Genomic DNA, 139,862 nt, shown 5'->3' on the forward strand with positions numbered 1-139,862 from the left:
AGTTTGAGGTGCTTCAACTCGATAGGAGGACAATCGTTTCATCTTTGGAGACATTACGCCAATCCGTGAGCACTAGCCGGGGCGTATTTCGTCTTGCGGAGAGAGGGATACCTCGACTCGACTTGAAGAATACTATAGTTTGCATCTCTTTACTTTCGTTGTAATTTATTTGTTACATTTACCTTCCAGCTTTGTGTTCTTTGTAATAGCAAGGGTTGCCAGTGTAAAGGCCACTATATTTCCAACAGTTTATTCTATCATACAGATGAAAATTTGACTCCAATAATTGACCGTAGGGATCCAACTACAGAAAGAATTACTATGGGATGAATTGTGAATTGTACGTGTACAAATTTTAACTGTGGTAATACACAAATGTTTGGATTAAAAAAATTAAAATGACTTGTGGTACAACCCAACGTCCCACAACACATGTCGCGTTCGAAGCTTGACCGCCATCCAGGCGAGGTCTCCACCGCCACAACAGCCCCGGCCTGGGCGCGCACTCCAGTTGCTGCAACGCTCGAGGCCGGACCTCACCACAAGATTTGTGGCCCGACACCAATCCGATATCGATGGCTTAATAATGGCTTCCATCATCGGTTTATTATTTAAATAGCAGTAAATAAACACTATTACTAAGAAATGAAAGAGACTAATTTTTTGGTATAAGACAGTAGGGTTATTATTATAGCTCCACTTTTCATTTAAATGGAAAAAAAAGAGTGAGGCTTCTGGCCTGCTATGCATTAAATTCCCTACAGAATGGAGTATAATAGTAGTATTACTAGATATTAAGTTAATTAATTTAAAATATGGAGTATTTGTAGAAATATAGTGTTGCTATTCTGGTCACGTTTTCTGTTTTATTATTGCCTCTCCAATCAAGGAAATTCGGACTGATCTTAGAGTTTTATGTGATATGGTCAAAGATTTAACCATTGACACTGAAACATGCAAGACACTGCAATTCTGAGGCAATTTTTAAATATTTTTTGACATTACTTTAGTAGTATTAGTTACAATTCTATAATCTGTCTAAGTTTATTATCTGAATTTTCATTAGTTATATAAAAAAATACACTGTCTAAAACTCTTGACTGATTGTATATACGTGAAAAAATGAAGGTTGGCATAATTGCGTGGGAAATGTGAATATTGATTCAATAAATTCAGGTGTCGTAAGAAATCTATAAATTGTAGTTCATGAATTTGCAAGTTGCATGTTTGCAATATCTAGGAAATTAAATATTACTCCTATTAAGGAAAACCTCTTGACTTTGAGATATTTACATTTAAGACACTTTTCTTCACTTTTTTAGACTAAAATACCCCTCATGAAGGGAGATTTATTAGTACTTTTCACCATTCCACATTCAAGTTGAAAAAGGTTATTGTGGGGTTTTTCAATCAAATCTAGTTGTTTGATGATTATTTATAACTCTTTCCGTTTTAAATTTAATGGAGTAATTTTTTAGTTAATGTAATACGCATAGGCATGTGAAAAAGGCCGAGTTAATTTTTTAGTTAATGTAATTGTTTTCTATGAATTACCGTTTAATTTATTGCACCATGCCATTTTATTTCATTTCCCCTTTTTCTTATTCTTTTCGAAGGTGCTGAAGATCCGTTTTTTTTCTTATGTTTTAGAATAAGCGTGGGTTTTATTTGTAGTTAAGTTATGGTTTTAGCATTGTATACCTGCGTGTGCGCACGAATATTTCTTTGTTAAATTTTTTAAAAAATCACTTATCATTTATTTTAATTTCAAAAATACTGTAATTTGAATAAATATATAAATTGAATATTAATAAAAATTGTTTAAAAAGTAAATTGTGGTGTAATGAATAATATAGTTATGCTTGGATTTGTGATTCGTCTATAACTAGATTTGTAGCTTTAGCTTGTCGATACTAGGAAAATATATATATATTGACACAATTTCTACATGACATAATATCTTTCATTTTTCATGAGTATATTTAATTTATAATTTTAATTAATATACTCTAATACAATTTTAGATAGCTACAAATCAAATTTATGATAATCAAACCAAATTGAATATTCTCATCTACAAAAAGTCCATATTTATCCGACATTCGCATATTTATACATTTTAGTACACTATCGAAATATTATATACATGTACACATACTTGCATTATATGTTGTTGGTATTGATGGTGATTATGTGAAAATCGCTTAAAGGTATAATTTGTTTTTTAAATTAAAAACTCATTATATTAAACAGCTGTAAAAATATATAAACATAAAATACTATTATAACTTTCATAATTAGTCAAAAGTTTAAACTTATTGAATTACGAATTAATCTTTTAATCCTCTGTACGGTTGCGAGAATCGCGTGCACGATTTTACAGCAGTTCAGCAAATGAGTAATGATTTTACCATTTTATCCTTCTAGTAAATTTACAGAAATGGAAGATTCGTTTTTTTTAATTGCAGTTTGAATCTACAGTTTGATACAATTAACTGTCTAAAATAATCGATATCCATAAAATAACTGAAAAATAATATACATCGTCCTAGATTTGAATGCAAACGTTATGAATTAAAAATTATAAATTAAAATTGCTAAAAGCATTATTTAGTACTATGTGTTTGGTATTCTTTTCAAGAGTGGCAAATTCTCTTTTAGAATTCCATGTGAATTGATATTCTTAAAGTGGGAATCATCATTTTTGTATTTGTAAAGATGAGGTAACGTGTTTGGTTTAACTTGTTAAAGTTATTCAAATTATCATATAGTACTTCATTAGTTTATAGTAAAAGTTGTTTTTCTTTTTTGGTGTGTTGGTTAAATTAATTTATATATTATGATAAATTTCCTTCTCTAATGGCGTGTGTGTACATTCATTTTTTTACTATAATAATCGGAACATTTTAATCTCGATATCCTATTCTTACTTTACGAATTTCTTGTTAAAACATATGTCGTTCAATATCATAACTAATTATTCGTCTCATTGACTGGCAAGACTAATTTTTGTTAAAGTGGGAATCACCATTTTTTGTACTCCATTCGTAAGGATGAGGTAACTTGTTTGGTTTCACTTGTTAAAGTTATTCAAATTATCATATAACAATAATTCCTTCGTCTACGAAAAATTTGTTTTTCTGTTTTGGTCCGTAGGGTAAATTAATTTATAGTATATATATTTATGATATATTTCCTTTTCTAATAACGTGTGAGTGTATATTCCATTTTCACTACAATAATCGGAACATTCTAATCTCAATATCTCATTCACTCTTTACTAATTTTCCATTAAAACTTATGTCGTTCACTATCATAAAAATCGTGTCGTTGACTATCAAGACTAATTTTCGTTAAACTTAATACTTATAGTTCAATTTTGCTATTGGGATAAAAGTTCAATAAAATATACTACTGACTCAAATTACTTTAATGGCTTCATATTGCTAACAAGTTTTGTACTCCTACTACGTATTTGATTCCACCGTAACTTATTGTTATGAAATATTAAAATAAGCCATTTTTTTTGTATGTATAATAAATCATTTATAAACACAATAATATAATTTCAACAAGTAAAATAAATCTTACTACCATGTTCATATATCAACTAATACTCCTTTAAACTTATTAATAATGTGATACTGTAGTTGTGATTATAAATTAAGAATCAAGATAATTTATACACTTTCTTAGATATGAGAGACAACTTTTTAGATGAACAAGTCATTTTTTATTTTGATAAAAATCAACCTTTTAGTGTCTAAAACTTGTAGTACTACTATTTTTATTTCTTGAGTTACTAGTAGTGTTTATAATTATAATTTAGGATACTATCTAATCAATTTATTTACACTTTTTTTTACTATCCACACGTATTCATTTTTCCTTACTACTATTTAATATCATCAACATTTATCCGATAATAATATCTTGTAAGTAAAACACTTTTTATGATCCACACATATTCATTTTTCCTTACTACATAATATCGGCAACATCTCTCCGATAATAATATCTAACTTTATTTACGCCCATAATTTCAACTCTTGTTTTTATTTCATAAATATATTTATATACAAATAATTAAGAAATGAAATTATTTTACTTAAAAAAATAAAAATAATTAAAATAAAAGTATAGTACTAATCATTCACTAATAGGACGGTTTCAATATCATATTTCTATACATGATGTTAACAAAACGCATCTCATAACACATAGTACACTGCGTCTGAACGGTTGTTGGAAGTACTCCTCGCCACATATGCTAGTTTACGCCTAAACTCGCGAGTTAACCCTGATAAACCGCTAAATCTAATGGATCGTGGCTTATTCGGTTGGACTTGACGTGCCATTTACACCTACGTTACGTATTAATCAATGACTAACCTGACATTGCCATAATTTGTTGCATTTTTCCGATAAATTTCGAACATCACATTGATTGGTATAAACGAGACGAATTTGAAGGGAAAAAAATATTGAAATAACAGAAAAATTAATTTAGGAAAATTGGGAGAAAATTTTAAATTGAAGGGTATGAAATGGGAAAAAAAAGGGAACATATATGCGAAAATAAGTACAGAATTAAAACTTCACAGTTAAGGAATATTGCGCCTCTTTTAATTCCAGAGAGAAAAAGATAGGAGACAGAAAGGCGCACGTCTATATTTAAACCCTCCATCGATTTCTCTCCATCTCTCCTTCTCTCCCACTCACATTTATTTCCTCCGAAATTTGTGAGTACTGTCATTTGTAGAGTGAGAAATTGCTGAAATTATGTCCGGAAGAGGAGGCCGATCAGGAGGCGGAGGCGGAGGGGGAGGCCGGGGACGCGGCCGCGTTGGAGGCGGAAGAGGACCACCAGACGCCGGTCGAGATCAGCAGGCGGCGCGCGGCCGCGGCGGAGCCGGTGGCTACAATGCGCCGCCGCAATCAGTCGGTGCAGCGCCTTCGCAACCGTCGCGGCCGGAGCCTGCAGCGTCGCTGTCTCACGAAATGGAGCAAAAGCTCACGCTGAAGGCATCTTCGTCACAGGCGCCTCAGACGCAGGGACCTCCGGCAGCGGCGGCGAATCCTCCGCCGGTCCTGCCTGAATTGCCTCCGGCTTCGTCGAAGGCGGTCAGGTACCCGCCGAGGCCTGGATTTGGAAGCTACGGCCGGAAAGTGGTGGTGAAGGCGAACCACTTTCTGACGGAGATCGGGAACAGAGATCTGCGTCATTACGATGTGAGTTTGAACCTTTTGATTGCAGAATTCTATTGGTTTTTCTCGTGTACGTTTATTGAGTTTATATGTCGTCGTTGAGTTGTTTCGTGTTAACAAAGTTTCAACAGACATTCTTCTGATGTTCATTATTTTTTTACTGAGTTAGGTTTTTCTGTGTATTTTTTTGCTTTCACTCTTTAATAAATGCAAAGTCTCAGATGTGTTTTCACCTTTTGATTGCAGTATTCTAATTATTTTTTCTGGTGTATATTTATTGAGTTTATATGTCCTCGTTGAGTTGTTTCTTATTAACAACGTTTCAACAGACATTCTTATAATGTTCATTGTGTTTTTTGCTGAGTTAAGTTTTTCTGTGTATTTTTTTGCTATGACTTTTTAACAAATGCGTAGTCTCACATGTGCTAGGCCATAATTTTCATGTATATGTATATTTGCACTACAAGCACGTACAGGTTTACTGTTTTACCAGTTCAATCCGAATTTTCTGAATAGATGTGAGTGCTTGGGTGTACATAGCTTCTTGATTAGTATGTGTGTTTTTCAATGAATTTCACAGGTTTCAATATCACCTGAAGTGACATCTAAGAAGGTGTGTAGAGAGATTTTGAACCAGCTTGTTACAAACTATAAGGACTCACATCTAGGGAAGAAGATGCTCGCGTATGATGGAAGAAAAAGTTGCTACGCTGCTGGCGAGTTGCCTTTTGAATCAAAAGATTTTGTGGTCGAGCTCAGCAGTGGTGATAGTCAATCGAGGTAAAGTTTAGCTGTCCATAATATCCTGCCTATTGGTGCTGTCAGTCCTTCTATCTTCGAGTTTATTCCAAATATTACATAATCTGCGTTTGTTATGTATATATGCAGATTGAGTGGCAATAGTGTTAGATTTTTTAGTTTGGTGGAATGACTCTTTTATATATTTAATTCATACTGTTATAAAATTACAGTTAAATTTGGGTTGATACCGTGTTATGTTTTGATTCAATGCATGCTGCCTCTTACTTGGAATGTTTCATGCATGCATGCAGGAGAGAGCGCAAGTTCAAAGTGTCGATCAAATTCGCTGCCAAATTAGACCTGCATTACCTACAGCAATTCATACGGGGCAGACAACTGGATCTGCCTCAGGAAACCCTGCAATTATATGATGTGGTTTTGAGGGAGAATCCTTCTAACAGGTGCCATTTTTTGGCTCAAAATAGTGACACACTCTCATATATGTGTTTAGTTTTCTGTGTAAATCAATATTCATGATCTATCCTCTTATTTCAGTTGTGCTGTGGTTGGGAGGTCATTTTTCTCGCCAATGCTGGGTGTTGTAGGAGAGCTAGGAAATGGTCTAATGTATTGGAAAGGCTTCTATCAAAGCCTTCGCCCTACACAGATGGGCCTTTCTCTTAACATTGGTATGCAGTTCATTCTTATAGGACTTTTGCACTTGATTTTGTGGTATGTCGTGAACTGATTTTAATTGGCTTTTTTATTCTTGCAGATATGTCTGCTAGGGCATTCTTTGAACCTATTTGTGTCTTGGAATATGTTCAAAAACATATAAACAAAGACCTGTCTAGGGGTTTATCCGACCAAGATCGCATAAAGGTACTTATTACCTTCTGATTTCAGCATCAAATTCATTAGTTTAGATAATGTGCACTTTTTTTCAATCATCATGTGGATAATACCATCAATCTCTAGGTCAAAAAAGCTTTAAAGGGTGTACGGGTGGAGACCCAACATCTTGGTCAAATCAGACGCCATAAGATTTCAGGCATCACAACCATGTCCACCCAGCAGTTGATGTAAGCTTTATCTGAACTTTTTTCTAGTGTATTCTTACTTGGCTTTTATGGAGCCACAACTTAAAAGTGCTTTATTGTAGGTTGCATTTTGTGTCTAAATAATTCTGATGTTTGCTTAAGAATTTGTGCTGATAAGATGCTCAATCTACTAAACTTGTTTGACCCACCTTCAATTATTATACTAAATCAGCACCTATCTGGGGCTGACCTATAATCCTATCAGCTTATTGTTTTCATTGTTGTTCTATTGGAAAATTAAATTCACTTTTATCTAACATTGTTTATAGGTTTTCCATGGATGGAATGGAAGCTCAGATATCTGTTGCACAATACTTCATTCAGCGGTACAATCTTTATCTACAATATCCATCTTTGCCAGCGATTCAGGCAGGCAGTGACACTAAACCCATTTATCTTCCAATGGAGGTATTTATTTATTTATTTATTATCGAGTTCTCGTTAACTTTCTTAAGTTATGTTCTCTGTTAAGTACTGCTATTTTTTTTCTTTTAACAGCTTTGTAAGATTGTTGAGGGTCAGAGATACTCTAGAAAATTGAATGAAAGACAAGTTACTGCACTGTTGAAGGCTACATGCCAACGCCCGAAGGATAGAGAGAGTTCAATCCTCCAGGCATGAATTCAAAATTGATGTTTGCTATATCTATTATCATTTGGTTTCTCCATGTTTCTATAAGCTTGTGAACGAGCAATACTTACAATACTTATCTGCAGATGGTTCGTAAAAATGATTACAACAACGATAAGCTTGTCAATGAACAATTTGGCATTAATGTTAGGTCTGAGATGGTATCAATAGATGCACGGGTGTTGCCTCCGCCTATGGTATGATACTAATAGACATTTGTTATCATTTGTCAAATATCAGGACTTTTAATATTTCATTTTATTAAACCTGACAGCTGAAATACCACGAGACTGGTAAAAATAGTCTGGTTACTCCAAGTGTGGGGCAGTGGAACATGATTGACAAGGTAATTTTCTTTTACGTTTATGTTATTGAGAACAATGTTTAATAGTCATTTAACTAAAGCTTTGATATTTCTAGAAAATGGTTAATGGAGGAAGGGTTGAGTTCTGGGCTTGCATCAACTTCTCTAGGATGCATAGTAATCATGCTGGCCAATTTTGTGATGATTTGATTGAAATGTGTTGCAGTAAAGGGATGGTATGGTCTTCTTCCTGATTTATTCTATAGTCAATCTAGTTATTAAGTGGCAATTAAACCAGCCCATCATTGTTTCAGGAATTTAATCGAAGACCTCTAGTTCCTGTTCGCAATGCACATGTCCCAATCGAGAAGGCCTTGATTGATCTCGAGACAGAGTTTTCCAAGACTGGAAAGCAACTCCAGTTGCTCATTGTCATTTTACCTGAAATGACTGGATCATATGGTTAATCTACCTTGACTTGATACTGAAGCAGCATACGAAATGTTACTGTGCTGTGTGATTTAACAATACAATTTCCTTTTTTCTTGGCAGGGACGATAAAACGAGTTTGTGAAACGGAGTTAGGTATTGTCTCACAGTGCTGTCTACCAAAGAATGTATCGAAACCCGGGAAACAATATATGCAATACTTGGAGAATGTCTCCCTTAAAATAAATGCTAAGGTTTGTCTTAAAATTTATCTACAGATGTTGCATCAATTTACAAAAGTCCATCTCCTGTCTTAATTCACTGTTTGTTTTGTCTTCTTGGTGCTGTCATTTTGGTAGGCTGGAGGTCGAAACAGTGTGTTGGAGATGGCCGTGAAAGGAAAGTTTCCTTATCTAAGTGATCGACCCACTATTATATTCGGAGCAGATGTTACTCATCCTCAACCAGGAGAGGATTCGAGTCCCTCTATAGCTGCGGTATGGTAACCTCTTACTCTGCCAATCTCATTGCTCTATTAAAACAGGTCATCATTCATACAACCACTTGGCTCATCATTTCATTGTATGCAGGTTGTTGCTTCAACTGACTGGCCCGAAGTAACGAAGTATAGAGCACTCGTTTCTACACAGGCTCACAGGGAAGAAATCATTCAGGATCTGTACAACAAGAGAGAGGATCCTAAAAGGGGAGTTATCCATGGTGGAATGATTAGGTTAGTTTCCCACTCTTTGACTTTTTTCTTATTTATTTCCTTCCCTACTAATGTATTCCCATTTTCCAGAGAGCATTTGGTGGCTTTCTACAAATCCACTAAGCTTAAACCTCACAGGCTCATATTCTACAGGTCTGGTTGATGTTTGCCTTTACTATCTGGTGTTATTTTCATTTATAGTAAACTTATGTTACTGATTATCGAAATGGTAGGGATGGGGTGAGTGAAGGACAATTCAGTCAGGTCCTTCTTCATGAAATGGAGGCTATAAGGAAGGTATGCCTTTTTGTGCATTCTTAGATATTCCATCTAAATCATTGTTCTTTTTATATTGTTTATTTTTGCATGATGATTAAATGATGATTTTCAGGCCTGCAACTCTATTGAGGAAAATTATATGCCAAGGGTCACTTTTATCGTCGTGCAAAAGAGGCATCACACACGTCTTTTTGCTGCTAATCACAATGATAGGAATAACACTGATAGGAGCGGCAACATTCTTCCTGGTATCAATTATGCTGTCAGATATATCCTTACAGGATTAATCACCTTTCATATTCCTCTATCTAACAATGCTTGCTTTCTCTCATTATTAGGCACCGTTGTCGATACAAAGATATGCCACCCAACCGAGTTCGATTTCTATCTGTGCAGCCATGCTGGCATCCAGGTTTAAAACTCTTCTGGTGCTGACTTTTAATCCATTTATATGTGTAGCCTTCATTTTTGTTAATTTATTTAATCTGTTGCTTGCTTCCGAGCAGGGTACAAGCCGCCCCACCCACTATCATGTACTCTATGATGAGAACGCGTTCACAGCCGATGGTCTGCAAATGCTGACAAACAGCTTGTGCTATACGTGAGTGTTCTCTTTAAATCACATTGCATACATTTATGCTGCATTGCTCTAACGACTCTTCTCATTTTCAGGTATGCGAGATGTACTCGCTCGGTGTCCCTAGGTCAGTACTCATTGTTTTTTTTCTGATCAAGTTCCAACTCTGTCTTCTGTAATCTTTCTTAAATTAACATCTACCTTGTGTTTGCAGTTCCTCCTGCATACTATGCGCATCTTGCAGCTTTCCGTGCTCGTTACTATATTGAAGGCACTGACTTCTCTGACAGTGGATCGGCTTCTGATGCTGGTCGGGGTGCTACACGGGAGAGGAACAGAGAGGTTGGACCTCTGCCCAAGATCAAAGACAATGTGAAGGATGTGATGTTTTACATCTGATCCTTCTGCATTTTTTGATGGTAATATATTATCTGATGCTGCCTTAAAAACAATTCAGTTTTTGCCTAAACTATAAACGATTGGCCTTTTGATGGATATAATCTCTGTTTTAAGAGGTTGTTTTTTGAGTGCCTCTGCATTTCTTGCTCTGCAGTTTCTTTAAACTATTTTGGAATGTACAAAGAAGAATCGAGGTTACTTTTTTATATGAAAGTTGTTAATATTCAGGCAAAATGGTTTAGTTGCCTCTTCTGAGTTTGCAGTTTGTTACTGTGTTCTTTAAATTTGTGAATTTAAGCAGTAGATGACTGAGATTCAGTCGAATTTATGTCTTTTGAGTTTGCATTTTTTCATGCGTTCTTTAAATTTGTGAATTTAAACAGTAGCATGACTCCGATTCAGTCGAATTGATGAATCGGTATGTGCCAAAATTATATCAACAAAAAAATTTAAATAGAATTATTATATTAGTGATATGTATAATGTATCCCATCATATTTGAGTTTATCACAAAGAGTGACAATAAAATTTGTTCAAAGACAATAAAGTATCCACGGTTTTGAGTCTGTCAGTGAGCTTTGTTTTGAGTAAAATTGTACTTGCTGTGATGAAATTTATATATAGTAGAAGTATTATTTTATATTCAGAATCTTTTTCAAGCTTTGATTTCTTGTTTTAAGAGAGGTTGGTTTTTGAGTGCCTCTGCATTTCCTGCTATATAGAGTAAGGCATTTTGGAATGAAAAAGGCACAATCGGGTTACGTTTTTATATGAAAGGAGTAATATTCTACGGGGTTAGTTGCTTTTTCGACTGAGCTATTTGCAATATATCTATTCACAAACTATTTTTGCACGGACTTCGCACTTTTTGCACGAAAGAAAAAATCTTGTTGCATGCACGAAGGGATAATTTGATTCTCTATAAAATAAAATAAAACTAGTCTTGTTCAACTGGTTGGACCTAATTGTGATTTTATTGCAAATCTACTTTACTTTGGTATATTTTTGTTAAATTTCTGGAGGGGAAGAATGACGTGCAAAATGCCAAAAACCTAAATCATGATATTAAACATACTCTCCAGTTCCTTGATGAGATCACAAAGTGCAGATTGTAACAAAACATTTTTGTTGCCATCGATCGATCTCTAGATTCTCGAAACAAACTCAGAGAGGTATTCACAGTTAATAGAGACGATCGGGCTCTGCCAGAATGTGGTGCAGAACTCAGGAGGCCTGAAGACTTGCTTTTTGCTTCTTTGAACATTGGATAACAGATAGGAGATGCAGCAGAAGCAGTAGTAGCTTCTACAGCAAGAACATGTCTCATCACTCAAACACTAGTTTTGACTTGTTGTTTAAGTGCACAATTGCACGTGCGCCGCACTTTTGGCACGAGGGGAAATAAATCTGCTACGCACTACCAAAATTAATTAAATCATGCTAAATTGATAATGAATACAATTTGTTGCTATTTGAACCTAATGATTTTTATATTTTTAGGAAATTAGAGGATATCAATAAATAGGTAGAGGTAGAGGTCGGGGACGTAGAATATGATTGGCAAGGTAATTTTCTTTTGCCTTATCGGTCATATTCCACTGTCCCACACTTGGAGTTACAAGACTCTTTCTTCCATTGTATTCCAATTGTCAAGTTCTATGAAATGGATTATTAATTGTCTTGATATTAGTATTTATTAGCATCATACCATAGGGAGAGGCAACACCTAACATGAATACCAAATTGGCCGTTCACAAGCTTATCATTGTTGTAATAAAATTAAATTATAAAGACATGGAGAAATTAGAAACCAAATGATAATAAACATGCATCATATTTATAAAGACATGCATGATTGAATTCTCTCTATCCTTGGGGCGTTGGCATGTCGCCTTCAACTGTGAAGTAGTAACTTGTCTTCCTTTAAATTCTAGAGAATCTCTGGCCATCGACAATCTCACAAAGCTGTTAATTAAGAGAGAGAGAGAGAAATAGGCTCAATATCAATATTTAAAAAATTTCTCTCTTACTTAATAGTACAATTATGATATCATTCATAACTTCTTATAATAATAATAACGGAAATTTTTGATAGATTTTCCATGTATTTAATATTAAAAAACTTAATAAATAATGTCCATAACAAAATTTCTTCGCTACTCTTGGCATTTATTCTTGGTGCAAAATCTTGCAACTTTTAATTTTAAATCTCTCAGAGTAGTAAAATAATAAAGTAAAACTTCGGATGTTATTAATAATGGTATAATCATAGAAGTGAGAGAAAATCAAGTACTTACATTATTGACTAAACCTAAAAATTACGTGGCATTGAAATTTCCCTAAAAAGACTTAAGACCAAATAACTAATGCAGAGAGTGATTACGACTAAATGGGCCCAAATGGCTAATAGAAGAAAAGCCCAAATAATCGTCACGTGGCATTGGCATTGGCAATATTAGAATGACTCTGCAAAATGCCAAAGCCTAAATTGTCGAACTGATAATGAATATATATGATATTTGAATGGAATGAATTCTATATTTTTAGGAAATTAACAGAAATCAGTAAATGGGTAGGGAAGGGATTCACGAAGAGCGAACAAATTTGTAAAAGTGAATCAAAATTATTCATTTTAATTTGAATTTAATGATTCAACATGAGTTTGTGCAAAAAATATTATTTGAACTTAATGATTCAACGTGAGTTTTTAATTTTGATACACATATTTTGGACTGTGGGAAGGGGCACAATAAGTGGATTTGAAAAGAATTCAAGAATAAAAAAAACTCAAAATTTATTAGTATGTGTATGTGTATTTATATAGACAAAGAAAATCCTACACCTTGAAAAAAATAAAAAAAATAAAAATAAATACTCATGTACTTAGCCTCCAAGTCATATTTGAACGTGAAGAGAAAAAGATAGGAAACAAAAAGGCGTATTTATTGTTAAAAGAAATTATTTGTGGAAGAAGTGAAGACAAGTTCAGCTCCTCCGGCGAGACCTGGATTTGGAAAGTATGGGCGGAAAGTGATGGTGAAAGCAAATCACTTCCTCACTGAGATCAGACTCTGGAATATGTATCTGTGTTGATTGCATTATTTACTACTCCATTTGAGTTGTTTCTTACAATTATAGTATTGTTCAATGCATTATTATATGTATCTGGAATATGTATCTGTGAATGAGTTTTGTAGGTTTCAATATTCCCTCAAGTGGCATCTTATTCATTGCATTGTTCGATATTCATATTGCAGACATGTCTACTAGGGTATTCTTCGAACCTATCCGTGTCTCGGAATATGTTGAAAAGCATATCAACAAAGACTTGACTAGGGGTTTATCTCACCAAGATCGTATTAAGGTAGTACTACTTATTACCTTCAGATGATATGCATTTTTTTTTATCATATGAAGTTAATTTCCAATTGTTGAAACTCTATTATTTCAATTTTGCTTTATCTTATGTCATTGATCTTGTGTATATAATATAATGACACCATGCTATTTAGGTCAAAAAAGCTTTGAATGGTGTATATGTGGAGACCCAACATGAAGGTATAATAAGACGCCATAAGATTTCAGGCATCACCACCATGTCCATCCAACACTTAATGTAAGCTTACCTCATCTTTCTTCTACTGTATTTCTACCTCATCTTTCTGTTAGTGTATTTTTACTTGGCTTGTAAGGAGCGGTAACTTAAACGAGCGTTGCTGTAGGTTGCATTTTGTGTCTAAATAATTGAATTCACTTTTATATGACGAATACAGGTTTTCCTTGGATGGAACAAAAGCTCAAATATCTGTTGCAAAATATTTCATTAATAAGTACAATATTTTTCTACAATATCCATCTTTGCCAGCACTTCAGGCAGGCAGTGATACAAAACTCATTTATCTTCCAATGAAGGTAATTATTTATTATTGTATTGTTGTTAATTCTCTTCAGTTGGCTATTTTCTCTAAGTATTGTTTTGCTTTTTTTTCTCTTAACAGCTTTGTAAGATTGCTGAGGGGCAGAGATTCTCTAGAAAATTGAATATAAGTCAAGTTACTGCACTGTTAAAGGCGACATGCCAACGACCCAGGGTTAGAGAGATTTCAATCATGCAGGCATGAATTCACAATTATGATTTCTATGTTTATTGTCATTTGGTTTTCCATGTCTCTATAATTTAATTTTCTTGAACATTGTGGCTATGCATACGCTTTCGTTCTCTTTTGCTTACAATGCTTATATGCGGATGCTTCACAAAAATAATTACAACAACGATAAGCTTGTGAATGATCATGTTGGTATTGATGTTGGACCTCAGATGACATCCATAGAGGCACGGGTCTTGCCTCCGCCTGTGGTATGATGCTAATTAATATTTGTTGTCATTAAACCAGCCCATCATTGTTTCAGGAATTTAATCGAAGACCTCTAGTTCCTGTTCGCAATGCACATGTCCCAATCGAGAAGGCCTTGATTGATCTCGAGACCGAGTTTTCCAAGACTGGAAAGCAACTCCAGTTGCTCATTGTCATTTTACCTGAAATGACTGGATCATATGGTTAATCTACCTTGACTTGATTCTGAAGCAGCATACGAAATGTTACTGTGCTGTGTGATTTAACAATACAATTTCCTTTTTTCTTGGCAGGGACGATAAAACGAGTTTGTGAAACGGAGTTAGGTATTGTCTCACAGTGCTGTCTACCAAAGAATGTATCGAAACCCGGGAAACAATATATGCAATACTTGGAGAATGTCTCCCTTAAAATAAATGCTAAGGTTTGTCTTAAAATTTATCTACAGATGTTGCATCAATTTACAAAAGACCATCTCCTGTCTTAATTCACTGTTTGTTTTGTCTTCTTGGTGCTGTCATTTTGGTAGGCTGGAGGTCGAAACAGTGTGTTGGAGATGGCCGTGAAGGGAAAGTTTCCTTATCTAAGTGATCGACCCACTATTATATTCGGAGCAGATGTTACTCATCCTCAACCAGGAGAGGATTCGAGTCCCTCTATAGCTGCGGTATGGTAACCTCTTACTCTGCCAATCTCATTGCTCTATTAAAACAGGTCATCATTCATACAACCACTTGGCTCATCATTTCATTGTATGCAGGTTGTTGCTTCAACTGACTGGCCCGAAGTAACGAAGTATAGAGCACTCGTTTCTACACAGGCTCACAGGGAAGAAATCATTCAGGATCTGTACAGTACGGTTAGTTTAGTTTCCCACTCTTCGACTTTTTTCATAATTATTTACCTTCCCTACTAATGTTTTCCCATTTTGCAGAGAGCATTTAGCGGCTTTCTACGACTTCTATATGCTTAAACCTTACATGCTCATATTTTACAGGCTCAGTTGAATTTTTTGGGTTATTTTCGTTGTAGTAGTCTTATGTTACTGATTATCGAAATGGAAGGGATGGAGTGAGTGAAGGACAATTCAGTCAGGTCCTTCTTTATTAAATGGAGGCAATAAGGAAGGTATTCCTTTTGTGCTTTCTTAGATATTTCATCTAAATTGGTCTTCTTTTTTATTTATTTTTGCATGATGATTTTCAGGCCTGCAACTCTATTGAGGAAAATTACATGCCAAGGGTCACTTTTATCGTCGTGCAAAAGAGGCATCATACACGTCTTTTTGCTGCTAATCACAATATTCTTCCTGGTATCAATTATGCTGGTCGGGAGAGGAACAAGGAGGTTGCCCCTCTGCCTAAGATCAAAGACATTTCAGTATTGATGAAGGAATTGATATCTAAATAACATTTTTGGTTGTTTTACATCTGATCCTCTGCTTGTTTAATGGTAAATATATCTAAATAACATTTTTGCCTTTTGATGGATATAATCTCTCTTTTTGGTTGATAGTATCTTGTTTTGAATGCCTCTAATTGCTAATATAGAGTTTTAAAATATTTTGGAATGTAAATAGCACAATAGGGGTTACAATTTGTCATTTTGATATCAAAGAAGTAGTTAATATTCATGCGAAATGGTTGCATTGAATTGATGAATCGGTATGTGCAAAAATTGGAATTTTCCAAATTGAATGATCATTAGATTAGTGAATAAGTAGCAAGCTTTGGTCTGAGTAAAATTGTGGAGAACTTGTATTGGATGTGATGAAATTGAGATATATACATTTTTATATAGTAATCTTCATTAAGTTGACAACATGTAACACATGTGGTCACGTCATTGAATTAGACAATTTGTGTGTTCCGTAATGAGATAATTAGAAAAATGGAGTGTTAAATTTTATGAATTTCTTGATCGGTTTTTAAAAACCAAATTTATCGAATTAATAACTGGATAAGAAACACAAATTCGTGCCAACATTGACATTTTATGGAGTGAGGTTGAGCTCAATAAAAGATCCGAATGGGCTAAGAAATTAGTTAATATCAGCCCATCAATTAATATTGGCCCACAAATTATAGCATTTTTTTTAACATTGGGCTAAGAAATTAGTTAAAATCAGACAATCAATTAATTGGATAAAAGTACCAAATAGTAAAATATTGGGTATTTTTATAGTTCAAAGTTGGAGAAATTTTATTTACTTTTTATTTGTCCCATAAAATATTCCTTATTTTTATGGGACGGAGTAAGATATTTATTCTTTCATTTGCATCATTATTAAAAAAGATTTTGGGTATAATTCGGTCATCGAATCCGCGATTACACTAATTAAAAAGTTTGTAACTGCCACATTATTAAGAATTGTATTAATAATTTTTAGAAATTCTCAAAACCCAAAATAAATAGCCGCAATTGCAATTAGGGTTTTTATGCTTAGCGCAGACTTTATCGGCTTTCTATCGCAAGCTCAAGCTAAGGCAAGGCTGCTATCACCATGGTCGCCGGATATATTTCTCTCATATCGAACCGCACAACGACACTACACGCTCTTTACCTTATTATCTTCGATTGCTTAATTTTGTTTGATATGGTGCAGAAATAATAAGAGGATTTCAAAGGGCAAGGATGGAGGCAAGAAGAAAGAGTGAGTTACCACATTCATTTAATTTCAAATGCGTGAATTATTTATTTATTTCTTTGATTTCCCTACTAAAAAAATATTTCCTGTTGTTTCAGTGTTAGATTCATTCGCAAAGGAGTGATATGGTGATTATGATTGTTACCCTATTTTTTCATTTTAATGTTTGTCCTTGTAGTCATGATAATGTATGTGTATTCATTTTACTCATACCATTAAAAGTGTATTACTATTTTGCTAGCAATGGGATAATGAGTACTTGCCTAATTCTTAAGAGCACTATACCATGATTCAAAATGCTTAGATAGAACATGAAATTGGAGATGTGGAATTAGAATTGGAGTCTTCAATTCCAAATTCAATGTTTGGTTCTACAAAAATATTTGGATTTAGAATTGCATTTAACATGGAATTGGAGGTGTGGAATTAGAATTGGAGTCTTCAATTTCAAATCCAATGTTTGGTTCTACAAAAATATTTGGATTTGGAATTGCATTTAACATGGAATTGCAGGTGTGGAATTAGAATTAGAGTCTTCAATTCCAAATCCAATGTTTGGTTCTACAAAAATATTTGGATTTGGAATTGTAATGCAATTCCAAATCTTTCAATTCCAATATCAAAAGTAGAAAATTGGAATTCCAAATAGTTAGCATAAAATTACATATTTTCCTTATATATCCACAACACATACTTCACACACTACACACATTTCACACACACTACGCACATTTCACACACACAACCCACACTATACAAATTTCACACACTACACGCATTTCACACATTTCACACACTGCACACACTACACAAATTTCACACATTTTACACTACACACACTACATACAATTCACACATTTCACACACACTTCACACACTGCACACATTTCACAAATTTGACACACTACACACACTTCACATACTACACACTACACACATTTCACACACTACATATACTGCACACACTTCACACACCACACACGTTTCACACACACTACACATATTTCACACATTTCAAGCATCCGATTTTTGGAATTTTTATTTCAGTTTTTTTATTTTTTTCGATCCGAACTGAACCGTATTGAAAATTTTAAATTTACAAAAAGTTTAAACTGAACCAAATTTGAAATTTCAGTTTGTGAATAGTGAGTGTGCAATGTGTGTATTTTGTGTAAAATTTGTGTAGTGTGTGTATTTTGTGTGTAATGTGTAGTATGTATATTTTGTGTGTAATGTGTGTAATATGTGTATTTTGTGTATAATGTATGTAGTGTGTGTATAGCGTGTGTAGAGTGTGTATTGTGTGAAGTGAGTATTTTGTGTGTCTGAGTGTATAATATGTGTATTTTGTGTAAAGTGTGCATGAGTGTGTATTTTGTGTATAGTGTGTGTACATATTCTTCAAATTCAATTCCATATCAATTACTTTATTTTACCAAACATAGGATTTGGAATTGAATTAGAATTCAATTCCATAGAATTTGAATTCCAATTCAATTCCAATTCCGTGTACCAAATGGAGCCTAATAATAAATATTAAAGTATATTCAGTCATAATCAGTAGTTCTATTTTTGAATCTCATTGTTGATTAATAATATTATTTTTTCATTATCTCTTATTTATTTTATTGTAGTATAAATTTATAACTGCCACATTATTATGAATTGTATTACTTATACTCCATATGTCCACGAAAAATAGGACACTTTATGAATGACATGAGTTTAATGTAGAATTGGTAAAGTAAGAGAGAATAAAAAAAAATAAGAGAGAAGTAGTGTTAGTGGAATGTGGGGTCCATATTATTAGTAAGAGAAAATGGAAAAAGTAAGAGCGGAGTAGTGTTAGTGAAATGTGAGGTCCATATTATTAGTAAGAGAAAAGGGAAAAAAGTAAGAGACAAATAATGTTAGTGGAATGTGAGGTCCATATTATTTGAATGTGTCATATTTTTCGTGGACAACAAAAAATGACAAATGTGCCCTATTTTTCGTGGATGGAGGGAGTATTACTTTTTGGTAATCAAACATATTCAAAATATAATTGAGGAGACACTTTTTTGGTAATTTTAAAATATTACTCATTTCGTCTCCTAATATGTGTTCCACTTTGACCTGACACGAGTTTTGAAAAATATTTAAAAAAATGAGTTTGAAAAAGTTAGTGGTAGGTGGGTCCTACTTTTTTATTATTAGTTTTATTATATAATGTGAGAAGATATGAGTTAGTAGAATGTGAGGTTATTATCAAAAGTAGTAAAAGTGAAATGCGACAATTAATAAGGGACGAATCAAAATAGAAAATTGGACCACATAATGGGGGACGGAGGGAATAGTTTTTAACTATATTATTATTATTTATAATTTTTTTAAACATTATTTCTGCTTCTACTTTTTGTAGATATGATTGGTATTATTGTCGACCATGATAAGGTTATCACAAAATCTAATTCTCGATTCATCGAGATTAAAATTGTTGATGTACAATGAGTCTTGATTCATTGTTTTGTTTTTGATTTCCATTATTTATTTAATTTTTGTGTCATGTCACTTTATAATTTGTGATTTATAGATATTATATAATTTTATAAAGCCTATACAATTTTCTTTCCGATTTATAAACTATATATAATTTTATTTCTTATTATTTCATTTATTTAATTAGTACTCCGTGTTTTGTATTTGTGAGAAGAAAATTCCGTGTGTCTGAAACACTCGAGGTTGATACTAGTCTTTAAAACAGTCAAATTGATGATAATTTAGTAGTATATAATTAAATAGTTGTTGAAGTATTAGTACTATGTTTGTATCAGCTATTTTAAAGTGTTATAATCAGTTCTTTTTTTTGTAATTTTAAATTTACATTTAATTAATTGAAACATGTTTTTATTTATCTAATCAAATGCTATTACACAATTTTTATGTTTCAAGATTACGTAATGGCATTGGTTCTTACTCCCTCCGTCCCGCACTACTCGCACGTATTTCCTTTTTGGGCGTCCCAAGTTACTTGCACTCTTTCTATTTTTAGTAAAAATTTTCACTACAGCCGTCATTTTTTACTTTCCTATACACTCATTCCTTAATCTCCGTGCCGAAAAGGAAATGAGCGAGTAGCTCGGGACAGAGGGAGTATTTCCGTTGATTTTATTGTGAATGTGTTAGCACGTGCAAATTATATGGCACGGTTGTCGCACGTGCGGTGATACTAGTTTCATTAATATGGGAATTTTCTGCCTTATTTTGTGAAATGTTTTTGGCCCTCTTATTCATTTAAATTGGCTTGGATACATACTACATTGCCACAATATGCTACCTTCCATAAAATGTCAATGTTCTTTATATCATATAGTTTCTCCATGTTTCTATATTAGCTTGTGAATGAGCAATTTGGCATTCATGTTAGGCCTGAGATGGCATCTATAGATGCACGGGTGTTGCCTCCGTGCCTCTATAGCGTTTGAGTTTTGGGCTTGCATCAACTTCTCGAGGATGACTGTAGTACATATCTACGATGATTTGATCGACATGTGTTGCAGTAAAGGGATGGTATGGTCTTGTCCTTGTTTGTACCAAAGTGGTATCTAAACGGCCCATCATTGTTTCAGGAACATAGTCGAAGACCTTTAGTTCCTGTTCGTAATGCTCATGGCGCGGTAGAGAAGACCTTTATTGATCTTGAGACATTTCAGTTTATGCCTAAGATCAAAGACAATGTGAAGGCTGTGATGTTTTACATCTGATCCTTATATATATGTTGTCTGATGCTGCCTTAAAAATATTTCAGTTTTTGCCTAAACTAGAAACATTGGGCTTTTTGATGGATATAATCTCTGTTTGAAGAGGTTGCTTTTTGAGTGCCTTTGCATTTCTTGCTCTATAGTTTTTTTTAAAGCTATTTTGGAATGTAAAAAGAACAATAGGGGTTACTTTTATTATATGAAATTTGTTAATAGTCAGGCGAAATGGTTTAGTTGCCTAAACTAGAAAAAAACATTTGGCCTTTTAATGGATATAATCTCTGTTTGAAGAGGTTGGTTTTTGAGTACCTCTGCATTTCTTGCTCTATAGTTTTTAAAATATTTTGGAATGTAAAAAGAGCAGTTTGATATGGAAGTTGTTAATATCAATTTAGTTAGTTAACCTTTTCGACTTCACAGTTTGTCAATATATATTCACACACATTTGCACACATTTGCACAAACCGTGCATTTGCAAAACCTAAACTAAATCATGATAATTAATACTATAACGTGTTGCTATTTTTTGAAATTTTAATAATTTCGGTACTTTTTAGGAAATTAACATAAATCATGAATATATAGGGAATTCCCAAATGACATATTTGGATTGACTAAGACCATCCACAACGCGTCTCGCGCCGGGCTCGCGTCTCGTCTCGGAGAGACGAGACCCCCGCGAGACGCATTGCAGCGCCCATCTCGTCTCCAGCTCGCGACCGTCTCGTCGCGTAGCTCGTCTCGGAGAGACACGAGACGAGCTGTCTCGCCAGGCGCCAGGGACACGTGGCACGTCCCCATGCGTGCGTGACGCCCACTCGCTGGCCCGCGAGTGGGCGTCGTCACTGATGACGCAATAATTCATTTTTTTAAAAAAAAATCGATTTTTAATAAATTTTTTTTTTTTCAAACGGTAATATTACCGTTAAATATTTATTTTCATTTTTTAAATTTTTAATTTTTTTTCTCTATAAATAATTCTATTCCATACTCATTTCAAACACAAACACACATCTATTCCTCTCAAATCCTCTCTATCACTCCAATTTCCATCTTCAATCAACTCAAACAAATGGATCCTTTTGAGCAAATGCGCCAATTAATGGAACAATCACTCGAAGAAGATCGACGACGAGAGGCGGAGGAAGCCACACCACCCCCACGACGCTCCCGGAAGTAAACGTGCTCCAACAGTCCGACGAGAGGCGGAGGAAGCCGCATCCATCTATACAAGAACGGTTGGCTATTCGGGCAAGGACACGCGACTCTAGCGCCCACACCCAACTCCAAGAGGATCTAATTGAGCACATTTGGGAAAACTTTGGCGGAGAAGATTAAATTATGTCATTTTTATTTTTTTAGAATTTTAATTATGTCTTCGTTTTTTTTAATGTTAAGTTGTAATATTGTTTTAATTTTAATAAAGTGTGTTTGTTTAAATTGAATTGGGTTTTAAAAAAAATTATAAATTAAATTGAATGAATAGTAATTAAGAGACGGTATAGAGACGGTTAAGAGACGGAGCGTTGCAGGTTCCGTCTCTTAGTTAAGAGATGGAGGAAAAAAGGACAGTGGGGCCCTCAAATAGTGCTCAAATAGTAGTTAAGAGACGGTTTAAGAGACGGTATAGAGACAGCGTTGTGGATGGCCTAAGAGCGTCAAATGCATAATGACTTGATTCAACTTCTTCGAATAAATTTGGGACTATGAGGTGATATTAACGATCATGTTTCTTTTTAATTTAAAGTTTTTTTCTGCAAAAGAAATGCTCATGCTGAAGGTGCAACGAGCAAAAAAGTCGTTAACAAACAGACGAATAGAGCAACAAGAAACCCAAAAAAACTATGCAAATCCCCCATCTACCTGCCACTTAATAAAAAAACGTCAAACTAAGTAAAGAAGCACTACAAGACAGCAACAACCTGACCCCGAGCCATCCCTCAACATAAATCCATAGCACCACAAAAGTCTTCTCTTTTCGAAGTAATTATAAGTTGTTTCTTAATCAGTTCTTTTTGAAGTAATTCTAAGCCGTTTCTTAATAAGAATTGGCGTTATTTACTAATGCCATTGAACTTTTTTCTTATTAAGAATTAGCATTATTTACTAATGCCATGCATTTATTCGAAGATCAAGAATAATACTAATAATTGCGGTAACTAAAATAAATTACTACTACAAAAATAATAAAATTCCTTTTTTTGATGGGCTTATGGCATCGAGTGACGGGCACCCCAAATATGGGCCAGACCGAATTAAAATACTAAGAAAAAGAATATTAAATTAAATTTTAATTTTGGATTAAATTTTAATTTAATACTCCATACGTCCATAAAAAATAGTCTCATTGGTGTATGACACGGATTTTAATGAAAAGTTGATAAATTATGAGAGAGAGAAAAAGTAGATAAAGTAAGAGATATGAAGAGAAAAAGTTGGTATAAAAATTGAGAAGGAGATGAGAAAAAGTGGGTAAAGTATGAGAAAAAGTTTATATTTTTGAAGTGAGACTATGTTTTGTGAACACCTTAAAATAATAAAATGAGACTATAAGTATCATTTTTCTTCTTTGTAAAACAAAACCTTTTGGATTATGCACACTTTCTTCAATAATGTGAGAGCATGAGAGTTGAGATGGAAGGAAAGATAATTTGAATGGAAAAAGACATAGAGATCCAACCAAATACATGCCAAAAAAAAGAGAAATAAAATATTGTGGACAAAAGATTTAAAAAAATGATAATGTTCGTCCCTATATAAAAGATGGACACTCTCAATAACATTTAAATACTACCATTCCTAAATTAAATTTCTTACTCTCTTTTGTAATATGTAATCCCAATATATATTTTTCTCTCTTTTGTAAAATATCCGATTTAAAAATTTCTACTCCTATTATGCTAATAAAGAAAATTTACATAAATATCCGAGCCTTGAGTCATACAAGGAAATTAAAGATTTCTGTTAAAATCATCAAGAAAAAGGGGTGAAAATGGATCCTCAAATCTTCAAGTACAAGGGCAAAAGAAAGGAAATGGACAAAAAATATGTTTGTTCAAGGAATAAAGACAAGTTTCTTTTTTGTTTGGGCATCTTAAAGGAGCCAGTTGTAGATGATCATTTTTTGGGCAAAATTTTCAAATAAGAAAGGAAAGGGAGAAACATGTTATAACTCAAAGTAGCACAATACAAGATACAAGTTCCAATCCAACTTATGCTTAAATCATTGCAGCAAAAAAGGCGATTTTGTCGCTTTGGCGGCCCCCACATTCCGGCCCGACATCATGTGAGGGGGTTCAATCAGGGTACGCAGTAGCCCGTTAAGGGGAGACCTTAACTCACTGGCTGCCAGAAGTCCATCTCCCAAGGCCTCACACTTGTGCCTGAAAAATGGAAGCAACTACACGACAGCAGTGGGATTCGAACCAAGGCTAATTGCAGTAAGATCTGCCCCTCCGTTGCTAACTGCGCTACGCCCCCTGCGGGCCATGCTTAAATCATGTAAATAGGGAGAGTCAGTGAGTGAGGGAGAGAAGGAGGCCATAGAAAGCAAGTCAAGGGAGAAGATAGTTAGGATTCTTCTCAACCACACAAGAGTAAGAGCTTCCCCTCACCATAGATAACCATCAAATACTACCATTCATAGTTTCAAACTAACATGAACTCATCCATCCTAACTTAGTTGAGTTGTATTTAATTTTGAGATGTCCCAATTAAGTTGAGTCGTTTTCTTTTTGACAAAAAATAAAACATCTCGTCACTCTTACTTTATTCAATCACCTTCTTTACGCTTTCTTTATCTTTCCTACTTTATTCCTCTCTCATACTTTTCAACATAATTTCTTCATCTTCGTGCCCAAAAATTTTAACTTAACTTATTTGGGACGAAGGGAGTGTTAGATATTATAAATAAAAAAAGATTACATATAAACAATTAAACTATTTATAAGATCTTATATTTTGATTTAGAATTAATCCGATGATTTTAGAATTGTATGATATATTGCAATAGTATTTTTTTTGGATAATATAAACTAATATAAATAAATATGATTAAGGGGAGTGATCAATTGCTAACTAATTAGCAATCTCAAATTAAGACCAAATCTTAGTCATTAGATTAGTAAATCTAGTGGTTGAAATAATGTCACATGAATTATATTTTAAATTAAAAAATTATTAAATAAGCTTAAATGGTTTTAATGTCAATTCTTTCATCAAAATCATCTCAAAACTTTAAATTTACGTAACTCTCTCGATTTAAATTATTTTTTCACAAAAAATATATCAAATTAAAGATAATTTTAAAATGATTCCAAATTAAAGATTATCTTTCATCAAAAGGATCTCAATTTCGCAAAACCATCTCAAAACTTTAAATTTCCGTAACTCTCTCGATTTAAATTATTTTTTCGCAAAAAATATATCAAATTAAAGATAATTTTAAAAGGATTCCAACGAGATCTCAATTACATATGTTTCGACGATGTTCGGATGATGAAATTTGATAAATTATATTCTAACTTTCGTACATGTTGATAATCAGATTTTATCAACAAATGAAAAAAAAATCTCAATATATTGTATGCAAAATTTCAATATAATGTAGGTAAAATATCAATAAAATTTGTGTTGATATTTTCTTGTACTTGTGTTGATATTCTCATGTCATATTGTTGATATTTGTAATACACTATGTTGATATAAAAAAAACACCCATGAAAATTATCATATGATAACATAATGATGATATTACCCTTTTGTTGATATTTTGTCTACTATTTGTTGAATTTGTGAGTTTTAATCTCATCCACTCATTTCAAAATTCAAGGATGTAGATTTGGTCTTAGTTTTGAATTATGGTGTTATAAACATTAGAAGATGACCCATATGATTAAAAGTATCTTAAGATTAGAACATACTCCCTCCATCCGACATTAGGAGCCCCGGTCACTTTTGCGCACTCGTTTTATAAAAATGATAATAAATAGTTAAAGTGGAGAAATAGTAAAGTAAGATAGAATAATGTCGAGTAACATTTAATCCTAATTCTCATCCATCTCACTCTCACTTCAATTTGCATTCCCAATCATGTTTAACTACATCATTAGGCATGGAAAACTTGTTATAGCTTGAAAGTAATAATCAAAACATGCTCAATAACAGCCTAAAACCTCATAATCATAATTTTTTTCAAGAATTAACTCTCACACATATACTTACCAAGAATTGATTTTTGAATGCCTCTTCATTTCCTTCCATATAGAATTTAAATCATTTTGAAATGTAAAGATCACAATTGGGTTACCTTACATGTTTACAAATTTAATAATTTCTGATTTCTAGGAAGCGCATAACTAATATCCTTTCAAATTGAGCGATTATAATGATAATGTATCCCATTTGAAGATGTGTGATGTCACGCTTCTCTAAATTAAAAATAAATAAATATCTGTGCAATAAATCTACAAATTTTTAAGAGTGCAACAAGACAAGACCAATTCTATTCTAATAAAGATATAGTATCTTTTAACTTAAACTTAGAAGCCTGCAATTTTATCTAAGTATACAACATAGAAACTACCAAAGTGAAAAGAATTTACAAAAAACCTCGCACAAGAGATTCATCATGATTCATATCACAATAATGGGGTGACGCCAAAGAACGCTATATGCAGTAGTAGTGCTACAACGACGATCGGTATAAGCTTGGAAGGCGCATTATCTGCCGAGTTGCTATTGTCAACTTGCCCAGCATTGAAGAACTCTGTTTTACCTGTACTGGTGGTTGTCGAGACGTTCACAGATGACGAACCTGCAGAACACAGAGTTTGTATTAATGAGTGAGTCGAAGCAGTTTTTGAGATTGCTGGCATTGTGTTAAGTTGAGAACGGGAAGGAGAAGGATATCGAGCTGAGCAAGGAAAGCTTACAGTCATAGTTTGCCCATCCAATCCTTTGACCAGCTATATCATACACAACAATCTTATCTTTCAGAACAAGATCTGCAGGGAGAGGTGCCATATATCTCAATCAACACCGAATAAAGAAAGTCGAACATGGAGTCTGGAACAACACATAGATGACATATATCTTAAGCCTCATTCAGTACTAAAATTGACCATCCCAACACATTGGACAGAGATTTCATATATATATATATGTGGAATACAGAAATCAGATGAGCCCAGAAGATACGGGGTAAGCATTTTATTAGAGAATTTAACCAACACGAGCCTTATAATAGCTTTAAAACTTACTGTAACTGTTTGGTGTATAGCTGCATGATTATAAATATGCATAGATAGAATAGGGAAGCTGAAATATGCGTACCGCCTAAAATGGTAATTCCTTGACCCTGAATTTTCTGAATGCCGATGCACCACACTGCAGCACCACCCTATGCAAGCAAACCATTGCATATTTACCAAACATCAAGAGAAAGAAGGGAAAGACAGAGAGCTGTAATACGGAGTATAGTGAATAGCATATATTTAGATTCCAATCAAGGATATCCATAGCTGATTAAGAATAACTACTTTCTCCATAATGTAGTTGAGTACAACACATGTCAGCTTCAGTTTTAAATTCTAAGACCAGAGTCGCTAAATGCCTAACTCTATGACAAATCAAATCAGTATGTTTCCAGATGTAGTCAGGTGGAGGGCTAATGCTACAGTTTTTCTGAGAGATTCCAAATGCTACCAAATGTTGACTTACAATAGAATTCTGCTGCAAAAGATAGTCTTGAGGCCTGAGAATCATTGATGCACCACCCGCAAAGTTTAGAGTAACTTGTGGGAATATTTCTGAGACACTGGAGACGAAAAATAAAGAACAATTTAAGAGGAATGGCCAGAAAGATGTGCAAACGAGAATAATAAGTCTCAGATATAAAACCTCGAGGTAGTTAGATAACACTGATTTCCCTTTGCAAGCAAAGGGCGAACCGATCCTGAGACAGTTTCTGTGATCTGCAGGGCCAATAAATACTCTACATATCAGAGATCAAATACGATAAAATTCAGTATAAGTCATTGCTTTGCAGAACACTGTGTTCACTCTATTTGAAAACTACAATACAAGTTTTCTAAATTATAATTACAACACCACCATTGAATTATTCACAATCAGAACACTCCTATATTGGTTAGCAACAAAACAATGTTGTTTCATCAATATAACGACTCTGTTATAATGGAGGATGCAATACTAATCTTAAGAGATGGTTATGTGCAAGGCTTGAGAGTAATGCTTTAATTGCATATAATGGTAAAGATTCCATTGGTTGCACCATTTAACCAAAAATTGAATATGCACTCTTTTGAAACATACTGCAGTAACAAATGGATCGTAAGCCTCTTCCGCAAGGTATGCCAAAGTTGTGCCTGAATCAATTATTGTTCCACGGTTGCTTGAAGTCGCAAAAACAGATGAATCAATGCTGAGTGTCCGGCCATTTACAGCTATACTTTGTAAATTTACATTGTAATGTGGCCTGGAAAGATGGATGGAGCAAATATTTCAAATTGAGTGCTGGTGACATATCCAACAAGTTGAATTAGTGTAATTTCATAATATTCAGAATCTGAAGTATAGATAACACTTGCAACATGAAAAACAAAATCAAATGACAAGGCATAATCCTTAAACTACAGCAATTTAACTGTCAGAAAACATTCATGATATACAAAGTCAACATTCAGCACTCACAGTAGATAACTTTCCAAAACATATGAAGTAATTAATTCTGATTGAGGACACTAACAAATGCACATTAACTTAAGACATGAGTTCTAAGTCAAGAGTTGTTGAATTGTGGTTTTAGCTGTAGCAGACTGTTTATTTACCTATTAAGGCTAGTTTCAGATTTTCAAATCTTTAAGGAAAAGACCGAGCGTCAACACTCACAAATGTATCAAGTAGTTCCAATGACTACTAATACTTCAAGGCAGTTCAGCTTCAAGAGTCCTTTGTATCAAGGAGTACATTTCTGAGACTACGCTTTAGTAAAATCAAGCCGAAAATAAACAACGCTTTTACATGGGAGAACTTAAATTCACCTTAGATTAACAAAAATATGTGGAAGGCAAATAATTGAAGATTTTCTGGCAGGAAAATACATACTGTGATGGAACAAGTGGAGTGAAAACCATATTTGGCTCCACTATTTGACCAAGAACCAATATGCCACCACCACCACTCTCTCCTCTCAAACAATGAGAAAACGAATATGGGGTGATTCCCTGTGATGAAAGCTGTGAAATCACAGATAATCCCTGCTGTCCAAAACCAAATATACCATCAACTGCCCTATCTGGCTTGGTAAGGTCCCCAGTTTGTGATGTGCTACAACTGTGAAGGAATGTACCCAAGAAAATCAATTGATAAAAACAAGCACAAATGATAATTTAACTAGTACGAACAAGAACTAACCCGAAAACAACAGGTGCTGAATTATTTGAAGCCAATGAACTCCCAACTACAGAGTCGAAATACATCGAGTCATACACATAGTAGCCAGATGTCCCGCTGCCATCACCATACTGGAAGGTATACCCACACTGGTTCTGGCCCGAACAACCAGAATCAGAAGACTGAGCCCCCAGAGCACACCTCTGGTCAGAACATGAGATCGGTGAAGCCGTGGATGAGCTGGGAGGATCAAAAAACTCGAGCTCTATCTGTCGAGGAAAACAATGCATTTCAATAAACCATCAGTTTAAAATACTTCAAAAAATTAAATTTCGAAGCAATGGAATTTGCAGAAAATGTTTGACATACTTGCAGTCCACTGGATGAGGGACAGCCTTTACAGGGATTGCAACTAACCCATAGCACATCACTTCCAGTATCTATCTGTACATAGAATTCTTTTGCCGGAGTTCCCAATTTTACTCTTGTATAATATAGCCTGAGAAACAACCCAACAAGATAAAATCAAAGAACAGCCGAGCTTAAAAAATAGTATTAAATTCACACTAAAAATTGAAGAAATTTGTGCAGCATTCCGTCTGAAATTGAAGAATATATTCTCTACGAAAGTTAATTGCACAACACAACACATCACATTCAATCACGTTGGAATCAATTCAAATGCACTTTTGTAACAATGAAGCAAAGGTTTTTTGACTTCGACAGTTAATTCCACGAAAGGGACAAAGATTTCACAACAGAATCAGAATTAACCACCATTCTTCATCCAATCAGAATCAGGCATTCTGATATCCAGCTCATTTATCCGTTTATTTCCTTAAAGGGGAAATTCTTCGTAAAATGCCGCACATTCACCTTTCCAATCCAATCGCACAATCACAACAATCCAATAATAAATTAATTACAAAATTCAAAAACTCACCCAACAAGATAAGGATCATAGGTGCCTTCAACGGAGAAATCAACGACGCCGGAAGGCTGCTGCTGCAACAACCTACCGTGCCTGACTCGGTCGCGGTGCCTGAGTTGACTCACCCCAACTCCCTCGTGACTCGCCCTCTCCAAGCTCAGCACCATTCCCTTCCCCTCCCCATCCACCGACACCGCGAAAAGTAGCACCGCCGCCGCCGCGATTGCCTGAGCCACCAGAATTCTCGCCGGCGGCATTCTGCTATCCACACACCACCCCCTTTTCCCCTGCTTTTTCTCTCTCAATTTTTTTCACCTTTTCTTATGCTCTAAGCAACAATACGGAGATTATCGATATTTATACACGAATTTATATAAATATGTGAGACTATAATCAGTGATTATGCATTGTGTATAAATCTCTGTGTGCGCATGAATTTTGAGAGAAAAAGAATGAGAGAGAAAAGGAGAGAGAGAGAGGGAAGAACAGATAACTGCAGCTTTATAATTACGTAAGATGTGGATTGTTCGCTGCGGTTGATTGTACGTTGAATGGAAAAGGTTGTACGCTTACTTACTTTATGGGTATTTCTTTGTAATTTAGTAAAATCATAGTAAATCAATTGTTTAAGCAATCTACACCTGATTTTCCAAAATTGATATACAAAAATAAAATTTACATTTAAAAATTATGAATTTACAGTAAACCACTTTACTGAAAAGGTTGTAGGCTTACTTACTTTAATGAAACACTTTGCCGATGGCTAGTAGAGGAAAACATTTGTTAATTAAGTTGTGTTTCATAGTAATTAGTAATTGTAATTTTTTTAGTTAGGTTAGTTAACAAAAAAATTGTCAATAAATACTTAAGTTTCTTTTTGTTTTTTTAATCAATAGTCAGAATACATTTTCTTAATTTCATGATTTAAAAAAGCAAAATGATCTTGATAGATCGAGTTAAAATTACATTTAATCAATATTTAATCAACAAAAATTAATCTATTTTTTTATTTTGGGCCATTTTCTTAATTTGGTAGTTTTAGAAAATAGAGTGATTTTGATAGAGTTTAAATGATACTTAATATAAAGAAAACCAGGATAGTTATAAAATACAAATTCATATATTGTACAAACTACAAACTTTTTAACACGGTATCAATACAACGTCAGTATAATGTCAACACAATGTAAAATTTTAAGTTTTTGATGTCAACACAATTTCAATATAATATTAGCACAATATCAACACAATGTCAATTGTTGAAATTGTGTTGATATTTTCTATTGCTATTATTTTATAATATGTTGACATTTTTAACTGTCCAGATCATAGCTTGAAGTTTGTACTATATTTAGAGTTTGCATTTTATTACATCCAAAGAAAACCATTAGATTTTTAGCATTTACTCATATATAGGACTTATTATCGATTAACTACAATATGAACTGTATAAATACTAGTAAGATTCAGATAGACCGATGTAAAAATCGTCGTGATTTTATACCTACAAAATCGCCAACTTTGACGATTGTATTGACACAATTAATAAGTAATTTATTAAGATGATTGATACTCCTACAATGTCGACCCACCCTAAAATAAATAAATAAATTCATAAACAAAAATAAAGGCAATTGGTCCACCCCACCTATTATAAAACTGCATGCAACTGCAGCCACATTTGTCTCAAAATTCTCTACCACGACGCAACTATATTCTAGAATTGTTTCTAATTCTTATCCGATTAATTTGCCAAATAATACATTATGCACAATTATTCATCACGATTAATTTATCATTTTGGGTAACTCTATTTAGTTTAACTGCCCCTCTCAATTACTCTAACATAATTTCAGCTTAATGAGCCACGGCTGCCCTTATAATCAATAAATTATCATACTATTAATAATACAAAAAGAGTATTTACCATAATGACTATTATACCATTTATTAAGATCGCCTTATCATCACAATAATGGACGACAAAAATAAATACGACTGAACTATAATGAAACGGATTGAGTATTAATTATATCACATAAAAGCATACTAAAGCTTTGATTAAGATGAAATTATTTAAAAAAATTCACACAAGTAAGATATTTATAAAATTATTAAGATAGTGGCAATGATTGGTTGAAAAGAATGTGTTGTTTGATGAAGGATGCAGGTTACTACCCAAAACCATTAAATAGTGACAGTTTACTTAACAAGGAAAATTAAGTTATTTAATATTGATTAATTCTACATAATCAATGAAAAAGCTAATAATGGACCAACCAATATATATTATTTCTTAAACTATGTGGGGTCATCCCCTAATTCTGTATAAAGTTGGTTCATTCATCAGAAAAATAAAATTAAAATTAAATGTACGTGATCCACAACTTTCTTGAGATGCTAAAGCCAAGAAATTGCCCAAGAACCTTCTACAAAATATTATTTTATGGAGTAATATGTTTTGAGTCACACTTACCTTTATTTTAGTTTTATTTTTTTGCATGCTTTACCAAAAAACACGGTGCCTCAATAATTCAATTCTTTCACTTTGCCCCTAAGAAATGGACTCAAAAGCAAAGTGGGGTTCGCCTTTTTTTAGGTGGATTAGGGATCTAATTAATCTATACACTATAATAATGACGAAGTAAAACAACATGCACCAACTTTAATAATAGAAAAATAAGGAGTAATACTTTTGATGGATTCAATTAGTATTGATACAGTGAAACCAATATACCCAATTTAAAAAAAAAAACTTATTTTATGTACAAAAAAATAAATAAACATAAATTACTGGCACAACTGTGGAGTGTGAACCATTACTAAGCATGCAATATATATAATTTAATCAGTCTTCAGTATTTATATTATTTATCATTATATGGTCTTATATAAGTTTCACCGTCTAAATAGATTTGATATGTCACATGCAATGCAATTACGACGTTTTAATATAGTGTTCATTCATGTAATTAAAAATTTCCACGTAATTAATCGCATGTCTCAGAATAAATAAATCATCTTTCTCCTAATTAAATCTTTTTTTTAATGTTGAAAGTGTGAGTGTGAGTGTATATTAATTGTTCCAAGGGCTTTTAAGTGTACAAATTTATTAAAGCTTAATAATTTTATTAAATTCTCTTAATTTCGTGCAGTTGGTTGGATCAAATAAATAGATATCAACTTATGGGAACTGTAACTACTTATTGCGCTTTATGAAATTCTTAGTATTTATATTACTTTAAGATCGTCATTTATTGTTCTTAGGATTAATTAAATGTCGCTAAAGTCAATAACTCAGATGCCATGTTTGATTGGCGGGAAAGTAAAGCTGACAAGGAAAATGATTCCTGGGAATATGAATCCCGGGAATATGATTTCTAATAACTTTACTTTCCCGTGTTTGGAAAATATCAAGATTTCAAAGTTTATATTTGATTTAAACACTAAACTAAAATTATACTTATCATTTTTTATTTATAAAAAAGAATAATACATTTATTTAATAAATTATTAATTACAAATGATAATAATTATATTCTTTTATTTATTATTATGATGGATAGTTTAAATATGGATTATACATCATAATATATAATAATATAATAATAAATAAGATTATTATTATTATTATTATTATTATTATTATTATTATTATTATTATTATTATTATTATTATATTTACTAAATTTTAATTGAATAAATTTTATATTTTAAAATTTTACTACAATTTTATTGTTAATTACTAATTTATAAAGTAATAATTATTATATTATTATATAATTATAATTATATGTAATTATTTAATAAATTATTATTATTATGATAATAAAAACTAAATATAAATATTAATAATATAGTTATAATTATGATAATTTGAATTATAGTTATTTATTATCCTGAAATTAAGTATGGTTTATATTTTTAATTTATTTTTAAAATATTGTAATAAATAATAATAATAATGATGACGACAATGATGATGATGATGATGGTAATAATAATAATAATAATAATAATAATAATAATAATAATAATAATAATAATAATAATAATAATAATAATAATAAAACTATACTATATTGCATTAAATATGTAAGACTCCTAAAACTGGGAAAAAGAACAACTAAGAAAAGTTAGGATTCAAAATCCTGGAAAGTTGTACTAACTTTCCTTGTTTCAGGATTTTGATTACTTTCACAATTTGATTAAAAACGGAAACAAACACAGGAATTTAAAATTTAAGAAATCAGATTACTTTCCTAGACAGAATCCTGACAACCAAACATGGCCTGAGTTCACTGCAGCAAGATCTGGCCCTCCGTTGCCAACTGCGCTACGCCCCTGCGGGCTTAACTTTGAGTTCAATCTCTTTGAAACGTGAATAGATGAGAGAATTTTGGTCTTTCTTATGACCAAGATCTTTGCTACAATTAGATGTATTATTTCACAACTTTATGTGTGATACTTTCGAATGTCTATCCGGTTTTGAAACTCCGTCAAATTTATTGATATCGAGTAAATTTGAAGTGCTTCTGCCATAAAAAGGAATATATATTTAAATAAATACTACTACTTAAGTTCATAATTAAATATTACACTTTTATTTGACAATGATTTTAAATATGAAATAAAGTAGTGAAAAATGTTAATAAAACGTGTCCTAGTAGTATATGCGTGCAATGAGTTAGTTGAATGTATTATCCATTTATCGAAAATTGTAAAAGTGAAATGAAATATGTAGTGATGGATGAAAGAAAATGAAAATATGAGATAGTATTATAATGAATGAAGGAAGTAAATATAATCTCCTAATAGTCCATGTAGTTAACCTACCATTTCAAACTCGTATTGCTGTAAAAAAATTGAGAATGTTAAACGTCCACATTTAAATCAATATTCTAGTAGTATGATAATACCAAATGTTTCCTCAAATTTCCACCCAAATCTAAAAGGTTATTTTCCGTCAATTAATATTAATATTTTTTTTTATGATATTGATATATCGAGTTTGGTAGGAATAACTCGACAAAGAAAGTGGAGCACGTATTCTTGTCCGGTGCAGACGAATTATTTGTTTTTGTCAGTTTACTGGTTTCTATCTAACAATTTGTCCAATACCAAAAAGATTTCAGCCAGAAACCCAATTTCAAATCATCAAATAAATAAAACCCCAAATATTTATTTGAAAAATATAGTACTCCATAAAATTTCGATTTTATATAATTTTCCAAAAAAATATAATTATACTTATTTCGTGAAGCAATAACAATAAAGTGAGGAACCGAGTCAATGGGCGCTCTTTTTAGGCCAAATTAAAACAATTGGACTTATAAAATACCTTAAATAATTAACATTACAAGATTGTTTAAATGCACACGCCTGTCACAACAAAACCGCATCACGGCCATGTAGAAAACGCACTGTGAGTAATATATCGTGCAACGCAAGGAGGATAACCGAGGCAACGTTAACCAAGCATGTCGAACCGGTTAGACCGAACCGCACTGTGCACCCGGCCACCACAGTACAAATTAGGCTATAGAAAATCCCCGACTCGAACCGGCTCATGGTCAGAGCATCGCAACCGAGCCACGCAACGGCTAACCACAAGAATGTCAACACATGGTCCAACGATTCCAATCTCACCAATAATTGGAACGCGAAAACCACAAACGTTGAAGCTATGAATTTAAAAACCTTCATCTTCTTTGATGCCTCAACCGGTCCAATCTCCCGACCGCCCGGTCCGGTTTGGTCCGATCCGGTCGGACCGGAACCGGAAGAAAAATCGTCATGGACTAATGCTGATACGCCCGAAGTGAAAAACGCGACAACAAGCACGAAGGGGGTGAAAAACGCGTCGTTTTGTACGTGGAGTGAGAACGTGACGGACCGTACGATGAAGTCGATGAGGAGGCCGGTTTCGGTGGCCGTGACAAGGGAGATTATAATGGTGACGGCGAAGGCGTATGATAAGACGAGGGACAGAGGTATCGGTCGTAGGAAGATGGATGCGTAGAAAAGGAAGGAAAATCCGAGGACCGAGAGTCGGAGATGGTCGAAGAGGGATGCGTTGTTGGCGCCGTGGCGGTGGACTAAGGCGTAGGTGGATGAATGGCAAACGCGGACGGCTAGGATTCGCTTGAGGGAGAAGATGATGAGTTGTGAGATGGTGGAGCTTTGAAGCTCTAGAGATTGGAATCCAAGTTTGAGAGAAGTGATGGTGATGAGAGACCAGCATGAGAAGTAGAGTGAAGCAGAGATTTCCATGACTTTTTTTTTCTTTCAAGGATTCAAGAAATTTTATTTATGGAAGTTGGAATTATTGGTGGGGGAGCTGAATTTGGAGCTTAGGTGTTTTTTTTTTCTTGCAATATAGTAATGGATATTGATGAGACTATGAGATCTGGCCCACGTGGCGGTGTATTACTGGTACAATCAAACGTGGTTGACTTTTTAAGTTTTGAATGCAAGTTGTGATAGTTGACCGTTGACTTATTTTTCCCCTTCATATTCTTTAAGATTTATATAATTAAATTAAATTAAATATAATAAAATGACTCATGAATTAGAATATTGCAAATGAGCCTAGTAGTGATTTGTGGATTGGATTCAATCCCTTCGTCTCTGATTTATTGGTAATAGGGTCATAAATAAAACAAATATGAAAGTGCATAAAATCAAATGCATAGTGCATACGACCTTTGCAATCAGAATTCCATGTGGTCAAAACCATCTGGAAATAGATATCGAGTTAGACAGCTAGTAAAAGGATTAAAGGCAGCTACTCTTCCAAGACAACGATCTCGTTATGTCTTGTTTGCTCGATGAAGTGTCCTCAAATTTGAACATCGAATCAAAACATTTGTTTCTTACTTCTCTTCCTGCAATATGGATGTGCAACGTAAAAGCGACGGCACCTCCTCCTCTGTTGCTGCTCCAGTACCTGACCACCGTACTCTACCAGATTTGTCGAGTAAGAATGCATATCTGCAAATATCAGAGTTGAGGTGTAGGTAAGAAGCCACAAAAAATTGATCTGGGCTAACCACGAAGGTGGGGTAGAATAGAGTATGAAAGAAACTGATATACCCTGTAAGAAGATTTACTATTTTAAGCTCCTTCCTGAAGTAATAATGATCACCAAAGGAATAAACGATCTGCCTCTGCAGAGCATCTTGCTCTCTGCAGGCGCGGGTTTTCTCATGTACTTAAGAAGTAGTTTCCTTATGAGAGCTTACGTGACAATAACCATTGATCCGTTAAGGACACCAGCACAAGAGACGTGATCCTCAGAAACCTTTGACATGATTCACTTTGGGAATAGTAATAATGCTTCACATATAAGTTTCTGTATATTTGAGACAGATTATTTTAAAATTCACATTTTAAGTTTGCTCCTCAATTGTTTAAAAGGCGATAGTCTTCTATGTTCTAAGCTAAGTGGATAATCACATTGACTGCAGATCAACTATAGAGTTTCAGAGAGTGCGCATTAGAGAAGGGAAATGTTGCTCGGTCCACTGGTAGTTACAGGAATGAAAATAAATAAGCATGTTATAAATCATCACATTACCAAGGTTATAAATTGAAAAACAAAGATCAGGTGCAGTTCTTCATAAAAATGACAGATTCAATAGTCGGACATTATGTTGATCGTATGAGGTTTTATGATCCTATAACCAAGCCTATATGAAGTAGAGATAGAAAATCTACTGTAGCCTGTAATCAGTTCAAAAAACTGAAAGCAGTTGAGGAAATTGCAATAATCTCCATTTAGCAAATAAAGCACAACTAAGTTTAAGAGTTAAGGGCAAGATAAGAGCAAAAGATAAGTTTGACAGGTAAACCTGCTAGCATATGATTACTATTCAGAGAAAGATGCAATACCTCGTACAAACGAACATCACTGGAATGTGCAAATGCTTTCAAGCAGGGTGAAGTCCACGAGTCAACCATAGCCTGTCAAGGTAGCGAAAAAAGTTAAAAGCTAACAATTATGTCAACAAAAAGCGCCATAAGCCCAAGTTATCGCATAAATCAAGACCGTATCCATGCAAGTAACTGAGGCATCTGCTTGCCCCATGTCTACACCCAAAAGATGGTAACCTCATAAATGAAGATGATCTGATAATTAAGATTTGATATATACAAATCTCACCTGCGAGCTTTCCCGAAATGATAGACTTATTAAAGACGCCTTAGCAATGTCTGTTTCAGCAGTATCTGATGTCAACACATTCGTATCATTAGTTTTCGAGGTTAGGGGCAGCTTAGCCGTATTTGATGAGGACAAATTTGCTTCGTCTTCTTTGGAGGTCACGAGAAGTGTAAGCTTAGAACCATTCGTAAAGTAGACTTCGAGGGAAGGAAACTTGAGTGCTGACACTGCAGGAACTATAACCTTATTCGCTTTTGATACCTGCACCCAAGTCTCAAAATCTACAATCAAAACTCAACCTTATGCACTCAAAAATCATATAATCAAAATTCTAACTTAGCTTTAAAGTTGTATAACTTGCCTTCCCACGATGTTTCTCAAATTCATTCATGTCAGTAAGTATACTCCTACTCATCTCATCTTTACTGCCCTAATTCACACATGACCTTCTACATTAGCATCAGTCAAGCAAATTCCCATGCCTCAAATTGAAATTCAAGGTAAATGCATTAAATTGAGCAGAGCAACATCGACAATTACTCACATTCGATCTCGTGATTGCTTAACAGCCGCCTCATGCGCCAACTGCGATCAAATTACGCAATCAATTATACGAGAATGTCAATCGGAACAGATTCAAATGAGACCAATGACCATACAGGGATAAAATTCGAAAATTCCGTGGCGATTTGATTTGTATGATCGATCCAAATTAGTTCCGAAACCATTAAAATGCAATAAATTCGTCCCGGAATCGTAGGGAAGTCCATCGACAAGGGTTGCAGGGAGGGATAATGGAGGAATACTTACCCTCTCTAAAAAGCAAGCTTCCGCCATTAGCATTCCGTAATGCTGCTGAGAGAATTTTCCTCTATCTCAGCATGTTTTTCTTCGTTTAGTAAAACCCTTGCTGAATCTCTGTGTTTGCAGAATCTCATTCTAATTTGATCAAAACGATTTGGGCTTAAAATCTCAGATGCATTTTCATTTTCAAACTAAAGCCCAAGCCATTTAAAGCTTTCTTTTCTATTGGTAATCCAATTAAAGCCCACAATAAAAGTGAACGTTTAACAAAATTTATGTATATTCCCAAATAATAATAACAAAAATAAAAAATATCACATTAGATGTGTGTATATATTAAATACTCCATATTAACAAATGCAAATGATGCAGAACATATAGAGAAATAGACTGAACGGAGAATTAATCAAAGAAACCCTAGTTTCTGTGAAAAATGAGTATAACACTCTGTGTAAAAATAAATATTCAAAGTCTGTCTTTTAAGTTCAACAATGAAGTCTTTATATAGGCAAAGGAAATCCTAAACTTATGAAAAATAAAATTGAAAGGAAAATAAGCAAAAACGGAAAACCTAATTTTGTAGAAGGAAAAACAATCCCTCCTAATATTTTCCATCTACTAATTCTATTAACTAGGAAATAAATAAAATCAAAATAATAACTTGCTTAACCTCCAAGTCATATATTCTAGTATTAGATCAGTAACAATCATAATAATAACAATAGTAACTTATTATTATAAAATTAAATTTGTTGTGTATAAATCAAAAGATATGTAAGTATATATTTATAGTAATAATTTCTAAAAGTGTAATGAATTTAGATTAAATAAGCTCTTTAGGAGTTAGGGGTAAAATGGAAAAGATGTAATTGAGATGGACCTGAAATGTGATTAACGATTTTCCAGAGACCTGTGATAATATTTTTTCAAATTCAGGGATTTAAATCGTGCAAACCTCATTTTCTAGGGATCAATTTTGTAGTTCAGTCACAAATATATGCGATGTGAAATTAGACGGGTGTTATTCGTGTATGATTCTTTAAAATTGAATCAATTTCCCTCGAGTTTTCGATATTAGAAATAATGGGATGATTTAGGCAACTAGTACAATATTCACGTATATTTTCAATACGATTAATTGGTCAAATAAACTTTATACGATTAATTTGTCAAATAAACTTTTCTTCGTATTTATTACTACTACAAATGTGGTCAGGCTGAACTTGTAATGGGATGGATGAATTAGGCAGTGAAGAGAGATTTTTTTTTTGATAAAAATGATGATTAAATGAAGAAATACTGAATTCCCAAATTCTTGCATCGCAGCAGAAAAAAGTCTTCACAATCAATCCAAAGTAAACCCAATCTCAAAATTCAATCGCCAGTAACATTAATTTCCCCTCTATCTCTCTCTCTGCGCGCACACACACTGATTGCGCGATTACATGAAATCCGATCTGATCTGGCCGCAATGAGGTGGCGCGATTCGGTCCACGGCGGGGCGTGATTGAGATGCAGCCGGGCGACAATCCACCGACACTTACGTTTCCACTCAGTCCATTGCTGCTATTGAATGCCGGTGATTTCGGCGAGGGAGGGTTTGAATTGTCGCGGTATTTGTTCCTAGGATCTCTGCTCTTCTCACGAGAAGCAGGCGGCATGGACTTGTCGAAAGTCGGGGAGAAGATCTTCAGCTCAGTTCGCTCCGCGCGCTCGATTGGCCTCCTGCCTTCCCCCTCCGATCGTCCTGAGGTACTGCCAGTTTCGCTGCTGCCTCAGCTGGACTAATAATTGTGGTGCTGCTACATTGTATCGTCATAATATGTGTGTTGCATTATGAATGCGGTGGAGTTTGTGGTTACTCGATCTAAGAGATGTTTATAAACTTTGTAAAACTTATTTTTTTGTTGAGTTACTGGAGAGGAATTTAGTAAATCATGTTTCTTTCAGTGTCCGAGCTCATAGCTAACATTATGTCATGTTTGTGCATTTATATTTTGTTTAATGGTTACATTAAGTGCTTTTTGGTTGAAGTAGTATTAAAATTGTTCAAGACAGATGAGTTAGAGTTGCAGATTAAACAAGCGTATGAAATTCACTGTTTATCTGATATTTCTGCCCTTTATATCATAAGGCAATCAATTTGATTGTTTTTAGTTGGTTATAGCTGGGGCTATTTCTCTTTTTTTTAATATAATGTTGAAAATGTCCAATATCATCTGCCAATATGTTGACATGGCCTTTGATACCTTCAAAATGCAACACCATGATTTATAAGTAAGGGAAAAATGATACTGCAGTGTTATCACACTAAAGAAACTGAATTTGACATTTCAATAACTATATCCTTTTGTCTTTTACTAGTATTTATTCAGGTTGATCTGAAATTCTCCGAGTTGTTGCTGACTTTATAATGCAACTATTTTGCAACACAGGTTCCAGCACGAGCAGCAGCAGCTGCAGCTGTTGCCCGTGTTCTTGCTGGACTACCTCCACATCAAAGACACAACTTTTCAAGCTCTGATGAACTGAGTTTCATAGATGGGAGCAAACCTCAAGGTCAAGCTCTAGATGAGCTTGAGAAGGAATTTTACGAGGAGGTTGTTTGCTATTTCTTTAGTGGCATCAGTGATTTTTGTCTCAATATATAAGTAAACAAGATTGGAAGAAACAATTATGTCAAAAATTATCTCCTTAAGCAGTTTAGTTCTTCATATATGTGAATAATAGCAACTTCAATGAGTATTTAACTATTTACATGCAATGGAAGGCTTAGAACTACATTCTATGGTAGAATAATCTTGGCTTCGTCAATATGGTAGGAGGTGACTAAATTTAAAATCACAGTCAACCATCTAACCACTCAAAAATATGCAATGGCATACTATACATAGAGGAAAGTTATTGGAAGATGATTGTGGCGTCTTCCAAATTGTTATGTAACATCGGAAATGGCAGTGCATCTCTTAGCTTTTCTTACTAATATGTTCCTTTTGCTACTCAATACAGTGCTAACATTTATATTTTTAATGCTACTATTACGGTATGCTATTGTGCTGTATCTATTTGCATTTTATCTACAAACCAGAATTAGAAACTGCTAAGTGTATATATTATTTTTCAGGAGTTTGATCCTGTTGGACACCTTTTAGAACAAATCCCCTCGGAAGAAAAGGAACCAGCATATTTCGAGGAGCAGGTCTTATTCTTCATCTAACCTATTTCTTCTCCCCATTCATGCATGCTATGCTGTTACCTTTGATTTGTTTAATGTAACATCAACACCTGTTGTTGTGGTCCTGTTTAGTTTCTTGCTGATATTAATTTTTTCTCTGTAAATTTCCATTTTTTCTTTGTTTTCGCTGCATTTATCCAGACGTCGTCTTTTATTGTCTCATCTATATATGCTGCTTGTTGTGTTATGTTATACATGGATCCATTAAGTACTCTCCTCAAGCTTTTTTGCTCACATCCTTTAGCAAGTTTGCAGAGGACAGGGCTTGTTTCATAATTATGCTTCTATTTTAAACAAAAATATAAAATCTTATCGGTCCATTATTTACAGATCATTATGCATTGCATTCTTTTATAGGCTGCTCTTCGATTAGCGCAACTGGATAGAATTTCTGAGCACTTGTCGCGCCATGTAATGGAACATCATGAACAAATGGGTGAGTTTCCTAATTTCCCCTTCGAGCCCCCTTAAGTTTCCTGCAATGTAGGAAAGTTCTTATAAAGAAACTATAAGGCGCTTCACACCTTCTGGAATATTTGTTTAGTCTATGTGAAGTAGTCTACCTTGCTAGATTATTTTGAATTACTCTAATACTCTTTCAATCAAACTCCTCAAAAAGGTGTAACTTGATTCTCTTAGCTCTTTATAATCGTTGTCATACAAGGATCATTCTAGGATAGTTGATTAATGAAGGAACTTTAGCTATTGTATACTTATATCGATCTCTGTTAGGTAAGTACTGACTTATGAAACAAATGTCCATGAACTTCTTTATTGCAAGTGTTGTTTTTGTTCCACTTGGAGTTGGCTTAGCTATCACTTTCCAGTCCATTACCTTATCCTGCATGCTCATCTTATGCTGCATAAGCGTGTTGCCAATTTGGAGTGTGCCCTTCAAATCTCATCTCCTTGATTCTAGAAGAATTAGTGGCTAACTGATTTGGCTGCACAGCATTTTTTACTCTGGTTACAACATATGGTATTCTCTTATATGAAAATTCTAGAAATTTTGAATTCCTACATTCTGGCAAAATACTTTGTTTCAGTAAATGGGATGAATCTGGTCAGAGAGTTGGAGAAGGACTTGAAGATTGCAAATGTTATTTGCATGGTAAGCAGGTGACTTTTTTTACCATTTAACTGCTAGCCATTTGGCTTGATAGAGTAGTGCAACTCTTTGAACTTGCTGGTAGATCTGATTAGTATTGCCAAACTCAGACTTCTACACGGTTGTCTGAGCTAAACTGCTTAATTCTTTAAGATGCAGAACCAAGTGGAGGCCTATTCTATCCCAAAAGTTCCATATTTGAAACTTTGATTAAACAATCTGTTTCTAGAAAATTTATTGAATAAACATTGATCTGCAAATGATGGTTTTGTCATCATGCTTCCTCTTTTATTTATTGCAGAATGGGCGAAGACACCTTACCTCTTCAAGGAATGAGGTATCAAGGGATCTAATTGTTACAGAAAGTTCGAAGAAGAAGCAAGCGCTAGTGGTAATCTGCTCACCTGAAAGTTTTGGTTGACTATTCCAATCTGTTTTTCTTCTTTTGGTTCCCATGTTCTCTAATGGCATAAAACTTTTCATTAGACTGGACATCTATCTTTGAAAGAATGTCATGTTAATCACTTATAGTAGTATTTTTTTTACATCTGGATGAACCAAACAATGTTTAATTGATGTAAATGGTTATCTAGGATGCTGAACATGAGATGCTTATTTAACCAAAGTTGTTGATCAAAGTAGCGTCACAATTAATTTCTCATTCACCCTCTTATTTCGTTGACTTTAATAACATTGACTTTTAAATGACTCTAGTGACAAATTTGAAATTTATGTTATGATTTACTTCACTTCAGATATCTTTGGGCTAGAAAGGAATTAGGGGAAGAAAAGAGCAGATGATCCTCTTTATCACTTAATTGTTAACTAATCTTTTAATCCTCGGCAGCATATTCAACGTTGAGTGCAGTTAAGAAGTGCTATTTATTGCTAATTCTTTCTGTTGGGTAATTCTTATTGTATTTCTTTTGATTACGTGCTAAGGGCTGATTCTGTTTGTGATTCTAAATGAAAGTGAACTTAGTAACTGAGCCATACTGTTTTTATTATTTTATTAATCCCAGAGCTAGCTTTGACTGTTCTTAAGTTATATTACTTTACTAGTAATAATTATTGCAATTTGCAGGGCGTGCTTCCCATCTTGTCTGAGCTTCGTCATGCTGTGGACTTGCAAGTTGCTCTTGATACTTGCGTTGAGGAAGGGAGTTTCACTAAGGTGCTTTTTATTTCATAGTGATTATAGAAAAGGGATGTTTTCAGTTCTTTATTTATCTTTTCGACATCTTCTGCTGTTGGTTTTGCTTTATATGCATGAATTTAAATATTATCTCTAAATGCTTACCTTTACATTCTCAGGCTTTCCAAATACTGCCGGAGTATTTACAACTTTTAGATAGTTTATCAAACCTTTCGGCTGTGCAAGAGATGAGCCTTGATATTGAGGTGAACTGAACATGCATATACATAAAGAAACATGTTTTTTATTTACCCACCATTGGTGCTTGTGCTTCCTCTTTATCTGTACATATAGGTTTATCTTTGATTACTTCTATAGGTTCTAAGTGATAATTGGTATGCTTTACTTTTAATATATTAATCATTATTACTATTGTATTGTTATTTTTGTTATTAATATGTGTCCTTGAGCTTCATTTAATTGCATGATGATCAAGATAGCTAATATGGTGCAGGTTTGGTTGGGGAAGACTCTTCAGAAGTTAGATTCAATTCTATTAGAAGTGTGCCAGGACTTCAAAGAGGATGGCTATCTCACTGTTAGTTCCAGATTGCTTTACATAATATGAAGAACTAATCATAAAGTCCTACTTGCTCCCTCATGTTCGTAGATTACCAATTACTACTCCCTCCGTCCCACTTTAGGAGTCCCGGTTGGAATATTCCATAAATGGTATTAGGCCCCACATTCCACTAATCTTTTTCCACTCATGTTTTATTATAAAACTAATATAAAAAAGTAGGACCCGCATTTCACTATCTTTTTTCACCAACTTTCCTTTACATTTCTTAAAACCCGTGCCGAACTCAACCGGGACTCCTAAAGTGGGACGGAGGGAGTATTATAAATCTGTAGTAATACATATGAATAACTATTTATTTTAAAATATCTGATTTGATGTGAAATATATATATCATCTATATATTTTCCACGCATTTTTTCATTTCATTATGTTATTGACTCTGCTTCACTCTGTTCTACTCTTACCTTGTGCCTCATTATTATGCATAATTTTTTATCATCCAAGAGAATATGAGCACACTAAATATAACCATTATTGGCCTTATATTGATTGATGACGACAAATCATCTGTAAATCATTGGGATGATAAAAGAATAGTACAAAATTAAGATAATAAGTTTTGCACTGAAGAGCTCACTCCATGTCCTTACTTAACCTTTGGTAGAAAGGTGATGTTTGTTTTAAAACGTCAAGTGGTGGCTATTACCATGAAAGTGATACAATTCTGAAAATAATATTTGCTTAAATCTTTGCACATTTTATGATATAGCTAACAAATAAGTCTGGTATCCTGATCATCACAGGCACTGTCATTCTCATGTTCATGCTATGCACAAACGCTCATTTAGTTGATGCTTGGGGGTAAAATAAAGTTGTTTTGTTTTCTCAATTCTGCAGGTGATTGATGCATATGCTTTAATTGGTGATGTTTCTGGTCTAGCTGAAAAAATACAGAGCTTCTTCATGCAGGAGGTTCTCTCTGAAAGTCACTCAACCTTGAAGACCATTTTGCAAGAGGCAAGAAAAATATTTTCATGAGAATCTAATTGCTTATCATTTGAGTAAGGAGGTAACTGGAATGATGGAATGAAATGATCATTGGGATATTCATTCACATTCCATGATCAATATGTCTTGAATCAAGAATCGCCATTCCTTGCAAACCAATGTGTTGGCTTTGCCCTTTGGGCTAAAACAACTAATATATAAAAACTAGTTAAAATAATCATTTAATTTATAATTATTTTTGGAAAAAAATTAGATAACTCATCTATTTAAATCGATACTGCATCCGTCCATAAAAAATAGACTAGTTTTACCATTTTGGGTTGACCTCCAAAATTAGACCAATTCTAAAAATGGAAAGTTTTAAACACTACCAACACTGCTAATAATGTGGACCCCACAATCCACTAATACTACTTCTACTATCTTTTCCTTCTCTCTCTCTCTCATTTTACCAATTGCGCATTAAAACTCGTGCCATTTACAACTTTGTCAGTTTTTTGTGGACAAAGGTAGTACTATTATTTATTTTATTGAAGAAAAAAAATTACTAAAACAAATATATGCCTAACAAAATGTAGTATAATTCTGATGATAATTATTTAATATAATCATAACTATTTTTAAACATAGCTCATCCTTTGTAGTACTTAAATATATAGAGGAACTGGTTTCAATTCATGAAGTGTATAATTCAGAAGAGAAAAGATACTCCCTTCGTCCCACTTTAGGAGTCTCGGTCACTTTTGCACACTCGTTTTATAAAAATCAGAATAAATAGTTAAAGTGGAGAAATAGTAAAGTAAGAGAGAGAATAATGTTGACAAGACTCTTCTCAACATTATTCCCTCTCTTACTTTACCATTTCTCCACTTTAACTATTTATTATGATTTTTATAAAACGAGTGTGCAAAAGTGACCAGGACTCCTAAAGTGGGACGGAGGGAGTAGATAGTTTGCAAGTCCTGCTATGTATATTAAACTAAGTTAGCTTGTGCTTGAAGCACGTTGCATCAAATCTAAGCTTTGCTATAAACTAAGTTGATAGGGGCCTTCTTTTCAACACCCTCGAATGCATTAAATGAGTTGTATGCTTTCATTTAGTATTATAATTTCTTATATGGCTGACACTAAAATCTTGCATTGCAGGACTTTGAAAATCCAAATACCCAAATTACTAGGTGAGAGTTAATCTTATCCTGTACTTTGAAGTTGTTAGGATATTTTTTTGGTCTTGGGGTTTATTTTCCTCAGTTTTCTATGCTTAAATGAAATGTAATATAGTGCCTTTCTTGTTTGGTTTTATATTTCCCCAGGCTAACATACAGTGATTTGTGCACCCAAATACCCGAGTCCAAGTTTAGGCAGTGTTTACAAGCAATGCTAGCTGTTCTGTTTAAGCTGATGTGTTCGTACTATGTGATTACTAACTTCAAACTCGAAGACAAAGTGAGTTATCACTCTCCAACTATATGTATTTGATATTATTTGAATGCAACTGAAAGTGTTAATGAAACATTGTACTTTTTTGAAATGCATTATTCTTTCTGACAGGTGCCATCCTGCCATAACCCTAGTGGTAATCAACATGGTATTCTATCTGGGGTATCTGAGGATACTGCCAAAGAAGTTTCTTCTTCTCTGGCAGAAGAAGGCTCAGTTACTGCATCCGTTCAGAGAGGATCTCGTTCCTCCTCAGCAGAAGTGAGTTTGACGTCTGTAACACATGCTGAACGAACTCATGGTCCTGTACTCGAAGATCATCCAACTGATGAGGGAAGAGATGATGGAAGTGCAGCATCAAGTAGTGGGTCCCCATGGTTCTTGCTGCGAAAAGATGCCTTGACGTTTGTTTCACTCGCCTTACAAAGGGGATGTAAGAACCTTTGGCAGCTTACAACAAGCCGTATTTCAGTTTTACTTTCTTCTCCAGCAGTTTCTTCTACCAGCATCCATCAATTTTTGAGAAACTATGAAGATCTAAGTATATTCATTTTGGCTGGGGAAGCTTTTTGTGGAACTGAGGCTATTGAGTTTCGCCAGAAGGTTAAATCCATTTGTGAAGGTTATTTTGCTGCATTCCATCGTCAGAATATTTACGTAAGTCCAACTCTATGACTGAGAGCTATCATGCGCAGGAATACCATGCTTCTATGTTTCTTTGGATCTTTCATCTCGCCACATCATGTTGTGACTAACTAAATGTATTTGGTTAGAAGCATTTATGCAAAATCTATATTCATCGTCACTTCATCAGTGCAAACATGTGAAAGTTGCAAAGACACAGGATTGCTTTATAGAACAAAAACAGAAAGGTCAAAACTACACTACCTACTAAAAGAAAACTTTGGGCCCATGTATTGCATCTCATCATTACCCTAGCAATTTATACTTCGTTATTGCAGATGCTTGAAGTTGCCTTTCCAGTGGGAGCATAAATTATCTTCCTTCAGAAGCTACTGAGTGGAGTTGTAAATTAGTTGGAATATATCTTTTACTTTGTTTTAGCTTTGATCATCTGTACAGGATTCATGCTATTTTGATATGAATGTGGAATATATGCTTGAAGTTGCCTTTCATCATGTGTATTTTGAAATTGGAAGGAAATATAGGATGGAAAAATTTCTTGTATTGTGAGATTGAGATCATTCATCATTATTTGCTTTGCAGGCCTTAAAAATGGTGATGGAGAGGGAAAATTGGCAGATTTTGCCACCAGACACGATTCAAGTGGTTAGTTTTCCAGGACTGGTTGGTGATGGAGCAGCTCTCCTTGTTTCATCTGTCAGTTCTCCCCGTGCACAATTACTACATGACAGTAAATCAGTTGGACTAGCTAGTGGGTCGAAGAAGGGTGGATTTTCATATTGGCTTGAAAATGGTAAGCTGTTTTTGCCAAAAGTGATCGGCAGTTCTGAGGAGTATTCCGACTCCTTCCAGTCCAATGGTTTGGCCACACAAGGATCTGGAAATACTAATAAGATACCCAGGCAAACTAAATCGTCCTCTGAAGTAGACACGAACCATGTCGATGGGACTACTCCAGAAGAAGAAAATGAGGATCTTCATGCAGACTTTATTGATGAAGATAGTCAGCTTCCGAGTCGTATTTCCAAACGCGGTCATTCAAGGCATAACTCTTTAAGTGGGAACAATGAAGATTCGATGGCACAAACAGGATCCTCCCTTAGTGTCCTGAGGTGAGCTTTAAGTTCTTCAATTATTTGTCTATAAAATGCTATAATTTCCATATAAGTATTGAGCTCTATTGCTGTTTCTGAATCAGATCGATGGACAAATATGCACGGTTGATGCAGAAATTAGAGATTGTAAATGTTGACTTTTATAAGGTAGGCTCATCTGCTGATAGTTGCTTATGTCAGCAAATTGGTTTTAGCTGCTTATATATATTGATGTGCATTTGTCAATGTTTTGTAACCTGGTTCTTGTCTTATGCTTTTCTAGTAATTGTATTTCATTATGTTTCACAGGGAATTTGCCAATTGTTTGAGATATTTTTCTACTTTGTGTTTGAGACATTCTGTGAGCATAATGCTCCAGCTAGTGGAAAAGGCATTCCTCGTAAGTTTTTAATTTCCTCTTGATGTATCTAAGTAAATCATATTATGATTATCTTCCAAACAGGACAGAATTTCCGCATGTTTGCAATAGGTCCCATCTACTAAACAATTTCACTGTTATTTTCCTCAGACAAGGTAAAGACTGCAATAGCAAGAATTTCACAAGAGTGTGACCAGTGGATAAAACATCAACCAGTATCAACATCTTCGTCATCCCCAACATCTTCAAGTCCATTCACTCACATGGATGTTACCCCTATTAGTCCTCCCAGTCACGTGAATCATACGTCTGTCGGACTGAAGGTATTATGCCTATGGAGTGATCTCATGTTTCTGGTGTTTATTTTACTACTGTAGGAGGGTTTCAAGTCTCTTAGATTTCTTCTTAAATTGTTCTAGTGAAGAGACAGCTTTTACTATAATCTTATCATCTTATGCATCACTTATGCTCCATTCCAGCAATATCTTGACCCTTAACCATACTAAGAGGAGATGCTAACCAGTATATTGATATGTGGGTTTTATCCCCTGTTTATCCGCTCAACTGTAATCTCGTTCAAACATTACCTCCACATGCATGACATGGTTATGACCATATACTAATCTTGTGATCACTAAACTACTGTGATAAAAGATCCCGTTTGTCCTTACATAGAAACATGGTTTTACTGTAAAAGTACTATTAGTTGGTGTTCTATTTTTGACTAATATGTGAGTAATTACATTGACATAATGCTGCAGGAAAGATGTTCTGGGGCTGACACTATATCTCTTGTTGCTCAATTATTGCATAGATCCAAAACGCATTTGCAATCAATGCTTCCACGCAAATATGCAGCACTAGTGGAGGACTTCTATTTTCACATGGTATGTTTTGCATGATTATTTAGGGTAATATTCTGCTAGGTACTCAATGACATGTATTTATTTCACAATCCGATGGTTTGGTTTCTTCCTCCTTGCGTACCTTGTATCTTTCACTAGTTGTTTCTATGATCACTATCAAACTACCTTCTTCAGAAAACGATAATGTAATTTGTTTCTCTATAGGTTTTAGTATCTACCCAAACAATGTTGTTTGCAGTAAGTTAACTAATCCATCTTTTCCAGGTTAATGCTGTGCCTGATCTTACTCAGCTTATTCATAGGACAACAGCAAAATCGCTACTGCACATCAATGGGTGAGACAAGAAAAGGCGGTGCTTATACTTGTGATTATATAAATTATTTTAACAACATTGATTGTGAGATATCCTTAAGATGATCAATGAATTTTTTTTGCATCTTATAAAACATCAAACATCTCTGATCTCACATTCCTCATCTCAAGATCTTTGTCTTATGTTTCTTATTATCATTTTAGTTGAAAGAAAGTATTAGAAGATCCATTTAGCTTTTAGAATACCTATACAGCATTGTCTGCTCTAGAATAGTGATTATTTCCTTTCTGAATGAAAAATATAATGACGCTTTGGCAGTGCTGTTTCCAGTTGAATATCTCGTGTAGGATATGTTTCCTAGTATATTTTAGAGGTGTCTTATAGTAGTGGTATTTATTGGATGATGGTTTGAGCAGGTATGCTGATCGCATTGCCAATGCTAAATGGGAGGTGAAAGAGCTTGGAATGGAGCATAATGGGTAAGTTTTCTCAAAGCAAGTAATATCTTTAACGTTCCATGCTGTATCCATCAACATCAGTTACTTTGATGGAATAAGAAATTATGGTTTACAGCATTCATTTTTCACTGATAAAAATAGGCATGTGAAAAGAAAGGTAAATGTTATGTTATATGTTAAAATGAATCCCTCAACAAAGCAAATGCCAAACCTGAGGAGGGGTGAATTATGTGATTACGAGAAGTGCATGGTTGCAAAGATTCAAGAAAAATAAACAGAGCAATTATTTATTGGGGATAATATTAACAGATCTTCCAAAGTTCACCAGAAAGTCATGATATATTTGGAGATAATATTATGAACCATTCTAAATAAAATAAGTGGGACAGGATTAAGAACGGAATATGAATGACCTCGGCATCAGGCAGTTGCTTTCAAAGAGAGGTGATAAACTAATTACTGAAGCATTAGCTGGAAATGGGTGGCACATTTCTAATTGTTGTTCATGTAGCTATCTCTGCTAATGCAGTGCTATAATACATTGTAAAACTTTTGTGAAATTCAGTTAAATCTTCGAGAGTCTTTATCTCTCTATAGGTACTATATTGATTGTGGTGGGAGAAACAATAATTGATATATCTCATGTTATTAGGTATGTTGATTTATTACTGGGCGAATTTAAGCACTACAAAACGAGGATTGCTCATGGGGGTATCAGGCAAGAGGTAATGCGTGGATTTAAATGTTCACTACTGCTGCCTAAAATCGTCTCATATTTCTCGTATCTATGTGGATATGCAAACTCATCGATATAGCTTCTTTATATTACACCAACATCAATCTAGGTTCAAGATTTCCTCTTAGAATATGGACTTGAAAATGTTGCTGAAACTCTGATCGAGGGCCTATCTAGGGTGAAGAGGTGTACTGATGAAGGACGGGCACTCATGTCGCTCGATCTCCAGGTACCATTTTACTTCCCACTTGCATAACGATTTTTGGTTTGTTCTCCTTATTTGATCAGGACCTCTCCCTTTCCAGGTTCTAATAAATGGCCTAAAGCATTTTGTCACAATCGATGTGCAGCCAAAATTGCATATAGTGGAAACTTTCATCAAGGTAGACAAATTTATTTATACTCCAGATATAAATATATCTTTGTTGCGTTTCCAACAACTTAGCCATTGTCACATCATCCACAGGCGTACTACCTTCCAGAAACCGAATATGTCCACTGGTCGCGTGCTCATCCGGTATAAAATCATCGATTAAATCCCCGTTAACAGTATCGCTCTAACTGAATACCTCTGATGGATCCAAATGCGCTGCTGATTGTGCAGGAATATAGCAAGAGTCAAATAGTGGGGCTTATCAACCTCGTCGCGACAATGAAGGGCTGGAAAAGAAAAACCAGGTTAGAGATCTTAGAGAAGATAGAATGATGTTATGTTTTCGTTGATGTATTGCTTTTTTGAGCCTTGAAAATTTTGCAATCATTTTTCACCAGTTTTCGTATTTATACATATAAATTCTGCACTACACAATTTTTATAGGATCCAATTGAGGTTGTATATGTGTCTAATCTGTAATATATATTCTCCCCTGCCAAGGGTAAGTTTTTGTATATTTTGGATTAAGAGTTGTACGGCTCCCATCATTATATTTTATACCTGTGTATTTTAGTATTCCCTTATCCCAATAAACTTGCGTCGTTGCTTTTGGGCCCGAGATTTAAGGAGGTTGTGTTTAGTGATTTAAATGTGTTTGTAATTGTATAAATAAAGGGTATAATTAGTGGAGTAATTTATTTTCTAGGAAAATTTCAATAGTAAATTGCTTCCTCAAAACCTTCAAGATTACTCCATAACTAAGTTGCTTGCTCAAACTTTGCCAGAATCAAGCTGTTGCTCTATCACTAAACAACACAATTTCCAATCCTAAAACGTGAAGAAACTCAAAATCCAAAATCTCTTGGGATTCTTGAAGCCTATAAACTTGTTTTAGGAGAGGACCCCATGATTTCTACACAAATCTTGTCAGAACCAAGAAATATTCACATGTTGCAAGAATCAAGAACTGGATAATAAGTAATTCCATCAATAATTACGTACACAACACGACAGAATCAAAATGTAATAATCTTGATTTAATTACGACAAATAAGAGATCAGCCTTTTCATCTTCAGTTCTGTGGGAGTCTGCTCATATAATAAATAGTATATTAAAAAAATAGATGGGAATGAAGAATAATTGGAACAAATAATTGATTTAAATATAGTGAATGGAAAATCTTTGGCCAACAGTAATCTTCTATGAAATAGTGGGAAAATAAACAGCACAGAAACAAGAAGACAAGAACAAAATGAGATTTCTACATTTGTCTATCAAAGAGAAAAGTATAGTGAATTAACAGAAAAGTTCAAATATTTATTTGCAGAAAATGGAAATTCTTGAATCAAACATTTTTGACAAAATAAAATTAATCCTGTAAACTAATTTATATTCTTTAAATACTCAAATTTATATTTTTGCCGACTGATCTCATTGCCTTTTGAATTAGACCCGTTTATTATTGATATTTTTGCTTTCACATAGAGTACTACTACTATTTATGATTCACATAGAGTACTAGTACTATTTATGAGTATATGACAATAAGTCAATAATCACTTATAATGCCATTTTTTGTCATTTATACCACACACTATTAATTAATATTTTTTTCGTTCCATAGTAGTAGAGTCATTTTGTCATTTTGGTACGTTTTAATACTTTTTCCGTTCCATAGTAATAAAGTCATTTTACCATTTTGATACGTTTCCTGATAGTGGAGTCATTTATCTTTTTAATAAAAGTTAACATATTTCTTCCTATTTACTTTTCCCCTCTCTCCTTTCTCCTCTCTCATACTTAATTATCTTTTTATATAATACATCACACACATTTTTCATAATCTCTGTGCCGAAAAGAAATACCTCCACTACTATAGAACAGAGAGAGTATATTAACCAATTATATATTTTTTTTGTCATTTTATATTTGTTCAGCTGATTTTCAAACATAATTCCGCAATTACTCTTTTTTGTTAAATGGAGTACTACTTATTAATTTGTCAAACGAGTGTGTGGTAAAGGTGTGTTGGGTATCAGTGGCACTCCAGGATCGATTATAAAAACACACGAACGGGATTTTATAAACACGACAACGGTGTATGAAACACCAATACATAGTGTACACACCTCAAAAGACATCCGAGGACACACCTCGCACACTCTTGATTAATACGACAAGCACACTTAGCTATCCATCTACTTTGGTGCACTCACTCACCAACTCTTGTGTACATTAACAAAATGGCCTAGTGCCTTTATATAGATGACTAAGTCGGTTTTTGTAACCGACATCACTAATCTAGAGAACTCTAGCTAATCTATTCTATTTAATATAATAATACAAAATATCTAATCTATTCCAATGTCGGTGGAACTCTCTAGATGTTAAGTAATCCTTTCATTTGTTAATTTAATCAATCCACCTCTCTCGGCTCTTCGTGAAGTCGGTGGAGCCTCTATGCTCAATAAGGTGGACGTAAAAATATGTCAAAATAAATTCTCACAATTGCTAAAAAAAATCACAGAATACAAACAAAATATTTGCAATTACAAATGGGATTGGATTTATTTTTAAAAATTATTTTTTTCCTATCTCATCATTTTCTACCAATTCTTGAATGAGGCTTTCAATTATGTATTAAGAATCAATAGTAGGACCATTTATTTCGAAACGTTGGGAGATTGTGTTACGCTGCTTATCATGCTCAATGCTACACAAGGCTGATCAACAGGTACCTGAAATCAAACCAAAAAAAAATTAAATCATAGATACTTATAACTAAATTGATTTGGACCAAACACACATTTATTATAGGGTTTTTGGCTTTAAAAACCAAAAACTTTCACCAAATTCCGGTTTTTCCCACGAACTATGAGATTGGTTTTTAAAACCACGAACTTTCACATTGTATGCCATTTCCCAACCCGACCCGAATAACACATTTCCGGTGCAGAAGTTGTCCAACTTGGACAGCCGCAGAAATGACATGGATGCCGGAAAACGACATCGTTTTACCCTCAATCAAGAATTAAAACACTTAAATGATCAATATCGATCAAAATTAATCAAAATCTCCTAAACCCTAAACGAAGTCGTCAGATTTTGTTCATCTTCATTACGTCTTCGGTTCGAATTCAGTCAGATTTTGGTTTAGGGTTTAGGGTTTAGGAGATTTTGATTAATTTTGATCATTTAAGTGTTTTAATTCTTGATTGAGGGTAAAACGACGTCGTTTTTCGGCATCCATGTCATTTCTGCGGCTGTCCACGTTGGACAACTTCTGCACCGGAAATGTGTTATTCGGGTCGAGTTGGAAAATGACATACAATGTGAAAGTTTGTGGTTTTAAAAACCAATCTCATAGTTCGTGAGAAAAAAACGGAATTTGGTGAAAGTTTTTGGTTTTTAAAGCCAAAAACCCTTTATTATATGATCATAATTCAAAACAACTCAAGTGAATTTTTTGACAAGGACATGAGTTGACTGTCGGTGGATTTCATTATGTCATGGGCACTATTTGATTATCATACTATAATTTTCATATTTATTTACTATATTCAGTATATGTAGCAATAAATAGAGTGAGTTTACTTACAAAATGGCCAGCTCCAAGAATCCAATAGAAATGCAAATTTTGGTAGGATCTGGTGAAACCCTTTGTTATTCTCTCTTTCCCACAATACAATGGTGTTCTCTCCATGCTCAAGAAAGTTTTGATCCCACCCCACCTAAAATATATAATAAACATTATTATTATTATTGCATAAAAATATATACTTGAGGTAACATATTATTCTTACTTGAGCTTTTCAACCCATGCTTCAGTTCCCTTGGTGGAGCAAATGACATCAAGCTACAAAAACACAACTTTATAATAACACACAAAAATCTATTCCAAAAATGAAATCAAGATTCAAAACACTCACTTGACCACTATAAATAGTTAGATTGACTCCTTTAGCAAGAAGCTGATCCACCTACAAAAATACAAAACATTTAACAAAAAAATAAAAACATCATCAACACACTATTTTCTCTTCTTACCTCATCAATCCTAGGTTTCATGAAATCTCCTTCCAAAGCTGAAAAAACAGAATCTGATTGGCCTCCCCATCTATCAAAAACCATCATCACAATTGAGAAACTCAACTATGTCTTGAACAACAACAAAATGTTAAGAAAAAAATCAACTCACACAACACTTTTAGGTATCTTGAGCTTCTTCTTGATCACACCATTCATTAGTTTATCGATATCGCCATCCCCATCGGGTGTATCCTGCCTCAACGAATTCAGATACCTCGAGTATCGCCTGATCGAGATCTGCTGAGACAGCACAGAGGCTGACAAGGACACAGGGTCCATCCCAGAATCCAGCAAGAAATTATAGAAATCCTGAAAATCAGCATATTGTCCGAATCAATCTCAGTCGAACACTACCGATGTTTTTTAAGTCTGTGTTTTATTTTACCACTGAATTGCTGCTGAAACTGATAACACTTTCAAGATCACTCCATGATTCTGTTGCCTCAACAAACTTGCCTGTCTCAAGTTCTTGCTTAATTTGCTCAGCTAAACTGTTTTTTTTTCATATATTAGTCATCAAAAAGTGCAAGAAATGTCTTGCCAAAATCATGAAATGCTATACCTGTTTGATTTCTTCAAGCCATTATTGTCCAGCCTTGAAACATCTTTCAAAAGGGGGCCCCATGAAAACTGCATAATCATGTGAAATTCACACATGCCTTAGATGTCACATGTTGCAAGAATCAAGAATCAAACAAACAAGACACACCACAAAATCTTCTGGTGAAATCCAGGTATCCCCCAATGCAATTCCTATGAAACAAAATCAAAAAATTCTTCAACTCAAGAATATTAGTACAATTCAAGATTCAATTTTTATCCTTTTTTTTGGGGGGGGGGGATTTTCACACACATTTGCAGTTACCTCCAAGTTTGAGCTTCAATTTCCCAGCTTCAATTGCTTTGAGGGCAGTCAATCCAAGAGTGACAGCATATTTTCCACCATAAGATTCAGCCACAATGTAAAGAGGGCTTTTTTGGAGTGTCTGATTTCTATTGAAAATCTCAATTAAAAGTGTGGTTAGATCATCAGCTGCTTCATAATCAGTTTTCACCAACAAATCAAGATCCTCCACAAAACTGTATCCTGTCCCAACTGGATTATCCTACACAAAGAATCAAACCCCAAATCTCAAAATACATTTTCAAGAATCAAGATTGTGATATATGGATACTGAATAACATTCTCATTTCTCACCACAAATAGAAGATCAGCTTTCTTCAACCATGTTGAATTTCTTGGCTTCAAATATGAGTCCAAAGGCCCAATCTCCTCAAAATTCCCAATCCCAACCCCAGAAGCACCCTAATCAACAACCAATCACTATTTCAGTAAAAAGGAATTTCATTTTAAATTTACGACCATTCAAAAAAGACTCACAGGTCCACCCTGAAGCCAGAGAATGATTGGCCAAGGCTTGTTTGGATCTTCAGTTCTATGTGGACTTCTGTAATACCACCAAAACATATGGGCTTCTGCTCATTACAGAGAGAGAGAATCAGAAAATAAAGTGAAAATTGATAAACAGAGAAAATGGGAAAGAAAAAGATTGCATTTTGATTATTGTTCCATCATTTTTTCTTACTGGGCCTGACTTCAACATAGCCCCAAGATTCTGAGCCATCATCTGCTCTTACAGCTCTGACTGAAGATCCTTGAAGCAAGAAAAGGAGTGAAAGAAGAAGAGATAAAACAACATGGGACTTCCCCATTTGTAATAAAAAGAAGTGGGATTCTTGCAGAAATGTGGAGGTGAAACTGTGGGACTTATATTGTGAAACAAAGGACTGCCATTGGTGATGACCTCTCACTTCTTGTCTCTGACTCCAACTGACTTTTAATTTTACGAGTATTTTAATTCTCTTTCACTGAAAATGAAAAAAAGAAGAGAAATCCCAAATAAAAAGAATTCAGAAAGTTTGACTTTACAGAGGAAATATCACAACTTATCAGTCAATCAAGTAAGAGTTTTTTCTGAAGATCTGCTCAGTTTTTTTTGTAGTCATCAATAATTTCCAAAACTAATAAATGAGCAGTGATTAATTGTGGGGAAAATGGGACCTTTAATTGTACATATGTACTATTTTTTTTATTAAGTGTGTGTAGGTATAAATTTGATTAATTAATACTATTCTGAATAAAAAGGAAGGGTAAAATTATGGAAATTGGAAGAAGGAAGACATGTTAGTTGTTACTATATTCATGCTTTAATTTGTTTTATATTGCAATTTTTTTGTATTAAGTAACAGAATGCAGAATTTCATCGAGATATATGCATTGATGCACATGCAATCTGGCTGGCATAATTAATTATTGGTATATGTACGTATACATTGAGAGTATCATTATTGATATATCGTAAACAATTATATATCAATGTGGATATTCCACAAATTAGGGTAGATTTTTTTTGGAGATCACAAGGAATAATTACTATTTTAGACTTTTAGTATGTGACATTAATTTTAAAAGTAGCCAAAGCTATAACATTGTAGTCACACTTTGCTGCTAAAAAAGTGAAATTCTATTTACATAGACATCAGTTTAATCATTGTGCTTCTGAGCAAATTCCACAAAAGAAGCTCGAGGAAAATGATAAAGTAAAGATTAAAAAAAATACTACTAATTCCCAAACTTGGTCAAAATTAAATATGTTGAATTTCTGAATGTTAAATAACACTTTTTATTACTATAAATCTCGTAAATGCTGTAAATGTATATTACTACTAATTTAGTAATCTATTCTGAGTAGTAGCATTATTTTATATTTTCGATTTTTCCAATTATGTGGGGGCTTGAGCCTGGGTTTTTCCATTGATCCCTTGGACTTTTGGATGTAAACAAAATTCTAAATATCTTATTAGTGAGACAGAAAATCAAATTTTTATATTTTAAGAAATGCATATTCATAATATATTACTTTTATTGATATGTAAATAAGTAAATGTGGATTAGTTAGGCTTGCTCGAAGAAGATCTTGAGTGTGCAGATACACTTTTCATACAGTAGTGTATGGGTAGATTTCAATTAAAAGATTTTGGACTCAATTTGAATAGTATTCTTGTTTAGTAAACAAATAAAAATGCTTTGTGATCCCCACTTTTTAAAGTATTTAATTTTCAATTATGCCATAAATATCGTCGCCAACAACAGATAAATTGGAATTTGGACTGCAATTGGCTTTTTGTCAATTGTTTTTTATTCACTCTATTAACTTAATTAGGTTTCTTCTCTTTGATTTGGTTTGTCATTTCCCTTTGTTCGTAGCACTAATAATTACAACTATAGCACATAATTATGGTTTTGTCATATTTACTACTAACACGCATAATTATTTGATTTTGCTTTGTCATTTTGTTTTGTTCATACCCTAGACAAGTGATTCGATCTGGTTTCATTAATTATATTTTGTTTTTATTAATGATTTAACAACATATAGCTAGTACCTTATTTATTGATATAAATATTAATTTAAATTTTTATTTATTGATATATAAATACTATTAATAATAAAGCTATCATTTGCAGCTCAAGAACAGTTCTTGAAATACTTCTATGAATTAATGTTTATAATAACTGTAATTATTTCTGAATGATTGTTTTCACGTGTATCACTTAATTAATCCAGTAAGTACAAGAATAAAGTAAAAGTAAAAGAATGGCAACAATTATTTTAAAATAACTTTCACATTAAAGTTTGTAGGTACAAGATCGTAGTTATTTCTGGTTACTGAGTGATACTTTTTCCAAATGAAGATGATTATTACTCTCTATAAACTAAAAGTGCAAAATGATTTCATTATAGAATATTTTATAAGCCACAAGTCACAACAATTTGCATGATTGAATTTATTTCATGTATGCATTATTTGGTTAGTAGTGTATTACTAGGACTTTTATTTGGTATACCACTAGGAATTATTGCAGCAAAGTCCCAGTGTTTTTTTATAATTATTTTCGCATAAATGTCTGTTAATTACAAAGGTAGAGTAGCAAAAATACAAGAGATGTAATTAATATTAACAGAGTAAGAATTAATATTAAATATAAGAAGATTATCAAGTTGAGAATCTAATTTTATCTTTATATATAGCTAAAATTGGGCTACTTATAATCATATAATACGACATTAAAATTAGTCAAATCAAATATCTCAGTAACTATTTATAACCAACTAATTAATTAGCCAAATTATATGTAAACTAAGTTCGGTTAATTATATGTTAAAATAGCGAATAAAAGAACCTATTTCATTATAACCTTTCATTTTGAGAAGCTGAATAAAAAAATGGACGTGAAAATAAAATATGAACGAATAACACATTATATAGGATTTTAAGAAATAAGAATGGTTACATATATAGGAGAAAGAATCACTTTGAATCCAAGATTCTTATTGAAAAATTGCTCAATCCAAGAATCAACAAGCTAATAATATAAAATGAGGCCTAAAGCACTTCAGTTGATGAAAAAAACATCCAACAACTAACAAACGGAATCCAAAACCACTACTTAGAAGACCAACTTACCTCAAAATCAAACAAGCCCTAACAAAATCAAAAGGTCAATGAAGAGAATATAGAGAAATCATATAAGATAGTATATAATATGTAATGGGCATTACTCACTCTTTGTCCCATTCATTATCTCCACTCTCAAGCCTACTCTTTTCTTTTCTTTTCTTTTCTTTTCTTTTCTTTTCTTTTCTTTTCCTTTCCTTTTCATGTTTTTTTCTAGTACTCTAAATTACAGTTATAACTAAAGGAAATTATTTGAGATATGTAATAATGGAGTGCTCATTTCAGTTGGAAGAAGCTCGGCTAGAAAGGAGTTCGGTAAGCTCGGCTTACCGAGCTGGAACTAGCCTGGAACTAGCCGAGAAGAAGAAGGCAGAAGTCGGTAAGCTCAGCGGTAAGGAAGCTCGGTAAGGAAGCTCGGTAAGGAAGCTCGGCGTTGAGCTGGAATGAGCCGAGAAGGAAGAGTTCGGTTGTAAGCCGAGAAGGAGTTCGGTCTTGAGCCGAGGAAGGAGTTCGGTCTTAAACCGAGAAGGAAGAAGCAACCTAGCCGAACTAGCCGTTGGAGCAGCAGTTAGTTAGCTGAGATGTAGCGGTTATTCTTCTTGCTTTCTTGATTCTTCTTGTAGTTAGTTAGTAGCAGTTGCTACTTGATTATAGAGCTTAAATAGCTCACCGTGTATGTAGTTTAGAGTAGAGTTTAATCAATAAAGAGTTTTCCAGTTTTCTCTCCAAGATTATCATCTTCAATACTCAAAGTGTGAGTGTGTGTGTTTTCTGCATTGTGTGATCTCATACAACAGTGAGTGTGTGTGTGATCTTATTGAGTGTGTGAAAGCCTTGTGTGTGCGAATCCTAACAAGTGGCGCCGTCTGTGGGAAAGGGATATTGAAACTGATTTGCAGAGGATCAAACGGTTTCAGAGATGGCAGCAAGGCTTGATGCAGAAAAGTTCACAGGCAAGAATGATTATGGCCTGTGGAAGATGAAGATGAAGGCGGTTTTAATTCAACAAGGCTTGGCGGCAGTTCTTGCAAAACCAGAGGAGAAAGGAAAGGCTCCAGTGCTTGATGAAAAAGCTCAGGCAAAGATGGAGGAAATGCAGCTCAAGGCACATTCTGCAGTGATTCTGTGCCTTGGAGATAAGGTCTTGAGGGAAGTTCAAGAAGCCAAGACTGCGGTGGAGATCTTGGACAAGTTAGATGAAGTTTACTTGGCCAAATCCTTGGCTAACCGGCTGTATCTCAAGAAGAGGCTGTATGCCTATAGTTTCTCTGGAGATAGGTCCATCATTGAGCAGCTAGAGGAGTTCAACAAGATCATTGATGACCTGGGATCTGTTGATGTCAAGATCTCAGATGAGGATAAGGCCATTCTCACCTTGAATGCCTTGCCTAGCTCGTATGACCAGCTAAGTGATGCAATTATCTATGGAAGAGATAAACCTATCACCTATGCAGAAGTCTATTCAGCCTTGATGGCCAAAGAACTCCAGAAGACAGCCAACAGAGGCTCTGCAAGCTCCAATGTTCAAGCTGCAGAGGCCTTGAATGTGAAGAAGTTCAAGAAGCAGAACTTCAAGAAGAAGTTTGAGGGCCCTAAACCCTCAAGTTCAGATGCTCAGAAGGAAACCAGAGCTTGCTATTGGTGCAAGAAACCTGGACATTTGAAGAAAGATTGTCATGCATGGAAGAGAAAGATGGCCTCTGAGGGACACAATCAATCTGATTGTGTGGAGAGTGCTGATCCCCCGGCTCAACTCATGAATATCAGTGATAGTGGGGTCAGTCATAGGTGGATAATGGACTCGGGGTGCAGCTTCCATATGTGCCCCAATAGAAGCTGGTTTCATGATCTTCAAGAAGCATCGGGTACGGTTGTTCTTGGTAATAACCACATTTGTCAGATCAAAGGAATAGGGAAGGTAAAGCTAAGCCTACAAGATGGCTCTATAAAGATCCTAACTGGGGTGAGGTATATTCCAGAAGTAAAGAGGAACCTCATCTCATTGGGAATGCTGGAACAGAAAGGGTTCACCATATTGATGAGTCAAGGAAAATTGTTTGTGAAATCTGGAGATGCAGTGATGATGGAGGCTGACAGAGAGCATATTCTCTATTATCTGAAGGCTAAGGCTGTTGATGGAGAAAGCAATGCAGTGTCAGATGATTCCATAATGCTATGGCACAAGAGATTGGGCCACCCAGCCGAAGGAAGCTTGAAAGAACTCATCAAGAAGGGTCTGATCTCTGGATATTTCAACAAAATGGACCCCTGTGAGCAATGTATACTTGGAAAGGCTAAGAAGGCACCCTATCCTACAGGTATTCACTCTTCTACAGCCCCTTTAGACTACATACATAGTGATCTTTGGGGGCCTTCACCGGTGTGTTCAATTGGTGGAGGAAAGTATTATCTAGCTATCATTGATGACTATACAAGGAAGTTGTGGGTATATATTCTTAAAGAAAAATCTGAAACACTCACAAAGTTCAAAATATGGTGTAAGGAGGTTGAGCTAGAGAAGGGTAGAAGTGTTAAATGCTTAAGGACAGACAATGGCCTAGAGTTCTTGTCTGCTGAGTTTGATCTGTTTTGTAAAGAGAAGGGTATGAAGAGGCACCGGACTGTTCCTGGTAATCCTCAGCAAAATGGTGTTGTGGAAAGGATGAATAGGACAATCCTAGAGAGGGTGAGGTGCCTACTTCTTGGGTCTGGTTTGAGCAGCAGATTCTGGGGTGAGGCTGTGTATACAGCAGCCTATCTCATCAATAAATGCCCATCTACTGCCCTGAAATCTGAAACTCCTGATTACATGTGGTATGGAGCTCATAGTGACTACTCAAAATACAAGGTGTTTGGGTGTGTGGCCTATGCTCATGCTAGGCAAAGTAAGCTTGAAGCTAGGGCTCTGAAATGTATCTTGCTGGGGTATCAGAGGGGTGTTAAGGGGTATAGGCTCTGGTGTATTGAGCCCGGTAAGCAGAAGGTCTTGGTGAGTAGGGATGTGGTGTTCTTGGAGGATCAGATGCCATACCTGAAAGATAAGCTGGACTCCAGTGAAGATGAGGGTGATTTCTTCAAGGTGGAGCCTGTGGGGGTTGGCCTAGGAGCAGGTGGAGTTATTGACTCAGGGAGTGAGTCTGATTCAGATAAAGAAGAGGCTCCAACTCAGGGCAACCAGGCTGGTGAGTCTATATCAGACTCTATCAGAGACTATCAGCTTGCAAGGGACAGAGTTAGAAGAGAAACAAGGCCACCAACAAAGTTCTCTGATGTTGTGTATTATGCTCTGTGTGCAGCTGAAGGTATTGATGGTGCAGATCCACTCACATATAAAGAAGCTATGCAGAGTAAAGATAGAGAAAGATGGATTGAAGCCATGAATGAGGAAATAGAGTCTTTACTCAAGAACAAAACATGGATTTTGGTGGACAAATCCAAGCTGAATACAGATGGAAAGGAGAGGAAGCTGATCAGTTGCAAGTGGTTGTTTAAAAAGAAGGTAGAGACCACTGATAAAGACAGAATCAGGTTCAAGGCAAGGCTGGTGGCTAGAGGCTTTACACAGCAGGAGGGAATCGATTTCAATGAAGTGTTTGCACCTGTTGTGAAGCACACTTCGATTAGGATTCTATTGGCTGTGGTGAATCAGCTTGACTGGGAGCTACAACAGCTTGATGTGAAGACAGCCTTCCTAAATGGAGATCTAGAGGAAACTATCTTCATGGAACAGCCAGAGGGCTATGTGAAGATTGGAGAAGAAGGCAAGGTGTGCCTGTTACAGAAAAGTCTTTATGGACTTAAGCAAAGTCCTAGACAGTGGAATAAGAAGTTTGATGCACAGATGAAGAAGATTGGCTTCTCCAAGTCAGAATATGATGATTGCATCTACATCAAGAAGGCAGGCAGGACTCCCGTTGCCTACCTATTACTCTATGTGGATGATATGCTACTTGCAGGGCCTTCTATGACAGAAATTCAGAAAGTTAAACAAGATCTGAAGTCAAGCTTTGAAATGAAGGATCTAGGAGAGTCAAGGAAGATCCTAGGCATACATATTCAGAGAGATAGAGGCTGCAAGAAGCTGTGGATGCTGCAAACTGACTATATTGAGAAAGTTTTGCAGAGATTCAAAATGGAAAATGCAAAAGCTGCATCAACTCCTCTGTCCCAGAGTTTTAAGCTATCAAAGGAACAAGCCCCTAAAACTAAGCAAGAGGCTGATGAGATGGAGGCTATCCCTTATGCTAGTGTGGTTGGAAGTGTTATGTACACTATGATTTGTACAAGACCAGATTTGGCTCATGCTATCTCAGTGACTAGCAGATACATGGCAGACCCGGGGAAGGAGCATTGGAATGCTCTTAAGTGGATATTGAGGTACATGAAGTCAACTAAGGACTGGGGGATTGTGTTCAATGGCTGGGAAGGTGAATCTGAGGAGGTTGTGCAGGGCTATTGTGATGCAGACTATGCTGCAAACCTGGACAACAGAAAGTCCCAAACAGGTTATCTTTTCACCATGTTTGGAACTGTAATCAGCTGGAAGTCAGGGTTGCAAAGTGTTGTTGCTCTCTCAACAACAGAATCAGAGTATATAGCTCTCACTGCAGCTGTACAGGAGAGTTTTTGGATTCAGGGAGTGATTTCTGACTTTGGTTTTGACCAAAAGACAATGGTGATTCATTGTGACAGCAGCTCAGCTATGTGCTTGGCTAAACATCCGGGTTTTCATGAAAGGAGCAAGCACATAGACATAAAGTTGCATTTCATTAGAGATGAGATTGAAAAGGGGAGAGTGAAGGTGATTAAGATTAACACCTTGCACAATCCGGCTGACATGCTAACAAAGTCTCTAGGTAGAGACAAGTTTGATCATTGCAAGAAATTGATCAATGTTTGTGCAAGAACTGAGATGAGCCCTCAGGTGGAGAATTGTAATAATGGAGTGCTCATTTCAGTTGGAAGAAGCTCGGCTAGAAAGGAGTTCGGTAAGCTCGGCTTACCGAGCTGGAACTAGCCTGGAACTAGCCGAGAAGAAGAAGGCAGAAGTCGGTAAGCTCAGCGGTAAGGAAGCTCGGTAAGGAAGCTCGGCGTTGAGCTGGAATGAGCCGAGAAGGAAGAGTTCGGTTGTAAGCCGAGAAGGAGTTCGGTCTTGAGCCGAGGAAGGAGTTCGGTCTTAAACCGAGAAGGAAGAAGCAACCTAGCCGAACTAGCCGTTGGAGCAGCAGTTAGTTAGCTGAGATGTAGCGGTTATTCTTCTTGCTTTCTTGATTCTTCTTGTAGTTAGTTAGTAGCAGTTGCTACTTGATTATAGAGCTTAAATAGCTCACCGTGTATGTAGTTTAGAGTAGAGTTTAATCAATAAAGAGTTTTCCAGTTTTCTCTCCAAGATTATCATCTTCAATACTCAAAGTGTGAGTGTGTGTGTTTTCTGCATTGTGTGATCTCATACAACAGTGAGTGTGTGTGTGATCTTATTGAGTGTGTGAAAGCCTTGTGTGTGCGAATCCTAACAAGATACAATGAAACTAAAATAGACCCACTGTGCTAATTTTTTCTGTATATGATTGGGCTATAGGCCCATAATTTAATGAAATTAATTCCCAATTTAAATTGGGTCCTAGGCCTATGATCTAGTGCATTTAACACCCAGAGGAATTACCAACAAAGAAGTCCCTTTGAGTACATCTGATAAAATTAGAATGATACAGAGAAGAGTAACATGAATACTGTGCAAGGATGAAATGCATAAATCGAGAAAATGGGATTACAAACAAAGAAAAATATTTCAGATTAAATTAGAAAACATATAATTTTATAGCCCAGTTAGAGTCGAGATTATATTTGCAATCTTTGACAATCTAGGGCAAGATAAGTCCCTCCATCTCACTATCAGTTAGTATTTAGTAGTATTTCTTTATTGCCAGTTCCACTATAAGTTAGATTTTTCATCTTGCACAAAAATAACAAATTTACTCTTTACTTTATCCATTTTTGATTACTAGTATTTTATTCTCTTTCTACCTAACTGACTAAGCATTATTTTCTTAATCATATGCCCACATGAAATATCTTCACTTATAATGGGATAGAGAATAGGAGTATAATATTGCGTCTTATGAATGGTTGTAGTATTTGGTTAACTAGATATGACCGAATACTTCATCTCGGGTTAATGTTACATAAGATTTTTCATGACCGATTAGTATTGATTTTCACCCGTAGCAATATTAGCAAATAATCTCGAGCTAATTAATTTTCAGATAATGTCGAGACAAGTTAATCTTGAATAAAATTTATAAGCAAAGATTATTTCTACTTAACACTATCTCGAGATTAAATAGCGGGCTCGTCCAACCAAAACAAGACTAATAAACCAAATCATTTCCAATATGGCAATATCCAATCAAACACCACATATGATTAAAGTAAATTTGTCATCGAACATACACCGTTAATTGATTACCACGTAAAGCATAGTTGCCTAATAGTTAGGCCCATATTTCCACCGGCAAAATGCACAGCAGGGGATGCTGTGGACGTCACCACCATTGATTTGTGAATAAAAAAATTGTATAACTTCATAAAAATAAATGGAAGATGATGATGTGCACAACATCCCCTGCTGTGCATTTTTCCACAACAGGGGATCCAAGTCTCTTTCCACTACCTCACTTCAATTATTACACGCTCCAATAATTTCTTTAAACCCGTCCTAACTAAATTGCACTCCTAAACTGGGACGGATGGAGTATTTATTAACATTGGTCATGTTGTAACAGGGGCCGAAACTTCAATTTCGAGGATCCAGAATTTTTGATGCGGTTGTTGACGACCTTCTGGCTAAAGGAATGGGCGTTGGAGAGAATGCAGATTCATTTCTTTAATCGATGCAATATTATTTAATACTATTTGAGATGCATCTAGTTAGTGTACTTATTTGCAGGCTATTCTTTCCGGTGGATCGGCGGGGGCCCTTGCGACTATCTTACATTGTGATGACTTTCGAGCACGTCTCCCCGACGTCGGCAGAGTGAAATGCCTCTCGGATGGGGGATTTTTCATTCGAGGGTAAGAATCTCAAATTAATTACTTCTTGGGGATTTTTCTATTACTACTTGATTTGGTCTCTTTTACCGTTATTTACTTTTCTTTTTTGCGTGACAAAGAGAATATCCTTAATGCCGACTACAGAGAGAAATATTTTGCCTCCACAATTATGCTCCATGTGTGCATCACTTGTTTGTAAACATACGAATTTTTTTAAAGCAATTTGACATATTTGATTCATAAACATCGATCTCATATTTATCGAATACTACTATTGTAGAATATATTCAGCCTCCTTCCCGTGGCATGCACTAATTAGAGAATAGATCCGAGTTTGGTAAGTGACATATGATTAGCATTATAGTATTAAATTAAAAATTAATATTGATAAATATTTGGTAATTAATTATTTTGCAGTGTTTCTTTCCTGAAAATCTAGTCGGAGACATTCAAACTCCACTTTTTATATTGAATAGTGCATTTGATGCATATCGGGCATGTACCTAAGTAGATTAATTTCTATAAACAGTTACACTTATTACTACGGCTAATTTTTTAGAGATCTGTAATTAAAAATAATATGTTTTAGTTTTCTACTATAGATGGGTTACTGTCATTATATTTTTAAAACTCATGTTTACTCTTTGTATTTGGAAGATTCACTGCATGATCATTTGCTTAATGGCTGCATTCCTTCTTGCAAGCAGCTTCGATATTCTATTCACTAAAATCGCCATTGCGATTCTAAGACAAGCACGTTTATATTTATTTTAGTTTCTATTAATTAATTATATAAGTCACCGTGCGAATTTCAAGTTTCGATGTTCTGTTCACTAAAATCGCCATTGAGATTCTAAGACAAGCACGTTTATATTTATTTTAGTTTCGATTAATTAATTATATAAGTCACCGTGCGAATTTCAAGTCAACGTGCGAATTTCACGTCAACGTGCGAATTTCAAGTCACTCTTTAGGCATATACAAAAAGAGCATTAGTTACAACCATTAGCACAAAATTAATCACACATTTTGTTAACATGAACACAATTAAGTAGTGTTGAATCAATATTACCACACGAGATAATTACACTAGAATACTATTAATATTTTAAAGGTTTCAATTGGAAGAATCACTAAAAAAAATGGAGTTTACTTTATGGATTTACCAACATACGTATACCTATCGTCGACTACTGATGTAACATCCGTTGGTAAATCTCCAACTGAAAATGACGTTATATGCTAAATTTACTACTCCCTTCGTCCCCCATCATGTGTCCCAAATTTTCATTTTGGTCCGCCCTTAATTAGTTGTCTCCTTTTAGTTTTACTACTTTTGGTAATTGACATCACATTCTACTAACTCATTTCCACCACACATTATATTATAGGGATATTGACATCTAATATCACGAAACTTTCAAAAAAGTTGAATTTTTCCCACGAACTTTAAAATTGGCAAATAATATCACGAACTTTACCCCCGATTTGTTTTTTTCCCACGAATGAAAAAATTCCCACAAATAATATTATGATAGGATTTATTTTCGTAATTTCTCGACAACAATTTTGAGAGCTTCAAGTTTTTCAATCTTTGAAGATAGTTTTTCTTGAAGCACACCCTCCAAAATTGTTCTTCAATCTATTAAAATAACATGAAGTTTTTCATTCGTGGGAAAAAAATAAACCCGGGGTAAAGTTCGTGATATTATTTGCCAATTTTAAAGTTCGTGGGAAAAATTCAACTTTTTGAAAGTTTCATGATATTAGATGTCAATATCCCTATATTATAATACTAATATATAAATGTCGGACCCACATACTACTAATTTTTTTCAACTCACTTTCTTTTATATTTCTTAAAACTTATGCCGGATTAGAGTGAGACGCATATTGGGGGACGGAGGGTGTATCAATTTTGCCAACGGTAATACTATACTATTAATGTTTCATAGGTTTCATTTGAGATAATTAAATTGAAGGAATGTACGCATGCATTCAATTAAATTAACAATCTATAACTTTCTTGAATATTATTTTAAGAAGTCAATTAACCTAACATTTGACATCAACACTTTCACCATGATTCATATCCTAATTTTTCTGATTATGAGCAGAGTGATTTCTGGTGAATTCCAAGTAATTCTGTGGTTATTATATACAAATTGCCAAAGATTGCATATCTCAAATGGCTTCGGATGCAAAAGCATTGAATCGTTGCGGCCAAGAAGTTGATCTAATTGATGGAAGAGCTACTACACTTTATCATTTTTTTCTAAATAATCTGTAATTCACAATTTGTTGAACCAATAATCATATAAGAATGTTTTTTTATTCCCAAATAATTTCCATCTTTATGTTAATAAATAAAGTGTGGGAATATTGTAATATTCATTCTGGTTTTAATAGTATAAGAATAAATCATAATGGAGGCTGTTTATTATTCTTATTTTTAAGAGTGCACTTTAAATTATGTGACTTAACAATGAGATTTGTACTTCTTTTAAGTATCTCAACTCAAAAGAATAATATCATAGACCTTTGAAAAACTATTAAGTACATTTAAGTCCTTCTCAATTTTTTCTCTCTTTTATACTCCTTAATCACTTGAGGACATAATTGATCTAATTAGGAGCTTCTTGCACCATAATCATGTTCCTCCAGGAGGAAATCAAATGTTTAAAAACATTTGTAATATTTATGTATATTAATTGAAGCGTAAATAAGGTAGCCCAATCATTTGACTATTTGAGATATAATAGGACCAAATCAGGCCCATTTTATGCTTATTTTTTTGTATGTAACTGGGCTATAGGCCCATTATCTAATGCAATTAATATCTAGTGCATTTAACTCCCATAAGAATTAGTAGTATACTACAAAAGAAAATATTTTCAGACTGAATTAGAAAACATATAATTTGATAGCCCAGTTAAAGTAAAGATTATATTTGTGACATCCCTAACCCGAAACATGCATTATTTTGCATATTATCATATTATATTGTCATTGCATATTAAATTGTCATTTTTATTACATAGATATTAAGTGTGTCATAGAGAATATATTTATTGTTATGACTACTCAAAATAGTCGAATATATGGATAGTTTTGATTTACGGAAATTGTTAAAATAGATGTGTAGTGTGTCATAGTATACACATCTATTTTAACAATTTCCGTAAATCAAAACTATCCATATATTCGACTATTTTGAGTAGTCATAACAATAAATATATTCTCTATGACACACTTAATATCTATGTAATAAAAATGACAATTTAATATGCAATGACAATATAATATGATAATATGCAAAATAATGCATGTTTCGGGTTAGGGATGTCACAATATTAGCAATCTTTGTTTGAGAATCTATTTAAGATCGTTTCTTATGAATGATATTCGATTGAGTAGATACGATCCGATACTTCATCTCGAAACAAGTTAAAATTGTTTGTATATAACATTCTCGAGATTAAATAGAAGGATGAATCCATCCAACCAAATCCCACAAATGGATAAAGTGTGGACTAGGACTCCAATAAATTTGTCATCAAACAAACAATTGAGTGAATATTGGTGACATATGTCGTATCACCTAAAAAAGTAACGAAACAAAAAAAAATAATCTTCAACAATGTTTGCCCTTTTGTAAGAAAGATATAATTGGTGTCAAGGACTCAATTCGTAATGAGCTTTGGCACCGTTAATTTATTAACACGTAAGACATGTTTCTCATTTAATTAGGCCTTGCAAATACAATTAACATTTGTCACAAAAGAAGATAGACCTAAATCAGTATCAATGACAACAATATTTTAATATTTTTTCCCCAAAATGTCCAAATAAAGTGTACTTCATGTTGTATTACGAATTATGAATGGAGTTAATTACTTGTTGAAACACATAAACTGTAACTTTTTAATAGGCGTAAATCAATTAAAAATAAATAAGGATATGAGGGTGCAGAAGTTTTTTTTTGTTTTTTTGAATTTTAATAAACTGAATCTAGAAAAAGGCTCTAAATTAATCTACTACTCCATTAAAATATTGTTTACGATTAAATGGCTTGGATTTGTGGGGTAGATCGGTCCTAATTTTTGCAATCAATTTTTGTAATGAAGTGGCAAATAGTGAAAGGGGAATTGAATTATCTAGAACTATAGTTTGCAATTATAGCTTAAGGGGAGATTTAGCTACTTAGTCACGTTTCTAATTAACACATTCCAAAATGGTGTAATTAATATAATCTCGAGAATTTTCTGGACAATTCTACAACGCTATTGAACTATGTAACTATTAAACAAATATTAGTATACAGTACAGATAAATGTAAATTATTCATTATTGGGTGTTATTCAAATTTTAATTTAGATCACATTGCCCAATAGTGAAAGAAGTTTCCTCATAAATATGTGGAAAAAATCTCAAATGGGGACCAAATCTGATTTGAAACATGGCTTGGAATTGTGTTTCGAAATATACAAAAAAATAATGGAAAATTTTCAGATATAATATGATCATGAAAGATGACACAAGCGGTCCAAATTAATACATATAACTCGCCAAAATTCATTTAAACAAGATATTTCATAAAAATCCGAAATTTGTCCCACTAATCCAATTCAAGCGTAGCTGAATGTATTCTTTTAATAAACAAATGTAGGTGTGAGTTTTGATATATTAATAAAAACCAAAGTTCTGCTTTATCTATTTACTTAAAATTTTAGCTTAAGGTGAGATTTGGCTACTTAGTCACGTTTCTAATTAACACATTCCACAATGGTGTAATTAATATAATCTCGAGAATTTTCTGGACAATTCTAATTAACACATTCCACAATGGTGTAATTAATGTATTCTTTTAATAAACAAATGTAGGTGTGAGTTATAACTATACTAATATAAAAGGTGAGTTTTGGGTTAATTTTAAATATTTAAGAATTTTGGGCATGATATAAGATGTGGCTAATACATGAAATTTGTGCTTGATTATCATAATTTAAAGGCTAAGCTGCCGTTACACTCATGTTTACGCATTTGTGTATATATGTTGATCTTATATAGTATAATATTGATGAGGCCGTTGCCTATCTAAAAATTGATGACATTTATTATTTGCTAGAAATTTATGTTATATTTCAATAGATATAATGAAGGATTATAATCCAGTCAAAAGCTATATTCACTCACATTAGTAACGTATATACTCCATTTATATACATTAAAAATAATTGAATTTCAATCATTATGTCATTAGTTAAAAATAAAAGATTTTTAAAAATTTATTATAAATAATTGGAGAAGTGAAAGGTTTTTTTTGTACTATAAATATATGACATATGGTGGCTCTAAATCCAGGAACTCATTACGTTAGTTCCTATTTCTATGGCATTTGTCACAAAATTTCTAATAAACTTTATTCTTTGGTTTTATCTTCCAATAAATTTATTTTGCGGTCTCCTATAAACATGATTTGATAGATTTGATTAACTCTCATTGTTTATGTAATTGCAGGAATTATATACACTACGTGAATTGTGGTGTTGGAGGCAATTGCTTACGCATAAAATTAAAACTTTTTTATGTAAGTATGAGATTCATAGTTTACATTTACTCACTCACTACGTTATTTTGTATTTCTATGGCATTTATCACTTAATTTCTAATAACCTTTATTCTTTGGTTTCATTTTCCGATAACCTTTATTCTTTATTCTATGATTTTCTATAAACGTGATTGGATAAATTAGATTAACTCATTGTAGGAATAATATACACTACGTTAATTGTGGTGTTGAAGACAATTGTTTAAGCATAAAATTAAAACTATTTTATGGAAGTGTGAGATTTATAGTTTATTTCGAGAACTGATATTGAGATGTAACATTTCCTTCATTTTAGTTACAGATGTAAATATTAATATAATATGCCTTCTAAGATAATAAAATTTGATGCCGAATTGTCAGTTGATCGCAAATAAGGAGGAAATAGGGTTGAGGCGTAAGTTACGGCGAAAGTATATTTAATGTGTAATTATTTTTAGGCTTGACCTTGGAAATAATTACATGCACAATTATAGTAAGCAATATATCTTTTTTTTCAAAACGTAAGAGATTGTGTGAATTTTTTTGAAAATTTAAATTTGTATCAACGAGGTTGATTGTACTTGTGATTCCACTATTAATAATGTATAAAAAAAGTTTTTTCAAAACTTATGAACTAATATGTTATTGTTATCGTATAATTTTTTTATATGTACCACATACTTAATTACTCATCTTTTCATTTTAAAGTCTCCTTAGTATTAATGATTATTGTTGTGTATTAATGTTTTTATATGAATGGTATTCAAGTGTTTATGTTCCGTTAATAAAATATAAAATTATGGTTGTTGTTATGTGATAGAGATTAAAAAAATTGGTCATTGGAACTTTGAATAATTTTATAAATAATGCAGTTTCCATACCATTATCTTAAATATGTGTATGCACTTAGTTGATTTCTAAATTTGTTAAATTTAATGTTTTGGGTTGTGCATTTAAATTATTTTACATGTTTGTGATTTTTAATCCTTAGATAAAATAGTTGTATCGGATTTAAAAATAATTAATTTTAAATATAAATTTATTTTATGTAATTAAATTAATTCGTGCATCGCGCAGATCAGATGTGATACTAGTATTAATAAAAACCAAGTTCTACTTTATCTATTTACTTAAAATTTTAGGTAGTTGATTTTTCACTCATTTAAAGCCCAAACCCAACAATAATAAGTCAATAATAAAAATAACTAAATTGATTAACACTATAATATATAGCTTATGAGAGTGTTATATTACTAATTCAATATTTAATTAATAACTATAATTAAATAATAACCATTAGATATTCAAATCAATGGCCTGAATCATCAGACCCGAAATGTCAATACGATAAAAAAAAACGTCAATAAAGGTATTAAGGTCAATTTACAACAAATTAGTTGTAACTAACTTTTGAAAAATAACTCATAACTTTAAAACGCATATAGCTTTCTCGATTTAAATTATTTTTTCGCACAACATATATCAAATTAAAGATAATTTCATAAGGATTATAACGAGATCTCACTTGCATATATTCCGATATCAAAATTTGAAAAAAATTAAAAAAATTTCAATTTTTTTCTACAGCAACAAATGTCAACATAGTATATAAAATATGTCAATATAATACATGTAGAATATCAATATAAGCAATGCGTTAACATTCTCATAGCATTGTGTTGACATTCTCAAAGCATTGTGTTGATATTTTCGAAACAATATATTGACATTTTCATCAAAAATTCTAATTTGATAGTCTTTTTTTTTATATTTTTTGATTTAATTAATAAAAATGAAAATTATACGTGGCAAATTTTAGACTACAAGATTTCAAAAATCTTATGGTCATAAATTAGTTATAGCTAGCAATTAAATGATGAGTTAGCAATTGATCCCTCCCTATAGGCTATAATTCAATTACGTAAATATACTTTTGTAACAATTTATTCAACAAATCATCAAATATCAATTTGGCAAAGTGTCACCAGTTATTTATCGTAATTCAATCTCCATTAAACAGTTCCACACAAAGTAAGCAATAATTTTCCATTATTTTCAAAATCGGTCAAGATAAATCCCATTTCCCATCATTAGCAGACAAAACTAAGTTTTCAATTTTGTAGTATTATTACAACTAGAAACTGAAAATGGAATGAAATAAATAAAAAGAAAAAACGTAACATAAAATAAAACCTTATCATGAACCACACCCCTTCCCCAGTTTCGCTTTCACCAAAACCTCCAAATTAATCTCACACCCATCTCTCTCTCTCCCTCTCTCTGTAACGTTTATATATAATGTATATATATAGTCATACGCTCTCCAATTTCTCTCTCTCTCTCTCTCTTAATCATCATCAGATATCAGTGGTGAATCGAATTGATGAAAATAGCTTATAAAAATCAAAATTGAAAAAATGAGTCCAATTTCAACTCTAACAATCTCCAGAAGATTCATCCAAACCTCCGACGTCGATTCCTTCAATGGCAATCCCGAAACTTCCGCCGCCGCCGCCGCCGCCAGAAATCCGCCGCTCCAAGCCGCCCCAGTCTTCGACTCCTCCATGGCCGTCACAATCCTAGTCCTCCTCACCGCCCTCTTCTTCCTCGCCTTCTTCTCCATCTACATCCGCCGCTTCGCCTCCGACACCGCCGCCGCCGTACCGCCTCCTCAACACCGCAAGTGCTCCGGCGGAGGACTCGACACGTCGGCCGTTGATTCGCTGCCGCTTGTTCCCTACGGTGGGGCCGCGAAGCACAGGATGATCGAGGAGTGCCCGATCTGCTTGGGCGAGTTCAGTGAGACGGAGACGGTTAAAATGATTCCCTACTGCCGCCACGTGTTCCATCCGAGCTGTATCGACACGTGGCTCGCGTCGCACGTGACCTGCCCCCTGTGCCGCTCCGCTGAGCTGTTCAAGGCCACCGATGAGATTTGTTTGGACGTCGAGATTGGTGTCAGGCGAGCCTGTAGTTGCTCTGATCTCCCTAATCCGACGCCGTTTCGTAGAACCGCTAGTTTTTAATCCAAACTATTGTACTAGTACCTTTTTATTTCAATTTCCAATTTTTGGTTACTAAATCATGACATTTTAATTTGTCCCCTCCAATTATATTGAAACTAATGTAATGACACCGAATGTAAATCATCCATAATTTTTTTATTTCAATTTCAAGATAAGTTCTGCATTTGTGAATAAATAATTATAAATACCAACCTGGCATGCCAGAGATTGACGTGAAAATACAGGGGTATTATATAAAATGACATGGGACTTACCAATCATGGCTTTGTATAAAATAAATTAATAGTTCATGCATATTTTAGATTTATTGCAAGTCTCATATATTGAGATATATAATAATGTTTGTTAATTGTTATCATATACTCCTTTCTTTATTTCATTAATATTAAACCGGTGTTGATTTTGTACGCTACTACAATGCCGGATTCAAAACAAAATTTTAGAGAAAATTTAGTAGGTGAAAATAATTTGCTTTAATAATAGTAATATACTATTTGTGTAAAATATTAAATCTCAAACCTGCATCATTTGACGTAAGAAAAACATTTGGAGGAATGGTGAAAAATGAGAATTCATCAAAATATTAAGTGAATGATAAGTTTATGTATGTATAGAGAGAATATAATTACTAGACATAATTACTACTGCTAAAAAAGTGATTAGCACATGTGAATAGCACGATTTAAGTCTATAGCCGAAAGCAACCCTCAAGAATATACTTTAATTAGCCAACAAGATATTTAAAAGCTGAAATTTAAAAGATTCTTAGAAAAATCAACATAATTTCCACCTAAACTTTTGTTCTCTTGTCTCCATACAAAAAAACACATTTTTTCAGTTCACCAGTTACAAAGTGCTTATATTACTAATATTAGAACATCTATGTAAATTTTACAAAACAAGTAAATTTGCAAAACAATACTATAAAATTCATTAGTTTTATAATAAAATGTGAAATAAATTGGTGAAATTTAAGATCTATTGACCAAGAAATAATAAAAATAACAATATGGGATATTTAGCTATAGAGGAATGAAGTACATATAGTATTTATTTCATAATTTGAAAAAAAAATATTAATGATATGGGAAACGAGTAGAGTAAGAGAAATTGGGTTTTGCCACTATATATAATCACTCCAAATAAATATATCTCACAGTGTCAAATGATACAACAAATAATGCAGCCCACAATTCATTGACTACTGCACATGTGCAATGCACCAATCAATTATCAGCTTTCACCACATTCATCAATCTCTCATGCCACTCTTTTTTCTTGGCCCAAAATTTCCACCGGCAGACCCAGTGACTAATCCACTCGTGTATTTGTATGCACCTTGAAAGCTGAGAGACAACTGACCCGAAAATTTAAGGCTATTCCTTCCCCAAAGCCAAAGATCGATGATCCCCTGACGTTTGGTTATGAATGATGAGTCTCGTCCACTCAACCACACCCCTCGGGTCGTGCTACAGCTACTCTTTATTCACAACAGAAGCCATCCAAAAATACCAACGACTATCTGGTCAAATATATCACCTACTTTTGTTAAACAATTTTAGTTGCTGTAAGAAAAAAGAGCTCAATCATCAAGCAACTTCCTCATCTTGAATCAGATAAATCTACTAAACTCTAATTTCATCTTTGATTTTTATTCACTGGATAAAGTAAGCTCGGACCGCCTCGACTACCGGGGCCCGGCACATCGGACACTTCCCCATGTCCTGGATCAGTTTATCAGCACACTTGGAACAGGTGCACATGTGCCCACATCTGTATGTCCATTTTCATCAACATTTTGCATAAAGTTATAGGAAAGATCATTTCACAAGAATCCAAGATGGAACCGAGCATCAAACGAAAATATCGTTACCTGTACAATAAAGTATCAATGTTGGTGTCGTGACACAAGCAGCAGATCCCTTTCCTCACACAGTCCAATTGAGACTCGTCGTGAGGAGGGGTCCTTTTCGATGTTCCTGCATTTGATATCGTGAAAATGGTCAAGGGACGAAGCTAGATGACGTTATTAGTTTTGCCTCATAGTCACACTTGCCTTTTGTTGTGAAGGACCTGTTTAGAGCAGCGGAAACCTCTTGGCGCACTGAACGCTGCAGCTCGATTTGCATGTCCATGCATTGTTCCAGCATGCCTTGCATGTTGTTTAACCTCTGCTGAAGCTTAGCCATGTCGGCTCTCAGCTCGTTAACCACCTCCCAGTCCTAATACACATTAACTGGATCGATGAGCACACGAAAAGATGCTCTAACACGATGTTTTGGACAAACAGACGAAAAAGGATTAGGAAATGTGATATACCGTTCCAAAATGCTGGCTCAAGTTGAAGTGAGGCAAGCTCGCCCCCTGCATTTCCTCGTCCCAGAGTGGCCGGGGAGCAGAGACGAAGGAAGATTCCGGAGCGAAGGAGTTTCTCTCCACAACATCCAAGGCTCGTTCACCGTTTGGTTGTTGTTCTTGGTCTTGATCAACTAGGCTAGGAGAAGAAGATTCGTTCTCCATTTCCCAATCACCAGAGGCATGACCTTGCCTTTCCACGTGAGATTGTAGCATCTGGTCGAGGCTCTCACGGAAACCACTTCGAAGAAGACCAGAGACGCGTCTCCTGCATCACAAAAGGTGAGAGAGTCATATTCTGATAAATGAGATTACACCAACTTATATAAAATCTTTGCATACCGGCTGAAAAGTTCCCGGAGTTCGATACTGTGAGCATTGTCGTCATCAGAGTAATAGAATGAATCTAGTCTTCCAACGGACTCACCGACCTCTGCAGAAGGCATACCCAGCCAACTATCGATAGCCTCCTGTAAGTCGTGGCTTGGCCAGTCGTCGTGTGATTCTTGCATCCGATCTTGCACTGCAGCATTGTTATCAGATGTTTCTCGTAACAACTCAGTATGAGAGGCTTCCTGCCAACTTCTAGCCATTGATTCTCCACTGGTATCCACCCATTCTTCAATGTCAGTTACAGAATCCACTGGCTCGTCAAATTGTTCGTCCGCATTTCCTTCCAAGTCAACAGTATGGGATGCAGCTTCCTCATCATAGCTCACACCACTTCTCGATTCGAAATGATCGTGTGGTACGTCAGTTTCTAACGAAAACTCATTGGTTATTGTTACATTTATCTCTTCTCCGTGTCTATTAACACCAGCTCCCTCAGTGGCGGACACTTGCTCAGTCGCCTCGCCGTCCAAAACTTGGCCCTCTACAGTACCAACACTTGCAACATCAAGTGGAACATCTTGCTGACCGACATCAATGTACGAAGACATTTCTTGCCCACGTCCCTCATTCCCAGAAGAAACATCTTCCGCATTACCCAAGTCATGCACAACTTGGTTCTCAGCTTCAGCGACTTCTCTTCCAAATTCCTGGGGACCCCCATTTCTGTCCGCAACACTTTCCAAGTCGGGTGTTGGCGAACTTACAGCTATATCTCTTTCTTGCAATGTAGACTCTAATTCAGAATGGTTTTGATCACTCAACCAAGAATCAGAACTGTTTGTTGAAGTAGAAGCAGATTTTTCTAATTTGGAAAGGAAGCCTTCCCTGTTTTTCCATAGTATGATACCATTAGTTTAACAGGAATATTTTGATTGATAACTAATCCTCATTAATCATCAAGATAAACATAATTTATTAGTACCAAGTACAGTTCTTTAGAACTGCTATGTCAAAATGGTAAAACAGTCAGATAAATATATCTTGAAAATACCTGAGGCCAGAGACAGTATGCCGTTGTCTTAGCATACCCAGTTCTGTTACAGCAACAGACGATGGTCTGATGTCCGGTGCCATTGTCTCGTTTCTTAAGAACCTACCCCTAAGCAAAGCCTGAAAGTGGCATAAATTAGGTGAGACCGAGAGGATGATCAATTAAAGTACTCTTTATTGACCTTGTATCCGTCGTTAACAGATGGTTTACACAAAACCAGAAGTGCAAGGTAAAGAATATAACAATTCAACATAGATATAGCATATTATGATGCATGGGAAAATTAGAGGAAATATAATATACAATCACCTGTATGCGATTGCGGTGGGTGAAATCGGACACGGGCTTGTGCTCCAACAGACCCTGGAGTTCTTCCTTCCTCTCTAACTGAGCCCTTTGGAGAAGATCAAGCAGAGTTTGTCTGCCACATAATCTGCGAATGGGCCTACGTGCAGTAGTCTCACGATGGGCGACAGCCAATCCTTCACACGCCTGCTCAATATGAGAACCGGCCTCAGCACCTCCGTCTCCAACTGATGCCTGATTGTTTCTCTCCCGGGAATTCGTCTGCACCCATTCTCTTATAATTCTCACCCTTTCACACTCATTCTCACCAAGCCCCTGTGGTCCCGAACGGTTAGGTGAAGGGCTCATCGCACCACTGTTCATCCACTCTTGAAATATCTGTCTCACTCGTTCCCGCTCTGTCTCTCCCAAGTCACTAGATTGTTCGGATATGACACTATTGTTATCATCGTGATCCACCTCCGAACCTATAACTGCTCGAGCGTTAGTTTCATCAGCATCCTCAGAGATATCAAGCTCATGCCCAGCATCACTCCTTCGGCCAACTCTCGGTCCCCTTGACCTATAAGAAGGGTTCACCACATGGTCACCCTCGAGCTCCCGCCACATCTGCAAGAGAGAGGATGCCCTGGTGCGAGGCGTGCCAGGCTCATCGCTCCACTGCCTCGAAGCATTAGATTGGGAGTCCCGAAAGAAGGTCCCAAAAGCCGATACATTATGCAAACCAGCAATAGCCATTGCTAAAACTCAATCACACAACAAACAACACAACAGTGCTTAACCGCACATTCGAGTCACCCCTATCAATCCATCGTAAACACGATTCGTCATCACCCCTTCTAATCAGATTCGAAGTCAACACAAACATCAAACAATGCCTGCAAAAAGATCTTGAAATTTTTACTTTTTTTGTTGCAATCAAGCACAAAAGTGATCAAATTTATGCTAGATTCTTGTAATGCTTATCTAGCCCATCAAAGGGGGAAAAATAAAAATCTAAAGATGCTAACAAAATTAGGGATTTGGTAAAGGAAAAGGGGAAAAGGTAGTGTCTTGTAGATCCATCTTGTCCCTGACCAATGACAGCTCACCCAAAAGGAAAAGCGAAGCAAAAGCAACTGCCAACATTCAAACTCTTCTGACAATTTCAAAATTGAAACCAAGAAACGAATCCAATTTTTGGGATTAATGAAAATTAAAGGCATAAATTAATCACCCCATCAAAATTGGATCTTTTTTTCTCACGCGATTCCAAATTCACGAATTAGTCGCACTAACAATATTTCACTCGAATCAATCGAAACAAACATCGCCCCGTTTTACATATTGACAATTGATTTGGAATAAACACCACATAATAAGAGGAAATGAGAAGGTTTGTATGTACCTCTATGCAAATATTTTTCAATCCCAATACGAGTAATCGATGGAGTTAGATTTAAAAGGGTGATTAGAAGAAGAACAGAAGAAGGTAGAAAGAGGAAGAAACGGTTGAAGAGGAGACAAACTAGAGAGAGAGAGAAGAGATTGGATTTGTTCTTGAGCTATGAAAAGTAACAGCAGCTAAAACGGAAGGTAAGGAGAGAAGAGAGTCAGCGGCAACGTAACTCAACCGTCTATTTTTACACCTGAGCTCGCGGATGATTGCCACGTGTTGCGTTTTCTCACCTTACTATTTTACTTACGCAAAGTAAATAAATGTTTTGCAAAAGCACCCCTAATCGTTTACTTTATTATGTTTTGCACACCAGATAATTTACTTAATTTTATTTTCCTTTTTCCATTTCCTCCCTAGAGAAATTGGACAGTGGTTAACGACTTAATGCAATTCCATCTAATTATTATTAGAGCAATAATTATTCAAATTATAAATTTAGTCAAATTTTAGTTAATCTTATTTTATTTTTTTCAATTATCTCATTTTTTTTGAAGATATTCAAACGACATGTTTCATTATACTAGTATTTATTCTTTTATTTTCTTATTTATTGAAAAAATGTCATTTTTAATTAAAAAAATTAATTTAAATAAGTAACATCCTTTCACAATATTATTATTGTTATGATTCCATCGAATTAAATTAGAGAAATAGTAGGTGGCGATTCCATCTATTTTGCGCGTTTTTAATGTGTGGGCCCTTTGTAGTATTTTGTGGCACTAATTTGATTGTTAGATTGAAGACAAATATGGAATTTAGCATACTTAGTTGTCACGTTCACTGTCACGATGAAAAAAAAATCATATTACGGAGTTTTTCTTATTAGTGAATTTTTGTTTTAACATAGTATGAAATATCTCTGGTAATTGGCTTGCCGTATAGTATGATTTTATATAATTATTTTAAATAATTTTGAACCCATTTTATTTTCAACTTTCTTTTCCACTTTCACATCGTTCCACATGCTTTAGTTGAATTGTAATTCTGTATTATGAGAAGATTCTATATATAAGTAGTAAATAAAACTTATGTCAAATGAAATTGTAATAGTATCTTATAGTGAAACCAAAAGGTTTTTTTGCTTTCTAACAAGAGCATCTCCGTACGTGTTTGTTGCCAACGAGCACGGATGTGGGCCCGGACCCACTTTTACTCCATGCTCTTAGGCAAGAGCACAACAGTGCTCTTCCGCAAGGACAAGCTCAATGGTCCCACCATTTTATTATTCAATTTAAATAAAAACATTTCCACAAAATTAAAATGCATTAAAAATATCCGGAATACTATTACAAATTACAAAAAAATTAAAAATTACATAATTAAAATCCTAAAAATTTAAAAGTACATAATTAAAATCCTAAAAATAAAAATTTCATAATTAAATTCATAAAATTAAAAAAACCCACTACTCGTGGCCGAATTTCGCCAGAATGTGTTTGATTAGGTCTCCTTGTAGCTCAATGTGGGCTCGAGTATCGCGCATTGTGTTCCTTGTTTCGATCCTCTCGCCCACCGTCGTATGCACACCTCGGCGTGGGGGAGACCTCGCAGTTAAGCTTCCGGCTTCATCCTCGTCGTAAAAGCTAGCCGCCATCGGTCCTTCGTCAGCTATAATCATGTTGTGCAAGATAATACACGTGTACATGACGTCGGCGATATTTTTCACGTACCACAGCCGAGACGGGGCCTTCACAATGTTGAATCGGGCTTGAAGGACCCCAAAAGCTCTTTCGACGTCTTTCCGAGCGGACTCTTGACGCTGCGCAAAAAGAACCCGTCTCGAGACTTGCGGGTTGCTGAGCGTCTTCACGAAAGTCGACAACCTCGGATAGATACCATCAGTGAGATAGTAACCCATGTGGTATGCATTTCCGTTGACGGTGAAGTCGATCGCCGGTGCTACACCATTCAAAACATCATTGAACAATGGTGAAGAATAGAGCACGTTCAAGTCGTTGTTGGATCCGGCAATACCAAAATATGCATGCCAAATCCGTAGGCAGTAGTCGGCGACCGCTTCAAGGATAAGTGTTGGGCATCCGCCTTTGTGGCCGCTTAAGTGTTGCCCCATCCAAGCAGTCGGGCAATTCTTCCACCTCCAATGCATGCTGTCAATGCTGCCAAGCATACCAGGAAAACCATGGACTATTTCGTGAAGACGAAGCAACCGTTGGCTATCATTGGTGGTGGGTGCCCGAAGAAATTTCCTGACTGAAAGCTGAACGAACGCCGTCGCAAAATTTTTTAAGACAAAGGATTCCAGTTGACTCACCGACATGCAAATACTCGTCGAAGAGGTCAGCCATTTGCCCAGTAGCAAGTTGTCGGATGGCACACGTACACTTCTGCAACGCCGAGAGACTTTCCCGACCGGTTGCGTCTGTACTTGTTTGAAAGTATTCAACACGGGCGGACAATGTGTTGACAATACGCATAAACAAGTGTTTTGACATGCGAAAATGGTGCCGAAAGTAATCTTCCAGAAACCGCGGCTGGTCGGAAAAATAGTCGGCAACGAGCCTTTCGCTGGCTCCCTCCCAGTCACGGTGGATGTAGCGGCGAATTGATCTAGATGAGGAGGGGCGGGGGTATTCGCGGCGACATGGGCTTCATAGGCAGCACGATATTGTTCATAGTATTCTTGTTCTTCGCGCTCCGCTTCTGCAATGAGATGGGTGAAATCCATTTGAGAGGAGATGAAGATGTAGATAAGTTGTATGAAAAAATATGAATGAGAGATGATTTGATGTGAATAATGGATGATGAATGTGTGTATTTATAGATCATTTTGGGAATAAAAAGAAATAAAAAATATTAGAAAAACGGTAAAAAAAAGGCCATATTTTTGGAAATCAGAATTTTTTTTTTATTTTTTGATATTATTTTTTACTTTAAAAAAATGAATTTCCAACGGAAATGTCGTTGGCCAATCAGGAGTCGCCACGTCAGCTGCTCGCTGGCACGGACATGCTCTTAGCTAAGAGCAGCGTCGCGCCAGCGGCAATAGCGCAGTGGCGAGCAGGCGGTGCCGCGCCGCTGGCACGGACGGACGGACGACCCACTGTGGTTAAACAAAAAAAATACTAAAGGCACACAAATTAAGGATAGTCGGATTCCGCCAGAGACGGTGTTCGGTACACATAGTCGGATTCCACCAGGGACGGTGTTCGGTACACATGTGGTCAAACAAAAAAAATAGAATACTAAAGGCATACGAAGGATTAGTCAGATTCCGCCAAATATGGTGTTCGGTACACCTGTGTTCAAACAAAAAATACTAAAGGCGCACGAATTAAGAATCGCACAAAACACAAAAATGCAGCTAAGAGAATTTCCCACAATCGAGAATCTATTCGATGAGGCAATATGATAACTAAAAGGAGGCCTCTTTTATGTAGGATAACAAACAATTAAACATTTTTTAATACCCCAATTAACAATGAAATAATTATAAATCTACAACCATATTTTTCTATGTCTCTATGGCCCTGTGAGCAAAATTATCTTATTTGAATTGGCCAATCTACTTTTAGAGAAACCTTAGAAATCACGAAACTCGACTATAGATCCATAAACATGTTACTATAATTGCTTATCAATAAATTATGATTAGCAAGAAGTCGAGAAAATGATGCCATTGGCTCCAGCACAACCTTGTTACTAATTAATCTAATCATTGTAATTATTCATAAAGTTTCATGGGACAATGTCCCTTCATAACACAACATCGATAGTGCTTAATTGTATTTATAATGTAAAGTAAAGAGACCCCAAAATAGTTTTAGTAAACCACTTTAATCTTGTTGGGGACAATTATGCACCATTTGTCGTCTTGTTTGTGTGTGAGTGAGTGTGTGTTGTGTGTTTTTCATGCATGTTTTAATTATAATTTTCAAATAAATATTTAGATGATAATTACTACTATACATAGTATCCAAGCCCCTTGGCCTAGCGGTAAAGGGTGCTGGATACCGCGTCCATCCTGGAGGTCTCGAGTTATATGAAGTTAATTTAAAAAAAAAAAAAATTACTACTATGCATAGTAACGGGAAAATATGTTATTGTTGCATATCAATATTTAACATGTTTTAGAATTCACATGTTTGAGTTGTTTAGGTTGAACATTGTGCTACCGACTATTTTAGAGAGTGTGTTGGTGGTTGCGTTGTTGTTTAATATTTCGTTGGAATTGCTTGTTTTCTTATGGGTTTATTGTATTCTTGAATTTTCAGGTTTGCTAATATTTTGGATGTTGGAATTTTTCATGATATACCAGTCCAATAAATATAAAATATCTTACTCCAAACATGCCTATATGATATAGGGAAACACTAGATATACATTTGATTGTGCAATTATTTAATTCAAAATCTATTGATGCAATGTGGAAACATGATGCATGAGCAAAGTACAAGTAAAGTGACAAGTGCTTGCAATTCATGAGACCATGTAATGGTAAAAATTGAGGACCCATAATTATTAATTCCATATAATTGTTACATTGCATGGAAAAGGAAGTTACATTGATGATAGCTAAATAAGTTGGTGAATCACCAAAAGTTGTACAAATAGGCCACATTTCTATCAACCCCCAATCTTTGTCCAACTTTTTTTCTAGATTTTTCACAACCCATGCTTTGATTAGTCTCTATTATTTCGATTTTCATAACTCAAAATTTCAATCATCCTTTTGTCGGCATCTTATGAGAAGACAATACATCACCCCTAATGCTTTGCGTAGTGAAATTTCCTTCATTTTTCTCTATATACGTGTTGACCCAACTTTCACAGTGTCTCCTGAATATTATAATCAATTCTGTAAAAGATAACCGCTCTAAGGTCAAATGTGGTGTATATGCCACGTAACAAATCTTGATTGGGTTTCGTAAACAACCAATCGAATTATTACATACATCGTACCAATGGCACGACGTCGTGTCGGTGGGCCCTAACCCATGTGCATGTGGCATGCACACAAAATATCAGTTATATCTCTTATCCCATTGGATATGTATGTCCTTGTGTACGTTGGCCCTTTTGTTTGTTATTTTGCTGATATTTATTCAGCCATGTGATGGAGTGGCATCCTAGGCCAAAAACATGAACACACAAAAAAGAAAAGAAAAAAATGTTTGCTTTTGGGTATAGAGTTTGAAAAAGTTTTCACTTCCACCTTCTATTGTGTCTGCCTTTTCCAGTTTAGACTCATTGAAATTGAGACTTTGCTACACCAAAAGAAGTTAGATTGTCTTTTCCTTTGAGAAAAGTGGACCAAATTTTGTGGGGATATTGAAATTGAAATTGAAATTGCAAGTTGCTTGTTTGTCTTTGATATTTTATAGGCATTATTACCTTTAAAAACTGAACTAAATCATGGCCTCATTAGAATCTACTAGTTGTAAATTAGAATTAGATATGTCAATTTGGACTTTTGACTTAAAGATAACATAGCAATTAATTAAAGTTCATGTTCTGTTTGAGTAAATTTTGTAGAAAAACTCAAAAACATAATTCTTTTATAGTAACAAATAAAATTTATAAGAGAATATAATTTCTAGATATGCTCAATAAATATATATTGTATGTAATTAAGAATTTTATATTTTGAAACTATATTATTTGAGAATCTTAAATTTGGCTCCTTTAAATATGAGCTTCAAATGGAATGTTTAACCAGAAACTTCCATAGTTCATGTTTATATACTCCCTCCGTCCCTCGGTAATAGAGGTGTTTCATTTTCGACACTTGTTTTGGAAAAATAATAATAAATAATTAAAATAGAGAAAATGTAAAATAAAGTGAAAAAATAATATAGAGGAGACTCTTAACTATATTATTCTCTTTTTTACTTTACTTTTTTTACACTTTAGCTATTTATTATAATTTTTTCAAAACGAGTGCTGAAAATGAAACGCCTCTACTACAGAGGGACGGATGGAGTATTTTATAATGTGTTGAAACGTGTGGCATGTGTGTGATGCACAAATAATCCATAATTGTTTGTCAACTTATGTAATCCATTAATTAACGTGAAATAAAAAATAAATTCAATTTAGACGACGAAGTCCAGAAACTCTCAAATTCTTTGATGACAAGTTGCAATAATCTCTTTTATTTATTTATTTATTTATTGCAATAATTAATTATATGAATGCTTCCAAGATCTATTTATTTATCATGGATCTACTATCTATACTCCCATTTAATATATCCTTAACTTATGCAATCTTTAAATTTCATTAACTTGAGTGTTAATGGGCCCACTTGTGCACATATGTTATGATAAAAAAAACGTGTATGGACCAAGCTATTGAAACTATCCCATCCAATGAAATTCACTTTATACATGTGAAGATTATTATTGCTATACTACTCCACTAATAAAAGAAATACAGAGTAATTTAAGTAATTAAATTATTTTTATTTCAGCGAACATTTCGAACCAACTAAAAATGTAGTATTTCGAAGATCATGATTATGAGCCCATTATTGTCTTTATTTACATACTTTCTGACTGGGCCTATAATTTGTTAATACTATTTCATTTTGATAGTTTGCAATCATCCAACTCAAATACGAGACATAGATGACTACTAAATGGATTCAATCCAAAAAATACACAATTACAAGTCCTCTTAGAATCACACCAAGCCTCAAATAAAATACAAAACACATAAAACGAACAATCTCAAAACACAAAACATGATCAACCGAAATCATCATTCATCATCTACATTTTCTTCTAAATCAAAAAACAAAAATCCCACAATATATATTAATCTCATGTCCCATCCCAAGAAACAACAATACACGTGACATGCACCGATGAAACAAAACAAAACAAAACAAAACACGAAATAAAATCAATCAATAAGATATATCGGTGTGGCAGTCGACCCACCGAAACCCCTCCGACTCCTTAAATGGGACGTCGTAGGGCCCACAGGCGGCGGTGACTGTCCGATGCACCTTGAACACCCCGATCTTCATGTTCATCTTCCCCGTGGCCTTGACCTCCATCTTGGCGACCCCCGCGGCCCTCTCCGCCTTAAATTGGTCGGCCTCCTTCGCTTGCAGCGCCGCCCTCACCTCTGGCAAGTCCACCTCCACCTCCGTCACGTTCCTCACCGGCTGGCGGAAGGGCGCCACGCTGCCGTTGAAGAGCTTGGTGCCGCGGTAGGTCGCCTCCACCTCGATTCTCTTGAATTGGAAGGAGACTCGCTTGTTGGGGTTCCTCGACCGGAGCAGGCAGTGGAAGGTGGAGTTGCCGGCGGTGGCGTTGTTGCCGGTGATGGAGCTGTGCTCGATGGAGAAGATGAGCTTCTTGGGCTGGACGGCGAGCCAGATGACGGCGATGACGAAGAGGGTGAGGAGGATGAGGACGAGGACGACGATGGCGACGCAGCGCGTCACGTGGGGCTGCCGCCGCTGCACCGTCGGCGGCGGCGTGTCCTTGGAGTTTGACATGCACATGGTGGTGGGATTTTGTGTGTGTGTGTGAGAGAGTTTTATTTTTATGGGGTGATGGTGAGTAGATAGAGAGGGGTAAGTAAGTGCTTTATGATTTCTTGGGGGGAACTCAAGAAATATTCTAGGAGTGAGAGTGACAAAAAAAGGAGGTTGTGTTTGTGTGTGGATGTATGTGCAAGAATGTAGGGTTCTTGGATTATTTAGTGATGAAGATTGAAGATCTATCGTGGTGGTGTGATTGTTGTGTGATTTGAAGAATATTTTTAGTAGTAATGATTGCTTAGTTTTCAAGGTATTCGATTGGATAGGATCTTAATTAGTCGAGTTGATGTTTTTGGTTTTGGGAAGAATGAAGTTTGATTTAGGTTGTTCTTTCTATCGAGATACCAAGTGGTATATGTAACTTGAGGGGCGTGTTATATTGCTAGCTCTTCTTTAAATTACTAACTGCAACGATATGATATGCATTAGATCTTCAAATCAAAGGCCAAGATCATTCAACTCCGAGTATCAATACATTGTACAAAAAATGTCAATAATGTTATTAATGTCAATTAATAACAAATTAGTTATAACTAACTTTTGAAAAATATCACAAAACTTTAAATGCATATAACTATTACAATTTAAATTATTTTTGCACACAACATATATCAAATTAAAGATAATTTTATAAGGATTCCAACGAGATCTTGATTGCATAATTTTTATAAGGATTCCAACGAGATCTCGATGTCAAAATTTGGAAAAAATTTCATGAATTTTCGTTTTTTTACAAGCAGATAATGTCAACATAGCAATCAAAATATGGCAATGTAATACATATACAATGGCAATGCTAATTGTATTAACATATTCAAGGAATCGTATTGATATTTTTATACACTATATTGACAGTTTTTTTCAAAACGCTAAATTTGGTGATTCTTCTTATCTTTTTAAATTTAAATAATAATAAAACAAAGTTACACATGACAGTTTATAAACCATTGGATCTCTACAAATCTCATGGTTTTAGATTAGTTGTAGTTAGCAATTAAGGAGTGAATTAGCAATTAATCACACCCCATGTAACTTGATTTATGTTTTCTAATTATTTTTTATTAATAATATTTCAATCTTTTATCTTATACTACTCTATTAGTTTTAGATTAAAATTTGTGTCGCCACCATCGATAGTCTTGATAGTGTTATTATCATACCTCATTTCGTGATTGATTTAACACGCCTCTCTCCTTTTTCCATTCCTCATCCTCACCCTCACTCTCACCCTCATCCATCTCCTCTCTCTCTTCGTTGTGTTCATTGTCGGTTCTCTTTTGAACTCGAGGAACACAACCTCGAGCAACCTAATATGTGTTTCGTTTTCTCTATTCAATTTCTACAAGACAAATTCAATCCAAATTGATCAACCGTGGATTTTGATTACAATCGCTACATGCTCACAATATTGCCATTAAAAACAAAAGTGTCAAATCCATATTCTCCTCCCAAATCCCTCTACATCCGAAATCTTGAACAACAATAGTTCTATAATTTTGTCTTTCATGAACAAGGCCCGCCATATTTCACGAAAGCAAGCGGTGAGGAAAAGACTGACGCTTTTTCGTCGGATGCATAAATGTCGAAAAAGGTGGATAGGGTTGCCCTAGAATAAAGAAGGTTGTCTGTCGTTAGCCAACGTTACGAGGTGGCCCAATGAGAGAAGGACATTGACCTATTTCTTTTATCTTCAATTTTTATAAAACACACATTATTATATTTTTTTCTAAAATTTTATTAGAGTATTATATAATATAAAGCGGGAAATTTGGAAATTTGAAAATCAAATGAGGGCCACATGTTACATTTAATAAATTTCATGGAGTATAACAACCTTTAAAATTCAAGATGTAAATTATTTATAGCTTTGTTTTTCCACCACTCTCACACTCAGACTCTATCGCTCTCTCTCCCCCTGCGAAGGTATCTCCGTATCTGTATTTTCTCTTTTTCGATATTTAACGGTTAAATCTTCAATTTGTGTTTTGTTTCGATTTAGCGATCTTACTGTTAACCAGAAATGGGCCAGATCCAGTATTCAGAGAAGTATAATGATGATACGTATGAGTACAGGTGATTCGTCTCTCCCCCCAATTTATTGAATTGAATTCAGGATGTGCCGTTTATTGATGAGGATTTTCAATTTTCTATTATGTGGAATTATGGAATTTTTTTCTCCAGACATGTTGTTCTTCCGCCGGAGGTTGCCAGACTGCTTCCGAAAAATCGCCTTCTCACTGAAGTAAGTCAGAAATTGGGGCTTAGGGTTTTCTATCAGCTCATTTATGTTTTTTTTTTCCTATTATTGTTGTATAGTTGATCGATTAGGTTTTCTGCCGGTTCTAATTGACGCTGGTGAATTTGTTGAATTGACTCGAAATTATGAACTGTTTTTGATCGATTTTATGCGTGGTGGAATCATTTGTGGGATATCTGAACAAACTATGTGATTGAGTTTAAGTTAGAATTAATAATTTGTTAGGCGTTTTCTACTTGGTTTTGTTAATTAGGGATTTCGTAGAATCTCTACATGAAATACGAGCTTTACCCTGAAAACTATCAAATCTACTACTGTCATTTACTATATTCCCTCAGTTCCAAATTATTGTCGATTAGGCCTATTTTTTGGAGACGGGGGTCGGGGGGGTGTTTCCTTTGTGGAGATACCAAAACTAGCTATTGTATGTATGTGTGTTTATCGTAGAATACAAATGCTGAGACTGATGGTGTTCGTTTCTGCATATAGAATGAATGGCGTGCTATCGGGGTTCAGCAGAGCCGAGGGTGGGTCCACTATGCAATCCACCGCCCAGAGCCACATATCATGCTTTTCAGGAGGGCACTGAACTTTCAGCAGCAGCAGCAGGATAGCCAAGCTCAACAAACCTTGCTTGCCAAGTGAAGAACAGCTACTGTGCTTTAGCACGAAAAGGGGTATTCTTGTTTCCTCTGGGAATGAGCTTACTATATATAAACACACAATATGCTGTATTAAGATGTTTGATCTAATCAGATGTGAGATGAAATTCTGCTGATAAAACTGCGTAGAACTTCAAAGTTGAAATTGCTTTTTCAACAGATTGAATGCTGTTAGCTTGAGAAATGTAAAACCAGTTGATTAAATGTTTGCTCATGAAGTAATATGCTGCTTGCTGCTATATAGACACTCTCTTGCTTCATCATTGTTTGTCATCTTGGATTAACTTAGCTTGCAGGGCTTTCCTTTATAGATTTTTGTCACTTTATCGTCTAGTGATTTGCGCATCTTTTGTGTTGATATACTTCGTATAGCTGGCCTTAAACTGTCAATTATCCAAGATATTGACATCTCTATAGCATTATCTGAGACAGTTGTAACTTTAAGTTCTGTGACCTGTCTTGCAACAAATATTTACTTTGAAGTATATGATTGTATGCACACAAGAAAATGCTTTATTATTTGCTTTGATGTATAGTTAGTTGGGAACTAGATACAAAAATATATGATAAAATTTTCAGCTTTATATAGGCAGCAATCCAATTGAACCGTTTGTTGATCCTACCTGTTTTATTATTCTTCTGCATATAAATGTGCAAAGTTGCTGCATTTTCTTGACATGTTATTGAGGCAAAATACTGTGATTTCTGCATTTCTATTCATTCTTTATATTGCTGAAGAACTGCTTTCCATACCAGTTTGTATTTTCTTATGCTGTTGAGATTTCTTAGAATATTGGACTCGAAAAGATGCGACAATTATTGGTATAGTTAGCTCTGAGCATTACTTAAGATCCTCTTTTATTCACAAATTCTTGATTTTGGAAGTTTGTAGCGAATTACTACCTACTTTTTTTCTTTTCAACTGTGCTTTCGCACCTACAGTATTATCTGTAGCAGTAATTTGTTTATTGATAAAATTGGTTAATTCATAGCAGCACTTATTATGATGCAAGTGTTTTATAAAATTGTGCGTCAAAGAAAGAGATTATATTGAACATGCAAAAATGTAAACTTAGCTTCTTATTTTCTCACTTGTAAAAACCATTTTAATCCACTATCCAGTAAGGGCTACCGATTATATGAACTTGGAGGATTGTTAGAGCATCCATAGTGGGGGTGGGGCGGATGATAGTCCACCCAATGCATCAGGCGGGCTCGGGCGAGCTATCGTCCGCCATTATAGCCTTGCGGACGATGTCTGACGCATCGTCCGCGCCCTATACATCGTCCGTGGACGATGGTGTCGAAACACGCATCGTCCGCCCCACTGCAGGTCATGCGGATGATATCACGGATGATGCAACGTGTTTTCCTTTTTTTTTCGAAATTTTATCTATTTAAACCTTATTTCTCATTCCATTTTCCACACCAAATTTTCTCTCCCATCTCGCACTTTCCCCACACACCAGTATTTCTCTCCCAATCTTTCTCACTAAAAAAATGAGACTCGGCGACGACTGGAGTACCTCGGAGGGCATTACTTGGGACTTGACTCGGGCCTTATTCGATTGCGTTCATGAGGCTGCAGCGGAATGCTTGGCCGAAATGGAGTGCGAAGTGGCGGAGCAGGCCCGAGCGGTGGAGTAGGTCCAGGCGGTGCAGATCTCGAGATCGATTCTACGTTGGACGTTTGTTCACCGCGAGCACGACGTAGCTCACCAATGTCTGTTCGCAGATTATTTTGACGAGCAACCACGGTGGGGCCCGACAGTTTTTCACCGCCGTTTTAGAATGCGGCAAGATCTTTTTCTCAGCATTGTCCAAACGTTGGGGGCACGTGATGAATACTTCTAGCAGACCCGGGCTTACGCCGTTGCAGAAGTGCACGGTTGCGCTCCAGCAGTTGGCCTACGGCACCACGGCGGACATGTTCGACGAGTACCTTCACGTCGGGGAGACAACTGGCCGCGAGTGCCTGAAGAATTTTTGTAGGGGAGTTGTGGAGGCTTATAGCAACACATATTTGCGAAAGCCGACTGCTGAGGATTGTCAGGCCCTGATGAAGATGCACGAGACTGCGCACGGCTTTCCTGGAATGTTAGGGAGCATCGATTGTATGCATTGGGAGTGGAAGAAGTGCCCGACGACGTGGATAGGCCAATTTACTAGTGGATACAAGGGCACCCGACGATGATCCTCGAAGCCTTCGCTGACCATCGGCTCTGGATCTGGCATGCTTACTTTGGTGTAGCGGGGTCGAACAACGACATCAACGTCCTCAACTCATCCAACCTCTTCACCGAGCAATGCAATGGCAGCGGCCCGACCATCAACTTCACTGCCAATGGACGCCAATATCATATGGGGTACTACTTGGCCGATGACATATACCCAAGGTGGCCTGTTTTTGTAAAGATGATCAGCTGCCCAATGGGTGACAAGAGAGTTTTATTTGCGCAAAAGCAGGAGGCTGCGCGAAAGGATGTGGAGCCGGCATTTGGTGTGCTCCAAGCGCGGTGGGCAATAGTGAAAGGTCTAGCGCGTTTCTGGTTCAATGAAGTCATCGCCGATGTCATGTATGCGTGCATCATTTTGCATAACATGATAGTCGAACACGAATGTGGAAGAGTCACTGATTGGGGCGATGATGAAGGTGGATCTAGCTCCAGCACGGCGACCCCACCTCACGTTCGAGGATTATCGATGGGCTTCAATGAGGTTCTATCTAGACAGGCCTCAATGCGCAACCAACAAGATCATGCTCAGCTCATGAAACGACATGATTGAAGAAGTTTGAGACCGTAACCGCCGTTGAGAATTTGTAGTTTTTTTTAATTTCGTACTGTAATGTTTGAATTTTTAATGAAATGAAGTTTTTTTTTCCAATTTTTGTAGTGTTTTAAATATTTAAATAAATAAAATATTTAGGGCGGCCTATAGGGCATCCAATGCAGGTAAATGGGTAGGTGGATAAAATGCTGATGTGACGGAGCATAGGGCTCCCCATTGTGGATGCCCTTAGAGCATCCGCAACAATGGGTATTTTGTCCTTATTGAGAGCGCATTGTGCCGGCATGATGCACTGTGGAGCGATGGGACGTCGAAAATCCTCACAATTCTGGCTCATGCTTGAATGAGTACACAAAAGATAAAGAAGTCGTAGCTTAGTGAGAACAGAAGCGTCTATGTTATCATATGACATGCCAATATTACAAAGTAAAATCATATTATGAGTATTAGTTTATACTACCATGTCTCTAAAAATTTGTCACTTATTCAAATTTTCGTCAGTCCTTACAAATTTATCACATTTTACTTTTATTATTGTTGGTAGTGGATCCATATTCTCATTTGCACTCACATTTTATTACAAAACTAATATAAAAAATGGGATCCACCTGCCACTAACTTTTTCTATTCAATTTGTATTACATTTCTTCACTTTGTATTACATTTCTTAGAACTCGTGTCAGATTAAATGGTGACAAATTATAAGGGAATGAGGGAGTAGTATTTATTTATTTTTGCACGTATAGGACTTGCTAACAAAGATGGACTAATCCCTGTTTTTAGATCCGTAAATCGATTATTTATATTACAGGGAAATTAAAATTAAAAAGTCGCCCTTATTTCACAAGAAGAGATACGGAGTAATAATTAATTAATATCAACGGATTCCATGTTCTTAACTGATGGACTCATTACTTAAATCTTCATTACCATGTTTTAATATATTGATTTCTCTAGGATTTACCGAATTCATTAAAAAGAAATTAAATAAATGCATTGGCCTTAATTTAAATGCTACAAACTCAGACGCTCACTATAAAATGGCTTCACTTGCTTTTAATCTTTTACATCATCGGAGTATCAAAAAAAGTTTAATAATAACAATGTCTCGTGTTTATCTTTTTACAGTAGTCTTGAGTCTCTTGTTTTGTATTGCTTTGTCACAAATAAGCAATGAAGAAGATTCAACATCATCGAATTTAAGTCTTACTGACAGAATGTTGGAGGAAGAAAATGACATGTTGGATCAACATCGTCATGCTCCATCGCCTCATGGCCACCATGCACAAGCTCCACACCATCACCACCATCGTCGTGGCCACCACCACCATGCCCATGCTCCTAACCACCATCACCATGCTCATGCTCCTAGTCCTAGCCACCATCACCATGCTCATGCTCCTACTCCAAGCCACCATCATGCCCATGCTCCTGCTCCAAAAGGCCATCACCATGGCCTTGCATAATTGAATGGTTAAGTCTGTAAGATTTTGGAGAGTTTCTAAATTAGCAAGAATAAAAGAGAGATTTAAGAGAGGATTTAGTTCTTTATGATTGTTTTTATGCAATGGTTAATCTTGTACCACAAGATTTATGAGTTTATAATTTAAATAAAATCAAAGAGAGATTTATGAGATGATTTGTTTGTTTATAGTTTTTTATGCAATTCTATATAATCAAGTCAATTCTATGGTTTTTGTGCAATGGTTAACTTAGTAGATGTTTGTAAACCATCAGTTTTTGTTACTATATACATTGAAACCATGGGTTAAAGTTTTGATATGTACATTGAAATCTTTTTTTGATTCAATTGTTTCATCATGTGCACATGAAAGGGATTTTAGTTGTTGGTTTCTTATCACTTATGTCTACCATATAAGATATGCATTTATGTTTTGGTGGCTTTTCTAATTGGTCCTAGTAATTGGCTCTTCTCTTGCATGATTTATCAAACATTTCATATATTTTCTAATTGGTCCTAGTCCTAGTAATTGGCTCTTGCATGATTTATCAAACATTTCTTATATGAATACACAAAAGACTAAAAAGAGGTTGTAGCTTAGTGAGAAAAGAAACGTCTATGAATAGTGATGAGGTAATGAGAGAATGGATATGTAAATCCAATAATTAGTAGTAGTAAAATTAGTACTAGTACTCCGCAGTTTATAAGTGGGCTTTTACATAATATTATACGTGGGCTAAGTGAAAACCAATGGGCTTAGAATTACTGATTAGGGCCCAAATTAGTAATTTTAATCTTTTGCTCGTCACTTCTCAGTTCACTTCTAGAAGCTTCAGTTCTCAGCTCCATCACCACACGGCGGCAGCGGCGGCTAGATTCAGCCTGTGAGTTACCATTTCCGGTAAATATTTTTTTATTGTTATTTTTTATGCCTATCACATGGAATTTAGTCGGAGTATACGTCGATTGACGTTATTAATCACTTCAATGGTTTGTCATAACAATGTATTCGTTTTTTGCGATTCAAAATTTCAATCGGAGCTTCTCCGATTTTTAGGTTTTGTGTTTCCTTCCGAAATTTCGATGTCGCCGGTCTTCTTTGTGTTATGCAGCTCGCGTAATTGCTTAAATTGTTGAGTTTAGGTGTTTAATTGTACTAGCTGGAAAGTATCTTCTGCTTTTTATGAAATTGGGAATATATCTCGTTTGGAAATGTTTTACATTTTGACTTCCTTAATTTTGGCATGTGAGAGATGATTAGTCTTTGTAAAGATACTGCACAAGGAAGGCTGCAGATAGATAGAAAGAGAAGGGGATTACTGAAAAAATTGTGAATTTTTAGGGGAGTTTGGTTGAAAAATGTGTAAATACTTTGACAAAGAACAAAAAGTTCAAGATGCTTGGATAAAAGAATTCGAAAGATCCAGTCATTCTATGATCAAGTCCCACAAATGGCACTAAGCAATGCTTTTGGCTTTCTCTGCTTTGGTCTTGATACAGAGTGTGCAAAAGATCTTGGTGCTTGCTTTTTAGAAGAAGAATGTATGCGCCTGTTTGAATGCCTAAACAGCCTTCTTATCACGGTTGCTTTCGCCTGCATTTGCCCTCCCCATTGTTACACTTTGTGCCTCTTTTTTTATCATCCTCTTAACATAATAACATAATATCTGTAATTTTTTTTTTCTAAACTGATATTTGATCATCTGCATATTCACTGTATGACTATTCCGTGACTGCACTCATTCGTGTATGGAATGCTCTACAATTTTATGGGTGTTCTTGCAAGGATTGAAGATGGTTGCTTCATGGAAATTTAATCATTTGCTACCCCCCTTGAAGAAACATTTTTATTTATTCAAGTTACTGTTGATAGCCTGTAATTTGGCAAGTGAATTCTATTGATGCATCCATGATGTTTTCTTTACGGTGATTATTTTAGTTGGACGTAAATGTGTATGGTAGTTTATTTTCTAAACTCTGTAAAATGTCCACTTTTCTGTTGATCAAAAAGGTTAGGGCCTCACATTAACATGATATGCATACAATTATATGCTAATGCAATTAAGTCTGTTTGAGAGTTTGATTTGCAAGTTTCTTGTTTCCTCTGTTATCATAGGAAAGTTATACGATGAAGGATGTGTCTAATGGATGTGCTTTCTTGTATTCTATGTTGTCACTAGTTGCAACTGTTTTGTAAATTCTGCATATGATGTGACTTGTTTCTTTGATTTCAGTTCTCATAAACTCTCTGTTCTCAGATTATCAGTTGATTCTTTAACCAATCTTGATGTCACGCAAGCGCAACGTCGTTGTGGCCACAGGCTTAGTGGTTTTTGCATCGGCCGGATTGGCATTTCCCTTCTACATGGCGTAGGTGAACTTGTCAAACGAGTAATATGGTTGAGATTTCTCACCTCACCTAATTTGGTTAGTCTGATTCCAATTCTCGCACTGCCCTGTTGTATATAGGTCGAAGTCATCCAAGGGTCCCGTGATAGACTCATCAAAGCCGCTGCCCCCTCAAGCAACTTTCCGCGGACCTTACATCAATACTGGCTCACGCGATATTGGACCCGATTCTAAAATCTATCCTAAGAAATAGTTTGCTTCTCTCATGGTAGGAAAATGTGGACTCTTGCTTCAACCAAACACGGGCATTGTCGTGCTCCATCGCCTCATAGCCACCGCGCACAAGCGCCACGCCGCCACCGCTGCCACCAAGCTCATGCTTATTTGTTTAAGTTTGTACTAGAAAATTTATGAATGTTTGAATAGCATATCCTTTTTAATGTCTATGACCACACTTAGTTATAGTCACATTATCTTCTTTTTTCGAATTAACTTATAATGCAAGATTGATTTTCACTAAATAAATTTTTGGTCTATAGTTCCAATTTTCTTAACTAATTTGAATAGACCATATATAACTTCTGAGCGTAATTTTATGTTTTTATTTTTATAAACAAAGTTAAAAACATATTGAAATGTGAATTCAAAATCTCTTTACAATTTTCTTAATTTTTAAAAGAAATAAAATAAACACTAAAGAAATGCTACCTGTTTAACAATTCTTACTACTATTAAATAAATAATCAATGTTCGTAATTAATGTACCATGTTTAATTCCTGAAACTGAAAATTAATTCTGATACATAATATCCCTAAACTTTATTGAGCAAGATATAATTCTATTAACGCCACAAACCCATATTTTGTAGTAATATAAAAGGCACTGGCACTCTTTCCTTGCAAATTGCAATATTTCCATCAAGAAATTCCAAAATGTCTCGCATCTACTCTTTTGTGACAATTGGCACTCTCTTATTTTTCATTTCTCTCACAAGGGCTCAAAATGTGGATATAGAAGATTCAACATTCTCAAATTCTGATCTTACCCAAGTAGTGGAAGATCAATTGGCATGGAATCTTGAATCATCCGATCATGAACCATCACACCATGACCATGATCATGCACATGCTCCACATCACCACCACCACCACCACCGCGGCGGCCGCCACCACCACCATGATCATGCTCATGCTCCGAGTCATGGTCACCGCCACCATGCTCATCCACCACTACATGATTAACATTGTATCCCAAAATATACGAGTATTTGAACCATTTCTTTCGTAATGGGAGAATTAGCCTTATTATATTTCACCAACATATATCTATATGAGCATTGTGTTACTACCATTTATAATGGCTAATGAATCAATTTGTCACACATTTCATATACTGTATGATATATCTGATGCATAAAGTCATCGTTTTATCAACTTAGTTGGTAACACATTTATCCACCAATTAAAAGATTGAATGTTTGAGCGGTCATAGGTTAAATTTCTGTGATGATCGAATGATAGTTGGTAATTATCATTTAGTATCCATCGTTTCATTTCTGGGAATAAAACGTCCTGCAAAAAAAATTATAGTGATCGAAATAAGGACGTGACAACCAAAATTACACGTCGATTGAGTAATCGATGTGTAATTTTGGGTAGCCAACATGTGACTTGGGTAATCGAGATGTAATTTCAGTTGTCACGTGGATATATTATGACCCCTAGAAATTTCTTGAAGGGTATTTTATTCTAAAAGATGAACGATGAGTACCAAATGGTAATTACCTAAATAGGAGGATACATATTTTTGGATAAATGTCCCAAACGATGACTCAAAATCGACCATTTACCGTAATTTTTATTCAAGAAAATTAAAGATATATCGATTAGCGATTAAAATAAATACTTCGAATTTTTTTCTTTTTTAAAATAATCGATTGCAATATGGTGTTTTTTTTCGTGATTACACTCTATATATTCGTCTGGGTACACATACAACAGAAGTTGACACATCAAGAGTTCAACAATCAATTATTTATCCTAATTATCAAACTACAGTATGTTGTGATATAACATGCCATTATTACGAAATATAATTATATATTCGTATTAGTGTATACGAGTATTATCTATTTATTTTTGGACGTATAGAACTAGCTAAAAAAGATGGACTAATCCCTATTTTTGGATCCATATATCGATTTTTTAAATTACAGAAAAAAATGAAAATTAAAAGTCGGCCCCCTTATTTCACAAGAAGAGATACGGAGTAATAATTAATTAATATCAACTGATTACATATTCTAACTGATGGATTCATTACTTAAATCGTCATTAAAATGTTTTAGTATATTGATTTCTCTATGATCTATCGAATTCATTAAGAAGAGATTAAATAAATGCATTGGCCTTAATTTAAATTCTACAAACCCATCCGCTCACTATAAAATGGCTTCACTTGTTGTCAATCTTTACATCATCGGAATATTAGAAAAAGTTCAATAATGACAATGTCTCGTGTTTACCTTTTAACACTGTTCTCGAGTCTCTTGTTTTGCGTTGTTCTATCACAAATAAACAATGAAGAAGATTCAACATCTTCAAATGTAAGTCTTACCGACAGAATGTTGGAGGAAGAAAATAACATGTTGGATCTACATCGTCGAGCTCCATCGCCACATGGCCACCATGCACAAGCTCCACACCATCACCACCATCATCGCGGCCATCACCACCATGCTCATGCTCCTAGTCATGGTCACCATGCTCATGCTCCTAGTCCAAGCCACCATCATGCCCATGCTCCTACTCCAAAAGGCCATCACCATGGACATGCATAATAGTTAATATAATGGCTAAGTTTGATTTTGAAGAGTTTCAAATTTAGCAAAAAAAAAAGAGAGGTTTATGAGAGGATATAGTTCTTTATGATTGTTTTTATGCAATGGTTAAGTTTGTACCACAAGATTTATGAGATTCCAATTTTAATTTAATCAAAGAGAGATTTATGAGATCATTTGGTTGTTATGATTTTTTATGCAATGGTTAACTTAGTATGTTTGTAAATCATGAGTTTTTATTGCTATGCTTTATAGTTTTGATATATACATCGAACCATTATGTGATTTGATTGTGGTTCATCACGTGCACATGAAAGGGAGTTTAGCCGTGGGTTTCCTATCACTTATATGCTATGTTCTGGTCACTTCTTTAACTGGTTTCACAGCAATTGACTCTTGCATAATAGATTGTACACTTTTCTTATATTCATTAGTTTGTTTTATGTGTGGGTTTTGCTCATTTTTCTTAACAAAACAAAAAGATGCAAATTGCCGGAAATTTCGTCAAATTTTGGTCTGTCCTACAACTTTCAAAATTAGCCGAAAAATCATCAAATTTGTATTTATTCTCGTCTATCCCACAACAAACAAAAGTTTATTAATTCAAGCAAATAACATTATTTTCTTTATAGATATATAATGGGGGTGCGTTATATTGCTAACTATTTAACTCTGCTAACTCATCAATGCAGTGTATTAAAAATGTCAACACGGTGACATTAAAATGTCAACACATTATATTGAAGTTCAACAAAATCATGTGTTGACATTTTTAATACATTGCGTTGATGAGTTAGCAAGTTAGCAACTTAAGAAAGTTAGCAATTAATCACACCGAGTATTATTTAACTCATGATAACAGTGAAGTCAAACTTATGATTTCTTTCATATCATATATTCCTGCAGTTCCACCTTCATTAGAAGATGAGGATATTATGGAAATAGTATATAATTCACTTAGTAATTAAACCAAAAGATAGAGATGAACGAAACAAATGATAGACATTCAAAAATGTCAAAATTAATATAGGTTGAGATTTGAATGCAAATATCAAAATTCACAACTGCAGTTATATATGATGAATCTGATCCATATAGTCTTGGGCTTTGATCTATAAAGTAGTCGTCTTATGCACAATTAAATGTTGAATGTGTAATTATGACTTACTATTTGAAATATAAAATAAAATGGGTCAATTGTTGTAATCTTTTACCGTACTGAATTATGAACAAATTCTTGTCAAAAAATTGAACATACAATATATTAGTAATAATATGTAATATAATCTTGTACTGTATGAAATATTGGATGTATAGAACTAACTAACTAAATCGATCTTCTTACATGAAAATGAAAATTAAAAGTCTCCCTAATTTCACAAGAATAGATAGTAGTAATAAATAATAATTAATATCAATGGATTCCATGTTCCTACCGATGGATTCATTACTTAAATGGTCATTAACATATTGATTCCTCTAGGATTTATCGAATTCATTAAGAACAAATTATAATAATTGTATTGGCTTTAATTTAAATGATACTACTCATATGCTCATTATAAAAGGGCTTCACTTGTTTTCAATATTTACATCACCGGAATAACAGAAAAAGTCTAGAATAACAATGTCTCGTATTTATCTTTCCGTATTGATCTTGAGTCTCTTGTTTTGTATTGCTCTATCACAAATAGACAATGGAGATTCGACATCATCGGATCTAAGTCTTACTGACAAGATCCTGGATGAAGAAGATGACATGTCGGATTTGCACCACGCACAAGCTCCACTCCACCACCATGGTCGCCGCCGCCGCTGCCACCACCACCACCATGCCCATGCTCCTGCTCCGGGTAAAGGCCATCATCATGCCCATGCTCCAAGTCCTAGCCACCATCATGCCCATGCTCCAACTCCAAATCATGGCCATCACCATGGTCATGCACCAGCACCATTAGATGGTTAAGTTTGCACCAAAAGATTCATGAGAGGTGTTTACTTAAAATAAAATAAGGAGATTTATTAGAGGATTTGGTTCTTTTTGAATTCTACACTCAACTTAAATTTTATATTCTTTGAACAACTCATTCACATTAGGTGATTTTAATTTATAATCTGTTACTCCGTACTTATTAGAAGAGAAAAAGTATTATCCGTTGAATTTCGGTTAATAGATGTTTTTTTAATCACAAGTTCTTATTGCTATATATGCATTGGTTTATATTAGTCGTAGTATTCTATAAGTGGTGATAAGTTGAGAAAAAAAAGTAGTCGAAAGTCAATATTTGATTTGTCATGTATGACTACTTTTCAAAATTTGAATATATCACCAAATTATAAAAAAAAACATTTGTTCCATGACAGTTTTTTTTAAAGGAAACGATTAGCATATATAAATTTTTTGATGATATTAATAAATAATTATTTAAATGTATATCAATGTAACAATATGGTTGATTAAACATTGTTATTTTGAATTTGAAAATATAAAAACATAACAAAACAAATTTGATTACATGAGACAATTGACAAATTTTCAAATATCATGCGAGTAAAACACTTTTTCTTTTCTATTTGATTTTTTCGTTTCTTTTTTCGTGGCCTAAATTTTTTCATCGAGCGATTAGAAATTTCGAGTACAAAAAATATCTGCTGTCACTGTAAAATCAGACGCAAATTCTGCAGTTAATCAAGCTCGACTAATGGTAGATGATTCCAGAAAAATACGTATAATTCGATCCTTGCACGCAAAGCCTTCTTCCAACCCCACAATTCTTCTTTCCAAACCCAATTCAAAGTGTGATCATAGACGAATTAATCATAATTTCCAACACTGCTCCATCAAAAAAGATTGGTTTTTTATAAAACAAGCTACGAATCGTTGGTAGTTGGAGCTACTGTCTGTCGAAATTACCCAAAACAATATGGTGGTTGTTTCTCTAGCTTCATCAGCACCGATCTTCCACTGCACTGGTAGTAGCTTGCCGCGAACCCCCTTATGCTCTGTACGTGTTTGTGGAAATGCCTCACAGAAAAGGAGAAAGGTTTTCGACAATCCACTGCGCGTAGCTGCGCCGTCGTCCGCTTCTACCGCCGCCGCTTCTGACGAGGATCGAGAAAACGTAGAGCCGTCGATCGAGATCGAAGATTTGGAAGAGGATTCGTCTTCGAAGTTTTCTTGGAGAGATCATTGGTATCCTGTTTCACTCGTGGAAGATCTCGACCCTCGTTATCCGACGCCGTTTCAGCTGCTGAACCGTGACCTAGTTCTCTGGTTCGACAATTCTGCCTCGCAATGGGTTGCTTTCGATGACAAATGCCCCCACAGGCTCGCTCCTTTATCAGTAAATTCTTGACTCAAATCTCTCATTTCTTGAAATCTATGCGTAGATCACAGTTTTCAGCTATCAAATTGATTGATTGGTTGTTATGATTGCGGTGTAGGAAGGGAGGATAGATGAGAACGGGCATTTGCAGTGCTCATATCATGGGTGGTCCTTTGATGGATGCGGCTCGTGCAGCCGGATACCTCAGGCGGCCTCGCAAGGGCCGGAGGCGCGTGCTGTTAAGTCTCCGAGGGCATGTGCAACGAGGTTTCCAACCATGGTTTCTCAAGGCCTTCTCTTTGTTTGGCCTGATGAGAAAGGATGGGAAAGAGCTCAAGCCACCATTCCTCCAAAGTAAACCTTTTATGATATTATTATAATTTTGTTTTATAGTATTTCAACTGAATTTCTAAGTAGACTAATATATGAGTGTTGGATTGTTGGTGCAGTTGATTAAGATTTGTTTTGATTGTTCAAGAATGAATGGTTTAACTGGTTGTCTCTTTTGGATTGATGGTGAAGGTTGCCTGAGGATTTCGACAAGCCTGAGTTTTCATCGGTGACGATCCAGCGCGATCTGTACTATGGCTACGATACTCTCATGGAGAATGTCTCTGATCCATCCCACATTGACTTCGCACACCATAAGGTAAAATATTGAGACCTTAGGAATCCATTTTTATGAATAGTTTACAATGCTTCTTGTTTAATTCTGTTGGTCTTGACTCTGCAAATATTTAAAACCTTCTTAGTTGTTCCATACTCTCTAGACTGTTCACTGTTGTCCTATATTAAGAGACTTTACAAATTCACGAAGCTGTACTACTGTTTTGCTATATTGTGATTTGAGTTCATCGCCTCCCTAGTCACCGGTGCTCCAATAATGGCTACGAGGCGCTCTAGGCATTGCATCATAATCAAGGAAATGGTTTGATGCAAGACTAATGTATTTATCTATTTTGGAACAGAGCTTTATAGTTAGCATGATAACAAATTATGAGCAGCTATGGTTCATTCATACTAGTTTCAATGGTTCTTATAGTTTCTTCTAAAATTCAAATCTTTTAGTAGTAAATTAGTCATGAGGCTCCATAGGATGAGTAACTGGTTGCAAGTGACCGAGTAAGGTATTAGCATTGAGTTGCAGTTTCTCCGCTCTTACGAATGCTATTAATAGGTTACTGGTAGACGAGATAGAGCGAAGCCATTACCCTTCAAGATGGAGTCAAGTGGACCTTGGGGTTTCGCCGGTGCAAATGATGACAATCCGAAAATCAGTTCTAAGTTTATTGCCCCATGCTATTTTATCAATAAGTAAGTTCATCTTGAACAAAATGTAACTAGTTCGCTTTTCGACTATGTTGTTTTTTTTAAATTAACTCCGGGAGAAAATTACAAATAAACTCATATACCTACTGCCTCGTGCTGATATGGTCTCGATTTTATCCCCCTCGTTGCTTCGCTATATTCAGGGTTGAGATCGACACAAAGCTTCCAATTGTAGGTGACCAAAAATGGGTAATATGGATCTGCTCCTTCAACGTCCCAATGGTGCCCGGGAAGACCCGCTCGATTGTTTGCAGCGCCCGGAATTTCTTCCAGCTGACCATGCCTGGCCCTGCGTGGTGGCAGGTAACGCAAAACACAGTCCTTTCATCTCCCAACACAATCCATTGTTCAACTTCTAATCCATTGTGAAAACAGGTGGTTCCCCGATGGCACGAGCACTGGACTTCGAACAAGGTCTACGACGGCGACATGATCGTGCTTCAAGGCCAAGAGAAGGTCTTTCTTTCACAATCAAACAACAACGATGTCAACAAGCAATACACAAAGCTCACCTTCACCCCAACACAAGCAGACCGTTTCGTCCTCGCCTTCCGGAACTGGCTCTCCCGCCACGGCAACAGCCAGCCCCAGTGGTTTGGCACCACCGTCTCCAACCAGCCGCTCCCATCGACCGTACTATCCAAACGCCAGGTACTAATTCAACATCCAAAATTAGATTAGCAACAAACTAAATCTCAATTTCTCTCAGATGATGGACAGATACGAGCAACACACGCTCAAATGCTCATCATGTAAGAACGCACACATCGCGTTCGAGATATTGCAAAAGCTTTTAATCGGAGGAGCAATCGCCTCCGCCGCTACAGCTGGAATCCCTTCCAACATCCAGCTGCGAATCATCATCGGAGCAATAGCCATCATAGCCGCTGCATCAGCTTATGCTATACACGAATTAAGTAAGAAATTCGTTTTCGTTGATTACGTTCACGCTGACATTGATTAATTTATCCTGTTGTATAGAATTTAATTTCACAATCAAGATCGAATTATTCCTCGTTGATCCAAAATTGAGCATTTAGTTTCATGATCAAAAGCCAGTTTTGGCTAATTCAGATCGAAACAGACACCAAATGTGGGAAATTTCATCAAATCGTTCATCGTCGATACAAAATAAGCATATAACTAAACCCTAGTAAATCTAAACCATGAACAAAAACCTAAGAGCTGGTGAATTTAGTAACCGCCTTGGTTCCTTCGGAAACGGCATGCTTTGCGAGTTCGCCGGGAAGCACCAATCGGACGGCGGTCTGGATTTCCCTCGAGGTGATCGTGGGCTTCTTGTTGTACCTCGCCAATTTGGAGGATTCCTGGGCGAGCTTCTCGAAGATGTCGTTGATGAAGCTGTTCATGATCCCCATCGCCTTGCTGGAGATCCCGATGTCGGGATGGACCTGCTTGAGGACCTTGAAGATGTAGATCTTGTAGGTCTCCACGCTCTTCCTCGCCTTCTTCTTCTTCTTGTCTCCGGCGGCGGAGGCGTCCTTTGGCAGCTTCTTGCCGGCCTTAGGCTTCTTCTCCGCCGCGGGGGCTTTCTCAGCGACGGCCGATTTCTTCTCCTCCGCCGGCTTCTTCTCGGCGGGCTTCTTCTCTGCCTTGGGTGCCATTAGAGAGAGAAATTGAGGGAGTGAATGTAAAGATGGAGGGAATTGGTTGATAAGATTTGGGAATATATAAAGAGGGGCTGCGATGTGATTGGCTGGTTTGGGTGTGACGGGGATCATGCGTATAGACCGTAGGATGTAATTTGACCAACGGTGAGCGATATTTGGAATCGGTCGTGTTAGATTTGGTGACGCGGATTATGAAGGTGGACCGTTGATGATTATTAAAATAGACGGAGCAGATTTGTTGACGGGAAAAGCGGGGGATTTTGGTATGCTTAGGTTTGATATCTGCAACTGGGCCGTATATTATAAAGCCCAGATAAATGTTAATGATTTTACAAACAAATAAGAAAGCATAAATAGAAGTAGTCCATTGTTTAGTTGGATGGGTTTTGATAAATTGATTAAATTTAAACCAGAAACAGTAATTAATTTTGTATTGTATGAATCTTTCACATCTCTCAAATTAAATTAGCCTCAGTAATCTTAAATTTATGTGGCGATTGAGGATCAAAGGACTTCTTTCTCTTTGCTGAATATGATAATTATATGATTGATTATTTAAATGATTGAGATCAGAGATGGCGAAATGGGTATCGGGTAGTACCCGACCCGATACATACAATTTTCTAGTGTCGTGCAAGAACATGTATTGGACCTTCTAACATTTTGGGTATCCCGATTACTCGTTAGTTACCTATACAATGTTTTTATGGATTAAAGAGAGAAACGAGAGGTATATAAGTTATTGTTTCAAATCCATTAATAAAACAGTAATATCAATCAATTACCAAACTGTCCAAATAAGTCTAAGTCTATAAATAGTAGTGATAAAAAAAATTTATATTGGCTATGGACATAAAAAAAAAATTCGTTGTAGCCAGGGATATCGTTAATTCATCACTCGGCGATTCTAGTTTTAAAAAATTGGAACGTTAATCCACTCATTAAAGGTAGTGACTTTTAGGCGATGTTCATCGATTTTTCACAAGAATTTTGAATCAAAATCGACGATTAACCGCCCATTCTAGTTCAACTTTCGGAACCGAAATCAATTTGGTTGAATCAATATGCCCACATTCCCGGTTATGATTCAGCCTATGAGATGTAATGTCCGTTTTTTTTATTTAAGGGGTGTTTGCTTTTTGTGAATATCTTGTTTAAGATATGGTGTGGTATGTTTTATTTGTTTTATATTATTTATGGGTGTGATTATTTAGTTTTATGGTCATTTGAAAAGCAAATTAATATCTTAATTAATAAATTAAACCCCCCCTCTCTCTCGGTTTTTCTCTCCCTCTCCCTCTCTCTTTTTCGAAAACCCTCCCTCTCTCCCCACAAATCTCTCAACCTCCCCCACTCCCTCATAACCGATACCCCCCCTCTTTTCCATACTTTTTCTCTTCTCGGTCTCTCTCTCAAGCGCTCATCTCTCTCGAAGTGTGCTCTCACCGGTAAGCTCTCTCGCCCTCCTCCCTCTCGGTTTACCTTTCCCCATTCATTCCCCCTCATCATCATCTTGAATTCTTCAAGGTGTTACGCTCGCTCGTTGTGAATCGGAGTCGGAGGAAGAAGTAAACCGCTCGAATTACGTTTGAACTATCCGGGAAAGGTAACCCAAACCCTAACCCTTGTTAAATTCGAAAAAAACATGCATGTAGGACGTTTTTGGGAAGGTTTAGATGCTGAATAGGTTTTGTGATTATGTGTTGTTGTCAAGCATGTTTTGATAGTAACTGACAGTGGGTTCCGACCCCGTTTTGACTGAGCAAACAATCTCCTTTTGGTACGAAATTTTAACCGTATAAACTTGGATGTGTCTTCGATGTGGTGTGTAAATTTCAGCTTCATTGGATGTCGTATGATTTTATTATGATTTTTGCAAGTAGACTGCGCAGATTCACGAATTGTATGTTTTTGGGAGATGTTTTCATGTGCTTTGGGTGTGTTTCTGAGTGTTGTGTTTTGTGAAGTATGTGGGTGTGTTTGGCCAAGAGATGGCTCGGGAAAATCAGTGTTTGGTTCGAGAGTTTTCGTGTGTGTTGGCCGAGAGTTTTAGGGTTCAGCCTAGGGCAGTTTTGTGGAGAGTCTGGAAGGGATGATCCCAGGTGTTTGGGTGTGTTTTGGGATGTAGAATGCGTGGTGTGTTTGTCGTATAGGGTTTGAGAATCGGGGGTCAGAGGAAAAGGGGTGTAAACTAGGTGCCGAGCAGACGGCCGAGATGGTCGGCCGAGGTGCCGAGCAGGCGGCCGAGATGGTCGGCCGAGGTGCCGAGCCGGACGGCCGAGATGGTCGGCCGAGGTGCCGAACAGGCGGCCGAGACGGTCGGCCGAGGTGCCGAGCCGGACGGCCGAGATGGTCGGCCGAGGTGCCGAGCAGACGGCCGAGATGGTCGGCCGAGGTGCCGAGCAGGCGGCCGAGATGGTCGGCCGAGGTGCCGAGCCGGACGGCCGAGATGGTCGGCCGAGGTGCCGAACAGACGGCCGAGATGGTCGGCCGAGGTGCCGAGCCGGACGGCCGAGACGGTCGGCCGAGGTGCCGAGCAGGCGGCCGAGATGGTCGGCCGAGGTGCCGAGACACAGGCGGCCGAGACAGCCGGCCGAGGTACCGAGCCAGGCCGAGACGCCGAGCCTTTTTCCCGAACCTGTTCCGAGCCAGGTGAGCCGTTTGTGCAGTGTGGGTGTTCCGGGAGTTTGAGTGTTGTGTTTGTGTCGTGTGCGCGTCTTGGGTACGTGGTATGCGTGTCGGGTGCGTGCGTGGTGTGTTTCGGACGTGTTTTTTTGTGTGTTTGTTATAACATGTTGTTAAGTTTGTATACGTGTAACGTGCTAGATGTTGAAGTCATCCAAGTAGGAATCATGCATTGTCGTTAAACATCGTCTACCCTGACTCTAATTATGATATTTATTTATCTTTCAAAAGGGTGATCTTTTACGAGGAAAGTGTGGTTGAAGGGAACTATTTTAAAGGCTAAGCAATCGAGGTGGGCTTTTCTACCCTACTTTTATGTGGGTTATCTTTAAATACGGACTTTGTTCCGGAAATGTTTATGGAGGTGAACTGTTTGTCTTGCCAATTGTTTTGATTTGAAACCTATCTGAAGTGGTTTACCACATATGTTTAATCGAATTCGGGTCTGTTGGGCTGCGAACCCTCAGGCTAGTGTACACGAGACTGGGAGCCATCTGAGAGCAAGTTGGCCGGTCTAGTTGACCTGGGGTGTGGCCACGCCCCTTGTCACCGTTGGATCAGATAGTGTATGATGGTGGGAATAAGGGTGGCAATATCTGAAAATGACTGCGCAGTCGAGTTTATGAAATATATTTTTGTGTACTTGGGTTATTTTCTTACACTTAAAACCCCAAGGTTACACTGATGTGGCATGACAAACTATGATTTTGGCGTGTGTCCACAGAGTGCAATAAGTACTCAGCCCTGCATGTTGTTTTCTTAATGTGCAGGTTGAGCGGCGATGGGGATGACGGATGTTGAGCAGTGAAAGCCAAATGAGTGTTTTACTTGGTCTTTTGGATGGTGTCGTGTCGTCATACCCGGCATCATCTGTCTTTTGGTCTTTTCCGCTGCTTTGTAATCCGATACATTGTTTTTATTTAACTCTGTTTACATTAACTTTAGTAATGTCTTCTTAGTACAATGTTTGAAGTGAACTTCTTTTTAATAAATGTTTTTGGGTCAAATATTCATGTTCTCCCCTTTCTTCCCCGCTTCTTTATTCATCCCCTAGTCGCGGTCCACCGTACTTCCTATCCTTAGGAAATGCGGGCGTGACAGAGTGGTATCAGAGCCTAGGTTTTCTTTCTGCTCTGGACCCAAAGGTCTTTTTCTGTTTTGACTAAGTTTTCAAAAGTGTCATTGGCTCACCATCGGACTCATCGCACTCAACCTGAAATGAGGTAATGAAAATTTTGAATTTTTGGAAAGTATATGGAGGTGGAGGAAATTGTGATTTTGGGTTCGAAAATGTTTTTTTGTAAAGTTTAAGAAAAGGTTGATGCATGTAAAAGGGTACAAATTGATGTGAAAAGTTGGGAATTATTTGAGTTATGAACTGTTTTTGTGTGTCGAATGTACTTGAAAACATGTAGCTGATGTATGATGATTTGATGACGTGATTGTTGATGTAATAATGGAGTGCTCATTTCAGTTGGAAGAAGAAGGCAGAAGTCGGTAAGCTCGGCTAGAAAGGAGTTCGGTAAGCTCGGCTAGAAAGGAGTTCGGTAAGCTCAGCTAGAAGGGAGCTCGGTAAGGAAGCTCGGTAAGGAAGCTCGGCTTTGAGCTGGAATGAGCCGAGAAGAGAGTTCGGTCTTGAGCCGAGAAGGGAGTTCGGTATTGAGCCGAGAAGGAAGAAGCAACCAGTTCGGTCTGAGCCGAGAAGGAAGAAGCAGTTAGTTAGCCGAGGTGTAGCGGTTATTCTCCTTGTTTTCTTGATCCTTGTTGTAGTTAGTTAGTAGCAGTTGCTACTTGTTTGTAGAGCTTTAAATAGCTCAAATCCGTGTATGTAGTTTAGAGTAGTTTAATCAATAAAGAGTTTTCCAGTTTCTCTCCAAGATTATCATCTTCAATACTCAAAGTGTGAGTGTGTGTGTTTCTGCATTGTGTGATCTCATACAACAGTGAGTGTGTGTGTGATCTTCTTGAGTGTGTGAAAGCCTTGTGTGCATAAATCCCAACAAGTGGCGCCGTCTGTGGGAAAGGATATTGAAGCTGATTTGCAGAGGATCAAACGGTTTCAGAGATGGCAGCAAGGCTTGATGCAGAAAAATTCACAGGCAAGAATGATTATAGCCTGTGGAAGATGAAGATGAAGGCGGTTTTGATTCAACAAGGCTTGGCCGCAGTTCTTGCAAAACCAGAGGAGAAAGGAAAGGCTCCAGTGCTTGATGATAAAGCTCAGGCAAAGATGGAGGAGATGCAGCTCAAGGCACATTCTGCAGTGATTCTGTGCCTTGGAGATAAGGTCTTGAGGGAAGTTCAAGAAGCCAAGACTGCGGTGGAGATCTTGGACAAGTTAGATGAAGTTTACTTGGCCAAATCCTTGGCTAACCGGCTGTATCTCAAGAAGAGGCTGTATGCCTATAGTTTTTCTGGAGATAGGTCCATCATTGAGCAGCTAGAGGAGTTCAACAAGATCATTGATGACCTGGGATCTGTTGATGTCAAGATTTCAGATGAGGATAAGGCCATTCTCACATTGAATGCCTTGCCTAGCTCGTATGACCAGCTAAGTGATGCAATTATCTATGGAAGAGATAAACCTATCACCTATGCAGAAGTCTATTCAGCCTTGATGGCCAAAGAACTCCAGAAGACAGCCAACAGAGGCTCTGCAAGCTCCAATGTTCAAGCTGCAGAGGCCTTGAATGTGAAGAAGTTCAAGAAGCAGAACTTCAAGAAGAAGTTTGAGGGCTCTAAACCCTCAAGTTCTGATGCTCAGAAGGAAACCAGAGCTTGCTATTGGCGCAAGAAACCTGGACATTTGAAGAAAGATTGTCATGCATGGAAGAGAAAGATAGCCTCTGAGGGACACAACCAATCTGATTGTGTGGAGAGTGCTGATCCCCCGGCTCAACTCATGAATATTAGTGACAGTGGGGTCAGTCATAGGTGGATTATGGACTCAGGGTGCAGCTTCCATATGTGCCCAAATAGGAGCTGGTTTCATGACCTTCAAGAAGCAGCCGGCACTGTGGTGCTGGGTAATAATCACATTTGTCAGATCAGAGGAATAGGGAAGGTAAAGCTAAGCCTACAAGATGGCTCTATAAAGATCCTAACTGGGGTGAGGTATATTCCAGAAGTGAAGAGGAATCTCATCTCATTGGGAATGCTGGAGCAGAAAGGGTTCACCATATTGATGAGTCAAGGAAAATTGTTTGTTAAATCTGGAGATGCAGTGATGATGGAGGCTGACAGAGAGCATATTCTCTATTATCTGAAGGCTAAGGCTGTTGATGGAGAAAGCAATGCAGTGTCAGATGATTCCATAATGCTATGGCACAAGAGATTGGGCCACCCAGCTGAAGGAAGTTTGAAAGAACTCATCAAGAAGGGTCTGATCTCTGGAGATTTCAACAAGATGAACCCCTGTGAGCAGTGTATACTTGGAAAGGCTAAGAAGGCACCCTATCCTACAGGTATTCACTCTTCTACAGCCCCTTTAGACTACATACATAGTGATCTTTGGGGGCCTTCACCGGTGTGTTCAATTGGTGGAGGAAAGTATTATCTAGCTATCATTGATGACTATACAAGGAAGTTGTGGGTATATATTCTTAAAGAAAAATCTGAAACACTCACAAAGTTCAAGATATGGTGTAAGGAGGTTGAGCTAGAGAAGGGTAGAAGTGTTAAATGCTTAAGAACAGACAATGGCCTAGAGTTCTTGTCTGCGGAGTTTGATCTGTTTTGTAAAGAGAAGGGTATGAAGAGGCATAGGACTGTTCCTGGTAATCCTCAGCAAAATGGTGTTGTGGAGAGGATGAATAGGACAATCCTAGAGAGGGTGAGGTGCCTACTTCTTGGTTCTGGTTTGAGCAGCAGGTTCTGGGGTGAGGCTGTGTATACAGCAGCCTATCTCATCAATAAATGCCCATCTACTGCCCTGAAATCTGAAACTCCTGATTACATGTGGTATGGAGCTCATAGTGACTACTCAAAGTACAAGGTGTTTGGGTGTGTGGCCTATGCTCATGCTAGGCAAAGCAAGCTTGAAGCTAGGGCTCTGAAATGTATTATGTTGGGGTATCAGAGGGGTGTTAAGGGGTATAGGCTCTGGTGTATTGAGCCCGGTAAGCAGAAGGTCTTGGTGAGTAGGGATGTGGTGTTCTTGGAGGATCAGATGCCATACCTGAAAGATAAGCTGGACTCCAGTGAAGATGAGGGTGATTTCTTCAAGGTGGAGCCTGTGGGGGTTGGCCTAGGAGCAGGTGGAGTTATTGACTCAGGGAGTGAGTCTGATTCAGATAAAGAAGAGGCTCCAACTCAGGGCAACCAGGCTGGTGAGTCTATATCAGACTCTATCAGAGACTATCAGCTTGCAAGGGACAGAGTTAGAAGAGAAACAAGGCCACCAACAAAGTTCTCTGATGTTGTGTATTATGCTCTGTGTGCAGCTGAAAGTATTGATGGCGCAGATCCACTCACATATAAAGAAGCTATGCAGAGTAAAGATAGAGAAAGATGGATTGAAGCCATGAATGAGGAAATAGAGTCTTTACTCAAGAACAAAACATGGATTTTGGTGGACAAATCCAAGCTGAGTACAGATGGTAAGGAAAGGAGGCTGGTAAGCTGTAAGTGGTTGTTTAAAAGAAAGATTGAGACCACTGATAAGGATAGAGTCAGGTTCAAGGCAAGGCTGGTGGCTAGAGGCTTTACACAGCAGGAGGGAATCGATTTCAATGAAGTGTTTGCACCTGTTGTGAAGCACACTTCAATTAGGATCCTATTGGCTGTGGTGAATCAGCTTGACTGGGAGCTACAACAGCTTGATGTGAAGACAGCCTTCCTAAATGGAGATCTAGAGGAAACTATCTTCATGGAACAGCCAGAGGGCTATGTGAAGATTGGAGAAGAAGGCAAGGTGTGCCTGTTACAGAAAAGTCTTTATGGACTTAAGCAAAGTCCTAGACAGTGGAATAAGAAGTTTGATGCACAGATGAAGAAGATTGGCTTCTCCAAGTCAGAATATGATGATTGCATTTACATCAAGAAGGCAGGCAAGACTCCCATTGCCTACCTATTACTCTATGTGGATGATATGCTACTTGCAGGGCCTTCTATGACAGAAATTCAGAAAGTTAAACAAGATCTGAAGTCAAGCTTTGAAATGAAGGATCTAGGAGAGTCAAGGAAGATCCTAGGCATACATATTCAGAGAGATAGAGGCTGCAAGAAGCTGTGGATGCTGCAAACTGACTATATTGAGAAAGTTTTGCAGAGATTCAAAATGGAAAATGCAAAAGCTGCATCAACTCCTCTGTCCCAGAGTTTTAAGCTTTCAAAGGAGCAGGCCCCTAAAACTAAGCAAGAGGCTGATGAGATGGAGGCTATCCCTTATGCTAGTGTGGTTGGAAGTGTTATGTATACTATGATTTGTACAAGACCAGATCTTGCTCATGCTATCTCAGTGACTAGCAGATACATGGCAGACCCGGGGAAGGAGCATTGGAATGCTCTTAAGTGGATATTGAGGTACATGAAGTCAACTAAGGACTGGGGGATTGTGTTCAATGGCTGGGAAGGTGAATCTGAGGAGGTTGTGCAGGGCTATTGTGATGCAGACTATGCTGCAAACCTGGACAACAGAAAGTCCCAAACAGGTTATCTTTTCACCATGTTTGGAACTGTAATCAGCTGGAAATCAGGGTTGCAAAGTGTTGTTGCTCTCTCAACAACAGAATCAGAGTATATAGCTCTCACTGCAGCTGTACAGGAGAGCTTTTGGATTCAGGGAGTGATTTCTGACTTTGGTTTTGACCAAAAGACAATGGTGATTCATTGTGACAGCAGCTCAGCTATGTGCTTGGCTAAACATCCGGGTTTTCATGAAAGGAGCAAGCACATAGACATAAAGTTGCATTTTATTCGAGATGAGATCGAAAAGGGGAGAGTGAAGGTGATTAAGATTAACACCTTGCACAATCCGGCTGACATGCTAACAAAGTCTCTAGGTAGAGACAAGTTTGATCATTGCAAGAAGTTGATCAATGTTTGTGCAAGAACTGAGATGAGCCCTCAGGTGGAGAATTGTAATAATGGAGTGCTCATTTCAGTTGGAAGAAGCTCGGCTAGAAAGGAGTTCGGTAAGCTCGGCTAGAAAGGAGTTCGGTAAGCTCAGCTAGAAGGGAGCTCGGTAAGGAAGCTCGGTAAGGAAGCTCGGTAAGGAAGCTCGGCTTTGAGCTGGAATGAGCCGAGAAGAGAGTTCGGTCTTGAGCCGAGAAGGGAGTTCGGTATTGAGCCGAGAAGGAAGAAGCAACCAGTTCGGTCTGAGCCGAGAAGGAAGAAGCAGTTAGTTAGCCGAGGTGTAGCGGTTATTCTCCTTGTTTTCTTGATCCTTGTTGTAGTTAGTTAGTAGCAGTTGCTACTTGTTTGTAGAGCTTTAAATAGCTCATAAACCGTGTATGTAGTTTAGAGTAGTTTAATCAATAAAGAGTTTTCCAGTTTCTCTCCAAGATTATCATCTTCAATACTCAAAGTGTGAGTGTGTGTGTTTCTGCATTGTGTGATCTCATACAACAGTGAGTGTGTGTGTGATCTTCTTGAGTGTGTGAAAGCCTTGTGTGCGTAAATCCCAACAGTTGATGTGAGCTTTTATGGGAGAATGTGTTGGCCTTTTGAATGTTTGAACTTAGACGTGATAGAATTTCACTAGTGCTTCTTGGACCTATAGTAGACAAGGACTTTTGGCCTTCGAACACCAGCGGGCTTGGAGTTAGAACATCGATACGTCTGCATACACATATCTCTCTCTTCTTCGGTTATGCACTCTGTTTTTATACGCGAGGCGGTTGTTTCTGTTTTTCTATAGATGGCGCGTATGTTCCGAACCCCGCGACGGAGTGATCGCGATAGACTTAGGGCACAGAGGGTGCTCAGAGATTATAGAGTGTACCGGAAGAAGGATCACGTACCGTTGATCGAGTTCGTGGCACACTTCGATACCCTCTGGAGGGCTGCTCAGGAGTTCGGAGTGACAGGGCATGACGGCATTGAGAAGCTAATAGAATTGCTCCCCGACAGCTGGAAAGAGTGGGCCGAAAGAACGGCGAGGAGGTACACGTGGCATGAGCCCGCTACCGATGACATGGTGGGTGACATGGCTGGCTTTCGGAAGGCCGTGTATTGTGCACTGGTAGACTCTCGAGAGGAACAGCCCCCACAGGATGTGGAAGAGAGGGTCGTGTATCAGGACAAGTATGTGAGCAGGTACGAGGATGAGCAAGGGTTTGAAGATGACTATGAGGAGGTACCCGAGGAGGCTCCGCAAGGGAACCCCGAGGAGGCTCTGCAAGAGAACCCCGAGGAGGACGATGACGAAGACCCAGAGGAAGGGCCTATGGATGAGGATGATAGAGTCGTAGTCGAGAATTAGAATAGTTTGTTGTCTTTTCAGTTTTTGTTTTCAGTACGATCTGCTCTTGAGAACAACGTTTGGCCTCCTTTCTTTTAATGAGAATTTGGATTTTGATATATATATCCTATGTGTTGCATCTTATACTACATGAAGATTTTATAAGAAAATTTTGAGAAAGTGGTAATTTTGGATGAGAATTGTAGTAACACTTTTTGGATATTGAATCAGAATGCCGCCAAGACGTGCACGCCAACCACGACAAGGACCCAACGTGGAGGCACCACCTCCACCACCACCGCCACCACCACCTCCACCCCCGCCTCAACAAGAAAGATTCATAGTTACGTTCTCCAGGCAGAATCCCCCAAAATTTGATGGACAAGGAGATCCATCAAAAGCGGAAGAGTGGATACGCGGCCTCGAGCGTATCTTCAGGGTCATGGAGTGCACAGATAGGGAGCGCATTGCTGGCGCTACCTTTCAATTATCAGGTGCTGCCGATTACTGGTGGGAGACTCGGCAGAGAACTATGGATCCTGCACGCCTGGAAGCGCTAACATGGGAGGAGTTTAAAGTAGAGATCGATAACAAGTATGTTCCAAAGACGTACAGACGGGCCAAGGTGGTAGAGTTCCACACACTAAGCCAAGGCCGAATGACTGTAACCGAGTATGACCGAGCCCTCGCGCAGATGGCACGATATGCGCCCGAGTTGATGGACACCGATGAGAAATGGGCGGTGAAGTTCCGGGCCGGGCTCAGAGATGAGATAAAGGCCGCATTGGCCTGTCGAGGAGAACTCTCCTACTCGGAGATCTTGACTTGTGCACTGGACGTGGAAGATGCACTCCCTAAGCCAAGAGTTGTGGCAACAACAAACGCGACACCCCTACAAGCTCAGTCAGGCCACCAAGAGAAGAGGAGGTGGGATGGTGACCAGGCTCAGTATGGTGGTAAGAGGCCACAACACATGAGGAACCCACCCTACAATGGCGGGAGACAGAATACTTTCCAACCAAGGGCAAACTTTCCGCCCAGGAACCCTCAATGTGGAAGGTGCTTCAAGTACCACGCCGGGGAGTGTCGAGACCCTAGGTGCTTCAACTGTGGTGGAAGTGGCCATTACTTCCGAAGCTGCCCAAATAAGAACATGGGAACGGGAACGAGACAGAACCAGCTAGGTTTCCGTCCACAATCCCAGGCACTACCTGCACCTCCACCGCAACAACGCCGCCAAGGATTACCATCGCAAGCAAGGGCCTACGCCTTGAAGGGGAAGCAGCCGGCAAACGGGAAAGAAACCTTTGGGCAAGGAAACTTGGCAGGTATGGGCACACTTCTCAATATGCCTATAGTTGTCTTGTTTGATACGGGTGCGTCGCATTCCTTTATATCAACGTCTTGTGTGGATACTTTGGAATTACCTACTGTTAAGACCGAACCCACTATGAGTGTGACCTCACCGGTAGGCGGGACTATAGATATATTCCGATCTTGTGCATGTGTGAACTTTGGAATAGGTGAACTCAGTTTAGTGGCTCATAATTTGCAAATAATGACGATGGGTAGCGTAGACATAATCTTGGGTATGGATTGGTTAGCGGAGAACCACGTTACCCTTCATTGTGGAGAAAGGGAAATTTCTTTTGAAACCCCGGGAAAAGAGCCGACGAAGTTTTACGGAATCTCAATGAACCGACGCAAGTCCATTGTCTCCGCGCTGCAAGCCACTACAATGATGAGGAAGGGATGTCCAGCGTACCTTGTTTATTTGAATGGGGAGGAGAAGAAAGACAGGAAGATAGAAGATGTGGCGATAGTGAGTGAATACCCCGATGTTTTCCCCGATGCATTGCCGGGACCCCCACCCGACAGGCAGGTAGAATTCACGATCGATCTGGAGCCCGGGTCGGCACCAATATCCAAAGCACCTTATAGGATGGCGCCAAAAGAGTTGGAGGAGCTTAAGGTGCAACTACAAGAGCTACTGGAATTGGGATTCATTAGACCTAGCGTGTCGCCATGGGGAGCACCAGTGTTGTTTGTAAAGAAAAAGGATGGAACGATGAGGATGTGCATCGACTATCGAGAGCTAAACAAACTGACGCTGAAGAACAAGTATCCACTACCAAGGATAGACGACTTGTTTGACCAACTTCGAGGGGCAGGAGTCTTCTCTAAGATGGACTTGAGGTCTGGGTACCATCAGCTGAGGGTTCGGCGAGAAGATGTACCCAAGACGGCTTTTCGAACAAGATATGGTCATTATGAGTTCGTCGTGATGCCTTTTGGACTGACGAACGCCCCGGCAGTGTTCATGGACCTTATGAACCGCGTGTTCCATCCATTTCTGGATCGGTTTGTCCTAGTTTTCATCGATGATGTGCTTGTTTACTCAAAGAACGAGGAGGAGCACAAAGAGCACTTGAGAACCGTCCTAGCAACTCTAAGAGACGAGAAACTATATGCCAAGTTCAGTAAATGCGAGTTTTGGCTCAAGGAAGTGAATTTTCTGGGACATGTAGTAACCTCAGATGGAATTCGTGTGGACCCGGCCAAGGTGGAAGCGGTGCAGGAGTGGAAGTCACCTTCTACACAAAACGAAATCCGAAGTTTTTTAGGACTGGCGGGCTATTATCGAAGATTCATCGAGGGATTCTTGAAGATAGCAAGGCCAATGACGCAACAACTGAAAAAGGGAGTCAAGATGATTTGGACACCAGAATGTGAGGCGAGCTTTCAGTTGTTGAAGGAGAAATTGACCACCGCACCAATCCTAGCCGTGCCAGAGCCAGAGACTGACTATGCGGTGTATACGGATGCGTCGAAGGTGGGACTTGGATGTGTGCTTATGCAGAAGGGGAAAGTGATTGCATATGCATCGAGACAATTGAAGCCCCATGAGCTGAATTATCCGACGCATGACTTGGAACTGGCAGCCGTGGTACATGCTTTGAAGATCTGGAGACACCATCTCTATGGAGTCCGTTGTGAGATATACACGGACCATAAGAGCCTAAAGTACTTCTTTGAGCAAAAGGAGTTGAACATGCGCCAACGTAGGTGGCTCGAGTTGGTAAAGGACTACGATTGTGGTATAAATTACCATCCGGGAAAAGCAAACGTAGTGGCCGATGCTCTTAGTAGGAAGTCTCAATCTCAGCTGGCCACCTTTCTTACTATCGAGGAGAGTTTAATCCAAGAGTTCAGTAAGATGCGGTTGGAAGTAGTGAGAATACCCGAGACTGTGGAAGGAATAGTAGCCACGTTGGTAATGGAACCCGACTTAAGAGCCAGAATTGTAGAAGCTCAACGGCGAGATACGTTACTAGAAAAGATTCGCTCAGAAGTGAGGACGGGTGAACCCGGAAGTTTCCGTGAGGCAGCGGATAACGGTCTCACCTACAAGGGAAGGTTGTGTGTGCCTAAGGATGAAGGCCTGAGGATGGAAATCATGAGAGAAGCACATGAAACTCCATACGCTGCTCATCCAGGGAGCACCAAAATGTATCAAGACTTGAAAAGACAGTTTTGGTGGAACGGTATGAAAAAGCATGTTGCGGCATTTGTGGAGAGATGCCTGGCATGTCAACAAGTAAAGGCGCTACACCAACGGCCCTATGGGAAATTGCAACCCCTCGAGATTCCGGAATGGAAGTGGGAACATATTGCAATGGACTTTGTGGTAGGACTGCCAAAATCCCAGCGAGGGAACACGGTGATTTGGGTGGTTATAGATCGCCTCACCAAATCTGCCCATTTTGTGCCGGTTCGTGCCACTTATGGATCCGATCAGTTGGCTAAGGTATATGTACGGGAAATTATACGCTTGCATGGAGTTCCAGCGACAATCACATCTGATCGTGATGCTAAATTCACTTCTAGATTTTGGACAAGCCTGCAGCGCGAGTTGGGGACTAAGTTGAGTTTCAGTACATCGTTCCACCCGCAAACCGACGGGCAGTCGGAGAGAACGATACAAGCCTTGGAGGACATGCTACGAGCCGTGGTGCTTGATCGAGGCTGGGGTTGGGAAGAAGTGCTGTCATTGGTAGAGTTCGCGTACAATAATAGTTACCAGGCGACTATCAAGATGGCTCCATATGAGGCATTGTATGGGAAGAAGTGTAGGTCGCCACTTTATTGGGATGAAGTGGGTGAGAGAAGAATTCTCGGACCAGACTCTGTAGAAGAGATGATAGAGATTGTCCGACAAATCCGTGGGAGGATCAAGGAGGCACAGGATCGACAAAAGTCATACGCGGATGTTCGAAGGACCGATTTACAATTCGAGGTCGGAGAAAAGGTCTTTCTGAAAGTTTCCCCTTCTAAGGGAATAACTCGTTTTGGTGTGAAAGGAAAGCTGAGACCTCGATTTATCGGACCGTATGAGATTTTGGATAGAGTCGGCGTGGTAGCATACAGATTGGCCTTACCACCAAGCTTTGGAAATGTGCACAACGTCTTCCATGTGTCACAATTGAGGAAGTACGTGTTTGACCCCACACACATAGTTCACCAGGAAGAGATGATGATCCTAAACCCCGATCTAAGCTATGAGGAGAAGCCCGAGGCCATTTTGGATCGAAGAGTGCAAGAATTGAGGAATAAGTCTTTTGCTTCGGTGAAAGTACGGTGGAGGAATCATGGAGTCGAAGAAGCAACATGGGAATTAGAAGATAAGATGAGAGAGAAGTTTTCGGAGCTGTTTGAATGATCTTGGACGAAATTTCGGGACGAAATTTTTTTTTAAGGTGAGAGGAATGTAATGTCCGTTTTTTTTATTTAAGGGGTGTTTGCTTTTTGTGAATATCTTGTTTAAGATATGGTGTGGTATGTTTTATTTGTTTTATATTATTTATGGGTGTGATTATTTAGTTTTATGGTCATTTGAAAAGCAAATTAATATCTTAATTAATAAATTAAACCCCCCCTCTCTCTCGGTTTTTCTCTCCCTCTCCCTCTCTCTTTTTCGAAAACCCTCCCTCTCTCCCCACAAATCTCTCAACCTCCCCCACTCCCTCATAACCGATACCCCCCCTCTTTTCCATACTTTTTCTCTTCTCGGTCTCTCTCTCAAGCGCTCATCTCTCTCGAAGTGTGCTCTCACCGGTAAGCTCTCTCGCCCTCCTCCCTCTCGGTTTACCTTTCCCCATTCATTCCCCCTCATCATCATCTTGAATTCTTCAAGGTGTTACGCTCGCTCGTTGTGAATCGGAGTCGGAGGAAGAAGTAAACCGCTCGAATTACGTTTGAACTATCCGGGAAAGGTAACCCAAACCCTAACCCTTGTTAAATTCGAAAAAACATGCATGTAGGACGTTTTTGGGAAGGTTTAGATGCTGAATAGGTTTTGTGATTATGTGTTGTTGTCAAGCATGTTTTGATAGTAACTGACAGTGGGTTCCGACCCCGTTTTGACTGAGCAAACGATCTCCTTTTGGTACGAAATTTTAACCGTATAAACTTGGATGCGTCTTCGGTGTGGTGTGTAAATTTCAGCTTCATTGGATGTCGTATGATTTTATTATGATTTTTGCAAGTAGACTGCGCAGATTCACGAATTGTATGTTTTTTGGAGATGTTTTCATGTGCTTCGGGTGTGTTTCTGAGTGTTGTGTTTTGTGAAGTATGTGGGTGTGTTTGGCCAAGAGATGGCTCGGGAAAATCAGTGTTTGGTTCGAGAGTTTTCGTGTGTGTTGGCCGAGAGTTTTAGGGTTCAGCCTAGGGCAGTTTTGTGGAGAGTCTGGAAGGGATGATCCCAGGTGTTTGGGTGTGTTTTGGGATGTAGAATGCGTGGTGTGTTTGTCGTATAGGGTTTGAGAATCGGGGGTCAGAGGAAAAGGGGTGTAAATTAGGTGCCGAGCAGACGGCCGAGATGGTCGGCCGAGGTGCCGAGCAGGCGGCCGAGATGGTCGGCCGAGGTGCCGAGCCGGACGGCCGAGATGGTCGGCCGAGGTGCCGAACAGGCGGCCGAGACGGTCGGCCGAGGTGCCGAGCCGGACGGCCGAGATGGTCGGCCGAGGTGCCGAGCAGACGGCCGAGATGGTCGGCCGAGGTGCCGAGCAGGCGGCCGAGATGGTCGGCCGAGGTGCCGAGCCGGACGGCCGAGATGGTCGGCCGAGGTGCCGAACAGGCGGCCGAGACGGTCGGCCGAGGTGCCGAGCCGGACGGCCGAGATGGTCGGCCGAGGTGCCGAGCCGGACGGCCGAGACGGTCGGCCGAGGTGCCGAGCAGGCGGCCGAGATGGTCGGCCGAGGTGCCGAGACACAGGCGACCGAGACAGCCGGCCGAGGTACCGAGCCAGGCCGAGACGCCGAGCCTTTTTCCCGAACCTGTTCCGAGCCAGGTGAGCCGTTTGTGCAGTGTGGGTGTTCCGGGAGTTTGAGTGTTGTGTTTGTGTCGTGTGCGCGTCTTGGGTACGTGGTATGCGTGTCGGGTGCGTGCGTGGTGTGTTTCGGACGTGTTTTTTTTGTGTGTTTGTTATAACATGTTGTTAAGTGTGTATACGTGTAACGTGCTAGATGTTGAAGTCATCCAAGTAGGAATCATGCATTGTCGTTAAACATCGTCTACCCTGACTCTAATTATGATATTTATTTATCTTTCAAAAGGGTGATCTTTTACGAGGAAAGTGTGGTTGAAGGGAACTATTTTAAAGGCTAAGCAATCGAGGTGGGCTTTTCTACCCTACTTTTATGTGGGTTATCTTTAAATACGGACTTTGTTCCGGAAATGTTTATGGAGGTGAACTGTTTGTCTTGCCAATTGTTTTGATTTGAAACCTATCTGAAGTGGTTTACCACATATGTTTAATCGAATTCGGGTCTGTTGGGCTGCGAACCCTCAGGCTAGTGTACACGAGACTGGGAGCCATCTGAGAGCAAGTTGGCCGGTCTAGTTGACCTGGGGTGTGGCCACGCCCCTTGTCACCGTTGGATCAGATAGTGTATGATGGTGGGAATAAGGGTGGCAATATCTGAAAATGACCGCGCAGTCGAGTTTATGAAATATATTTTTTGTACTTGGGTTATTTTCTTACACTTAAAACCCCAAGGTTACACTGATGTGGCATGACAAACTATGATTTTGGCGTGTGTCCACTGAGTGCAATAAGTACTCAGCCCTGCATGTTGTTTTCTTAATGTGCAGGTTGAGCGGCGATGGGGATGACGGATGTTGAGCAGTGAAAGCCAAATGAGTGTTTTACTTGGTCTTTTGGATGGTGTCGCGTCGTCATACCCGGCATCATCTGTCTTTTGGTCTTTTCCGCTGCTTTGTAATCCGATACATTGTTTTTATTTAACTCTGTTTACATTAACTTTAGTAATGTCTTCTTAGTACAATGTTTGAAGTGAACTTCTTTTTAATAAATGTTTTTGGGTCAAATATTCATGTTCTCCCCTTTCTTCCCCGCTTCTTTATTCCTCCCCTAGTCGCGGTCCACCGTACTTCCTATCCTTAGGAAATGCGGGCGTGACATGAGAAGTGTATTACGGTTCAGAAATCTGAATTGACAGTTCCAATTTAATCTTACCTTCGTAGATATAACAAACAATATGAAGTTGGGCTTACGACATGGGCCGGCCCAAATATTTAGTACTCCATTTTCACTCTCAACACAGCTTCTATATTGAAGAAGGAAGAAGGATAACGGGATAAGATTACTTGAATTCAACTGCAGCAACTCCACTGATCGAAATTCGAAACTGCCGATTCTAGAATAGTTTTGTGGCAATGGCTTCCACGAGTCTTTCATGGACTGCATCTTCATGGCTTCAGAATCACGCCTTCTCCAAAAATACCGCCGCCAAAACTGCCGACGGAGCTCCACTACTCCGAGTTTTAGCTCAAAAGAAGGCCAGAAAACTGCGCAAGGCATGCGTGAAATCAAACTTCATCTTTAATTGTTTGTGTTCCTCGTATTTTTTTGATTTTATTTTTGTGTTTTTACTCTTAATTCCCTTTTTTGGTTTGATTTAGGTTATATTGAAGGAGGACGTGACAGCAGTGGGGAAAAAGGGGCAGCTGATGGATGTGAAAGCTGGATATCTTAGGAATTATCTGCTGCCGCTGGGCATGGCGCAGATTGTCACCCCTCAACTTATCAAGTAATTGTTTCACATTCATATTTTTTAAATTTCGTTTGTTTTGGTGTGTTTTTCCTTTTCTATCAGCAATGCTGTCGTGTTTCTACTATCTCTGGATTATGTCTTGTTTATATACTTTTGATTATCGAATTTATGTATGAATTTACTTTGTGAAACGAGGTATATGATCAAGACGGATTAGATCATCTTAGTGCAATGTATCTGAATTATGATGTAAGGGCACCTCTGTAATTCATACTACTACTAGATATGGTTTTGTTACTTACGGTTGGATTTCCTCGTAGTAATCCGATCATCTAGAAATTCTCGAGAACAGAGGGAGTAAGATGTTGTTTTAGACTTTTAGTCTTTATTTGATGTGATGCTAAGTAGTTTTCGCGTGCCATACGTGATTGATTGATTGTTGTTGCTGATTTTCAAGCACAAGTATGACAGTCTGATTTTTTTAGTTTTTCTTGTTTAAAGTTTCTTACTTCTTTGCTAGGGAAATGAAGATGGAAGATGAGAGGATTGAGGCCGAGAAGAAAAGAGTAACTCATTATTTTATTTAGCTGTATATCAGTATCAGATTATCTGAGGTTTCCTCACGCTGCTGCATTATGATTATCTAAAATGGAACAATTTTTCTAGTTCATAAATTAACTAGTATTGTGGCATAAAGAGGCCAAATTTTGATGATAAATGAACAATCACAGATAAATTATGCAAAACATAACTACCAGCTACTGCATGATTTCCAAAACTTTTTTGATTCTCCCACCAAAATATAGGAGAATAAATATGGATAACAAATGTGATGGATGGAAGTGTAAAATAGAAAAACAAGTGTTTATAGGTTCCTCTAGGCAAGAAGTATTCCTACAACAGTTTAGTTTGTACACTTGATCAACTGTCATACCATGATATATAATTATTGCTATCTTACCGACTTAGTTTTGGTTGAGGGACACTATGTTGAAGTTTTGAATCGAAGGATATCATTCGAGTGTGTTATTTTCTCTGACAATATGATTCTTAGGTTAAAGAAGAGGCACAGCAGCTTGCCACAATTTTTGAGACAGTTGGTGCTTTCAAGGTGAAGCGCAAGGGTGGGAAAGGAAAACAAATTTTTGGATCGTAAGTTAACTTTCGCTTTTCTACACGTGTAACTAATATATACCATTCGTGTGGCCAATTGCTGACATATTCTCATAATGACAGTGTCACTGCTCAGGACCTCGTTGACATTATCAAGGCCCAACTTCAGAGGTACATTTTTTTCAGATTCATGCTTATGCCTTATACTTGTATTGTATGTGGCGACTGTCTCTAAGTAGACTTCAAACTGTTCAGGAGTTCTTGGGAATCCATGGTTTGAATGTTCAGTGTCCTTTAACTTATAGCACTCATTCTATCATTAGTATGTCATAGACCTTTCTTCGGTTACCATCACATACAATTTTTATTTTTTGTTTAGATGTAGAAACATTTTAATGATTCAGTATCTGCTGTGGTATTGTTCTTTGCACTCTGCAGAGACTTTGTAGCACTAATTGAGATGCTGATGGAAACTCTTTTAATTGACGGCTGTATATTACATTTGGCTTTAACGCTTACTTTTTTTAGGGATGTCGACAAAAGAATTGTCTCACTTCCAGAAATCAGAGAAACTGGGGAATACATTGCAGAGCTAAAACTCCATCCTGATGTCACAGCTCGTGTAAGGGTGACTGTGTATGCTAACTGAGGACATTCCAGAGATACACATAAAAGCCCAAGTTTCTGATTTTGGTGATTTTCTCAAGGTGTGTGGTTATTGGTTAATTGGCCATACCCGGGAACCGTATAACTGCAATTCCTCTGCATGCTTCTTCAGCACATTTTGATCTACATGTACTTATGAGTCTGATTGAGCCCCAATGGTCAATTTTCACCTATTCGCGAGGGACACCTACTTCTGTTATTTTGTTTCCACTTTCTATGCATGCTTTGGAATAAGTTTTATGCCAGGCTGTCAATTGACCAAGCAGAGTTGAACATCACCATCATGGAAAATTAAAGACTGACATGTTTTCTTGAACTGAGCCGAACTAGAAATCAAGAACCTAAGTGGAATAATGGTGAATTAAGTAGAGCATTGCCAAGCTTGAGTAGTAGATTGAATTTATTGTACTCACTTAAGATTTCTGTTTCTTTTCCTTTTCATGTAGGATTCTTCGTGGTTCAGACGGTTATATGTTTTACGTCTGAGGAGAATTCCATCTCTGTAAGTCTTTGATCCAATGTACTTAATTTTGAGGCTACAATTGCTTTGGCTTTTTGTATTATATCTATTTCCTGTTATAGTTTATTGGGATTCATTAGCAAATGGGGATATGGAAATGTAGTTGCATTCTTCTATCACAACATCTTCTCACAGAGTTTTAAAATTTATGGAAATCAATCATTTGGTGATCTCAATAGTTTTCTGAATAATATATTTATGTATAAAGAGATACAAGCTGGACATATACTCAGTATCTGAAACAGCTATGTTCATGTTTTATGAAAAAAAACTTATCAGAATCCCTTGTAGTATCTCTTGTAGATAGTGACCGATATCTCGTTGATAAGAATTTATCTGGAACTATGGTCATTTTCCGCGTTGTTCTCCTACCATCTGCTAGTCATTTCATCAACCACCTTTCTGATTTTGAATTAACAGTTACACTCTACATGCTTTTGTATGCTGAATTCATGCATCATTTTTCAAGAATTTAAGATGGATTAGACTGAGATTGGGATGAGATATTAGTAAAGCTTTTGCTACAGCATATTTGTGGAAAAGAAACAGACAAAACATTATAGTTAAATTAAATTCAGCAATTATTGAAGTGAGTACAACTGTGGTTGGTGGTGAAGGCAAGAATCTCACTCCAAATAATATTTAGTAGAATTGTTGAATTAGTAACAATAATTGTGTAGTTGCTATAAGATTATGGACTTACCTAATATATTGCGATGTTCCCACTCTATCAGGTCAATTTTCATTTATGATTTAGCTCACAACTTGTCCTTTGAAATTTGAATTATGGAAGAGAAATTTTTTACTGGATTAATATCAACTTGTATTTGTTTTTCCTCAAAAGATTTATTTTCCAATCTTAATTTAATGTTGTATTTTACTTCAATAAATATATTGCAGGCCCCCTTTATAAAAATAAACATATTGTCGGTATGATATCATTAATATGGCAAAAGTTAGAAATGACGATAATTAATCAACAAACTATTATTTAAAACCAATAATCATGTTCACATGATACATTGTCTAATGCCTAATATACACACTGAGAATTGACAATTGCAAATGTAAAGAGATATACTCCACTAATCATCAATTGGTCGACTAATATGAATTGGTGATTGGAAAGTGATCAGAAATTAGGAAGCGATACGAGTGCTCGTTTTTTATTGTGCAAGTTAGTCAAGTTTTACAGTTGATGAACATCGACTTTGCTATTGTTAAAAGTAAATTCGTTATTTCGCTAGAAGAATTTGTGAAGCACTACTACTAATTAAGTAGTAGTACTTTATTATTAGTATAAGCTGTATAACATAAGTACTGATTAATTAGTGAATGGCCATTAAAACTTTGGCCAACGTATCACTTTTGCGTGTGGAATAAAATACTTTTCTAATTCGATTACTTGTCACGCATCTTTAACTCAGACATTTGGCAAGAACATAACTAATTTTTCGGCCGACTTCAAAATTTGTGGAGGCCAATCTAAAAGGAATTGATTTCAATAAAAAAAATACTCCTATAATCATTATGAGGTGTCAAGATGGGATTGGCCATACTTATTACGACTCATTTCTCTTATATATATATATATATGATCAAATACAAACTCTCTATAATACAAACTATACAAACTGAGGTCAATGAAGTGTACAGATTCTGTCAACGGGGGCTAATGTCAACAGGGGCTGATGTCAACGGAGTGTACAAATTCTGTCAACGGGGGGCTGATGTCAACGAAGTGTACAAATTCTGTCAACGGGGGCTGATGTCAACATGGTGTACAAATTATGTCAACGGGGGTGTACAAATTCTGATTGTTCGATGTCAACAGAGTGTACTGATTTGTAGGAAATGTTGACATTAGAAAAATATCTTATAGTACCCGTTGATTAATTGTATTAAGTTAGTAGGATTAAAGTTTGTATAGTTTGTATTATAGAGGGTTTATAGTTTATCACACCCCTATATATAGGTGTGAATATATATATATATATATATATATATATATATATATATATATATATATATATATAAGACCTAAAATTGTTTTATAATGATCATAATTTTATTTAATTATTGACCATGTCCAATCTCATGGTCAGGATTTAGTCGGAATTTTATATTGAGGTCATTTTTTGTATTGATTATTTTTTAATATATATGTCTAATTATTTTAAAATTAGTCAAATTATGGCATGTCTTCGCCTTTCAAAATCTAAGTAACAAATAACGAAAATTTTAAAATTTGAAATTGTTTGATGATATTCCGATCAAATGTGATATCGAGTTGGTGCACACATATAAATTTGGTTAGATGAGACATGCTATTGGACATCTAAGATTTTTTTAAATTTCATGATTTGTCATTTAATTTTTTAAATGTGTGGCACAAAACAGAAACTATATATATATTTTTTAATTTTATAGGTTTTGTGTGGGTGAGATAATTTTTTTTATAAAAATGACAAGCTGTAATCCGAAGCAACATCAAATTGCAAAAGCTTAACCAAAAAGATACTGAGGCTGTGCATCACCTAATTAGTTTGATTGATTATACTATATGTCTAACTAAAAATATTAAGTATTACGTTTACACAGTGTTTTCTTTGACAATATTTTTGCTTTTCTTTTTTATGCTTAGATTGGTGGTGACAGGTGAGCAATAATATTGGTTCCTTTGCTCACCAATCTCTAAGCGGTTTGAGCCTTTTTATCTCTTATCAAAAAATATATATATATTGAACCATTGCAATTTAGAATTTCATAATTTTATAATACTCCAACAAAAAAATGTTTTATCATGTTGAGCACTATCACTACTGACACTACATGAATACATGATATGTACATGTGCTGGCAAATAAAACTAGCATGAAATAAAAATATTTTAAATAGTAGTCCTGATTAAAGTGGTTTGGTTGAAAACTTAGGAATTAATCAGTCCAATAGTTAGGTGTAAATTAGTGGGGTTAGACCCTGAGAGCTACTAGTGAAGTGAGGTAACTGATAAAAATAAAGTGGATTAAGTAACAAATTGATGTCAAAGTGTATTTAATGGAACTAATTAATATATATACCAAAATTCAGAATATAGGCACATGGGATTGGTGGTTCTAAACTATCTTTTCTTCGAGTAAAAATTCAATGATCCGAACGTACTATTATGTAGTGTATCTGACTAATCAACTAATCATAATTGCAAACGACTTGCAATTCCTAATTAACCATCTATTCTTCTATGGAGTACTTTTTTTTCTCATTTGACTCATTTCTAATGAAATGGAAATAATTCTCAACTCATTTGCTTTATCTTCCTTTTTCAATCTTTTATGGTAAGGTTTGTATATTTTGTTAGTAGATTTGTACCACTTTTTTCTATTTTTCGTTATCTTTTTCATCTTCTATTATCATATGATGCATTGTGATCCACAATTAATATCACATGCATACTGAATTGAGAACTTTCGCGTCATCCACCACACGTAAAATAGACCGAAAAACTCACTCGACATCCTTCCGCGATCCACACTATTTCACTCACTCTTATCTCACTTTACATACTAATTGGAAACAAAAAGAGCATATAGAAATATGCATCATGACTCACTTTTCGTGAATGAAAGGCAACCATGAATTGTGACCACTTGATCACTCCAATATATTTCAATTCCAAACGTAAAAACCAAATAAAATATTTGGCTCGATTCAAAGAATTGCTGATCATCAACATCAGTTGTTGATTAAAAATTTAAAAATGCCACTTATAATTTCATAACACTATCCAAATTTTAAAAATTATAAATAAATTATTCACATTAATTGACCGATATAGTCAACCCTCCCTCAGTAGTGGCAATCCGCCGCCGCCGCCGCGAAAATCAGCCGCGGCTTCGAGAACTCCTCCAGCGGCGCCGGAAAGTTGAGATCCAACGAGAACACATTCCGACGACGATGATCGTGATCGCTAGAATCAGAATCATCGCCACTTCTCGCCGCCGGCGGAGGAGAACGGTGTCGTCTCATGTGGCCGCCCAGCGCCTGCCCCGACGCGAATTCCGATCCGCAGATTGAGCACTCGTGGATGGTACTCATCTGCAGCTTTATTGGAGGCGGCGGAGTGTTAACAATCGTGTTGAATTTACCGAATTTGGCCGCCTCCGGCGCCGGCGGTGACCTAATTTTACGATCGAATAATTCCGCGGCGGAATTAGGTTTTCTGTGGCTGGCGCGGTGGCCGCCTAATGCTTGAAAGGAGGCGAAAGTGCGGCTGCAGGTCTTGCACTCGTAGGCGTCTTCGGCGAATTTCCGGCGGCTGGATTGGGGGCGGAGGCGGCCGCGGGCGAGGAGGATGAGGCAATTGGCGAGGTCTTCGTCTTCTTCTGTGTTTGCTGATATAATTTCAGTGCTGGAGGGCGATGAATTTGAATCGACGTCAGCGATGGCGGAGGGGCGGTGGCGCTTTCGTTTGAATTCTTCCGAGAGATTGATGCTCATCGCTTTGGAGTGAGTGGGAAAGTGGAGAGGAGCGACGAGAGAGAAATCAATAAGACTGTATATGTATTTATAGTGTTGATTATAAGTAGGATTAGTGATTTAATCATTTAATTAGTAAGATGACTAAAATGGTGAATGTGTGGGAGTTTGTGGAGTGAAAAGCAAAGCATGTGAATAGTCAACTAACAAGTAGATTCTAGCCACCAATCTCCTTGCCTATTTCCAACTTTAGGGTATTCGCAATGAAGACTTCAAATTCGAATCATGATTATATCATTTACGTGTTATGTCAGTTTTTAAGTTCAGACTTCAAACGTCCATAACTCAATGTGTTACTAGACTTGCCGATTCCATGCATTTTTCACTCAAATGGTCAATTTGCGGTGTGTCTCACTCTCCCACAATAGACGATTTGTGCTCGCATCTCAGATCTGACCATATGTTGTCACCGATTGTGAATGTCTTATTAGACTGGAGTTTGATTTTTCCCCCACTAGCTACACACACCAAAAATTAGGTTTCTTTCTTTATTTTTCTTCATCATCATTTATGTTTAATTTATGACAGTAATTGCTATCCCAAAAATATTAACTGCACTTCAGTTAGTAATTATTTAAGACCAAATTTTACATGTGGCGATGAAAATTTGTACATTCAATGCAAACGTAACTACCGTCACTATATATTTCTTCAAAAATAAAAATAAATGCGGAAAATGAAATATTATATCGCCACCCTATACGCTAATAATATTATACTATAAAAATTAGTGTGTGGTGATGACTGATGAGCATATCATACGTATCACTAATTTACATACATGCATAATTATGGAAACCAAAACATTTAATTAAGTTATTTTATTAAACGTGTCTTATTACAAATTTTCAAAATGATTAAATAACATCTTTTAGAAACGGCTGAGAAATACTCCATATAGTAGTGTTGATAGCCCATTATAAAAATTTATGCCTAAGGAGTGGGTCAATAAAGCCCACAATATTAGGGTACTCTAAAGTGTAGCAGTATTATTAATGCGAGGAAGGATACATAAATTTTATATATTTAATTAATTGTATTGGTTAAAATTAATGGAGTGCCGTACATGTATAATTGAAACTGATTTTTTAATGCTTGATTAAGTTTATACTAGTATCTAGATGCAAAGGTAAGTCATTATTTAATGGGTGCAAAAAAATAATGGTCATGATAGAAAATATACTACTACTATTAATAAAAGATTGAATTTGTACCGATGAGTGATTGAAAAGGTTGAAATTTCTTGATTTAATAGTTTGTTTTAAAATTTTATGAAACTGATCCGAATTTGACAAAATTTCTAATTTAAATGAAATTATGCTTGAAAAAAAGTACAGAGAGACAACAATATTCGGTTGACTTTTAAGATTTATTCTGCTTAGGACTTAAATTAAACTCAATGTCGTTTTAGTGTACATAATCATCAGAGAGATAAAAGCATAAAATACACGTAATTTAAGATTTTATTTGAGTGTTTAGTTTATTTTCGTAGTTTAAAAAAACACATGTTGTGATAGTTTTTATGCAATTTGTGTTCTTCACGTTTATCACTCTCCTTTCAAGTAGCTTATATATATTTAAAATTTCTTTATAAGTCACACATTAAAGCAGGAGAGGAGATTGAGATTGAGATTGAGATTGAGATTGAGATTGAGATTGAGCTTGAGCTTGAGCTTGAGCTTGAGCTGGATTAGATTTCAAATATCAAGACAATATTCCAATGTAAATCGAAAATTCCAATACAAATTCATAAACAATGATCAAGACTAGTTGAGAAAAAAATATTGAATCTAATATAAAAATACAGTTATAAAGTAGTAATCCCTCTGTTCTACGGTAGTGAAGTCATTTCATTTTCTGCACTCATTTTAAAAAAATAATTAAAATTATATAAAGCATTTTTCTATATTATTATCTCTCTTTCTTTACTCTTTCTATAATTTAACTATTTATTATTATTTTTTTGAAAATGACTCTACTATGAAACGAAAAGGGAGTATTTTTCAAAATGAGTTAACTTTAATTGATTATAATGCACTTGTGATAGGTGGAACAGCTACTCCTTAGGCTTAGGCTATGCTAACCATAAATATCGTCGCAAATTAGATTATTTGTGGTGATTTTTTAAGTATATAAGTTATTTATGTGAATTTAGTTTAAGCTAACTTTTTAATACTTAAGAAAAAGCTAAAGTGGCAGGTCTATAGTCGTGAAAGTGATAGTATTAACACATCGTGACATTAGTTATTCAAATTTATTTTATTCCAAGGGATAAGTCTATTCCCAATTTCTTCATATTTTGAAAAAATATTCTCAATATATGTTATTGCAAATTGCCACAAAAACTATATAAAATATTTCAAATTACAATTTCATCTAATTACAAACAAATCCAACAATTAAGAAAAAGTCAAAATTATATAGTACTCTAATTGAGTATGATTGAAAGTTGCGAGACTAACCAAGATTTTATTAAAATTCTGGCAATTTGCCCAATATAAAATCCCCCAACTCTCACAATAGTTTGAAAAATATCTGAAACTAAGTAATATCCATATATTTATATCAATCTAACTATAATTATACTACTATATCCCATCAATAGTTCACAATTACCCAGTATAAAGTGGCAGGAATTGAAGTAATGGTTATTATTTTCTATCTGAAGCTTTGTAACAAGAAGTTGGTGTCCCTTCCACGAATGTTTGGTGAAACGAGACGAAAACACGACTCTCGATCCTGGCAGTTCCGAGGGCACCTTAGTAAGGCCCTCGTTCATGAAACATGACATCCAACCAGAAATTTTTACCACATTTAACAATTTAATCCCGATTTTATTTCAATCCAAGCAAATTCGAGCAATAACAATGGAAACGAGCTTAGAATGTTTAAGAAGCAAAGGGGAGTTTATACGATGATGGTTATATCTATCTGGCAGACAAGCTCATGCACACAATTATTTGTAGACAATGATAGATGCCACTTCTCTCTAATACCACAATGTAAAACCGCTGCTACCATTAGCCTCTCTATACGAACCACAGATAGATGCAGAGTGCACAACGGGGGATGCCTTTTTGAAGCAATGGCGTAGTTTAGAGGGGAGTCAAACCCACGACCCCTGCACGTTGCATATAAAAGAAGGTATCAATGAGATGAAGAATGTTGGTGCAAAATGAAACAAATTTGGGCTCTATAAAACATTTCACCAGAAATAAACATGATATAATCGGGTGGTTATGCTGCAGCCTTAAACACATCTAGAGTCATGCAATCAATTATTCAGAGGCCGCAGACTCAGAAACTAGATTCGTGCAATCAATTATTCAGATGTTTAATTAGCTAGAAGAAGAAGAAGATGATTATGATGATGATAAAGATAAAAACAGCCAACCAAGCATATAATGAGATGATGAAAGAACAACTTGAAGAGCTAAAAGAGAATATAAGAACGTCAGATTTAGTCATGGAGTACGGTTTTGCCTAGGGAAAAAGGTAATTTTATGGGGATTAATTTCAAAAAAATCACAAAGTTAAAGCCAAGTTTCAATTGCAAAATGAACCTTTTTTTCCTTTTTAGGACCAATGTCTGTGTGATGTGGCAGCCCAAATTTGTAGGTATTCCACTTAAGAAAAAAAAATATGAGATCCCGAAAAAAACCAAGCCCACGAACATGTTTTAGGTAAAATTTTCTTCAATATAAATTAGCTCTAAAACTTTTAGGTCAACTTTATCCACAACTATTTAGATTCTCAAGAGCTATGAGATTAGTAGTTAGCCGTCACCATATATGCACACAACTGAAATCAACACATACAATTGATGCAAATAATGTTTTAGGTGAAATTGAGAAAAATGATTATGAATGGATTTGATATTGCTTGATGCTCAGATCTCGAGAAAGTACAAACTGCAGAGCCAATGCGATATATTCAAATGCAGCAATGTCATGATTCGGGCAGTAGAAAGTCTGAGAATGCATTATAAGAAAAAGGTTGCCTACCACAAGCCAAGCGCCCTCCGGCATTGCCAGTAGAAAGACTGAGCTCATGACCACCTGCGGATCAAACAATTCAATGGAAGTTGATTAAACTCACAAGCTAGATGGATATGAAATATGGTGACTTCAATTGCTGCAGAGGAAATTGAAAGACAGAACGACTGAAAAAAGCGTCATCATAACTAAAATTATTTAACACACCCTTTCCAAGATCATCCTCGAGTTCATGAACAACAAAGGCTCTTCCAACAACTGCGTTAGGACCAGTCAAAGGTATCTGCATTTTGACAAACAAAATGCTCAGCTCATACTTTTAATCCCAAGACGAACAATCATTACATATAGGGTGCTACCTGAGAGTCCACTATTGTTGCCTCAGCCACGCCTATGTCAATTTCATCGCATCAGATTAAAAAAGGTGAGAACTTGAACGAATGCAAGAGACGACATTAGAAATGCGAGAACAAAATAATACCCTCGGCGTTGGCAATTATGTTTCCCAGGTCACCCGCATGACGGACATCATCTTTAGGAGCTCCGTGTGTCAAACCATTAGGATTGAAATGTGGTCCTATCAATACCAAAAAATAGCATCAAGAACAGAAAAAGCATTTCAGCTTATGATAAAAAATCAATAAAGTCCCAACCTGTTGAAATGCATCCATTTGTAGTGTCACCAAACTCGTGCTTCACTCACAACAGGAAACAGAGTTTTTTTAGATTCATAACTCAATTGTGCAAAAGTTTCCCAAGTTTATCAAAAAAACACTCACCAAATGAAATCCGTGCTTGCCCGGAGTGAGCCCGGTGATTCGAACGTTCACAGTAGTTGGTCCTACGACGCCAATCAAACGAATATATTAAAGTGAAATCACAATGTATGCTGATAAACGATAATCAGACCATAACGTGCAAATCCCATTTCATAAAAGATGCTGAATTGGATAAATAACTACAAATTCAGCAGTATAAGCACAAGAGCACACATGAAAACAACGAAGCAAAGGTGTTCGACGAAATGACTGAGAGAGAAACTGAGCTTACCTTCGCCATCCTGGGTAAGAGTGACAACGCCCTCGACGCCGGAAGTCCCCTTGAGGACGGCGACAGCCTTCTTGGCGGCGGATACGACGGCGAGAGGCTTGGGGGCGGCGGAGGAGAGGGATAGAAATGGGCGGATATTGGCCTTGAGAGCGACGCCGTGGAAGGAGGAGTGAAATTGGGGCGATTGTGAAGAGGTGGAGGAAATGGTGGGGAAGAGGAGAGGTTGGTGGGGGGCGGAGACGGCTGCAAGAAGAGAGTGTGCGGCCATGACTGCGAGAGCTGCTTGCATAGGATTGGATTAGGTGAGTATGTGTGAATGGGCGACGACTGTTGAATCCTTTCATTTATTTCTCTTTTTTCGCCACGTTGTTCTGCTGTCGTCATGTTTGGGCTGGGCTTTCTTTAGATTGATTCGGCCCGAGTCCGACCTTTACTTCGTAGATTAGGCCTTTTAATTGGGCTTCTATGACAACTATTTTAGACTCGTTTAATGATTTAAGTAGAGAAAAAAAAATAGATAGAGAATAAAATATAGTACAAAAAAAATAAAAAGAAATAAATATAATGATTTTTATAAATAAAGAGAATGAATAAACTATGACAAATAAATAAATTAGCCCATTATTTTATACTCCAAAAATCGAATGTGGCATAGGCCGAATGACATCTGATTTGGTGGGTGCAATTAAGGAATGAGTGATAATGTAGGATTTAAATAAACCATTTTGCATAAATCTTCAGAAGATAATGGCTTGCTTTGAAGATTTTGATTTTGATTTTGATTTTGATTTTGATTTTGATTTTGATTGATTGATATATACGGGGAGTTTTGGTGTTTTTACGTTCTCCTCAATTGAATATGAATTCCAGAGCAAATTCTTCATCAACCCGAAATTCAATCAATTGGGCCCCACCCGTACCCGTTGGCTTTACCAAACCCGACCCGTATAGATATATTCTCGGCCCGTTCGGAGCTAAAAAACACAGACAGACAGAGAGCAGCCGGCGCCGCCGCCAAATTTCATGGAAACACACTCTCAATCAATCCGAGTGCTAGTTCGCCCACCGCCGCCGCCCGCCCCCACGCAC

The 139,862-nt window shown here is 36.5% G+C and overlaps 17 protein-coding genes, 1 long non-coding RNA gene and 1 other non-coding gene across 33 annotated transcripts in view; 11 read left to right on the forward strand and 8 right to left on the reverse strand.

Moving 5' to 3' along the window:
• The first annotated feature begins 4,641 nt into the window (after window positions 1–4,641).
• On the forward strand, window positions 4,642–10,637 carry LOC121742295 (protein argonaute 5-like). Its single transcript, XM_042135398.1, has 22 exons — window positions 4,642–5,232; window positions 5,789–5,988; window positions 6,261–6,410; window positions 6,505–6,638; window positions 6,725–6,831; window positions 6,928–7,031; window positions 7,319–7,457; window positions 7,548–7,664; window positions 7,766–7,876; window positions 7,954–8,025; window positions 8,100–8,219; window positions 8,298–8,445; window positions 8,536–8,666; window positions 8,772–8,909; window positions 9,003–9,145; window positions 9,215–9,277; window positions 9,358–9,421; window positions 9,516–9,651; window positions 9,742–9,815; window positions 9,910–10,004; window positions 10,076–10,107; window positions 10,195–10,637. The coding sequence occupies exons 1-22, from the start codon at window positions 4,783–4,785 to the stop codon at window positions 10,377–10,379; spliced, it is 2,913 nt and encodes a 970-aa protein (XP_041991332.1). The 5' UTR covers window positions 4,642–4,782; the 3' UTR covers window positions 10,380–10,637.
• Window positions 10,638–13,363: 2,726 nt separating this feature from the next.
• On the forward strand, window positions 13,364–15,590 carry LOC121741658 (protein argonaute MEL1-like; the record flags this gene model as incomplete). The annotated part of the gene is made up of 9 exons (XM_042134511.1): window positions 13,364–13,415; window positions 13,637–13,743; window positions 13,892–13,995; window positions 14,153–14,291; window positions 14,378–14,494; window positions 14,790–14,937; window positions 15,028–15,158; window positions 15,264–15,401; window positions 15,495–15,590. Coding segments are annotated over exons 2-9 (978 nt in total), but the record flags the coding sequence as incomplete, so codon positions are not given.
• Window positions 15,591–17,226: 1,636 nt separating this feature from the next.
• On the forward strand, window positions 17,227–21,429 carry LOC121741003. Of its 2 annotated transcripts, none has more exons than XR_006037741.1 (2): window positions 17,227–17,509; window positions 20,788–21,429. It is a non-coding gene; the product is annotated as an uncharacterized LOC121741003 (long non-coding RNA). The 2 variants fall into 2 exon arrangements; XR_006037742.1 differs by having other exon boundaries at window positions 17,227–17,387.
• A 5,117-nt stretch (window positions 21,430–26,546) lies between these two features.
• Window positions 26,547–30,943, reverse strand: LOC121742486 (aspartic proteinase 36). The gene is made up of 10 exons (XM_042135626.1): window positions 30,480–30,943; window positions 29,906–30,035; window positions 29,558–29,805; window positions 29,249–29,476; window positions 28,457–28,619; window positions 28,022–28,095; window positions 27,842–27,938; window positions 27,455–27,521; window positions 27,055–27,126; window positions 26,547–26,936 (listed from the first exon to the last, which is right to left on the reverse strand). Exons 1-10 carry the CDS (start codon window positions 30,722–30,724, stop codon window positions 26,761–26,763), a joined length of 1,500 nt encoding a protein of 499 aa, XP_041991560.1. The 5' UTR covers window positions 30,725–30,943; the 3' UTR covers window positions 26,547–26,760.
• A 6,122-nt stretch (window positions 30,944–37,065) lies between these two features.
• LOC121742262 lies at window positions 37,066–39,574 on the reverse strand. 11 transcript variants are annotated; one of them, XR_006038017.1, is made up of 7 exons: window positions 39,291–39,420; window positions 39,176–39,216; window positions 38,993–39,056; window positions 38,632–38,892; window positions 38,361–38,432; window positions 37,563–37,742; window positions 37,066–37,460 (listed from the first exon to the last, which is right to left on the reverse strand). XR_006038017.1 is itself a non-coding variant. In XM_042135356.1 (6 exons), exons 1-6 carry the CDS (start codon window positions 39,399–39,401, stop codon window positions 37,698–37,700), a joined length of 594 nt encoding a protein of 197 aa, XP_041991290.1. In that variant the 5' UTR covers window positions 39,402–39,420; the 3' UTR covers window positions 37,066–37,697. The 11 variants fall into 11 exon arrangements, 3 of the variants coding, with proteins under 3 accessions (XP_041991290.1, XP_041991288.1, XP_041991289.1); XR_006038018.1 differs by having other exon boundaries at window positions 37,563–37,821; window positions 39,291–39,418; XR_006038010.1 differs by lacking the exon at window positions 39,291–39,420 and adding an exon at window positions 39,442–39,572 and having other exon boundaries at window positions 37,563–38,432.
• A 1,110-nt stretch (window positions 39,575–40,684) lies between these two features.
• On the forward strand, window positions 40,685–53,367 carry LOC121741640 (syndetin-like). The gene is made up of 25 exons (XM_042134489.1): window positions 40,685–41,187; window positions 41,871–42,035; window positions 42,560–42,634; window positions 43,028–43,106; window positions 43,717–43,781; window positions 44,080–44,169; window positions 44,863–44,952; window positions 45,093–45,179; window positions 45,428–45,511; window positions 46,394–46,513; window positions 47,651–47,682; window positions 47,818–47,950; window positions 48,056–48,601; window positions 49,172–49,701; window positions 49,788–49,851; window positions 49,993–50,083; window positions 50,213–50,385; window positions 50,824–50,949; window positions 51,193–51,263; window positions 51,659–51,721; window positions 52,353–52,425; window positions 52,546–52,665; window positions 52,742–52,819; window positions 52,903–52,953; window positions 53,041–53,367. The coding sequence occupies exons 1-25, from the start codon at window positions 40,948–40,950 to the stop codon at window positions 53,140–53,142; spliced, it is 3,348 nt and encodes a 1,115-aa protein (XP_041990423.1). The 5' UTR covers window positions 40,685–40,947; the 3' UTR covers window positions 53,143–53,367.
• Window positions 53,368–55,295: 1,928 nt separating this feature from the next.
• LOC121742526 (serine carboxypeptidase-like 51) lies at window positions 55,296–58,855 on the reverse strand. Its single transcript, XM_042135683.1, has 13 exons — window positions 58,486–58,855; window positions 58,281–58,375; window positions 58,098–58,205; window positions 57,765–58,005; window positions 57,609–57,652; window positions 57,462–57,529; window positions 57,285–57,390; window positions 57,009–57,208; window positions 56,858–56,927; window positions 56,740–56,790; window positions 56,614–56,666; window positions 56,409–56,541; window positions 55,296–55,548 (listed from the first exon to the last, which is right to left on the reverse strand). The coding sequence occupies exons 1-13, from the start codon at window positions 58,610–58,612 to the stop codon at window positions 55,474–55,476; spliced, it is 1,371 nt and encodes a 456-aa protein (XP_041991617.1). The 5' UTR covers window positions 58,613–58,855; the 3' UTR covers window positions 55,296–55,473.
• Window positions 58,856–67,092: 8,237 nt separating this feature from the next.
• Window positions 67,093–67,195, forward strand: LOC121742792. Its single transcript, XR_006038128.1, has one exon. It is a non-coding gene; the product is annotated as a U6 spliceosomal RNA (small nuclear RNA).
• A 9,083-nt stretch (window positions 67,196–76,278) lies between these two features.
• Window positions 76,279–77,241, forward strand: LOC121811289 (RING-H2 finger protein ATL57-like). Its single transcript, XM_042212114.1, has one exon. It carries the CDS (start codon window positions 76,478–76,480, stop codon window positions 77,084–77,086), a length of 609 nt encoding a protein of 202 aa, XP_042068048.1. The 5' UTR covers window positions 76,279–76,477; the 3' UTR covers window positions 77,087–77,241.
• A 946-nt stretch (window positions 77,242–78,187) lies between these two features.
• On the reverse strand, window positions 78,188–82,684 carry LOC121741984. The gene is made up of 8 exons (XM_042134980.1): window positions 82,519–82,684; window positions 81,135–82,009; window positions 80,826–80,944; window positions 79,784–80,659; window positions 79,406–79,709; window positions 79,143–79,308; window positions 78,960–79,065; window positions 78,188–78,859 (listed from the first exon to the last, which is right to left on the reverse strand). The coding sequence occupies exons 2-8, from the start codon at window positions 81,867–81,869 to the stop codon at window positions 78,742–78,744; spliced, it is 2,424 nt and encodes an 807-aa protein (XP_041990914.1). The 5' UTR covers window positions 81,870–82,009; window positions 82,519–82,684; the 3' UTR covers window positions 78,188–78,741.
• Window positions 82,685–89,437: 6,753 nt separating this feature from the next.
• On the reverse strand, window positions 89,438–90,037 carry LOC121741659 (uncharacterized protein At1g08160-like). Its single transcript, XM_042134512.1, has one exon. It carries the CDS (start codon window positions 90,035–90,037, stop codon window positions 89,438–89,440), a length of 600 nt encoding a protein of 199 aa, XP_041990446.1.
• A 1,865-nt stretch (window positions 90,038–91,902) lies between these two features.
• LOC121811281 (cyclin-dependent kinases regulatory subunit 1-like) lies at window positions 91,903–93,240 on the forward strand. Its single transcript, XM_042212108.1, has 4 exons — window positions 91,903–92,005; window positions 92,082–92,155; window positions 92,264–92,324; window positions 92,829–93,240. Exons 2-4 carry the CDS (start codon window positions 92,103–92,105, stop codon window positions 92,982–92,984), a joined length of 270 nt encoding a protein of 89 aa, XP_042068042.1. The 5' UTR covers window positions 91,903–92,005; window positions 92,082–92,102; the 3' UTR covers window positions 92,985–93,240.
• Window positions 93,241–98,076: 4,836 nt separating this feature from the next.
• On the forward strand, window positions 98,077–100,156 carry LOC121811087. 3 transcript variants are annotated; one of them, XR_006052505.1, is made up of 3 exons: window positions 98,077–98,154; window positions 99,512–99,627; window positions 99,723–100,156. XR_006052505.1 is itself a non-coding variant. In XM_042211879.1 (3 exons), the coding sequence occupies exons 2-3, from the start codon at window positions 99,541–99,543 to the stop codon at window positions 99,853–99,855; spliced, it is 216 nt and encodes a 71-aa protein (XP_042067813.1). In that variant the 5' UTR covers window positions 98,077–98,154; window positions 99,512–99,540; the 3' UTR covers window positions 99,856–100,156. The 3 variants fall into 3 exon arrangements, 1 of the variants encoding a protein (XP_042067813.1); XM_042211879.1 differs by having other exon boundaries at window positions 99,512–99,623; XR_006052506.1 differs by having other exon boundaries at window positions 98,085–98,137; window positions 99,512–99,623.
• A 4,947-nt stretch (window positions 100,157–105,103) lies between these two features.
• On the forward strand, window positions 105,104–108,125 carry LOC121741881 (pheophorbide a oxygenase, chloroplastic-like). Its single transcript, XM_042134812.1, has 7 exons — window positions 105,104–105,786; window positions 105,887–106,122; window positions 106,291–106,417; window positions 106,946–107,082; window positions 107,241–107,400; window positions 107,473–107,748; window positions 107,807–108,125. Exons 1-7 carry the CDS (start codon window positions 105,367–105,369, stop codon window positions 108,059–108,061), a joined length of 1,611 nt encoding a protein of 536 aa, XP_041990746.1. The 5' UTR covers window positions 105,104–105,366; the 3' UTR covers window positions 108,062–108,125.
• Window positions 108,126–108,180: 55 nt separating this feature from the next.
• On the reverse strand, window positions 108,181–108,764 carry LOC121741882 (probable histone H2B.1). The gene has a single exon (XM_042134813.1). It carries the CDS (start codon window positions 108,720–108,722, stop codon window positions 108,276–108,278), a length of 447 nt encoding a protein of 148 aa, XP_041990747.1. The 5' UTR covers window positions 108,723–108,764; the 3' UTR covers window positions 108,181–108,275.
• A 17,699-nt stretch (window positions 108,765–126,463) lies between these two features.
• On the forward strand, window positions 126,464–129,473 carry LOC121742302 (50S ribosomal protein L9, chloroplastic-like). 2 transcript variants are annotated; one of them, XR_006038027.1, is made up of 7 exons: window positions 126,465–126,696; window positions 126,802–126,929; window positions 127,414–127,459; window positions 127,948–128,045; window positions 128,130–128,177; window positions 128,535–128,713; window positions 129,119–129,473. XR_006038027.1 is itself a non-coding variant. In XM_042135410.1 (6 exons), exons 1-6 carry the CDS (start codon window positions 126,556–126,558, stop codon window positions 128,653–128,655), a joined length of 582 nt encoding a protein of 193 aa, XP_041991344.1. In that variant the 5' UTR covers window positions 126,464–126,555; the 3' UTR covers window positions 128,656–128,912. The 2 variants fall into 2 exon arrangements, 1 of the variants encoding a protein (XP_041991344.1); XM_042135410.1 differs by lacking the exon at window positions 129,119–129,473 and having other exon boundaries at window positions 126,464–126,696; window positions 128,535–128,912.
• A 3,342-nt stretch (window positions 129,474–132,815) lies between these two features.
• LOC121811481 (zinc finger protein ZAT5-like) lies at window positions 132,816–133,806 on the reverse strand. The gene has a single exon (XM_042212351.1). It carries the CDS (start codon window positions 133,687–133,689, stop codon window positions 133,039–133,041), a length of 651 nt encoding a protein of 216 aa, XP_042068285.1. The 5' UTR covers window positions 133,690–133,806; the 3' UTR covers window positions 132,816–133,038.
• Window positions 133,807–136,541: 2,735 nt separating this feature from the next.
• On the reverse strand, window positions 136,542–139,090 carry LOC121742169 (superoxide dismutase [Cu-Zn], chloroplastic-like). Its single transcript, XM_042135225.1, has 8 exons — window positions 138,774–139,090; window positions 138,503–138,564; window positions 138,377–138,416; window positions 138,205–138,300; window positions 138,083–138,114; window positions 137,931–138,006; window positions 137,733–137,786; window positions 136,542–136,849 (listed from the first exon to the last, which is right to left on the reverse strand). Exons 1-8 carry the CDS (start codon window positions 139,060–139,062, stop codon window positions 136,824–136,826), a joined length of 675 nt encoding a protein of 224 aa, XP_041991159.1. The 5' UTR covers window positions 139,063–139,090; the 3' UTR covers window positions 136,542–136,823.
• Window positions 139,091–139,767: 677 nt separating this feature from the next.
• Window positions 139,768–139,862, forward strand: part of LOC121741686 — a 4,983-nt gene continuing 4,888 nt past the window's right edge. Inside the window, exon 1 of the mRNA XM_042134566.1 lies at window positions 139,768–139,862. This exon is cut by the window's right edge and continues 387 nt beyond it. Coding sequence (XP_041990500.1) covers window positions 139,797–139,862 — 66 coding nt within the window. The 5' untranslated portion in view covers window positions 139,768–139,796.

Source organism: Salvia splendens, chromosome 7, assembly GCF_004379255.2.
Source record: "Salvia splendens isolate huo1 chromosome 7, SspV2, whole genome shotgun sequence".
Taxonomy (NCBI): Eukaryota; Viridiplantae; Streptophyta; class Magnoliopsida; order Lamiales; family Lamiaceae; genus Salvia; species Salvia splendens.

What these genes read in the sequence shown, in the direction of transcription:
- LOC121811281 (XM_042212108.1), top strand. Translation starts at nt 92,103, where the DNA reads ATGGGCCAGATCCAGTATTCAGAGAAGTATAATGATGATACGTATGAG. An exon ending in GATGATACGTATGAGTACAG is followed by an intron (nt 92,156 to 92,263) that starts GTGATTCGTCTC and finishes TTTTTTCTCCAG; the next exon opens with ACATGTTGTTCTTCCGCCGG. An exon ending in AAAATCGCCTTCTCACTGAA is followed by an intron (nt 92,325 to 92,828) that starts GTAAGTCAGAAA and finishes TTCTGCATATAG; the next exon opens with AATGAATGGCGTGCTATCGG.
- LOC121741984 (XM_042134980.1), bottom strand. Translation starts at nt 81,869, where the DNA reads ATGGCTATTGCTGGTTTGCATAATGTATCGGCTTTTGGGACCTTCTTT. An exon ending in CATACTGTCTCTGGCCTCAG is followed by an intron (nt 80,660 to 80,825) that starts GTATTTTCAAGA and finishes ATGGAAAAACAG; the next exon opens with GGAAGGCTTCCTTTCCAAAT. An exon ending in CAGGTCCTTCACAACAAAAG is followed by an intron (nt 79,066 to 79,142) that starts GCAAGTGTGACT and finishes TATCAAATGCAG; the next exon opens with GAACATCGAAAAGGACCCCT.
- LOC121741640 (XM_042134489.1), top strand. Translation starts at nt 40,948, where the DNA reads ATGCAGCCGGGCGACAATCCACCGACACTTACGTTTCCACTCAGTCCA. An exon ending in TTGCAAATGTTATTTGCATG is followed by an intron (nt 43,782 to 44,079) that starts GTAAGCAGGTGA and finishes TATTTATTGCAG; the next exon opens with AATGGGCGAAGACACCTTAC. An exon ending in AGATGAGCCTTGATATTGAG is followed by an intron (nt 45,180 to 45,427) that starts GTGAACTGAACA and finishes AATATGGTGCAG; the next exon opens with GTTTGGTTGGGGAAGACTCT.
- LOC121742486 (XM_042135626.1), bottom strand. Translation starts at nt 30,724, where the DNA reads ATGCCGCCGGCGAGAATTCTGGTGGCTCAGGCAATCGCGGCGGCGGCG. An exon ending in TGTTATCTAACTACCTCGAG is followed by an intron (nt 27,939 to 28,021) that starts GTTTTATATCTG and finishes TTTCGTCTCCAG; the next exon opens with TGTCTCAGAAATATTCCCAC. An exon ending in AGGAATTACCATTTTAGGCG is followed by an intron (nt 27,127 to 27,454) that starts GTACGCATATTT and finishes CTCTCCCTGCAG; the next exon opens with ATCTTGTTCTGAAAGATAAG.
- LOC121742526 (XM_042135683.1), bottom strand. Translation starts at nt 58,612, where the DNA reads ATGGGGAAGTCCCATGTTGTTTTATCTCTTCTTCTTTCACTCCTTTTC. An exon ending in TCTGGCTTCAGGGTGGACCT is followed by an intron (nt 58,206 to 58,280) that starts GTGAGTCTTTTT and finishes GTTGTTGATTAG; the next exon opens with GGTGCTTCTGGGGTTGGGAT. An exon ending in TGAAACCTAGGATTGATGAG is followed by an intron (nt 56,791 to 56,857) that starts GTAAGAAGAGAA and finishes GTATTTTTGTAG; the next exon opens with GTGGATCAGCTTCTTGCTAA.
- LOC121742169 (XM_042135225.1), bottom strand. Translation starts at nt 139,062, where the DNA reads ATGCAAGCAGCTCTCGCAGTCATGGCCGCACACTCTCTTCTTGCAGCC. An exon ending in CAACAATAGTGGACTCTCAG is followed by an intron (nt 138,007 to 138,082) that starts GTAGCACCCTAT and finishes GTCAAAATGCAG; the next exon opens with ATACCTTTGACTGGTCCTAA. An exon ending in CGAGGATGATCTTGGAAAGG is followed by an intron (nt 137,787 to 137,930) that starts GTGTGTTAAATA and finishes TTTGATCCGCAG; the next exon opens with GTGGTCATGAGCTCAGTCTT.
- LOC121742302 (XM_042135410.1), top strand. Translation starts at nt 126,556, where the DNA reads ATGGCTTCCACGAGTCTTTCATGGACTGCATCTTCATGGCTTCAGAAT. An exon ending in TTGAGGCCGAGAAGAAAAGA is followed by an intron (nt 127,460 to 127,947) that starts GTAACTCATTAT and finishes TATGATTCTTAG; the next exon opens with GTTAAAGAAGAGGCACAGCA. An exon ending in ATCAAGGCCCAACTTCAGAG is followed by an intron (nt 128,178 to 128,534) that starts GTACATTTTTTT and finishes TACTTTTTTTAG; the next exon opens with GGATGTCGACAAAAGAATTG.
- LOC121742295 (XM_042135398.1), top strand. Translation starts at nt 4,783, where the DNA reads ATGTCCGGAAGAGGAGGCCGATCAGGAGGCGGAGGCGGAGGGGGAGGC. An exon ending in TGAAATGACTGGATCATATG is followed by an intron (nt 8,446 to 8,535) that starts GTTAATCTACCT and finishes TTTTCTTGGCAG; the next exon opens with GGACGATAAAACGAGTTTGT. An exon ending in GCAGCCATGCTGGCATCCAG is followed by an intron (nt 9,816 to 9,909) that starts GTTTAAAACTCT and finishes GCTTCCGAGCAG; the next exon opens with GGTACAAGCCGCCCCACCCA.
- LOC121811289 (XM_042212114.1), top strand. Translation starts at nt 76,478, where the DNA reads ATGAGTCCAATTTCAACTCTAACAATCTCCAGAAGATTCATCCAAACC.
- LOC121741659 (XM_042134512.1), bottom strand. Translation starts at nt 90,037, where the DNA reads ATGTCAAACTCCAAGGACACGCCGCCGCCGACGGTGCAGCGGCGGCAG.
- LOC121742262 (XM_042135355.1), bottom strand. Translation starts at nt 39,401, where the DNA reads ATGGACTTCCCTACGATTCCGGGACGAATTTATTGCATTTTAATGGTT. An exon ending in AATTTTCGAATTTTATCCCT is followed by an intron (nt 39,217 to 39,290) that starts GTATGGTCATTG and finishes ATTTGATCGCAG; the next exon opens with TTGGCGCATGAGGCGGCTGT. An exon ending in CATTTCGGGAAAGCTCGCAG is followed by an intron (nt 38,433 to 38,631) that starts GTGAGATTTGTA and finishes CTACCTTGACAG; the next exon opens with GCTATGGTTGACTCGTGGAC.
- LOC121811087 (XM_042211879.1), top strand. Translation starts at nt 99,541, where the DNA reads ATGTCACGCAAGCGCAACGTCGTTGTGGCCACAGGCTTAGTGGTTTTT. An exon ending in GCATTTCCCTTCTACATGGC is followed by an intron (nt 99,624 to 99,722) that starts GTAGGTGAACTT and finishes TGTTGTATATAG; the next exon opens with GTCGAAGTCATCCAAGGGTC.
- LOC121811481 (XM_042212351.1), bottom strand. Translation starts at nt 133,689, where the DNA reads ATGAGCATCAATCTCTCGGAAGAATTCAAACGAAAGCGCCACCGCCCC.
- LOC121741881 (XM_042134812.1), top strand. Translation starts at nt 105,367, where the DNA reads ATGGTGGTTGTTTCTCTAGCTTCATCAGCACCGATCTTCCACTGCACT. An exon ending in TTGACTTCGCACACCATAAG is followed by an intron (nt 106,418 to 106,945) that starts GTAAAATATTGA and finishes TGCTATTAATAG; the next exon opens with GTTACTGGTAGACGAGATAG. An exon ending in CCGTACTATCCAAACGCCAG is followed by an intron (nt 107,749 to 107,806) that starts GTACTAATTCAA and finishes AATTTCTCTCAG; the next exon opens with ATGATGGACAGATACGAGCA.
- LOC121741882 (XM_042134813.1), bottom strand. Translation starts at nt 108,722, where the DNA reads ATGGCACCCAAGGCAGAGAAGAAGCCCGCCGAGAAGAAGCCGGCGGAG.